The sequence below is a fragment of the Pinus tabuliformis genome, chromosome J, assembly GCF_031772625.1.
Source record: "Pinus tabuliformis cultivar Carrire ecotype Pingquan chromosome J, CPIR1, whole genome shotgun sequence".
NCBI lineage: Eukaryota > Viridiplantae > Streptophyta > Pinopsida > Pinales > Pinaceae > Pinus > Pinus tabuliformis.
Window position 1 is genome coordinate 440613642 of NC_142295.1, and position 144179 is coordinate 440757820.

At 40.8% G+C, this 144179-nt stretch overlaps 2 protein-coding genes across 3 annotated transcripts; one reads left to right on the forward strand and one right to left on the reverse strand.

The window, feature by feature from the left end:
- Window positions 1-3130: 3130 nt before the first annotated feature.
- On the reverse strand, window positions 3131-75053 carry LOC149227710 (uncharacterized). 2 transcript variants are annotated; one of them, XM_089377891.1, is made up of 3 exons: window positions 74842-75053; window positions 73791-74441; window positions 3131-3648 (listed from the first exon to the last, which is right to left on the reverse strand). In XM_089377891.1, exons 2-3 carry the CDS (start codon window positions 74195-74197, stop codon window positions 3582-3584), a joined length of 474 nt encoding a protein of 157 aa, XP_089234017.1. In that variant the 5' UTR covers window positions 74198-74441; window positions 74842-75053; the 3' UTR covers window positions 3131-3581. The 2 variants fall into 2 exon arrangements, with proteins under 2 accessions (XP_089234017.1, XP_089234018.1); XM_089377892.1 differs by lacking the exon at window positions 74842-75053 and adding an exon at window positions 74650-74795.
- Window positions 75054-79532: 4479 nt separating this feature from the next.
- LOC149227711 (uncharacterized) lies at window positions 79533-80138 on the forward strand. Its single transcript, XM_089380580.1, has one exon. It carries the CDS (start codon window positions 79533-79535, stop codon window positions 80136-80138), a length of 606 nt encoding a protein of 201 aa, XP_089236706.1.
- Window positions 80139-144179: the final 64041 nt, after the last annotated feature.

Here is a 144179-nt window from a genome sequence, read left to right on the forward strand (position 1 = left end):
CTTCTAAACCTTGTATCATTGATATTTTATAAAAGTAAATTCACTCAAATTTACATGAAAATTGTGTTTTTATTTTGGAGGCAATACAGTGTCATGTTTTCCTGCATCACTCCATTTTATCAAAGTAAATTCACTCAAATTTACATGAAAAATGTGTTTTTATTTTGGAGGCAATACACTGTCATGTTTTCCTGCATCAATACTCAAATATAATGTTTTCCTGCATCAATCCTCAAATATAATGTTTTCCCGCATCAACGCTTGAATATAATATTTTCCCACTTGTTATCGTTTAACCATTTCATTCTTACAGTATGGTAAAATTTTGATATACCGAGAGAAACGGCAGGCATCGAAACAAATTGCAATTTTTTTGACCATGGGTAATGTCACTCTTCATTGGCGAAAGCTTGGATTTTTTTTTTAAATATTGATACTGTAGAAATCCTCTAGGTAAGTTTGAGTGAAGCCTTTCACAGCATTGGTTGTCCACTCAAAGCTTCTGGATAGCCCTGCACTAAAAATTGTTGAAAGGCTTCTAAAAATCATTAATGGAGGGTTAACCCAGAAGCTTTACTTTGGTACAATTCATTTTTTCAAACAATAAGAAGCACCAGAGGCATATATGCAAAGTAAAATGATCAAATGTTTGGCGCCTATCAAGATCAAAATGCATACAACATATTTCTATTAAGAGTACGCTAGGAATCCAGCAAAGCCCCCAACATGAATGGCACCCTCGCTAAGAAGGATCGATCAAAATTAACTTCAACAGGACAGCCAAATATCAATAATCAAAAAATAAATGTTAGCGGCCTACACTCTAACAATACGAACTAGAACAAACAATCAAGCAGCAGTGGTTGGACTGGTAGAGGAAATGGAGTCAAGTTCCACAAGAATGTGACCAAATAGGACTCGGCAATAAATGTAAACCTCCATAAAAACAAATTCCGACAGCCCCGCCTAGGAGTTAGCATAGCAAATCAACTGGTTCATGAAAGCAATCCAAAATCAGAATCAAGTTGAATTCACTTCGTAAGAACTGTGAAAAAATTGACAGGTGCCTAGCTAATCTAGCAATTCTAGGCAATTCATTAGATCAAGATAATCTCCATCTTAGATGAGATAAATAAAAGGGCGTTGCAAAGCTATCTCACACATGATTCAGGTATACATCCATTGTCTTAAGATCATTATCTTCTCGTTCTGTTTTCTAAGTCCACTACCTTGGATACCCCTAAGGGAACCCACGGTGATCATCAATCAATCTAAGAGGCAAAGCGTAGGGAAATCTGTATTCAAAATTTCCACCCCTTCACACCCCTATTCCCATATGCATCCTCTCCTTACATAGCATTGAATTCCTTATACTGCCACATTTATTAATGGGTCTCTCGTCATTATGGAGGCATGTTCATTATGGAGACTCTGCAAAATCTTACTCCAGAACAAGAACAAGTGTCTATGCCCTGGCAATGAAACTGAAACAAAGAAACACGTGAAGCTTTAGCAGGACTTAGGCTAAATTCTAAATTCATGCAGGAGAAGCAGAATTACCCCAGAAAAAGATCATTCAAATCAGAAAACTAGAAAGCATCAAATGAAACCTCATCGACCTGGACCAAATATCAGTATGACCAGAGGGATGAATCCAAACCTTCAAGGACAGAGCTGAATTTAACAAGGCAAAAGATGAGATAGGACTTAAACTTCGATGGGTTACTTGAAAACAAAATTCCACCAGCATGTTACATTGAGGAACTGCCTCAAGAAGATAACCAGGGATGTAAGTAAAAATCCAGTGGTTAAATTATCTTAGTTTTGTTTTTGTGTAAACTATTGCATGGTATAAAATAAACTATTACGATGCTTCTACCAAGTCCATCAAAGGTTCAACAGCCCTGAACACAAATATGTTTTGCAGGTATCTTGTTTAATAATGCATGTTAACATGGTTATCAGGCACCAGAACAACTGTTCTGTCCTTAAATCTGGACTCCATATAAAATTCCTGCTAGTATTTAATAAATAATTTTTTTAAGCAAAAATAAAAATGAGACATCATCGACAAACGACTCCTGAAATGGGATTCCTCCAATAAGTGGCAAATGATGCACCTTTGGTAACGTTTGGTGGATACCATCACATCCTTCACACTCACCATATCATTGTTACAAATTGATTAGTGTATTGCGAGTGGAGCACATTTGTTCAAGAGTAAATAAGCCATCAACAGTAGCTCACATGAAGGTAGGGTGCTGATATTTTGCAGGTATCTTGTTTTATAATGCATGTTAACATGGTTATCAGGCACCAGAGCAACTGTTCTGTCCTTAAATCTGGACTCCATATAAAATTCCTGCTAGTAATTTAATAAATAATTTTTTAAAGCAAAAAAAAAAAAAATGAGACATCATCGACAAACGACTCCTGAAATGGGATTCCTCCAATAAGTGGCAAATGATGCACCTTTGGTAACGTCTGGTGGATACCATCACATCCTTCACACTCACCATATCATTGTTACAAATTGATTAGTATATTGCGAGTGGAGCACATTTGTTCAAGAGTAAATAAGCCATCAACAGTAGCTCACATGAAGGTAGGGTGCTGATATTGCCGTCACGAGGGTTCAAGTCTGTCTAATGAAAAACATGTATTCATGCTTTTTCCCATCGTGATCGTGTCCTGATTGACACCCTGTATAGTGGATAAGTAGCTACATCTAGAAACCAATATATATTTTTGTACATTTACGTACTTCAAATGGAAAAACATGATTTGTGCACCTGGTTTTTTAACAGTGACTATCAGACTTAAATCAAAGGGAAGCTTATATGTGACTAGAATCAAATGATATAGAATAAAGGAAGGCACCTAATGACAAATCCACTAGAAAATTTTGGGAAATAAACAAAGAGACACGTCCCAGTTGAGGCTCAATTATCAAATCTGGGATGCATCTCCAGAGAATAAACTACTAGTTATCTCATCAAAACAAACTAAGCATTTGCTAAAACAAGGTTAAACGAAGTTATAACCACCTTACCGTACAATTATAGAATTGCAATAATATATCTCATTTGAAAGAAAAAAACAAGGTTTATGCCAATGACAGCATATAACATACAGAAAATTGGCCAGGCACCATAAAGGAATAGCATTGGCCATTCTTTGTCAATTTTAAATGAATTATTTCAAAAAGCGCCGGATTGATTTTTGACACAAAGTAGTGTTTACCCTTCTCCAAGTGGTTGAGCATTTAAAATCATAATGAAACCAGATCCAAAGAATACACATTGTTTTGTCAATATATGACCAAGGCCATGGAAATAAATGTACTACAAAGTTGTATATCAAGCTTCAATCCTACCCTGCAAATCTAAACACAAGTTCCATCAGCTATTCATGGAACATTATATACAAGAAGAATAGGGATAACGAAACCTGTGTTAGTTAAACTCGTGTAATTCTCCAGTATGAGGATTCAATCATAGTTCATATTCTAGGAACCAATCTCATAACCCTCCTTTCAGAGTAATGTGAATTCCTTTCAACCACAGTACCTGACCTCAAAATTACATAATGGCACATGTGCAAGCCTGGGAATCATCGTCCTCTTCATCATCAGAATCACTTGTGTCACTGGACACATTTTTTCAAGAATCAATACAGTTTATATGTTAAAATGTTTATCAAATAGCAAAGATACTCTGAATTGTATATAAATTTCAAACAGCTCTATTCAGATCTCCAAACATTTACGAGTAATCAAGTAGATAATCATCAAAAAACAGGAATAAATTCCTTTCCTTCAATAAAAACAACAAAGGGTATTTTACTCTTCCATAGTGAATACTGTGCAGTTCTTAAAGAGAGAAACCTTAATGTTCGAAAATATTACCACAAATTACAATGATGGACAGAGTGGCAGCCTAAATACAGAGAATCAAGTCAACAGTAACACAATTAGTTCAGATTTACCTTTGACAAGGGTAAACCAATAAGCTTTACCCACTACATTTTTAAACTTCAATGGAGATCAATCCAGATAGTAGCAAATGCATTATACAAGCAATCAAACAATCAAGGCATCAATGGCTGAGTTTGGAAGGATTGTATTAACCAATGGGGGGGGGCCCGTTTCCGGCTGGAAACTGGGATGAAACGCGGAAACGCGTTTGGTACGGCCAGGAAACGCGTTTCCAACCGTACTGCCACGTTTCCCGAGACAGAAACGTGGCAGTACGGCCGGAAACGCGTTTCCCGGCCGTACAGCCCGTGTTTCCCAATTGAATTGTGTTTTTTTTTTTTTTTTTTTTTTTCAAATTTGTTTTTTAATTTTCTAGATGTGTGTCTAAAGTTATAAAGTGAATTTTTGCCCTAGTGTTGATATGCAGTTCATGGTAATGTTAAATTCTTAAAGTAAATTCTTAAATGACTCAGGATGTTTGAGAGTGGTTTCGCCCTCATTGGATTTCGTATGGAGAAAGTAGAATTTTAGATCTCACTCAAAATCCAGCAGACTTATTTGTTTTTCAGGATTGGGGGGATTGCAATGTTTCCATTGGATTTTATCATGTACTAGGGTATGGAACTTGTATTTAATCAAGAGAACCAAGCCCTCTATGCAGGGGAAACTCCCAATAATCAATATCATGTAGGGTACTAGGGTATGAAACGTGTATTTAATCAAGAGCACTAAGGTCGTTCGACTATGTAGGAGGAGACTCCCAATACAACAGTGGTCCTTCTAAAGAATGGGATGTGGATGCAGAAAATCCTGATTTGGATCTCTCTCTCGCAGCCTTATAGTCTTTATTGTACTTGCAGCCTCATATATGAATATAAATAAAGGCTGATTTTGAGATTTGGATATCTAATAAAGGTTGCTTTTGGATATTCCGATATTTTTATTTTCATTATGTGATCATTCATGAGTAAATGTGATGTAAATTAAATCTTAATGTTTAAGTGTAATAAATTATAATGTATTATTTATGCTTTATGATTGCACACACACACACACACACACACACACATATATAGATATATATATATTTAAATATTTTCTATATATATATATATATATATATTCGCGTTTCCCCGTTTCCAAAATTTGGGGAGGTCGCGTTTCGTATCGCTTCCCGTTTCGGAAACTCGTACCCGTTTCCCCATTTCGTGCAACTTAGTTGTCATATCATAATTAGGAACTGGATAGGTGAATGGGGCTTATAGTCGAGCCCAAGAGAATGATGTCCATTCTCAGCCTTGGAGATAATTCTAGTATTCATGAACTTTGCAATGGAGAACTATGAAGTCAATGGGCTAGAGCATTTTCAAAAGGCTAGTTCAAGAGACAACTTGATCCACTATTGTTAGTACTGCTACTTGTGAGGTGAAATGAAGAGTTTAAAGAAATGCCTGAACCACTTTGAGCTAGACAGAGAGGAGGCCATGCAACCGACCATCTCTATAAATCTGAAGGAGAAAAATGGGAAAAGGCCATGGCTTAACAGAGGAAAATAGAGTAAGAGACGAGAATAATGTGGAGGTAGATAGGGCATATCCTGAGCCTTAGGGGCTTGGAAAAGGAACTGTGTTCATCTCTTATCCTGTTACGAGGAAGAAAGTTGGAATACTCTCCTTCATTGGATGCCCTCTTGGACCTTGTGACTCACATTGCTAATCATGTCAATCTTTCCCTTGCTGATGGCCTACCCAACTTCTCGGAAGATTCCTCTGTTGTTGCCTAGATTGATAACTCATATTTGACCCTCTTGGAAGAACTGAAGGTAGCTTAGCAACCTAGGTGGATAATGTTGTTTATGCCCCTTATGGGCCTTAATTTTTGTTTGTTCAATTGATACTTTGTCAAACTCTTTTTCTATTGCACCAGCTTAAAAGGGTATACCCCAATGTTGTCAGACTCCTTTTGGACCCTCGAGTCTCATCAAGTTACCACTGAAAAGAGGTACTCCTGCAAACTCTTCTATAATACTCTCCACTCCTCCAGACACCTCTGAAACTCCTCAAGACTCGCCAGACTCCTCTAAAACTTCTCAAGACTCGCCAAGTTCCTTTGGAACTTCTCAAGACTGTCAGATGAGTGGACAAAGCAACATAGAACAATCATCAATTTTCTTGTGGCTTTCCCTAAAGAAACCATGTTCTTGGAATCCATTAATGCATCTTCACATGTAAAGGATGTAAATCTGATATATTCATTGTTGGTGGATGTTGGGGAAGAAGATGGAGTTAAAAACATTGTCCAAGTAATCATGGACAATGCTACAGATTATGTGGCAGATGGAAAATTGCTGTGTAAAATACCCTACTATTTTTTGGACCCCATGCATTTCCCATTACATAGATCTAATTTAAGGACATAGGGAAGTTGGAATGGGTGCAAGATATTGTTCATGAGTGCAAGAGAATAACCAAGTACATTTATAACCATGCTTGGGTGTCGAAGCTTATGAGAGAGTTAGGGCAAGGTTAGTCACCCTGCCATCACACCCTTTGGCGCAAACTTCCTCTCCCTCCAAATCCTTTTGCAAGAGCACCAAGCATTGAGACAAACTTATTATGAGGACCAAAGAATTCATCCATCCTTATTATGAGGACAAGGGAGATCATGGATTTGAGTGATAACAATTGAGTTGGAGTGTGATTGATGAGCATCAGAACAATACACTCAATCACCCCATTCATGCTACAGGGATTTACCTCAACCCTGCATTCTCTTACACTTATGGATTTAGATTTGATGTTGAGGTCATGGATGGATTCCTCGCTTATGTTTAGAGGATGGTACCAATCCACAAGAATATACAAGGATTTCCAAGGAAATGGAAATTTATAGGATGGTCAGTGGAACATTTGACTTTGACATGGCTATTCAAGATAGGAAGACCAAAATGCAAGGTAAGCTTCAATTTGTTTCAAGTTTCAATGTCTCTTCTTTCTGCATTTCAAGTTTCAACTCTCAAATTTCAATGCCTTTTCTAAGTTTCTTGTGTTTCTCTTATTTGTTGTAGATTCTTGGTGGACAAGCTATGGCAAAAGAGTACCCCATTTGAAAAAAAATCCAATTGGGTGCTTAGCCAAATATGTAGCTCTAGGACACAAGTGCAATTGGAGTGTATTTGAGAAAATACAATCCAAGAAATGCAACGGGTTAAAAAAATTCAAATTCATTTTGAATTCATTATAAATTGTAATTTATTATTTTATGCCTCATCACCCTCTAAATTATGTATTATAAATATATATTTATGATTATTGATTTATTAATTTATAATTTATGACCCTTATACAGGTTGGACTCCCAATGCCTTAATGACATGGTTTACTTCTACTACAATCTCTAATTGTGGGTGAGGCAACTTCAGAAAACCCTGATGTGGAGGCCATCCTGTTGGATGAGATTGACACCACTACTACATGAAGGGTTGGCATTGAGAGGCCTATCATACAATCAGCCCCTGATTGGTTATAGAAGGATGTAGCAGAGGAGAGAGACAAAAAGGTCGAGGCGAAAAAGGATCTAGAGCAAACAACTTCATTGGAGGGACTCTTGCACTGGGAGTGCACCAAAGCCACCCTCTTTATAAACTTCGATAGAGCAAGTTAGACATGGAAATAGTACCAGTGACTCGTGATGATGAGATACATTTATTACATTTTTTATGATATTTTGAGGCTTTGGAGTCTAGACTTAGGACATGATTCAATGGTGATCTATAATCATGTGATATATCACTAGACATATTATATATCTTCTATATGAGTTCTCTTTTCATATTTATGTGCCAATGCATTTAGTTGATGTTATTGTTGCTTTAGATGTTTAAAATTTGGAAAAAAACTGAATAGATTTGTATTTTTTAACTTTGCCTATATTTTTCGACTTTTCCCAGATGTTGTCGATCTTTTCTTTTGTGGACCCTCATCTATGTTCTCACCTACATGATGTTTGCAACATCGATATTAACACTCCAATTATATTAAGAGTTAAAATTTAATAAAGTGATGTTAGTGTGTAATAAAAGCCACAAGACCATTGAGTGACCAATGTTAGAATAAAGAATCACTAAAATAAAGTGCTTGTAGTTTGGGGACATTGGTATCCTGACTAACAAATGTATGGATCTCATTGTATCAATGATTCCATTGAATAAAAGATTCTATATTCCACTTTTCCCATCTATGTGAATTCTTATTTTTTCTACAACATCCAGGTGACATTACATGTCATCAATTCGACCATTCAAAAGCCATTCAACTAGAAGCATTTTTTTCTAAGTTAGGTCTCTAAATTATATTAGTAATATAGAAAATAGTTTACAAAACATTCTTATTGAGCCTTGCTTTCAAGGAGAGTTGGGATGTAACTTGTCCAAAAAAATATTGTGGCTTATTTGAGATTATCCACCCTTAGAGAGGGATTTTTCAAAAATACCAATTATCTTTGTTACCCACCAAAAGTGGGTGACCCCTTGGAGAAATTGTCTCCTAGATCTCTTCATTCGGCAGCCAACAGCCCCTGATAACCACCAGTGTTGCCGATGCATTGTGCCATTTGATCTCCGCTCCCTGCATTAGTCATATGTCCTCTCGCCCATTTATCGAGAGCATATGCTAGAAGGTGGGCAATCCAACCCAAAAAGGTATGCTTTTCATTGTGCAATCAGGTGCTTATGCTTGTTTTTCCTTAGGTTTTGGGCATGGATTATTGGATGACTTGGAAGAAGGAAGGGCTTTGATCGTGGCTCTATTCCTTCACCTTAAATCGGGGGTTAATGCTCAATCTTAGTCCCGTGGGATCTCTGTTGAGAAATCTAGGGCATAGCAATTAGGTGATTTCTCTATAATCGATAACTACTTGTGAATGCTTTTTACTTCTTACATTAGGATCTTATTTTACTTATGGTATTAATGTTCTTTTTCATCAAACAGTTACCAATGCATAAACCATAAAGAGACAAGAGATACACAATGTAGGTTATCAGCCAGGGCCAAAACCTCTCCCACTTGAGAGGAAAACCCGAACAAATTCTTCTTCTTATAGAGACCTCAATTGACAAATACCAAGACAAAGAACCTTGACCTATTTGCCACTCCAAGACCAAGACACAAGTTCCCTTGATGAGATCCTTAGTCAATGATAGTCAACCTTCTGCTCCTTCCTTCTTCTCGGCTCCTCTTCAACTTCGGCTTCCTTCTACTTCAGACTTTCGCCCTCCTTGAATTAGGTCTACAATCCTTGACCCTAATTCAAAAACCCTATCTTATGCATAAGACCTTTTCTTATGCCTTGATTTCCTTCGCTTTGGATAGGATCTCCTTCTAGCTTGTCTCAGCCTCCCCTTTTGACTTGTACTTATCCCAATTCGGTTACCTTGGATGACTGTAACCTTCTTGGCCTTACTGCAGCAAATGATCTCCTTCTTCTTTGCATGTGTGACAGCAAAATCACCCTAAAACAGACCCAAAAATGAAGCTAAGAACTTCGCTCTACTTCCTTCTCCCTTCGTTGATGATTAGGCTTCCTTCTAAGTGATCCTCGCACTTCTAGATTTCAAAATTTCTTGACCGAATTCTCTTCTCCAAATGAAATCTGAACTGCCCTATTTATAGTTGTTTCCCAATCAATTAAGCCAACTTGAGTGAGGGTGAGCCGACATGTTTGTTGGAGGAGATCATTTATTTCATCTTGAAGCCGACTTGCTAGGAGATGCTTGTGCTTGTCTTGGAGGGTCTTTTGAATCTTTTAATGACTCATACAAGAATGTAACATGCCCAAGAAGGGTCCTTCATACATGACATTGACTCGAATTTGACTTTTATAACTAGATGACAAAACCTAAAGGTTCACAATGGGAACCTTAACTAAAATAAAATTTCTTGATCATGAAACCCATGAATCAAGTACTACAAAAATAATTTTATTTTCTTCTTTTCATCAATTACATAAAATCACAATTACATATGTCATTATGATGACTAAAACTAGTCACACTTTTCAACAATCTCCCCTATTGACCTATGGTTTTAGGAAGGGAACTACTTGGGAAACCCCGATTTTGGTAGCATGATCTCATTGTCTCGTTCCACATTTTTCACTCCCATTCGTATATTACAAGCCCTCTTTCATCATTTTCCTTCTTTGGGTCCACATGACCACTAGGTCCACAAGGCACTAGGTCACACCCCCTCCCCTTGTCTACATGTTTGGGTCGAGCCTGGAAACATTGTCGCGAAGGTTGATGCAGCTAAAAGAACATTAAAATCATATCATGGCCACAAGCAACAAACAAAAGAAAGAATATTATAAAATGCAAAAGATGGTCCAGACATTTAAAATAGCACGTGGAAAAAATTCAAGCATGAGCTTTACCCCTTATTATGGCTATCACCCTAGTTCCTAGGGCCCTATGAGTGCCCCTACATCATTAAGGAACCCATGCACGTCCCAAGCCCTAGTGGGCGATGAACTGCCCCACCTTAAGGGGGGTAATAATTGTTTACATCATACACAACATGCTCTCCTTTACTAGAGCCCAAAAGCAAATATACAAAGAAGAAATCAAGAAAAGGCAAAAGGCAAATAAAAAAGGGTGGAAAAACAAAGGTCGAGGTAACACATGTATCCATGATTGCTCCCTCCTACATCTATGCACCCAATATGTAGACATCCCTCATCATTGCCACCCTTGAACCCATGGCATTTGGCCTTTAGACTCATGTATCCCCATCCATTCATCATTATTCACATGACACCTATCAAATGAAGGATGTACCAAGGAACTGTCTTTCCCCTTGGGGGTTGGGAACACCTAATAGGGTTGTTTATTAGCCACCCCTATCTAGGGAGGTAACACTATTACGAGATTGAAGCCCCAAATTTGGAAGGGAAGCCCACTATGAAGTCTCAATGTGACCTAGATAAACAAGCTTGGTTCACTTAGATGCACTAATGAATTATTGTACCTGATGGTGTGGATGCAACACAAGACATTATATGTTATTGGTAGGTGGTTTCACCATGGGCTGGGCAACTTAATTGGGGCCCACAAGTCCACCAGAAGATCATATTGACAACATTGGGTGAAGCGTTGAGAGTCGTGGGACTCCCATCATGTGCAAAGCATCATTTCAAGCCATGGGCACCCTCAACACCTTCAGCAATCTACTCATAGCCCACTTTATTCATAAGATGATGCACTTGGACCAGTGTGCCCCAACTAGCTTAGCAATGATCACATGGTTTGGCTGTTGATCCAAGGCCAAGAGGAGGTTTGTCTCACCCCTTGAGACATGGGAGCGAAAGCACCATTTTCAGAGCCCTCAGTATTGGAGCATTACAGGCTATTCCATCATCAAGATGTTGAAGAAAGTGTAATTAGGTTCGGTCTTCATAATGACATGATCTTTGTATTTGATGTAATAAAAGAGAATAAATTATCTTTGTAATCTTGTTGCATGGGTTTCATGAGCAAGAGGTGTCATTAGGTGAAAGACTTCTTCTTGATGTCTTTAGAATTTAGTTCTATGTCAAAGAATCATGTCATGAGTCCATGTAAATGTGTACAAGTCTTCAACTAGTGTAGAAGAACTCCAAGACCAACATCAATGCCTCAAATCAAGCCCTCCAAAGTCTGCAAGCGAAGCAATAAGGAGATGATCACGCCAACTACAAAGAAATGAATTAAAATGTATAAATACATGTCATGTCGGCTTGAAATAATGGACACGTCGGTTCATGAGTTAAGGTTGGCTTACACATGGATAACTGCTATAAATACCCAAGAGGGGTAGACGAAATGACATGGAAATATTCGAATGGTTCTAAGATTTCACATGGAAGAGGAGCCACAATCATGAGGCCGCAGTCTAGACATGGAGCCGCAGTCAAAGCTTGAAGCCGCAGTCAAGATATGAGGGTATCCACAATGAAGGAGCAACAGAACTTGTCTAAGGGCATCAGCAATTGAGGTAACAATCTCGCATTCCTCTCTCTCTAAACTCGCATGAAGGAGCAGGTCCAAATCTAGGGCTTGACTGCACCTCGATTGGGTATTAGGTGCAATCACAGTCAAGACCTCGGATAACTGGAGCAGTATAGACACAACAGTGACATGAGGTTTGGACAATCTCAGCATTACAGTGTTGGGCTAATTTCGCATGAATAAGAGCAATCTTGACATCATACTCTTGTAGCTACATAACTTCGGATGGAGATGGAACAGTAAGACAGTCATGCCATAAAGATGATCTTGGTATTACAGCAAAGGATATTCGGACCTGTTATCTAATAGTCTCGGCATATGTTTATGTGTCTCGATGCTATACATAACCACATCAGATCTCAGTGTAATAATAAACTCGGTTACTATCTCAGTGAAAGCAGAGATATGGTCCTAATCTCACGTTAGATAATCTCAGTGTAATGAGGAGAAGCAGATTCGCAGTACCATAGTCTTGACATAATGAAAAAGTAGCAGTGTCAAGGTCTTGGTGTCTCACTATGATGATGGAAGGATCTGATGATAGTACAAGTTATCTCAATCTATATTAATGCACAGACATGATGTTATTCCAGTTGTAATCTTGTTCTTGTAGATCATAATCTCAATGAAGGCTACAGCAGTAATAATGGAGCAATCATGGTGCAGCAATGACCTAGAAAGATGATAATCTCAGCAGTGCTTAACGAAGAAAATTGATGGCTTGGTCTTGGAGAGGCAGATTGTGTCAAGGGTCATGGTCTTGGTATTTGTCAATGAAATCTCTATAAGCAGAATTTACACATGGGTTTTCCTCTCCAAGAAGGAGAGGTTTTGGCCCTGGCAAAAAGCCAATTACTTGTGTTCTTGTCTCTCTTGTTTTGATAGCAGTGTGATGAAGTTAACATACGCATGCTAATAATGAAGTAAACATCAAGCTAAGATAAATTGTTTAAATACTTCACAAATTGTTATCATGCAATGAAGAATCAGCTTAATTATGCATACCCTAGATTCTTCAACACAAGAGACCCATGAGACCATGTTTTATGGCCCCAAACCTAATTTGGGGCCCCACATGATGACTTGCATGGAGAGTTAGGGGCCATCCCCTAGTTTGTAATCTATGGAACCCTCTCACACATTCTGGCACCAAGAGGACTCAAGGTGGCCCTCCAACGGCCCTACATCAGCATGACATCATCAATTCAGCTAGCATTTGGATGGCTAATTCATAATTTGTAAAAGCTACTTGGTCGACGTGTGACCAAGGGATGTATCTTGCCCATTTTTATAATGATTGGGGGATTATAGGCTAAATTCAACCTAGTAAGACTCATATAAATTAAACTCAACCTCATTTGTATTGGATCATCATCACACTTAGGAATTTCGGCCTTCTTGGCAAATTCGCACTTTTTCTTTGGTTGATCTTGGATGCATTTCGATATTTGGAACTAAAATTCGATCTTCTTTGAGCTATCTCTTGAATTGTGGACGGATATATCATGTTGGCATCTTGTAAGTGCTTTACATTGAAGTTTTGCTTTTGGAATATGTCTAATGTATGGAATTGTTGCAACTAGGTTAATGCTATTGTGCCCTAATTTAGTGAAGATAATTTTCAAAGCTATTTGATTGACAATTGCATATGTTATTCATTGTATGGCAAATGATGAATGTTCCTAGTGGATGAAATATTGTTTTTCTCCATAAAACTCCATAATTCTTGAGTGGGTAATTGTTGAGGGTTGGTAGCTAGGGCATCAATTCTTGACCTCCTTAAGGACGATTTTGGCTAATCTAAAGCATCTAGGACTCCATATGCCCAAAGGACAAGGCATTGGTCCAAGCCATTTGGTGATCAAATCTCTTTCTCTCCATAATTTCTCCTTCTAAAATTTTGGTCCCCTTCTCTTGGACGACTAGGCTAGGGCATAGAGCGAAATTCTCTAGAAAGTGAAACGGTGGATTCTAGGAGCATAGACTTCAAGCTTAGGGTCTTATCTACAAGACCTCAAAGTTTGGCAAGTATCCCATTGGTTTTCATCCATAAAATCTTGTGCCCTAAGTGTGCCCTAAGAGGGAAACCCTAGCTTGCATTTCTTTGACTTGGGGACTTCTTTGAGGGTTGTATGAGCTTAGTACTCAGTCGAGTAAATCATCAAAAGCTCTTTCTTCTCTTGGGCCTTGACCTTGTGAATACCTATTACCATCAAGAAACCTCAAACCCTAGGTCTTGTGCTTCGTTTCTAGGGCTTTTCTTAGAGAGCAATTTGCTTCTTTAAAGCCCTGTGCCTTTATTGAGCCTCTTTTTCAAATGAGCTCTAACTCCATCACCTCGTACCTTCAAACTTAGAATATCTATCATAAGTGATCGTAATCATACCGAGACTCCTCCCATCGATTGAAAGTTTGTAAAGAGCAGGGGACACTGGCTGTGGTGAAAGTGGGCCATTGTCCCATTGTTAGCACTTAGTCTAGCTCTTTGTCCTATTGGGTTTCCCTCTCCAAGGCCTGCTAAATTTTGTGGTAACAGTCTCCAAAAGCAAGCATGTCTACCTATGACCTGATTATAGCAGTTTACAAGATTTAACATAGTATCTATTTAAAACTTAGTTTTATCATGAGGAAACTTGGGATTGTTGATTTTTTGTAGCATCGAGACGTATCACTGCATGCCTAAGTCGGTCTTGAAGAAAAATCAAAATAAATTTATTTTTGGGGCATCAAGTTGCCCCAGGAAGACAAGTCAACCCAACCACATGAAAGGGTGTGTCCCTTGGGCTAATTCACCCCCATTCGACTAGTATATATACATGATGTGACACTTCATTTTCATCATCAATCATTCAACATCTTCTCTCTTCTAGAGCAGCCACACGTGTGACAGAAAGAGGCCAAGTTGATTGGAGTTTGATCGAGTAATTAGTTTGAACATTGACCAGAGTCGACTGTAGTGTGTATTTGACCATGGGAGTAGACCGTAGTTGACCGCAATTTGACTATTGTTGACTTCAATGAATTTTGGCTAGTTTGACTAGTGTTCATTGTTAGTTTTTGTAGCATCGGATGTGTTCTAGTCACAAAATTTTATGGAGAGGCTAGAATACATGAGATCTCCATAACCCAGAATCGTTTATGGAAATTCCACCTAGAAGTGTCCCAATTAGATTATTAACCAATTTTTAAATATTTCCTAAGTCTAAACTTAGGGAATATGGTTAATTAATCAATATTAATTGAGATAAGGCGTGAATCATCTAGAAACTCACACGGATCGACCCAGAAATGATCCTAGCAATTGATTGATTTTTAATCTTGGTCGTTTGTGCTCCAACAGTGGATTATAAAAGAAAGTTGATGTGGTGATGGAGATCATCTAGTGTAGATACTCACTTGCCCAGGAAATTTGATTTTCTCAGTAGCAACAACTCATCAGAGAAGATAGAGCCAAAGGGTGAGTCGAAGGAATGAAGGCTGAAATCTTCAAAGGGCCAACGTAGGGACTGCGCAGAAGCTGATGCAAGCATCTCAACGCAGAGGTTGGGGAAGTTGTTTCGGAGGCAGAAAATAGTTGTGGGGTGAGAAAATTCTCACAATATTTTTGCCAATGTTTTCTTCATATTAGATTGTCAACTGGGCATCTAAATTATTGTACTCAAAATTGTTGTTGAACATTAATAATAAAACCCTCATCTACTGCACCAGTTTTCCCAAGTTGGGTTTTTCTAGGGACAATTGTCCAAAAATAATTGTGTCAATTTTATTGTGCGCTAGAATTTCTCAGTTTTTAGTATTTTATTTTCTACAATATTTTTATGGTGAAAATTGCAGCTGTGATTTTATTTGTCGCAGTAAATGAACTGCAAAATTAATTTCTGAGTTAGAAGAATAATCTCCAATAGTTGCAATAGATAAAATTTTCACATTGACTTGTTGGAATTTGACCAAGTTTGATTGGGATATTGACTTGGATTTTGGCACAGATTTCTAGAAAATTTGGATTTGTAAACCTTACTGAAGAATAATTTCTCCTGGAAGAAAATTTGTTAGGTTTTTTTCCGAGGTTGGGTTTCCCAAGGTAAAATTGTTGTCTCTACTGTGCATGGTTGTCTTTCTCTAATTTTTATTATTTCCACTGCAATTATTGTTGATATTTTCTATGTATAATTGCTCAATGATATCAATGGCATGAGATAAATTGATTAAAGATCATTAGGTAGTAATTATTCGATAAGAAAATTGTTTTCTTTTGCTCACCTTGTAGAAAATTCAACATGGTATCAGAGCTTTGTTGAAAGAGCATCGATTGAAGTCAACCTAAGAGACAAGTGTTTAGTAGCTTGATTGGTTTTTGGATCTCTTGTCAAAATGGCACCAAGTCTCAGAGTTGAAGACAAGTTAGATGGTGCCATCAACTTCAGATCTTGGAAGACCAAGATACTCCTTATCTTGGAAGAGAATGAGCTTCAAGATCATGTGGAGAAAGTTATTCCAGAGCTAGAGGGAGCTGAGGAGAAAGCCAAGTATAAGAAGAATGAATCCAAGGCAAAGAGAATCTTGGTAGATTCCATAAAGGACCACTTGATTCCTCATGTTACTACATTGAACACTGCCAAGGAAGTACATGCTACTCTGGTAGGATTGTATGAGAGCAACGATACTAATAGGAAGTTAACCTTGAGAAATTATCTTTGTAATGTCATGATGACTAGATTAGATTTTGTTGTCTCGTATGTTATGAGTCTCCCAAATCAGAGATAAGCTTGTAGCCATTGGAGATAACATTGACAACACAAAGCTAGTAACATTGACTCTAAATGGATTTCCTTCCTCATGGGATTTATTTAGAGAATTTGTACACAAGAAAATTTCCCTACGTTTGATAAGCTATGGACTGATTGTGTCCAAGAGGAGACCAGATTGTTGTCCAGGAATAGCTTGCAGAATCTATAGAATGAAGAAACTCAAGCTCTTGCAGCTCATACAAGGAAAGGAAAAGGAAGAAGGAACTTTGGAAAGTTTGATAAGAAGAATACAGGTAGAAGACCCGCTCTTGTTCAGGATCAAAAAAGAAGGATATGTCAAAGATCAAGTGCTTCATTTGTCATGATTTTGGACACTATGCCTCCCAGTGTCCTGAGAAGAAAAGGAAGGGAAAGCAGCATGCATCAGCAGCCAATGTTGATGATGATGATGATGAGCATCCACCTCAGAAGAAGTCAAAGGAATTCTTCCTTTAGGAACTACTACCAGTAATGTTTGTGGATATGCCTCTAAGCACATGACAAGTTTCCAAGTTTCTCTTACATATTTATAAGAGAGGGAGTTGACAATCCTTAGCAATTTCTTCCTTAATCAAGAGATAAGTACTTCATATTTTTCTTGATTATTATTATTAGTATTTTTATTTTTTTGGTCGACCTCTTGTCCTTGTATTTTGCTTGGTTATAATTTTTTTCTTCCATGGCATCCTGAGTGGAGTTTTGCAGAAAGGAAGAATTGTAGAGACTACCAATGCAATGATTCATGCAATAAATGGCAGCAGCGAGAAGTATAAAGCAAGTTTATGGCAAGAGGGTTCTCCTAGAAAGAGGGAGTGGACCATGAGGATATTTTTACTCCAGTCGCCAAATGGTCATGTTATTGTATGGCCTAAGAGCTTGAGCATAGCTTAGCGGGAGTGATTGATGTTGGAGAGGGAGGATTGTATAGATTGTACATCCAACCTTCAATTTTTCTATATGTCATACCATTTCAAAGAGCATACCCATCTCACTAGATAATGTCCACTTTAGCTCTTAACTTGTTGCCATGGCCTGGATATGAAGACTACAAGTGTTGTTGAAGTAGACAGTACAACCATAGTTCATCACTCTAACTCATAAAAGACATGTCTTCATGGATTGGTGCACGTGGTGCAATATCTTCTACCAAATTATGAAATTTGATCATTTTTTTCAAAATATTTATTTATTCATCCCTTTCCTAAACTTTGGCCTACATACCTTTGTATGTTTGTGTCATTGTTGCATGATATCCCCATTCTTGAGCCAATTTTCTTTATGCATTAGACTTCATATTTCTTTGGAGTCATCAACTATCTCAGCTTAGTATCTATCGAAGGTATAGCAATGTGTGCAATGATTGTCCAACTTTCCTAATTATAGTCTAAACATGGTCTTTCCCCCATCTTAAGATGTCCTTCACGAGATAAACCTCCCCCATTCATGCAATGTTCTTGTTAATAGGTAAAGAATTTTTAGGTCTCTATCCAAAATTTTGAATTCTTGGGCGTCTAAATCATCATCATACTTGATATGTTCTACTTGGAAGTGCCCTAGATGTCCCCCATCAAACACTTCTATGTCCCAACCTCTCTCTTTAGCTTGGACATCTCCAACATTCTTCGTCAAACAAATAATGGTTGTGGCCACTACTCAAAGTGCATTGATCATCAACCCAATGGGTGTCCTCCTCCACATCTCATCGCTCTACTATTTTTTCTCAATCTTATCCTCCTCTTCAGTGGTCTCTTGTTTATCATCGTGTAATTTCCTCTTTTCTTCCTTTGTATCTTCTATGGTGCTAAATGAACCTTCAACAATGGACACCTTAGGCATTTGTCCTTTTGTCTTTCTTCTACTTTAATCTTTGTTTCATCTTCTTTCGAGTGCCTAAGGGGGCACTTTCTATCATTGTCGAGGCTTTTCCACTGACATCACCCTCTTGTTGTTTTAATAAAGCCCTATACTTGCATTTCTTTTGGACTACATTGGCTCTTTTATATGTTTCGTTCATCTATTCAAGAGTCATGTCCTCTCAACTTATGGCGCCTTTGTCATTTAGTCCATGTCTTTGTCTTTGTTTGTCTAGGGCGCACAACAATTGTGATTTATGTAGATTGGTCTTCTACAATCAATATTCTACTCCTTGTTGTCTTTTTTCGCTTCCTAAGAATATTATCATCCTTATTTCCTTCATGTTGTTTTCATTTTTGTGGGTCACTATCTCCTCCATACTCCCACTCATGTCTTTGGAAGTGGACTTCAACTTCTTGCCTTGTCCACCACTTATGATGTTTAACCATCTCTTCAAACTCCATTACCTATTCTTGTATTCTTTCTATCCTCGCAAGCTTCAATAGATGACTTCCTCATCAACAACCTTCTATAATAGCACTACTAATCAGTACCAATTCTAAAATATCTCACATTGCCTTTTACTTCTCTCCTTCAATTATTTCACATAGTCATCAATCTCCTAGCACACTTGATATGTGTCGTGATCAACTTCTTTTGATGCACATGCTTCACATGTTACCAATACTATAACAGATTTGTTAGCACCTTTTATTTGTACCTCACCTTTATTTGTATCAGAGACATGGGGAACATCCTTAGGCAACCATGGTGTAATTGTGGTTGCTTTAGCCACATCTCTGTCTACGTTGGGAGTTCTTCATCCATATAAAAGGCCTCAACTATATGAAGAATTAGAGGTCTAATAAAAACTAATGAGTTTCTTTTGTATATCATACATGTCTAACTTCAAAATAATAGAATTTAAATCTATCTTGTAGGTGGCTTTAGCCAAATCTTCCATCTTTATCTTCTTATACCTTTGTCCCCAGTTTTAACAACAACTAGTATGGACTCTTCTTTCTCCACAACAATGTGAAATGATCATTGGTTTTTTATATTTGTCCCACTGGGCTTCGGACAACTAACAATTGTTCTTAAACAAATATTGGCAAAGCTACGAGGTTGCTAGAAAATCCCAACATCTAGACATAGGAGTATGTGAGGTGTTCAAACTAGTCCCCTGCTTCTTCAATTAGTAACCATCCTTAGGTGGCTAACCTTTGAACCTTTTCCTATGGCATCTTTCAAATTGGTCTAACCTAGTCAAGGACATCGTCCTTAGTATGTTGGTAATGTCTACATTGGTTCCTCCATCACATAGCCAAATAATGGAAAGGATTTGGCAGTGTTGCATTTTCTAAGTGTCAATAGGACAATATGGGCAAAAGTTTGTCAACAACGATCCAAAAGAGAGATGAATACATAGAAAAGTCAACAACGGGCCTATTTCTTATCCATGGCAATTATCACTAAATTTATATAGTGATTATCTCAAACCAGTGCATCTATAATCCACCATTACATACCTGTTTGATAAGCCAGTGCCACTAAGTGGTCCAATCCTTGGAATCTTTTACAAAAAATATTTTGGAGAATAATTGAACAACTTTCTAGATAACACCATAAAAGATTTTTTGAAATTTGATTTTCACATAAAGCTCCTTGGACATGGTCCATTGGCGGAGTAGCTACTTTGCTACTTGGGGTTGGTTGTTTATTCTTCAACATGCTTGGTTTGCATCCCATACCTCCTAGCCAACTAGAATTTTAAAAACACAAACATTGACTTAAAATAAATCTTGATCACCAATTCAATGGGAGTATTAACAATGCAAGTCTAAATGTCATATTGATGAATGATGAAATATAACAGCTCCTCAATTATAACTACTCTAGGTATGCATTCCACTTGATACAATGTTAACATCAATTAGTGGTGCCGCTAGACATTCTTCTTTTCCCTTATGGCCAAATAGTGCCATTTTCATCATCAACCTTGTTGATCATGTCACCTATTGGCTTGCTACTTGCAATTCTTTTATATCCTACATAGCTGAAGGTTTTGATACGACTAGTCATTGTTTCAAAGTTTGTTTCATTGCATGGCCCTAGTGCAATACTTCCCAATTACAGTACTAGCTCACTCGAATGCTTGCAAAGGCACCATGCTCTTTCGCTCATCAAGTTCTCAACATTCAATGGTGAAAATATATGTGCTTTTGTTTGAAATACTCTTTTACCTCTCATTAATATGATGTACAATACACATCGACTTGTCAATCATGCTTTATCAGCGTCAACATTCACCAAATCAAGTACAACACGTGTGATATATTTGCATTAATGTGGAGGAATCGTGTACATTCTATGAACAATCACTTCATATCTTTACTAGTGTTATCAATAGTTCTTCAAAGATGTCTATGTTGTCTTGTTCTATTGGCCCAATTGTTGGTTTTCCTACACATGAATGTTGTTTATTACTAGTGGTGATGTATCATCACATCAACCATTCATTACTTTGTGTGAAGTTTGCATCATGTCTTTGAATAGATGTCATTGTCCCATCACATAATGGATGCTTATGAATTTATTGACATCAATTCCATAGATGGGGTCCATGTCTATTGGACAAGTCATAGTTATTGTTACTAGTCTTGTCCATGTCCATAACCCTACAAGTAAGTAAACCCCTCTAACTATGGCTATCCATGTGGCCTTGTGATTATCATCTCAATTCATTAGCCATACCCCTATCTGACCCTCATGATGTCCACCCTTGGTTTCTAAATGGGTGTAATAGCATAATGATCTTGGAGACTTCGAAAGATACATAGATTATTTCCCTACACAAACCTTGAGACATGATTTGTTGCAGACCTTGATATCTGTAGCACACCTCTTCTGGAGTAGACATTGACACTTGTTTTGAAGCATATCTTTGGAGCAGGGCTTGAAGTCTACAGGAACCCTTGAAAGCAGAGATTGACGTCTTGATAAGTTTTTGAAAAATTCTTCGGCGAAAATCACATGGAAAAATTTTTGTCGACGCGTTTCGAACCAACCAGTGTGGTTCATCGTCAGGACAAGTTGAATGAGCAGATCTGGCTATGCACTTTAAATAGATAGGGCAGAATATCCACTGACTCAGATTACTCGATAAGACAACAGCTAGATTTGACCTCATAGCAGAGTTTAGCTTGAGAGGCAAGTCAAAGGCAAAGCAAGGGATCTAGCATTAGTAATCTGAGTATTTCTAACATCATGTACATTCATCTACATGATGGTATCTCTCCTACTTAGTTGCAAAACATGTCAAATTGTCAATTTATCAGTGATGTCACAATTGTAAAAGATGTTTACACGAAAACTAAAGCCGTCCTTAAAAATCATGATTTTTTTATGTAATGATTTTTGCCCATTTTTGGGGGATTTTTTTCTCTGTATTTCTAATGTAACAAATTCATGACCCTTGATGATTTTTTGCTAATGTTTATATTTGCAACATTGAGATTTCAACAAGCTAGATGGGGACAATTACCATCTTGTCAAAGAGGACAATTCGACATCCATCACTAATAAGGATATATTCCAATAGTTCTCTACTCAAAGGGACACTTCAAGTGGGAGCAACGCTTCTCGTTGTGTTGAAACAAAAGCTAATGTTCGATGTCCATTTTGAAAACTAAAATATAGTTCTTCACTTAGCTATGGATAAGGACTTGGACAATTTGCATTGTACTCATGCAATGAATTCATCTATATGTTGGTATTATTCATGTCATGTGTCCCCATTAGGTCCTGTATGGTAATGTTCAAGTCCAAGTAAATCTACTTTCCTAATCGTAACTTGTGCACCCAATGACAATCTCGATGATTGGTTTCCTCATTATCATGAACCCTTTATTGGTGTCCTATGTTTTTAATCTTGTTCTCTAATATTTGTTTCATTTGGGGCTTGATCATAACTTTTTGGATTAGTCACCCATACTTCACCAAAGGTCCTTCCTATCTCAATCCAGACAATGATTCCACAAGAAAAAGTATCCTTGTCTTCACACCTTGGAATAGGATCCAATTCAATATGAGTTGGAGCTCTCCACCACATTGACATTTTGAAGCCATTGTAGATAAACCTCTTTCCTTTCCAATGTCTCAAGCTTCAACAAACAAATGAAAATTTCAATGACTACATCCCTTTTACCATACATAATATATCTCCCTTAAAATTGCTTTCTTCCTCAAGGATCCTTTTATCAGTATGGGCTTTGTCAATCCATCCTTAATAGTAGTTGTCCTGAGGAACCATTAAAGCCTTTGCAGCAATTTCCAATTCGCGATAACTCTTGTTAATTTTAGATAACAATGGTATGTTCTATGCTTTAGCACAATTTACTTCAATGTTTCTTATCAACCCAATGACAAATTCCAATTATCTTCAGTAGCAATCACATTAACTTATACACATTGACAATAAATGCAGATAGAACATAAAAACATATGCAAAAGACAAGCCAAGACAAGAGGACACAAGATGTGGTGGATGCCAGGGACAAACCCAAATGTGGGGAAACCCTTTGATCAAATCTTCTTATTATTCTTCAATAGTTCAGCAGAGAGAGAGAGAGTACAAATATAAGCCCAAAACAGATCTGCCAAATCAGCAGTCAAATCAGCGCTAACCAAAAAGTCAACGGTGGTCAAAGCTGCCCCAAAATGTCCTCCAATCAGCAGTCCAATTCAGCGTTCAAATCAGCTCAATTTCTTCAATCAAACCCAGTTAAAGGAGAGAGAAAGTCTATTGTAATTTCTGCAATCAAACATGAAGTCAACGCTGGTCAAACCACTCCAAATGCCTCGATTTTTGTGCCAATAAATGCGGCCCAGAAAAATCGAAATTCTGGCCCAAAAACCGGGGTCAACACTGGTCAACCCCTTGGTCAACGCTCTAAAATTTCAGCCTAATCTGCCCAGAAAAACTCAACCTCTTGCCACACATGCGAAGAAGAAGAGAGAAGCCTCCAATGTTGTACGACCCAATCAAGAGAGAGAAGAAGTTATGATGAGATGATGTCCAAATGAGGGTAAGGTCTCACCTATTTATACCCTTCGTTGAGGATGAAAAGACACATATGTTGGGCTTCATGAGCCTACATTTGACTGGAGCCGACCTTGACAATTTGTCCATAGGAGAAATATATTCATAATTCCATTTCTACTTGTTAGAATGAGATGATCTTTATATCAAAATTGTACCTCTCCAAAAGAGGAATCTAATGCAATAATCATCTCCATCATATGAGCTGTCCTAAGGTGGAATTTGGCCCTAGTTGCCAATTTTAACACTCCCTCTCAACTAGGGAGAATTCCACCTGCCAATCCATCATCATGCCAACCTGTCATCCTATACCATCATGCCATCACTGCTCTAATCTGCTCTGTTGAACCATGAAGTAATAATGAAGAAGTGATCGAGAGTGTATCATACCACTCTCCACTGACTAAAGTCAATCCTTGATCCCAGATCAAGTTGTTGAACACCATGCATCCTAGTCATAAGTAGTACAGCAGTACACAATTGGTCCATCGGTAGCGCTATGGTCCCTAACAAGCTTTTCCCAACTCATTGGCCAGATGAGAGGTACTTCCCATGAGTCCCGGACTCTATGGGTAGGATGTGTCAGGGCATCAGCAGGAGAAGGTGAACCACTCACCCTATGTATATGTCAACTGTAGGGGAAGGACTCACCCTACATGCATGTGTCCAGGTAGGGGAAGGAGAACCACTCACCCTACACACATGTCAACCATAATGGGGTATCGCATGGGAAGGTGAACCACTCACCCTGTATCCAGCGAACCACTAGGGGAAGGTGAACCACTCACCCTATGGTCACTCATAGCTAGCTCCAATAAGTATCCCACGCCCCCAAGAGCTCCCAGAGCTCCGTTGTAATGTCCCAAACAAAGAAAATTTGGAACAAACCCTTCCCTTATAATTATCATTCACTTCAAATAAAATTCCATTCAAAAACAGAGGATTGCCATGTAAAATTTTACAACATAGAACACGCAAATAACGATTATGAGCAGAAGGAAATCTCAGCTTTATTATATCAACCAAAAACAGGAGTACATAACAATATGAAATAGTTGGAAATCGCTGAGAAGCTCAAACAACTACTGCAAACTAGATTCGGCCTCAAAAGGGATCTACGATGGCGCTAGATTTGCCCTCTCAAAATGAACATGCAAACAATAAGAGCTCCTGTGAATTCTGAATGAATCCGCCAAGGGGAAATGGGTGCTCGCCCAACCTCTCTAAATCACCCGAGGGTTTTCATCCTGGGGCTACCAATGGAGTAGAGAACCACGTTCTCAACCTCTCATACAAGAAACAATATCAACTCCAAGATATCCTTCAATGGTCTCCTCCTCCTCTTTTATAGATATGATAGATCCCTCTAGAACCTCCCATTTTATTATTATTTTAATCATGGAGCACTTTTCCCTCTTTTATTTTAATTAAAATATTCTTTTTAATGCAAGAAAACCGTAAATTGGCTATCTTGCCTCCCCAAGTCACTGAAACTCTCATCTAACCATCCCATCATGTAGATCTTCTCATTCCGGTTCCAACAAGCTATTACACTAAGGTGTGTTGCCATGTATTCCTCCTGGAATGCCACCATAAGTGTAATTAATTGAATCAAGCCCACTCATAACACAGTTTTCTGAAAGTTGTCGGAATGTGTTGGAACGAAAGGCAAACTATGCGGATGATGGAATATACCAAGCGAATGCCATCAGACCTCATAGAAACTCCTCAAAACTTCCTCAGGACCCCTGATGACATAACCTGCTCCACTGACCTGGCCATCCCCTGCGCTGGAAATCCACCCTAGCTGTACTATGAAGAAGAATAAAAATGGGGACATGACAGTCCTTTCGCCCCAAGATTGCTTGCCTTCAAGCAATCCAAATCTGTGGACCAATCTAGTGGCCCAATGCTTGGATCCCATACGAACCATTGGTCCACAGCACGCCTCCAAGCGATCGAAACATCACTAGATCCTCCAATACTTGGATCCCATGCCCATCTCTGACTCAACCTGCTAATAGTAGATCCACCCGGATCCAAATGTCACCAAGGAGGAGCATTAATGCTCCATGGCTCCTGTTGTGTTATAGCTCCGGCTGTGAATGTTGCCCCACCAATTGCGTACCAGCTTATCACTTCTAGGCCAATCTCATCAAGCTAATGCCGTGTTGAAATATTGATGAGTGGCCAGCCTATACCCTGCTGCCAACTGAAGCATGTGATATCCCTCACCTCTGAGGGCTCTTGCAATACAATGCTCCTGACTAAAAATGATACTCCATCAAAAGGATACCAACTCATGATCTCCCGCCAATCTAAGTCACGGACTCCGGTGTAAGGAACAAGTCTACTATGTTGATGTTGGTCCATGCTGAACTCATGTTGCTCTACCTGGTTGGACAGCCATATCCAACGAGAAAATCTTGCCTCTCTCCCTATAATGGGTACAAGTAGCCAAACTATGCTGCAAGCCCCGTCTATGTACTCTTGGAGAGGGCTACTGCTTGAAAATGTTGCAGCTCGGCTGGCTGCCACTACATCTATTTGCACCTCACCAATTGGTAGACCCAAAGATGGATGCACTACCATCTCCCTCGCCTGATAGGAAACTCCATGCCCCTCCAGTCCACCAATCTCTTGCCAAATTGTCCTGTCATACTCCAACATCTCCTGAGGACAAGTGTCAGCGAATACCGTCACCCGGCCAATTGTCTATACATTTGTCTACTCCTCATCAACGGTTGACCCCAAGGGTGGTTGCTCATCCTCCATCATCATAGGTTCAATATGAACCTCCAACTGGCCCTCCCTAGAAGGCTCACCATGCATACTGCGCACATCATCCTCCTCAGCTGACTCAAGATCCACCATATACTACTCATGCTGAATCACCACTAGTGACTCATCATCATGAATGTCTCTCCTAGGACCCACTAACTGCTCATCATATGAATCTGGCCTGCTGTCAATGACTCTACATGACTCATGCTCCTCGAAAGCATCCTCGTATGAACCCATGGACTCATCCGAAGAAGAATCCTCACCCTGATGGTTAGAAGGAATCTCAATCTGCTCTACCTCCGTCATCTCCTCAGTGTCACTCAAACATGAGTGGTCAGGCCCCCAAGGTTCTTTGCAAATGAAGCAAAGACCCTTCCTCCTCAGCTCATTCTTGTTGCATGATCCACCAAACCTAAGCAGCTCCTCCTTGGTCAATTGTCTCTTAAACAACCCGATGTTATGCTCAACCAACCATTCGGCTAGCTCATAAGCAGCAGGTGAGACCAGTTGTTCTCTCCTCCGAACAGACAACAATCGAGACTGCAACTCCCGACAAATGGCATTACAACCTCTCATACATGAGGACAAGATGGATTGCATGTGTGTTATGACTCTGTCAGGATGATGTTTCCTAATGTTGAAGAAGCACTGGAACATCTATAGGATCAAATCATCACACTCCATATCAAATAGGATCTCATAAGTCCTAGTCATGGCCATAATTTTCAGAACTTGAAGCTTCTTCCCAAATGTAGGACCTGCGCTATTGTCCAAGTCCTGAAAAGTCTTTATCACCAGTGTGACAACTCTCCTCATAACATCATCATTGTAAGGAGCTATAGGGGCGGTTGATCTCATGATGTTACTGAGACAAGATGCAATGGGAAGTCTAACCCCTTCACATGGTTCCTCCAAAAACTTGTGTTGTATGAGAGCAAATATTGTTGGTTTTAGAGCCCAAATTGGTTTCTTCCCTCCTAACTGGCTCACTTTGGAAAGCAGTGCATCTAGTTCATCAAGTTTGAAGAGAATTTTCAATTCGACCCTCATGTGTTTCAAATTTGTCCCAAGTGCAAATATTTTGTGTCCTATTTCTTGCCCCTTCTACACATCCTTGGGTTGTTCTTTCTGAAGAATGGTATAGACCCCTTTTGAGAAAGGTTTATCGTTTTTTGCTACTGGTTTATTAAGGGAGTTTATAAACATTTTATCGATGTTTGGGCTTAATGATTACAAGAATTTCAAGTTGATTTCTACAAGAACTTGACAGCACAACAGTGGCATACAAGAATGGCTGGCTAATGCAATATACAAATCTTGTGGCATGAAAACTCAGTGAAACAAACTACTCAACTTGTTAATGCATCACGGACAGTCACCTATAGTACTTCCTATGACAAATGTTCTTGACAACTCATGACTCAACTTTAGTTACTAAGACTGACACTCAACATTACAATGATTTTGTATCCACACAAAGCATGTTTACAAGCTCAACCCTGCAACAAATATTGTAAACCCACTACTAATTGTCACACTGGAAACATTAGCATCAACCCTTCCTATCAATAGTTTGACCACCTCCAACATACTTTCCATGTCTCAACATTATACTCACATCCAATCATTCTCGTACAAGTTATGGAATGCTAAACATTTAGAGGCAGAATCAATAACAGCAGAGACAAATATTAGCTTGATTGAAGAGTATGGAGAAAAAGGTTGGAACCTAGAACCTTTCTTCAAAAACTGTTGAATGACCCAACATAGACTTTGACAGCAAGATTCACTATCCTCATACATCCAACAGTAGCAATTAGCAGTGTAATAGAGAAGCCCAGAATACACAGTGAATTTCCCGAGGCAACAACCACTGGTTCTTGTACCAAAATCCCTTGCAGCTATATGACGAATCACGTCCCTCCAACATGATGTGTCTCGTTCTTGGTCCAATAATTGTCACCACAATTCCGCTTCCCAACAATGACACATCTGCTGACTATCTGGCCTCCAAAAAGGAACTCGTCAGTGAATGTCAGCCCCTGCATGAACCACCAAAATCGCATGCATGCGTAAACAGTGAACTCAATCATTTTCAATTTTAATCGGTTCCGACTGCTAACTCGGGCTCTCGTTCCACGTAAACTCTGCCAAACGTCACAAGACAGAGGTACAATTCATCACCAGATATGAGTTGGACCTCCGCTACAGCAAATTTATGCAACAACAGTGGAGCGAATTTCCAAATCAGCTACAAGTTGCCACACATGCCAAATCGTAACACAACAAAATGGTTCACTGTTCACTAGATTTCAGCTTGCAGAAGGTGATGTCGACACTCAGATTGACCCTTATAAATTTGTTCGCGGAGGCAATTTTTATTCACGCCATGCACCAGATTGAAAACCCAGTAGTCGACGCGTCTAATTTCATGAAATTTTATTCATGCAGCCCCCATCTACCAGCAATTAAAAATACAAGATGGTTTGCTCAACAAATTCAACCTTTAACACCCACTCTCATCAATCCCTGTAGACATGCTAACCAGTTGTTCGTATATATTTTATTAGACTCCAGATCGCACTATCACAGCGCAGCACATTAATCTTGGGCGAATATAGGAATCAAAGCAACAATTCAACATTGCTCGACGCTCAGCACAATAGATTTGAGATTGTCCTACGGACTAATAATTTTAGCCCCTCACATAAGGAAATCTCCACCCAGTGACAATGCTCTTGGCCTCGTTCGTTCAATTGATCCACTGCGGGCTGATAATTTCGTGTTGAAACAAACTCGGCAAATCGCTCACCCGCTCTATGCGATTACTTCTTCCAGAATCAACCTGATCTGCCTGTCACACATATGGATCTTATCATTACCGATTTGAATCCATCTCTCCGCTCCTCGATCTCCTGGAGAAACCATGAACTTCAAAATTAATTTCGCCCAACACCAATCGATGGCAGAGGCGGCGGTAAAATATGTCACAGTAGGGGAGGCGGGCAGCTTGACACCCACATTGTCCGCAAATCAAATTGGACCACTCGGATTTTTTTCCCTAGTGTCTATGCAATGATATCTCATCCCTGTGGCTGAAGAACTCAATTTCCGACAATCAACAGATCAATATCACATCCCTCTGAAAATCTTGATGACAATGCACAAAAAAATGCAACTCGACCTCCAAAGTACAGTTGAACTTTTAATACAAATCACTCGACGGCTAGGAAGAAGCAATTCTCGACCTTCTCGATTCAATCCAACTATCACGCTGGGGCTCCATGTCTAATTAATTCGGCTTCGACAGTGGGTTGAAAATAAGCTTTCAAGGTTTCGATCCTTCCAGTGGATAAAGAATTCACGGTCCCATTCACAAAAATTAATTTGCAATGTCGCCCTTTGATATTGCTTACAACACTTGATAATAATTCTCTTATAAAAATTTGTCGGCCCACTTTTATGATTTTGAAAATCGTCCCCAGGGAATGCACCAGTTTCAGCCTTTTGACAATAGACAGCTCGGCCCCAAATTTGAAATTTTGTTCCCTTTGAGTGGCTCACTTGTCAATTTGTCGAACTCCTTTAGTAAATTCTTATTTTGCTTTAGGCACTGGTTTTCAACTTCTCCAGCAAACCCTCTAACAATAATAACCACAATTGAAAACCCGCAGTCTGAGCCAGGACCAATGGCTTTGATACCACTGTAATGTCCCAAACGAAGAAAATTTGGAACAAACCCTTCCCTTATAATTATCATTCACTTCAAATAAAATTCCATTTAGAAACAGAAGATTTCCATGTAAAATTTTACAACATAGAACATGCAAATAATGATGATGAGCAGAAGGAAATCTCAGCTTTATTATATCAACCAAAAACAAGAGTACATAACAATATGAAATAGCTGGAAATAGTTGAGAAGCTCAAACAACTACTGCAAACTAGATCCGGCCTCAAAAGGGGTCTGCTATGGCGCTAGATCTGCCCTCTCAAAATGAACATGCAACCAATAAGAGCTCCTGTGAATTTTGAATGAATCCACCAAGGGGAGATGGGTGCTCGCCCAATCTCTCTAAATCACCCTAGGGTTTTCATCCTGGGGCTACCAATGGAGTAGAGAACCACGTTCTCAACCTCTCATACAAGAAACAATATCAACTCCAAGATATCCTCCAATGGTCTCCTCCTCCTCTTTTATAGATTTGATGGATCCCTCTAGAACCTCCCATTTTATTATTATTTTAATCATGGAGCACTTTTCCCTCTTTTATTTTAATTAAAATATTCTTTTTAATGCGGGAAAATAGAAAATTAGTCATCCTATCTCCCCAAGTCACTGAAACTCTCATCTAACCATCCCATCATGTAATCTTCTCGTTCCGATTCCACCCTGGTTATACTTTGAAGAAGAATAAAAATGGGGACATGACATCTGTGTTCAACTCATACAAGACCATCATTAGAGGGTCGTTCCACGACCCCAAGTCTCTCTCGGAAGGTTAAGAATTTGACCTTCCCCAAGGGCTTCGTGAGAATGTTTGCAACTTGCTCATTTGTTCCAATATGCTGGAGCATCACTGCTCCCTGTTGTACCATATCCTGGATAAAGTGGTACCCGATATCAATATGTTTGGAGCGGACGTGGAACACGAGATTCTCTGATATACGAATCCCACTCTGGTTGTCACAGAAGATCACGGTCGTATCTAGCACGTGCTAAAATAGCTACTGAAGAGCTTCTTCAACCAGGTTGCTTCACAACAGGCCATACTCACAGCAACGTATTCGGCCTCGACAGTGCTTAATGCAACTAATTTCTGCTTCCTGCTCATCCAAGATATAGAAGCAGCACCCAGACTTGCTCTTACGATCCACAACACTGCCAACCCAGTGAGCATCTATATATCCATTAGTCTCAAATCCCCGGCAGTGTATTGATGAGCCCCAATTTTGGTACAATTTGGGCTCATTTTGGCCTATTCTACTTGCTCAAACCATTCATTTTTATTGCTTATGCATGCATTTCTTAGTTTATTCATGTTGTTTGTAGGAAGAAGGGTAGGCACTTTATCTACGTGACTAATGCATTATGATTCCAGGTTTTGGCATTAAAAGGGAGCAAGAGACAACGAAAAAGGAGATAAAGAGACAATGAGGTGGCACTGCTGGTTTTTAGGAGAGGATGTCCACGGTCTTGGGACATTCCTCGTGATTCCCACCAAGAACTCCGAGCTCCAATCCATCTCCCCTCCGAGCTTAAGAAGCAGCCAGCTGTTCTACAGGAACAGCAATTATAAACTGCTCTACAAGAACAGCAGTTATGACCATCCTACAGGATCAACAGTTAAACTCTAGTTGGACAGCCGAGCTCCTAAAATCAAGGACACTTGTTGGATCATCGTTTTTGTATAAGTATAGAGGCCTTAGCCTTGGATAGGTTGTTGAAACTCTCGTATTGCTATTGTAATTTTGGAGCACAGTTCAGTTTTCATTCCTTTTTGTAAGCCAATTTGGCATAACATCAGATTATGAATAAAGAAGGCAGTTTGTGATCTAGTTCTGAGTTTCTTAAGGAGACTATAGCTCTCAGGTTAGGGCCCAACCTGAGAGCCATACATCCCCTCTGTTGTAGTGTTGTTTCCATTTCATTTCAACACTTTGAGCTTTTCATTTGCACATGCAATTCGAATTACAGGTTGTTAAGTTGGTCTTTTTCACGAGTTAGATAGGATTTGCTTATGGTGAGTTTGTTCACAGTTGTTTAGTGTAGCAGAGGATAGATATAGTCCATTGGAGCTCCAACAAAAAGGGTTGTTAAGGCTCACTGCCGTCTCATTTGGGATTGGGGTGCAGTCCATGACTAACCACCAAAAACACGCATTCCTTTATCTCATGATTACTGCAAACACAGTCCCGTTACGTTAGATGCTTCCTTGTCATTCACACCTGCACCACACTCCTTCACCACAGCTTCATGCACGTTCTCCTTCGCGTTTTGGATTACTGTTCATTGAATTTACAAGCACAGGTAGTTTAGGTTAATGCATTTTCAGTTTGGTAATAGTCATAAGCATTCGTTTCACTTGCACTGCCCTCTCTCGTCCATTACTTCATTCTCCATCCTGATCACGCATGCATCACATCTCCTCGACCTTTACCCCGCTCTGTTATCTCCCAAAGCCTTCCACTCCTCACGTAACTTCATTTCCTAGCCTTTTGTTGACCTAGCCCTCTATCTTCCAACCTACCCCCTACACTCATTTCTCATCTCATTCCTCCACTTCTAGAGCCATCACCAGCCTCATTCCCACCTTGCACATCTCCCCCTACCATTCCATCACTCCTCCATCTCTTCAAACACTCACAGTAGGTCATCCTGTAGCAGTTTATAGACATCCTGTAGAAACCTCTAAGTATCCTGTAGGATCCCCTGCAGACATCCTGTAGGAGGCCACTCACTCGGTTGCTGAGCTCCTGAATGTGAGGAACCTCTGTGGATGGATGCTAAGGATCCCTAGGGACCTCTCCTAGCCTTCCCAACCTGTCCCACGTTCTCCTTCCTTCTCCATTCCATCTGCACAACCAAACCCTAATTAGCACACAATCACAATCGTTCCACACACTTAAAGGAAAAATACAAAAACATGTCTTTTGTGATGCAAGCAGCTTAGATCCATGCATTTTCACTTATTAGAGGTAACAGCAGCATTGGTAGAAGTTTCCTTCACATTCTTTGCATTATAGAGGTTAGACTAGTTAAATTAGGGTTTCCTAGGTTTACATGCTTTGATTTGCTTTCAGTTCATTTTTGTCAAGTAAAGTAGCTTTCCTTTGAGATTAGCTTTCGTCCATCAATTAGCAAGCTTCTTCTGAGAGCCTATAGAAGTTGGCTTGAGCCCTAGCGGACTTGTGCCAGCTGACCAAGTGACAGCTGCGACAAGAGCTAGTACTTGTGCATACAGCACCGTCGCTTCCAAGTTTGTACGAACTACCGGGTTGATAAAATGAGAGACAGGAAGCCCCAGGAGTTGTAGCATTATTGCTACAATACTGGAGCTCACCATCTTTTTGGCGCCGTTGCCGGGGAAGCGTCAGAGTATTAGTAATTGTTGCTTTTCTTCTACTTTCGTACTCTTACTTCTGCTCAGTAGTTTATTTCGTTTCCATTCCGCAAAAGTAGCTTAGTATTTCTCGCTTTCATAGATTAGCATTTCCTGCTTTCATAGACTAGTATTTCTCGCTTTCCTAGATTAGCTTTCTAATTCTGCAATTTCATTTGAGCAATATAGTTAGTTGTAGATCACTTTGTTTCAGTTTTGCAGGTACCAAAGAAAAAGCAAAAGCACTCGAAAAAGAAAAGTCCTTTCCATTTCATGCCTCGTAGGAACCGAGATAGATCAGGCAAATTCCTACCTAACACCCCCACCACATCACTTAGTCACCCTTCACTCTTCGGTGGCGACAGTGATCCAGAGGAAACTATAGGTGAACATCCTGAGATATACCAAGACCCTATAGAAGAAGAAGAGTTAGAGACCACTCCATCCGAAGCTATGGCTGACAATAGAGAAGATGAGAGAATAGAAGGAGCTTTCCCCATCCGAGAGACCAATGGAGAGATGAAAATGAAAAACATTAGCCCCTCTGCTTTGCCTCACTTCCATGGACTGACCACTGAGGATCCTGATACCTTCCTATTTGAGTTTGCTGTCCTCTGTAGAACCTATGACTATACTGAAGATGAACAAAAGCTAAAACTTTTCCCTTCCACTCTCAAGGATGCAGCATTACGCTGGTTCATGGGTTTGCCTGGGAATAGTATCACCACATGGGCCCAGATGCAGGAAGCCTTCAACACCAAGTACCGGGATTATTGTAGGTCAAAGGAAACGAAAGGGGAAATCTTTCGGATGACCATGGGAAACGATGAGTCTTTAGAGGATTATGAGGAAAGGTTCCAACTTAGTTACAAGCGGGCCAGGTGCACACTTGACCCTGAATCCCTTAAGTTGGTTCTGCTCCGAGGAGTACCTAAAGAACTCATAGATACCCTTCACATGTTAGCTGGGGGGGACATTTACCAACTGCCTTATGAGGACATCAAAACTGTGTTTAGAAATCATTCTAGGGCAGCTAGGAAACGGGGTAGAGGAAATCTCCTCTCCACTGGTGTCCCTTTCTCCAAACATGAGTTTACAAACCAATTAGAAGATCTTAAGAGTGAGGTGAGACAGACCATTGCCATGCAGCTGGACACATTCAGGATCCAGCAGAAGAAAGAAGAAGCTGAGAGAGCTCTGGCTGTCTTCTGCCCTAGGTGCACAAGAAGACATCCTAAGAACGAATGCCCATTGCATTCGGTTGAAGTGTGTTTTGTTTGTGAGGAGGACCATCCTACCAATCAGTGTCCCACCTTACCTGGGTTTAAAGCCATGTACCAAGGGACTGAAGCCCCCACTGAACCTCTCTACTTCATCAACCAAAGGAGACCACAAGGATCTAGACCCTATCAGCAGGGAATGCAAGGGGCACCACAAGCCTATTACAACCCCAACCAATCGACTCCTATGCCTTCCTGGGGTCCCCCTGCTCATCCTTCTTGGTCCATGCCTCCTCCATGGTCTTATCCACCTCAGTATCCTACTCAACCCACTACTCACTCATATCAGTCACATGCCCAGTCACAGCCTCAATGGAGTGCACCTCAGTCGGGGTGGAGGCCCCAGTACAACACTCCTCCCGCCATTCTGCCTCCACCTCCAGTTCAGCCACAACCATTACCTCCTGCTCCTCCAAGGCAACCTCAAATGCCTGCTCAACCGAACCCGAACCCCAACAATGGACAGGCTCAGCAGGTATATACTGGGGAGACCTCATGCCCTACCTATGCTGTGGAGATCCAGGAGATCAATCTTAGATCTGGAAAGACTCTTCCAGATCGCCAACCTCCTCCCCCAGAGGATGAGGAAGACCATCAGGAAAGTGAACCAAAGCCTATTCCACCCTTTCCTGAGAGACTTACAGCCACCACACAACCCAACCCGGAAGAAGATGAGCTTCTGGGAGAGCTCAAGCAGTTGTGTGTGAAGATACCCCTTCTCCAGGCCATCAAGGATGTGCCAATCTATAACAAGCTGGTTAAGGAGAAGTGTTTCAAGCATCCAGGCAGACGGAAGAAAGATGCTTCAACTATCAATGTCATAGGACAACTGTCTGACCTTATGCTAGGACAAGTCATCTGCCCAAAGTACTTAGATCCTGGAAGTCCTGTAGTAGATGTCCACATCAATGGCACCATCATACCCCACACCCTGATTGATCTGGGGGCTGCCATTAATGTAATGACCAGGGATACCATGCTCAAGCTCAATCTTCAAGGTTCCTTGAGGAAGACCTCGACAGTACTGCAATTAGCAGATCGCTCCACTGTGACTCCCGAGGGGATTGTGGAGGATGTCTTGGTCTCTATTGACTCTTGGGAGTATCCTGCAGACTTCCTGGTCCTGCAACCAAAGGCAAAGCTTACTGGATATCCCCTCATTTTGGGAAGGCCTTGGTTAGCCACTGCAGATGCCTATATCAGTTGTCGTGCCGGAAATATGACCATCAAAAATGGTCCTATGTCCAAGCAACTTGTCCTATACCCTCCTGCCCAACCCTCTTTGGAACATGACTTACCACTCTGGTTGGAAGAAGGAGAAGAACATGAGGTGTACTCAGCACCTCTGTGTACCATAGAAACCAATAGAAGAAATCCCCCAACCGAGGATGATTTGATCGAGAACTTGATCCAAAACCCACCTACCAGTGCACTACCTTTAGAAAAATTGGTGGAGGATGCCCAAGCTAGCACCTTAGTGGATCTTTGTACAACCAACCCTGTCACTCCCAGAGTTAAGAGTGTGGAGTTCGGCCCTGAGAGAGCATTGAAAATCAGCTCCTCCCTATCTCCTTCTCAGGAAAAGGAGCTGTGCAACCTGTTGGCCAGCCACCTAGATGCTTTTGCTTGGAGCTATAAGGAGATGAAAGGAGTCCATCCCTCGGTCTGTACTCATCATATATACATCAAAGAGGACTGTAAACCGGTTAGGCAACCTCAGAGGAGAATGAATCCAGCCCTTAAAGACATTGTCAAGGAAGAATTGCAAAAACTGTTGGATGCCGGATTCATCTACCCCATCTCAGATAGTGAATGGGTGTCCCCTCTAGTGTTGGTTCCCAAGAAGAATGGGAAGTGGAGAATCTGTGTAGATTACCGTGAGCTGAACAAAGCTACCAAAAAAGACCATTTCCCTCTACCTTTCATAGATCAAGTGTTGGATGGACTGGCAGGAAAGAAATTCTTCTCTTTCCTGGATGGGTTTAGCGGGTACAATCAAATCCAAATCAGCCCGGAAGACCAAGATAAGACCACCTTCACTTGCCCTTGGGGTACCTTTGCCTACCGAGTCCTTCCCTTTGGGTTATGCAATGCTCCTGCTACTTTCCAGAGAGCTGTCCTAAGCATCTTCTCGGAGCTGGTCCATGATGCAGTGGAAATCTATATGGATGACTTTACTCCTTATGGGGCCAACTTCCAGGAAGCATTGTCCAATCTGAGGAAAGTCCTAACCAAATGCATTGAGATGAACCTGTCCCTCAGTCCCGAAAAATGTGAATTCCTGATGACCGAAGGGACCGTGCTAGGCCATACCATCTCTAGCCAAGGATTACAAGTGGATCCTAACAAAATTGCTCTCATCAAGAGGGTTCCACCTCCTCAAAAAGTAAGGAATGTCCGGAGTTTCTTGGGATTAGCAGGATACTACCAGAGATTCATTAAGGACTTCAGCAAGTTAGCCTCACCATTGTTTGGTCTGTTGGCAAAAGATGTGGAGTTTAAGTGGACTGACGATTGTCAGAGGAGTTTGAATGAGTTAAAGGACAAGTTGGTGTCAGCACCAATCTTGAGAGGTCCAAACTGGGCCCTACCTTTCCACATCCACACTGATGCCTCGAACAAAGCCATAGGTGCAGCCTTAGGACAAGTTGAGCAAAAACTTCCATATGCCATTTACTTCGTTAGCAAAAACTTGTCCAAAGCAGCGCTGAATTACACTGTAACCGAGAAGGAGTTCTTAGCTGTGGTCCATGCACTGAACAAGTTCCGACATTATATTACTGGTTACCAGACTTTTGTACATACTGACCATGCTGCTATTAGATATTTGATGAATAAACCCGATGTGAATGCTCGTATTATTAGATGGTTACTTTTATTGCAGCAGTTTGATCTAACCATTGTTGATAAACCAGGTAGAGAGAATGTTGTTGCTGACTTTTTATCTAGATTGGATTTGTCTGCAGGTGAAGATGGGACGGTGGATGACCAGATGCCTGATGAGCATCTGTTTGCTATCTCAGTACTCTCTCCATGGTTTGCTGATATAGCGAACTACCTTGTTTCAGCTCAGTTCCCTCCGCACCTCTCTTCAAAAGAGAAGAGCAAAATCATCAGAAAAAGTGCCTCATTCACTTGGATCGGGGGCAACCTGTTCAAGCTTGGCCCTGATCAGATCTTAAGGCGTTGTGTAAGGGAAGAGGAAGTCTTTGACATCCTCCTCACCTGTCATGATGGGCCTTGTGGAGGACATTTTGCAGCAAAGAGAACTGCCTTCAAGATCCTGCAGGCAGGCTACTATTGGCCCACACTTCATCAAGATGTCAGAAGATATGTCAGCCAGTGTGACCAATGCCAAAGGATGGGGAAACCAACCCAAAGGGATGAGATGCCTCTCCAACCTCAAGTGACTCTTGAGCCATTTGAGAAGTGGGGCATGGACTTTGTGGGTCCAATCAATCCCTCTTCGAGGCAGAGGTCCTACATCATTGTGTGTACTGACTACTTGACAAAGTGGGCAGAGACTAAAGCAATCAAAGCAGCAACAGAAGAGAAGGTGGTCGAGTTCTTAAGAGAGAACATCTTCTACAAGTTTGGCTACCCAAGAGAGCTGGTGACCGATCAGGGGAGCCAGTTCACATCCAACTTGATTGAAGATCTTCTAGCTCATCACAAGATCAAGCACAGGACTTCCACCCCCTATCACCCTCAAGCAAATGGGCAGGTGGAAGTCACCAATAGAGCATTAGAAGGGATCTTGACCAAAGTGGTGAGCAGCAGCAGAAAGGACTGGGCAGATCGCCTGGTTGAGGCCACATGGGCTTACAACACCACCTGGAAGACCACCACCGGCTTCACCCCTTATGAGCTGGTCTATGGGAAGAAAGCTTTGCTGTCCATTGAGTTTGAGTATAACACTTTGAGGATGGCAGCTCAGCTGGACCTAGATCTCAGCCATGCACAGCAAGAAAGGTTATTGCAGCTGAATGGACTGGATGAGCACCGCATGCAGGCCCTCCTTCACTCAGAAGTGGTTCAACTTCAGAGAAAGGTGTGGCATGATCAACATCTCCATGACAAGCAGTTCCAGCCGGGAGATTGGGCTTTGTTGTATGACTCCAGATTCAAAGATTTCAAGGGGAAGTTGAGAACCAGATGGCTAGGACCATATGTAGTGGAACAGTGCCATGACAATGGATCTGTCCTCATTCGAACCATTGATGAGGAAGCCATTCCCATGCTTGTCAATGGGCACCGATTGAAGATCTACAAAAGACCTCTCTCAAGACAAGAGTTTATCAGCACTATGGAGAAATCTGTTTTGGTCATAGAGAAGGGTTCTGCCTTCACTTTGGGCATACCCTGAAGAGTTCTCGTAAAAAAACATCTGTCAAAGAAAAACCAAGCACCGAGAGCCATACCACATCCACGTTATGCATCAGAAGCGCTGGGATCATGATCAAGAAGCCAGAACCGCCAGCATGCAGCATGTACCCAAGGAGAAAGGACTGTGACAAGACCCCTCGCGGGGATCCTGTAACAGTTCAACCTGCTCGAGTGAATACCGTCCACAGCACCGCCATCCGAGATAAAACACGGGCGCATGAACGCGAAACCATCCACTCCAGCGTCAGCAACCGGTAGCCATGTGCCTCCGGGTCTGTGTAAGCCGCGTGCAGCAGGTAAATCCATCGTCCACAAACTGGAAATCATGTGCAGCCGCGCGCAGGTAAGTGTTCTAATCCTTCTCTCCGTCAAATCGCATGGATATTACTTTGATTTGTTTTGCATGGCATAAAGGTGAATGTTTGAGCGGCCGTAAGGCCAGTTGACTGGCCACATCGGCTAGTGAAAGGATAGTCAGATGATGAGGTGGCAGCCACGACAAAAGACACACGTAGCACGCACGTGAAGATTAGTCCCGTCAACCGTGAAACGAGTTTAACCGAAAAGGGCGGCGGCAGATCTGTGGGAATGAATGCGGCAGCAAGCGAATGTGCAGGCGGACGATGGGTGACGTCACCCAACGGTCCGGCGGGGACAGCTCACCCCCCGCGCCACGAGCTGCGCCGATTCAAAATCTAATCGGCTCGATTAAGCGTGTATATCCATCAACCTCACTTCAAAACTCGAGTAGCTCCTCTGATTACCTCTGCATGTTGATACGCCAAGCTCTCGGCTACCTGAACGCTGGTAAGGCACCTCTCGACCGCTGTCCAACTATAGCTCCCCCCGAAGTCTGCGCACTGCTCCTACAGGAACAGTTTCTACAGGAACACAGTCCTACAGGAAGCAGTATCTACAGAAAGCAGTCTCTACAGGAAGGTGAAGTCTTCACGTAAAAAAGGTTGCGGAAAAGAGGTAACCCTAAAACTCCTTCCGCAATTGGTTTTCAAAGGTGAAAAGGTCATTATTCACAGTCTGGTCATAAAAGATATTGGATTGCCGTGCCCATACTATCGCTTCTACGGGATAGAGGTATAATTAGACTGTGGTTCTGAGAATTCATTGCATGCTCTGTCTATAAGACCGAATTTCCTTTGTATCTACCGCCTTTGGTCAAAACCACTGTGTTCATCATGCCTGGTGGGTTTATCAGGCGAGAGCCCACTGATTCAAATACACTAAGAAGAAATCCGGCAGTGGTTGAGCTCTTCACTAGAGCACAATGGATGCCTTTTTGTGATAAACTACAGGGCTACGATGAGGAAGTGGCCGAGGAATTCTTGCAGGCCCTGAGGCCAAAATCCAAGGTGCTGGCCACAGTCAATTTCAGAGGCCTAAGCCTCAAGATAACCCCGCAGTCCATCAGTAGAATCACTGAGCTTCCTATGGGTCTCCCGTGGGATAAAGAAGAACGAAAACAGAGCCAGCAAGCGAAGAAGGAATTCTTTCCACCTGAGGAAGAATTCTCTGAAGATAAGAATGGAGTACGAAGGAATAGTTTGACACCACCTTGGAACGAGGTCAGCTTGCAGATTATGAAATATATTACATGTGAGGGGCGCTATAGCATCGTCTACGGGTACCATTTCCGATTGTTGAACGAGTTAAGGCACCGAAGTGAGCTTCCTGTAGAAAAGAAATTAAGCATTCCTTATTTCCTGTTGCAATCTTTAATGGAATGTGCTAAGAAGCTGAAGGGTGGCGTCCCAGATCAGGTGGCACACCATGGGCTGATCAAGTTGCTTGTAGAGGATGCACTGCACTCCTATAAAGTTCCCCTCTCCTGGGAGTCATTTAGAAATCTAACACGAGATGGGGACATCAAAATGCTGGTCGAAGATAGTGGCCCCTCCAGCAGTGAAGACAAAGAGGCAGTGGCCAAAGAAAAGAGGGAACCAGGTCAGAAGACCCCTGCCACGGTGCAGAGGAAGGAACAAAAGAGGAAGCAAGAAGAAAAGGAAGACGAAGAGGAGGGTGACACACCTGTTTTGACAGCAAGAGAACAGAGGATGAAGAGCAGAATGGACAAAGCGGAGGTGGTCCCTGTCAGCCCAAGCACCTCGTCAGCTCCTGCAGTCAAAGCCAAAAGCAAAATCCATGCAGCCAAGCAAGAAAAGGTGGTGACCGTTGCATCTACAAGGAAACAAACGCAGGCTTCTACAGGAAGCCCCAGAACAACGCCTACAGGAAAGCAGACGAAGGCTTCTACAGGAGGCTCAAAAACAGAGAAGGGATCTTCTACAAGAAACCCACAGAGCGTAAAGAAAGAGCCTTCTACAGGAGGGCCGAAAGTGGACAAAGTAGGGTCTTCTATAGGAAGCCCGAAAATCACTAAGGAACAGACTTCTACAGGAAGTCTGGAAACAAAGACAAAGGCTTCTACAGGAAGCCCAAAAATTCAAGAAAAGGCTTCTACAGGAAGCCCAAAACTGCTAAAGGAAAAAGCTTCTACAGGTAGCCCGAAAGAAAAAGGAAAAGCTCCTGCAGGAAGCCCAGACGTGCTAAAAGAAAAGGCTCCTACAGGAAGCCCAAGAGTTAAGGAAGATGCTAGATGCTCCCACAGGGAGCCCAAAACCGGTCAAGGAAGGGTCTTCTGCAGGAAGCCCGAAACCAAAGGAGGAGGGACCCTCTACAAGGAGCTCCGAGAGAGCAAAGCACAAGAAAGAGAAGGCTAGCATCCTCGAAAAGGAGGCGGCAGCGGTACTGGCTGCCCTCAGCACACCGGCATAACCCAAAGAAAAGAGAGAGAGGGAGATCCCTCTACCTTCCAAAGCAAGGAGGAGTCAGAGAATGAAAACAGACAAGTCGCAGCCTCCACCCAGCAGCCAACCCACTTCAGGAGACATCCCTACTTCACCCAGTACAAGAACTCCCTCCAAAACACAGGCCACCCCTGAGAAGGGAAGCCCAAAAGTCACTTCCTGGACGCGAAAAATAGGCCAGTCGCCTTCTGAAGCCCAGCTTAAGGAAATGAAAAAGGGGGAAGAAGCACCACCCTTGTCTCCACCTGAGGCAGAGAAAACGGAGGCCCCAAAAGTAGAGAAGAAGGAGCAGGTTCTGGGCCCCAGCTCTCGGCCAAGGACAAGGAGCCGGGGCAAAATTGCTCAAGGATGAGCAAATGGTTCAGCTGGGGGGTGATGATGAGCCCCAGTTTTGGTACAATTTGGGCTCATTTTGGCCTATTCTACTTGCTCAAACCATTCATTTTTATTGCTTATGCATGCATTTCTTAGTTTATTCATGTTGTTTGTAGGAAGAAGGGTAGGCACTTTATCTACGTGACTAATGCATTATGATTCCAGGTTTTGGCATTAAAAGGGAGCAAGAGACAACGAAAAAGGAGATAAAGAGACAATGAGGTGGCACTGCTGGTTTTTAGGAGAGGATGTCCACGGTCTTGGGACATTCCTCGTGATTCCCACCAAGAACTCCGAGCTCCAATCCATCTCCCCTCCGAGCTTAAGAAGCAGCCAGCTGTTCTACAGGAACAGCAGTTATAAACTGCTCTACAAGAACAGCAGTTATGACCGTCCTACAGGATCAGCAGTTAAACTCTAGTTGGACAGCCGAGCTCCTAAAATCAAGGACACTTGTTGGATCATCGTTTTTGTATAAGTATAGAGGCCTTAGCCTTGGATAGGTTGTTGAAACTCTCGTATTGCTATTGTAATTTTGGAGCACAGTTCAGTTTTCATTCCTTTTTGTAAGCCAATTTGGCATAACATCAGATTATGAATAAAGAAGGCAGTTTGTGATCTAGTTCTGAGTTTCTTAAGGAGACTATAGCTCTCAGGTTAGGGCCCAACCTGAGAGCCATAGATCCCCTCTGCTGTAGTGTTGTTTCCATTTCATTTCAGCACTTTGAGCTTTTCATTTGCACATGCAATTCGAATTACAGGTTGTTAAGTTGGTCTTTTTCACGAGTTAGATAGGATTTGCTTATGGTGAGTTTGTTCACAGTTGTTTAGTGTAGCAGAGGATAGATATAGTCCATTGGAGCTCCAACAAAAAGGGTTGTTATGGCTCACTGCCGTCTCATTTGGGATTGGGGTGCAGTCCATGACTAACCACCAAAAACACACATTCCTTTATCTCATGATTACTGCAAACACAGTCCCGTTACGTTAGATGCTTCCTTGTCATTCACAACTGCACCACAGCTTCATGCACGTTCTCCTTCGCGTTTTGGATTGCTGTTCATTGAATTTACAAGCACAGGTAGTTTAGGTTAATGCATTTTCAGTTTGATAACAGTCATAAGCATTCATTTCATTTGCACTGCCCTCTCTCGTCCATTACTTCATTCTCCATCCTGATCACGCATGCATCACATCTCCTCGACCTTTACCCCGCTCTGTTATCTCCCAAAGCCTTCCACTCCTCACGTAACTTCATTTCCTAGCCTTTTGTTGACCTAGCCCTCTATCTTCCAACCTACCCCCTACACTCATTTCTCATCTCATTCCTCCACTTCTAGAGCCATCACCAGCCTCATTCCCACCTTGCACATCTCCCCCTACCATTCCATCACTCCTCCATCTCTTCAAACACTCACGGTAGGTCATCCTGTAGCAGTTTATAGACATCCTGTAGAAACCTCTAAGTATCCTGTAGGATCCCCTGCAGACATCCTGTAGGAGGCCACTCACTCGGTTGCTGAGCTCCTAAATGTGAGGAACCTCTGTGGATGGATGCTAAGGATCCCTAGGGACCTCTCCTAGCCTTCCCAACCTGTCCCACGTTCTCCTTCCTTCTCCATTCCATCTGCACAACCAAACCCTAATTAACACACAATCACAATCATTCCACACACTTAAAGGAAAAATACAAAAACATGTCTTTTGTGATGCAAGCAGCTTAGATCCATGCATTTTCACTTATTAGAGGTAACAGCAGCATTGGTAGAAGTTTCCTTCACATTCTTTGCATTATAGAGGTTAGACTAGTTAAATTAGGGTTTCCTAGGTTTACATGCTTTGATTTGCTTTCAGTTCATTTTTGTCAAGTAAAGTAGCTTTCCTTTGAGATTAGCTTTCGTCCATCAATTAGCAAGCTTCTTCTGAGAGCCTATAAAAGTTGGCTTGAGCCCTAGCGGACTTGTGCCAGCTGACCAAGTGACAGCTGCGACAAGAGCTAGTACTTGTGCATACAGCACCGTCGCTTCCAAGTTTGTACGAACTACCGGGTTGATAAAATGAGAGACAGGAAGCCCCAGGAGTTGTAGCATTATTGCTACAATACTGGAGCTCACCATGTATCTCAATCCATAGTGGATTGTGCCCCAGAGATATCTTAAGAGATTCTTGGCAGCAATCCAATGAATGTGATGAGGCTCGACCATATATTGACTCAACGTGTTCATAACGAAGCATATGTCAAGACGGGAGTTGACCAAGAACATCAGTGCCCCCACAAGTTGATGATACTCGGTAGGGTTCACCAATCCGGGCCCAGCAACACTTCCACATAGCTTCTTGAAGTTGAGTTCCATCGGAGTAGTCACAGACTTGCAGTCCACCATCCCACATCTCTCAAGTAGTTTCACAATATATTTTCCTTGAGAAAGGAAAATCTCACCTAGCTTTTTCCAGACCTCCAACCCTAGGAAATAATGCATCAGTCCTAGGTCCTTCATCTCGAACTCAGAAGCCAACTCCCTCTTGCATTGATGAATGAGAGGGTCATCACCTGTCAGAAAGAGATCATCCACATAAAGGACCAGAATGAGAGGTCTGTCCTTTTCAACCTTGAAGTATAGGTTCAGGTCAGCATCGCTTCTTGTAAATCCCAGCTTCATAAGATAGCTATCAATCCTCTCATACCAAGCCCTAGGGGCTTTCTTCAACCTGCATACATGTGTCTCACGATCTTGAACCTCAAACCCCTCGATTTGTTCCACATACACTTCCTCCTTAAGCGAACCATGCAAGGCAGTTTTGACATCCATCTGATGAAGGCTCCATCCTTGCCAGGCAGCAAGGGCTATGATCGAACGGATGGTGGTATATCGAGCAACTGGTGCAAATATCTCATCATAGTCTACTCCTTCCTTTTGAGAGAAGCCTCAAGCTACAAATCTGGCCTTGAATTTCTCAGCACTCCCATCAGCTCCATGTTTGATCTTGTAGAGCCATTTCGTGATGACCACAGACTTATCCTTGGGTCTAGGAACCACATCCCAGACATCATTCTTCATGATCGATTCATATTCTTCGTTCATCGCATCCTTCTAAACATGTTGCTTCATGGCTTCTTCAAATGTACAAGGCTCAGATTGTACAATGGTACTCATGGAAGCTAAGTACCCTTAGTACCTATTTGGCTTTTTGCTTTCACGAAATGTCCCCCTCGGTGCAATGTGTTTCTCGGCATCTTCAAGAGTGTCTTTGAGCCACAAAGGTCTTTTCCTTGGAGTAGAGGGCTCACTAGGAGGTGGATCAATGGGATCCATCGAACCTTCAACATCGGGCATCAGTTCATCGGACAGAGATTCATCCTGCTTTTCTGCATCAGCATCATCATTGGCCTTCCTAGGAATAGGAAGATCTCGAATCTTTCTAAGTGCAAAATCTTCATTGAAAGTGACATCATGACTTAATTCCACTTCCCTTTGACCAGGCACATAGATTTTATATGCCTTCAAAGTTTCATTGTAGCCCACAAATGTTCCTTTCTTCCCAGATGCATCTAGTTTGTTTCTTTTCTCTTTCGGCACATGAAAGTATATGGGACAACCAAAAATTCTAAAATGAGAAACATCAGGTTTCTTACCGGTGAATACTTCTTCGGGTGTCTTGAAGTCCAAAGCTTGATGTGGGCATTGGTTTTGGACATACACAGCGATGTTGGCAGCTTCTCCCCATAAGAACTTCAAAAGACCTTGATCATGAAGCATAGCCCAGATGGCTTCAATGATAGTACAATTCTTCCTTTCGGCAACACTGTTTTGTTCAGGAGTATAAGCGGTTGTAGTCTTCCTATTAATGCCAGCGTCTCTACAATAGTCTTTGAATTCATTAAACTCATATTCAATGCCATTATCGGTCCTCAAAATTTTGATCTTCTTCCTTGTTTGATTCTCAACCAAGGCTTTGAAGGAGAGGAACCATTTGAATACTTCATCCTTCTTCTTTAAGAAATAGATCCATGTTTTGCAATAGAAGTCATCCACAAAAATAGCATAATACAAATATCCACCCAAAGATGTAACGGGATCATACCTGATAGATCATAATGGACCAATTAAAGAATATCAGTGGTTTGAGTCTCACTTGAGGGGAATGGTCCCCTTGTATGTTTTCCAGCTTCACATCCCTGACAAACACCTTCATGATTTAAGTTGAATTCGGGCATCCCTGTGACCATCTTCCTTACATTGGGTAAGGCTTTGAAATGAAGGTGAGCAAATCTTTGGTGCCATAATTCGGATTGAAGAGAAGTATCACAAGTCATTGCTCCCAACAGACTTCCTCCAACCTGATAGAGACCTTCAACCCTAAATCGAAGAGTGAATGCATCTCTTGGGTTCCTTTGCCAAACACGAACCTTCCCATCAATTAATGTCACCTTAAAACCTTTGTCTTCCATCACAGAAATAGAAACCAAGTTCTTTTTCAGATCAGGTACATATAGCACTTCTTACAAATGAAGAGTTTGACCTTGATTTAAGTAGAGAGTAACGGTCCCAATTCTTTTCACAGGATAAGTGGCATTATCCCCAAGTCTAATCTCCATATTCGTCTTCTTTTCAACCAAGTTTGAGAGGGATTCCTTGTACCTAGTGAAGTGCCTTGAGGCACCATTATCAATCAACCAATGGTCCAACGTATCTGGAGGAGAGGCAGTGGAGAGGGCAGAAATAAGATTAAAAAAATTGCTTTACAACATTAACTTCATCATACCTGGAGTTTCTCGACTTGTTGGGAGGACGACCACTTCCATTTCGAGCAGCGTGAGCATTCCTCTTCCCTTTGTTATTGAACTTGTTGTTCCTTCGATTCCCATTGCCCTTGAAGTTGTTGTTGTTATTGTTGTCATCATCTCTTAGAGTATCCTTCTTGTGAGGACACTCTCTAGCGAAGTGTCCAAACCTGTTACAATTGAAGCACCTTCCTTTTCTTCCTTCTTTGAATCCCGGCTTGAACCCTTGTCCTTGATTCATTGGACCAGCATTGTTCCTTCTTCTAGAATGAGCGGAGAAGGCAATAGATTTGTTTCCATTTGAGGGCTTGTCTCTTCAAATCATCCTTATTTCTTCTTGAGTGCATCTGGCCAATAGTTCATCCAATCCCAAAAACCTGTCATTGTTGAGAATGGTAGTGTTGAATGCATCCCAATCTCTTGTGAGGCCCCCAAGTGCAATAAGAGAGAGCTCCTGGTCACCAGTGCCTTCTCCAATAGATAAGAGATCATTCTTGATCTCAGTAGTCCTCATGAAGTAGGATTGGATGGATTCTCCTCTATCCATTTTGATGTCTTTCAACTTATTCTTAAGAAGAGAACTTGATTTGCATTATTAACTTTGAATATCCCAACCAGCTTGTCATACATCTCCTTAGATGTTTCTAAATCAGAAATATAGGCAACCAAAGGCTTGTGAATAGAATCAACAATAATCATCTTAGCTTTAACCTCACCTTTCTTGTACTTGGTTTGAATAGCATCGGATGCACTTGAAGGAGGCTCGGTTATTCTTCCTTTGACATAATCCATGGCATCATTTTCTTCCAAAATCAAATCCAAAATCATCTTCCATGCATGATAGTCGGATTTGTCCTTGAGCTTCTCCTCGGTTTTGAAGAACGATGTAGTCATCATTGGGACTAGTTCCAAGTCCTTGTCCAACAGCGTCCTTTAGTGATTGCTTTGCTTCACTCCTGCTTGGGCTTTGTCTTCACCTCAGCTCTAATACCATGTTAATTTTAGATAGCAATGGTATGTTCTTTGCTTTAGCACAATTTACTTCAATGTTTCTTATCAGCCCAATGACAATTTCTAATTATCTTCAGTAGCAATCACATTAACTTATACACATTGACAGTAAATGTAGATAGAACATAAAAACATATGTAGAAGACAAGATGACACAAGATGTGGAGGATGCCAAGGACAAACCCCAATGTGGGGAAACCCTTTGATCAAATCTTCTTATTATCCTTCAATAGTTCAACAGAGAGCGAAAGTACAAATATAAGCCCAAAACAAATCTGTCAAATCAGTAGTCAAATCAGCCCTAACCAGAAAGTCAACGGTGGTCAAAGTTGCCCCAAAATTTCCTCCAATCAGTGGTCCAATTCAGCCTTCAAATCAGGTCAAATTCTTTGGTCAAACCCAATCAAAGGAGAAAGAAAGTCTGTTGTAATTTCTGTAGTCAACTCTGGTCAAACCACTCCAAATGCCTGGATTTTTGTGCCAATAAAAATGCAGCCTAGAAAAATCAAAATTCTGGCCCAAAAACCGAGGTCAACAATGGTCAAACTCCCCTTGGTCAATGCTGGTCAACACTCTAAAATTTCAACCTAGTCTGCCCAGAAAAACTCGGCCTCCTGCCACACGTGCGAAGTAGAGAGAGAGTTGCATAGCCACACGTGCGAAGTAGAGAGAGAGTTGCATAGCCACACGTGCGAAGAAGAAGAGAGAAGCCTCCAATGTTGTACAACCCAATCAAGAGAGAGAAGAAGTTGTGATGAGATGATGTCCAAATGAGGGAAAGGTCTCTCCTATTTATACACTTCGTTGAGGATGAAAAGACACATTTGTTGGGCTTCATGAGCCTACATTTGACTAGAGTTGACCTTGACAATTTGTCCATAGGAGAAATAAATTCATAATTTCACTTCTGCTTGTCAGAATGAGATGATCTTTATGTCAAAATTATACCTCTCCGAAAGAGGAATCCAATGCAATAATCATCCCCATCATATGAGTTGTCCTAAGGTGGAATTTGGCCCTAGTTGCCAATTTTAACAACTCTACTTACCCTATTGCTCAACTATGTTCATTTTTAGGGCAGTGTCTACCTACTACTTGTCATCCAACCTGACTCTAGACTATTGCCTCACTCCCTTGGATTGTTTAGCGCTTGAAGGGAAGAAAAAAAATAAAAAAAATAAATTTAAAAGAAAATTTTTGATGGGGAACTAACAACCTCCCCAGACATATGCAACAACCCGCAAGCCACATATATCAGAAACTCATAGTTCAGCCTAGGACCGAGACGTTCAGAGACCACCAAAACTAGAGTCGAGATCCCAGAATCCAACGGGACATCTATCCTTCCAGCGTTACTATGATGGGCCACGTCTCCAGGGACTTGAACTCAAGTGGATGGGACGGAAAACCACCATCCCTACCACTCGAGCTAAGCTCTCGTTGATTTAGCGCCCAAAATATTAAACTACACAACTTTCAATGTCTAGAGCCACTATGACATCTATCTAAAGTGGGCCTCCCACAATAGGTCTTATTAGTAACATCACCCAATGTATCTAACTCGTGTTATGCAATAAGTCACTGTCTTGGATGGTGTGGGTGTGTCCATCAGACCCCTACATACATCAATGAGGGTGGCAGTATCTACCAATTTAGATGCCCTCAAGCTCCATCCACACTTGATAGGGCAAATCAATCCTCATGGTCATTATTTATTGTCTAGAATATTACATCAAACAACCTCCAATGGCTAGAGTTATATGTATCACCAATTCAAGTGCACAACCTGTATTTGGGGTTTATTTCTAGTCCCTTGCTCAGGGTAGGTCCAAACCCCTAACAATCTATGCACCAAGCATGGATTGTCTTATGTGTACCTTGACTATTTGCCCAAAGGACATACATGCAAGCTAGACAAAAAATTGAAGTGAACAAGACAACATGTTCCTTATTGCATTCACTCATGGACTAAGTTTTTTGTCAAACTGGTGGATCTTCCTCTCTAAACATTTGTTTTTGTCTATAGGTGGACTATGTTTTGTGCCAAATTGGTCAATTTTCCCCTCTAATCCTCTGTTTTTGTCTGGCCTTTCTCATGTCTTCCCTCTACATCTTTGCTTTCCTCTTTTGCAACAATCAATGGATCTGTCCAATGACATTTGTTTTCCTTGAGCATGACCCCAAATTCTCGTTTGATGAGTCCAAACCATAACATGTCATAATATAATGAATCTTATATTAGTAGCATGATATATAAAACATAAACTTGGAAGAATAACAAATTTGTAAGCAAATTCATCCATTAGAATGCCCTCTAGGAGGCTTTACATATTGTTCAACATGGGGATCTGTCCCTGGGACATGCATAACATTAAAAAAAATCAATCTTAGACAATTCCAACACATTAGTATGCAAGAATAAGCCTTAATCATCCAGAAACTAGCACAATGTCCACAGTGACACAAAGAAATCAATAGAAACAAGAAAACAAATGACAAATTGCATGTGTATTCATCCATCCATTACAAGTTAATGAAATATAATAGAATAAATGAGGAGAATTTCAATAGTAGCAATGTAATAAACAACAACAAAAACACATAAAACACCAATGTTATAATGAGATCTGAAGTGTTGGAGAAAACCCAATGTCCAAGAGCAAAGTGTCTTACATGAATCAGTCTAACTCTTGAAAATCTCAAAGAGAGCAATTTTATCCACATCGAGAGAACTTCCAATCATCTAGTTGATTGGCTTGCTAACATGGCCATATCTTCAACGAGGCATAATTGTGTTTTCTAAAGATCTCAACCTCGTGGCATTTGATTTTTGGAAATATTATGTTGTTAAAGTCCTAACCCCTAGCACACTTGGCACCTGTTAATTTTATATAAAAAGGGTATGTTCTATGCTTAGCACAATTTACTTCAGTCTTGAATGTTCCTTTAGCAACCCAATAACAATTTCCAATTATTTCCAGTAGCAATCAATTTAACCATTAATCACATTGACAGTAAATGCAGATAGAACATAAAACAAATGCAAAAGACAAGCCAAGACAAGAGGACCCTAGTTTTGGCAGATGCTAAGGAAAAACCCCAATGTGGGGAAAACCCTTTGATCGAATCTTCTTATTATTATTCAAAAGTTTAGCACAAAGAGAGAGAGTACAAAAGTCAAATAGACTAGCCTGATACAAAGTCAAATCATCCCTGTCAAATTCTGTAGACAACTGCAGTCAAACTTCAGCCCTAACTAGAAAGTTAACTCTAGTCAAAACAGTAGTAAAACACCTCATTTGAAGCTTGGTTAAAGGTAGTGAAATTCGACTTCCAACAGTGGTCAAAGTCAACCCAAAACAGTGACAAAAACTCGGGTCAAACTCAGTCAACCTGTGGTCAACTTTGTGGTCAAATAGGCCTGCGGTCAACGCAGGTCAAACAGCGCCAAAATCCTCGATTTCTATGCCAGTCAATGTGGCCTAAAGAAACCGAAATTCTGCTCTCAAAACCACAGTCAAAACAAGTCAAAATCTCCTCGGTCAACGTTGGAACTGAAGTCTGAAATTCTGCCTGTAATTTTTTGCCCAAAAAATCGTCCTCCTTGCTACACGTGTGAGAGAGAGAGAGAGGCTGCCGAAGTTGTACTAACCAATCTGATGAAGAGAGAGAGAAGAATGTGTGAGTGATGAATGTCCAAATGAGGTGTGAGGTCTCTTTTATTTATACACTTCGTTGTGGGTGAAGAGACACATCCATTGGGCTTCTTGAGCCTACATTAAGCTAAGGCCAACCTGAACAATTTGCACGTGTGGTCATAAATTCAAAATCACACTTCTGCTTGTCCAAATGAGATGATCTTTATATCAATCTTGGACCTCTCGAAAAGAGGAATCCAATGCAATCATCATCTCCATCAAATGAGTTGTCCCAAGGTGGAATTTGGTCCTAGTTGCCAATTTTAACACTCCCTCTCAACTAGGGAGAATTCCACCTACCAATCCATCTAACATCGTCATGCCATCCTGTCGTCATGTACCATCTTTGTCATCTCTGCTCTACTCTGCTAAACCATGAAGTAATAATGAAGAACAATTGATCGAAAATGAGTCACAAGACCTTACCACTCTCCACTGACAAAAGTCAATCCAGAGGTAGAACCTCAAATGATCCCAGATCAAGTTGTTGAACACCATGCATCCTCGTCATAGGGAGTACGGCAGTACACGATGCATCCATCGGTAGTGTTATGGCCCCTAACAACTTTTCCCAACGCAATGGCCAGATGAGAGGTACTTCCCATGAGTCTCAGACTCCATGGGTAGGATGTATGCAGGGGCATCGGAAGGAGAAGGTGAACCACTCATCCCGCTCATATGCCATAGGAGAAGGTGAACCACTCACCCTACATACATGTGTCCGCAATTGTAGGGGAAGGTAAACCACTAACCTTACACATGTCAACCATCATGGGGTATCACAGGGGAAGGTGAACCACTCACCCTATACATAGCGCACCACTAAGGGAAGGTGAACCACTCACCCTATGGTCGCACATAGCTCCAAGAATTACCCGAAGCCCCCAGGAGCTCTCAAAGCTCAGTGTCCAACTCATGCAGGACCCTCATAGGAGGGTCTTTCCACGACTCCAAGTCTCTCACGGAAGGCTAAGAATTTGACCTTCCCTAAGGGCTTCATAAGAATGTCTGTGACCTGTTCATCCATCCTGATGTGATGGAGCCTTAATACCCCTCATTGTAACATATCCCAGATAAAGTGGTACCTGATATCAATGTGCTTGGAGCAGTCATGGAACACGGGATTCTCTGAAAGGCAAATCCCACTTTGGTTGTCGTAGAAGATCACAGTGGTATCCAGCACGTGCTCAAAAAAGCTCACTAAAGAGCTTTCTCAACCAAACAGCTTCACAACATGCCATACTAGCAACAATGTATTCGTCGATGCTTAAAGCAACGATTTTTGCTTCCTACTCATCCAAGATATTGAAGCAGACCCCAAAGAGAAGCAACACCTAAACGTGCTCTTAAGATCCACCACACTGCCAGCCCAATCAGCATCAATATATCCATGTAGCCTCAAATTCCCAGTAGTGCATCTCAAACCATAGTTGATTGTGCCATGAAGATATCTCAAGAGATTCTTGGCAGCAATCCAATGTATGTGATGAGGCTTGACCATAAATTGACTCAATGTATTCACAGTAAAGCATATGTCCGGACGGGAGTTTACCAAGAACATCAGGGCCCCCACAAGTTATCGATACTATGAAGGATTTGCCAATGCAGGCCCATCAGCACTTCCACATAGCTTCTTGAAGTTGAGTTCCGTTGAAGTAGACACAGACTTGCATTCCACCATCCCACATCTCTCAAGTAGCTTCACAATATATTTTCCTTGAGAAAGGAAAATCTCACCTGGCTTTTGCCAGACCTCCAAGCCTAGGAAGTAGTGCATCAAACCTAGGTCCATCTCAAATTCAGAAGCCAACTCCCTCTTGCATTGATAAATGAGAGGGTTTGCACCTATCAGAAAAAGATCATCCACATAAAGAACCAGAATGAGAGGCCTGTCCTTTTCAAACTTGAAGTATAGGTTCAAGTCAGCTTCACTCCTTGTAAAACCCAGCTTCATAAGATAGCTATCAATCCTCTCATACCAAGCCCTAGGGGCTTGCTTCAACCCATAGAGGGCTTTCTTCAACCTGCATACATGTGTCTTTCGATCTTGAACTTCGAACCCCTCAGGTTGCTCTACATAGACTTCCTCCTTAAGCGAGCCATGCAAGAAAGCAGTTTTGACATCCATTTAGTGTAAGCTCCATCCTTGAGAGGCAACGAGAGCAATGATGGATCGAATAGTGGTGTATCGGGCAATCGGTGCAAATATCTCGTCATAGTCCACTCCTTCCTTTTGAGAGAAGCCTCGAGCAACGAACTTGACCTTGAACTTTTCAACACTCCCATTAGCTCCATGTTTGATTTTGTAAAGCCATTTTGAAGTGACCACTGACTTGTCCTTGGGTCTAGGAACCACATCCCAGACATCATTCTTCATGATCGATTCATATTCCTCATTCATCGCATCCTTCCAAACTTGGTGCTTCACGGCTTCTTCGAACGTACATGGCTCAGATTGAACAATGGTACTCATAGCAACTAAGTACCCTTGGTACCTGTTCGGCTTCTTGCTTTCACGAAATGTCCCCCTTGGTGCAACATGTCTTTCAGCATCTTCAAGAGTATCTTTGAGCCACAAAGGTCTTTTCCTTGAGGTAGAGGGCTCACCAGGAGGTGGATCAATGGGATCCATCGAGCCTTCAACATCAGGCATTAGATCATCTGTCGAAATTCATCCTTCTTTCCTGCATCATCATGATTGTCCATCCTAGGGATAGAAAGATCTCTGACTTTCCAAAGGGTAGAATTTTCATCGGAGGTGACATCATGACTTATTTCCACTTCTCTTTGACCAGGCACATAAAGTCTATATGCCTTTGAAGTTTCATTGTAGCCCACAAAAGTTCCTTTCTTCCCAGATGCATCTAGCTTGTTTCTTTTCTCTTTCAGCACATGAAAATATACAGGACAACCAAAAATTCTAAAATGAGAAACATCAGATTTCTTACCGATGAAAACTTCTTTGGGTGTCTTGAAGTCCAATGCTTGATGCGAGCATCTATTTTGAACATATACAGCGGTGTTGGCAACATCTCCCCATAAGAAATTCGATAGGCCTTGGTCATGAAGCATAGCACAGGTAGGCTTCTATGATTGTTCAATTCTTCCTTTCAGCAACTCCATTTTGCTCAGGAGTATATGCAGTAGTGGTCTCCCTCTTAATGCCAGCTTCTCTACAATAGTTATTGAATTCATTTGTCTCATATTCAGTTCCATTATTGGTCCTCAATATTTTGATCTTCTTCCCTGTTTGATTCTCGACCAAGGCTTTGAAAGAGCGGAACCATTTGAACACTTCGTCCTTTTTCTTCAAGAAATAGATCCATGTTTTGCGAGAGAAGTCATCCACAAAAATTGCATAGTACAAGTATCCTCCTAAAGATGTTACGGCAACATACTTGATAGATCAGAATGGACCAATGGAAGAATATCGATAGTTTGACTTTCATTTGAAGGGAATAGTCCCCTTGTATGTTTTCCAGTAGCACAACCCTGATAAATTCCTTCATGATCTATGTTGAATTCAAGCATACTTGTGACCATCTTCCTTACATCAAGTAAGGCTTTGTAATGAAGGTGAGCAAATCTTCGATGCCATAATTCAGATTGAAGAGAAGTATCACAAGTCATAGCTCCCAAAGGACTTCCTCCAACCTAATAGAGACCTTCAACCCTAAATCCAAGTGTAAATGCATCTTTTGGGTTCCTTTGCCAAACACGTACCTTCCCATCAACGAATGTCACCTTGAAACCTTTATCTTCCATCGCAGAAATAGATACCAAGTTCTTTTTCAAATCAGGTACATACAATACTTCTTGTAGATGAAGGGTTTGACCTTGATTTAAGTGAAGAGTGACAGTCCCTATCCCTTTCACGGGGTAGGTGGCATTGTCTCCAAGTATGATCTCCAAATTTGTCTTCTTTTCAATCAAATTTGAGAGGGCCTCCTTGTACCCAGTGAAGTGCCTTGAGGCACCACTATCAATCAACCAATGATCCAATGTATCCAGAGGAGAGGCAGTGGTGAGGGCAGAAATAAGATAAAATTCTTTTTGCTTATCTACAACATTAGTTTCCTCATACCTAGAGTTTCTCGATCTTTTGGGAGGACGACCATTTCCATATCGAGCAGTGGGAGCATTCCTCTTTCCTTTGTTGTTGAACTTGTTGTTCCTTTGATTGCCATTGCCTTTGTAGTTGTTGTGGTTGTTGTTGTCATCATCCCTTGGAGTATCCTTCTTGTGAGGACACTCTCTAGCATAGTGGCCAAACCTGTTGCAATTGAAGCATCTTCCTTTTCTTCCTTCTTTGAATCTCGACTTAAATCCTTGACCTTGTCTTCTTAGACCAGCATTGTTCTTCCTTTTAGCTTGAGCGGAGAAAGAAGTAGGATTATTTCCACTTTAGGGGTTATCTCTTTCCATCATCCTTATTTCTTCTTGGGTGCATCTAGCCAATAATTCATCAAAACCCAGAATCTTGTCATTATTGAGGATGGTGGTGTTAAACACATCCCACTCTCTTGTAAGACCTCCAAGTGCAATAAGAGTGAGCTCCCTGTCACCAACAACTTCTCCAATAGTTAGATCATTCTTGATTTCGTTAATCCTCGTGAAGTAGGATTGAATGGACTGTCCTCTATCCATCTTGATGTCTTTCAACTTGTTCTTGAGAAAGAGGACTTGATTTGCATTGTTTATTTTGAACATCCCAACCAGCTTGTCATACATTTCCTTAGATGTTTCCCAATCAGAAATATAGGCAACCAAATGCTTGTAAATGGAATCAACAATAATTTGCTTAGCTTTAACCTCACCTTTCTTGTACTTTGTTTTTGCAGCAGCGGGTGCATTTGAATGAGGCTCCACCACTCTTCCTTTGACATAGTCCATAGCATTATTCTCTTCCAAAGTCAAATCCAGAGACATCTTCCATGCATGATAATCGGATTTGTCCTTAAGCTTGTCTTCGGATTTGAAGTATGATGTAGTCGTCATTGAAGCTAGCTCAAAATTATTGTCCAACAGCTTTTCTTAGTGATTGCTTTTCTCACTCTTGCTTGGGCTTTGGCTTCACCTAGGTTCTCATACCATGTTAATTTTAGATAACAATGCTTAGCACAATTTACTTCAATGTTCTTTTAGCAGCCCAATAACAATTTCCAATCATTTCCAATAGCAATCACATTGACAGTAAATGCAGATAGAACATAAAAACAAATGCAAAACACCAAGCCAAGACAAGAGGACACCAGATTTGGCGAATGTCAGGGAAAAACCCCAATGTGGGGAAACCCTTTGATCAAATCTTCTTATTATTATTCAATAGTTCAGCAGAGAGAGAGTACAAAAGTCAAATAGATTAGCCCAATACAAAGTCAAATCAGCGTTGTCAAATTCTGCAAACAACTGCAATGAAACTTCAGCCCTAACCAGAAAGTCAACTTTAGTCAAAACAGTAGTAAAACACCTCCTTTGAAGCTCGGTCAAAGGCAGTCAAATTCAGCCTCCAACAGTGGTCAAAGTCAACCCAAAACAGTCACAAAAACTCTAGTCAAACTCGGTCGACTTGTGGTCAGCGCTACGGTCAAACAACTCCAAAATCCTCGATTTCTGTGCCAGTCAATGTGGCCTAAAGAAATCGAAATTATGCCCTCAAAACCGCAGTCAAAACAGGTCAAAATCTCCTCGGTCAATGCTAGTCCTGAAGTCTGAAATTTGGCCTGTAATTTTCTGCCCAGAAAATCGTCCTCCTTGCCACACGTGTGAGAGAGAGAGAGGTTGCCCAAGCTATATGAACCAATCTGATGAAGAGAGAGAGAAGAATGTGTGATTGATGGATTTCCAAATGAGGTGTGAGGTCTCTTCTCTTTATACACTTCGTTGTGGGTGAAGAGACACGTCCATTGGGCTTCTTGAGCCTACATTAAGTTGAGGCCACCCTGAACAATTTGCACATGTGTGGTCATAAATTCAAAATCACACTTTTGTTTGTCCGAATGAGATGATCTTTATATCAATCATGGACCTCTCGAAAAGAGGAATCCAATGCAATCATCATCTCCATCAAATGAGTTGTCCCAAAGTGGAATTTGGCCCTAGTTGTCAGTTTTAACATAACATTAAAAAAAAAATCAATCTTAGATAATTCCAACAAATTAGTATGCAAGTATAAGCCTTAATCATCAAGAAACTAGCACAACGTCCACAGTAACACAAAGAAATCAATAGAAGCAAGAAAACAAATGACAAATTGCATGTGTATCCATCCATCCAATACAAGTTAATGAATTATAATAGAATAAATGAGGAGAATTTCAATAGTAGCAATGTAATAAACAACAGCAAAAATACATAAAACACCAACGTTATAGTGAGATCTGAAGTGTTGGAGGAAACCCAATGTCCAAGAGCAAAGTGTCTTAAATGAATCAGTCTAACTCTTGAAAATCTCAAGGAGAGATTTTATCCACATCGAGAGAACTTCCAATCATCTAGTCAATTGGCTTGCTAACATGGCCATATCTTCAACAAGGCATAACCGTGTTTTATGAAGATCTCAACCTCGTGGCATTTGATTTTTGGAAAGATTATGTGCCTAACCCCTAGCACACTTGGCACCCCACTTCAATATGTTGACACCCTTAGGTTTGGAGTTAGTAAACCACCCTTCCTCATCTCCCATCACAATTATGTTCCTACATGAAAAGAACATATGGAAGTACATTTTCCAATTAACAAATTGTAAGACCAACTTGCAACCCCCCCACAACACCTTGGCAAACAATTGGCATCCCCCTTAATCTTGGGAAGTGTCATCTCTCACCACCTTTTGTTCATCTCAATCTATCTCTTTAGCTCACTCAACATTATGTATTTCCAGCATTGCTCTCATCATTGTCATGCTCATCTAGTTTTTGTTCTCTTTGATAAGGAAACTAGGTCTCTTCCATAACAATTGCGAAATGCCTAAAACAAAGGAGGGTGTTTGTTGATTTTTCAGTGCAAACAAGACTAGTACAATTTTTCACACTGATAACTACTTCGAATGATACAATTTGACTTCTTTGGAGCATTTCAATCATTAAGTAGTTACACATGAAAAATTTTAACCATTAACTTCAGGAGAGCAATAGATATCACAGAAAAGACAATGAACAAGAGACACCAAAATTTCTTGGGACAAAACCCCACAAGGGGAAAACCCGGTAATCTTTCCTTATGAGAGAGAGTTCAATTCATCAAAATGTACATTAGAAAATTCCATTCAAAATGCCAATCTCTAACCTCAATATTTGCCAAGTAAAAACCAGTCAAAGGAGAGATTAATAGTCAATGTTAGTCCACAGTCCAAGTCTACAAAAAAGGGCCGAATTTCGGCCTGAGGTAGCCGGTCAAAGGGCCAAAATTCGGTCTACAATTCCTCAGTGAAAGTCTTGCTTAAAGTACAAAAGTTGACCTGCAGTCAACTCTCGGTCAACAAGCCAAAACAAGAGCAGATCTTCAAGCAACAATAGTCAACGAACCACAAAAACTTTGGCCTTCAAACCTCAATCAAAACTCGATCAAATCAAAGAAAAATGAATCAAGTCAATGCTGGTCAAACTTTGGTCAACACAAAACTTCTTCTTCTCCTCGCACATGTGAACAGATATTGTGTTTCATATCGAATGGATGTGGTGTGATGGTGCCAAATGAGGTCAAAGAATGCCCAATATATATGAGTGCTAGGAGGTGGGTTTTGACCTTGGGGTCAAACCCCTTCAAGTGTTGAGGTCGACTTGGACAACTTGAAAATATATAATTTCTTCTTTGTTTTGCCAATGAAAATACCGACCAAAGCTACTAATTTTCAATAGTGTTGAGCGCTAAACACATGGGGTTGCCTAGTTGCTTGCATGGAGGCTTACACTTAAGGAAGTTTGGGTTGAGGGAGTGGACATGTAGTTGTGTCGGTCCCTGAGGAGGCACATGAACGTGGAGATGCATTGGAGCTTTGGAGCCTTAGAGGAGAAGCATTGGACATTAGCAATAGAGCTTATGCCTCAAAATTTTGCCTTGATTGTTACTCGTTTCTCAAGCTTTAATCCATTTGCATGAGCAAGACAAATAAAGTGGTGAGCTACTTGGCCAAGATCACAAAGTTGAGAGACTAGTTGAGTTCCATTGGGACAAAGATAGAAGACAAGGAGTTGGTTTCCATTGCCTTGAATGGCACTTTTACCACCATGGAGGCCATTTGTTTAGGATATCTATGCTCAAAATATGTTACCAGCCTTACAAATCTCTAGGATGACCTTGTGCAAGAAGTGATTAGGTTGTAATCTTTTTTTGTGCAGCAAGAGGAAGTACAACAGATTGCTCTAATTGGGAGGAGAAAGAAGGGTGGTAATAAAAGCTACAAGAAAGAAGGCTCAAGGACAAGGAAGGACTTGAGTAAGGTGGTATGTTTCCCATGTCACGAGATAGGACATTATCCAAGATGGTATTGAAGGAGGGGAAAGCCAAATACGTTGCCACTAGTATATTGTAGGTGTAGATGAGGATTCATCTCAGATAGAGCCCACCTTCTCCATTATATCTTGTTTATCTAATGTTGGATGGTATGTCGACAATGGAGAATCAAGATATATGACTTATGAAAAACCATTATTCACAGGGCATAGGTCCACTTGTTACTGTAGACCTCCCTTACCCTTAATATAAGAGGAAGGAGAGAACTATTATCATCATTAATCAATCACTCGTTTTTATTCTTCTTTACACTTGGGTTAGAGATGTAAGAGGAGAGCTACTCTCTCTCTCTCTCTCTCTCTCTCTCACACACACACACACACGCGTGTGTGTTCAATCTTCTTTGTACTTTATCTTTGTCTTAAGGCACTAGGGTTTCTTGGATTCTTGAAGTCTAGGGCTAGAGTTTGATCCCTAAGGAGGCACTAGAGGTGATACACCCTAAGTTGCACTTCTTGAGAAGGAAGAAAGGAGGAGACGCATTGCATGAGGCCAAGGAGGACTTCTAGTGGTGATTCTAGCTTGTTGGAATATCTTTGATGGAGCCATGGTTTTCTTGGTTTTTCCTAGCCAGGGTTTTGGAGAGCTTGGAGGGTTGTACTAGCTTGTGATAAGCTGAGAGTATGTAGCTAAACATCATCTCATACATATGCACAAATTTTTCAACTATTCAAAGTTGGTTATGAAATTACCTAGCACAATTTGCTTTTCATGGGATAAAATATCTCAAAAAGAATTACAGTTGCACATATTTTTGAATTATTTTATAATAAGTTCAAAGGCTAGGTAATCTAGGAGTAAGAGGTCAAATTTGGCCTATCTCGGGGTGGTTGGGAGGAATGATTGGGATCCTCCCCATCCAGGTTCAATTCCCATAAGAGACACGATAAGCTTTGATGTAATGGATTTAGGCCCTATTGTCGAGAATGAATAGTCCATCAAGGACCAGAACATGTATATTCCTCATATGGAATATAAAAGTATTTTCCACATGGAAAAAAAAATTCTAGGAGTAAAAGCTTTTCATCCTCTGTGCCTTGTATTTTACAGATTGTACATGTTCTTTCTTCCCAAGGGGTTTTGGGTTGTGTCCACCCTCCAGTTTCAACGTGTAGGTTGTTTGAATTTGTCCTAATTTTTGCAATGTTGCTCTTTATTGTCCGGCTTGTTACTTCAGTTGCGTAGTTCTAGTTCTCTAGGTTAGAGTTGATCATTTATTTCAAGTAAAGAAATTTTTTCTTGCATTTTGTATTGCCTTATATTCAATCTCTTTCCTTTGATAAAGTTTGTTATATAATCCTTGACGTTATATATGTCTTTGATCTAAATATATAAGAACCAAACCCATACTCCTCTATGTACTTATTTTAAAGAATAACAGGTAATTTAAAGATCAAAACAGAGGTATTTTAGATAAGTTATACTTGTAAGTTTGGGTAATTCCTTCCCCATTTCAAAAGGGTAAAGGATTATTTCCTGTATCTCTCCTAGAGGACTAACAGTATCGTTGAAGGAAGTAGTGCAACAACAGCAATTACAGATCTCTGATATGGAATAAGAACCTATATGTGACAATAAGCTGACCACGTATATAGAAAGACATAAACATGTTGTAATATCATTAAGCCTTGAATACATCATTTAGAGTTTTGTCTCCTATTCAATATCAATACTTGCTTAGGAATGATTCTACAGACAAAAGGCATTGACAAAAAACAAGGTTGTTATTTATCTTTGCAATCAGGGAGACCATTAAAGACCATGAGAAAGTGTAGTGATCCAAAATGGATCCTAGAAAACCCTCTAAGTCTTCAAAGTCTTCTAAAAATCAAAACTATTGCAAAAGAAGAACTTTTAGAAATGGCAGATAACACTATCGGGAGTGAAAAACACAAGGAAACAGCGGAAATAGAGCCTATCGGAGGTCAAAACAACTTTGCACAGGAGACGTCGGATCTGGCCGATCAACGGTCCAGATCCGATCGGCATATCGCAATCGGCGGTGACAGGCGGAGGTTATCAGAGGCGGCCATATGACAGTTGCGATAGCGATCAGCACAAGTCAACGAGGACCGTCGATCAAGCGCGCAGATCGACGGCCCAGGTTAACTCGCGATATCGCATCAGCAAAATACAAAGGAGCGGGGCCGATATACTTGCGACTGCGATAGCCGGACCTGATAGGATTATGGATGAAAGTTGATAATATTTCAAGTCTAGTAAAAGGGTTTTTTCAATGTATTTCGTATTTTCGTAAATAAACGAAAAACAAAGGAAATGCGAATAAAGCGATGAATCTGGACCCGAAAGGGATATACATGCAGATATATATGTTTTGAGTTCCGTAATGAGCAGGATTTCGAGCAGGCCTTAGGCGGTAAGTGGTATTGGACAGGCTCCGCTTGATCCCATCCACTGGCCAACACGTGGCGTGAGAAAACCGCCTTTTTAGGCAGGTAATCTCCGTATGCCTTCGCCGCCTGAAATGAATCTCAATCGTTGGATCAAGATCACTCAGATCAACAGTGGATATGCGATAGCAATATAAAACCGGACCCGATGGAACTTATAGATGCAAATGTATAACATTTCAAGTCCGCCATAAAGCCTTTTTGCAATATTTTCAATGTTTTAATGTATTTTTCAAATACAAAGGGAAACCACGAAACGAGCATTTGCGACATGCGATAGCGATTTAAAGGTGGACCCGATGGAATATAGGGCGGAATTCATAATATTTGAAGTCCGATAAACAGTGATTTGGTGGATTTTTCCTGTGTTTTACAGTGTTTCTCTGTGTAAACAGAGAACACTATTTTTGGGGATTTCAAAGGCCCGATGGTCCCTTCCGTTGCAGAACAGGTGGCCACCTTCCCTAAAGATGTTATGCCATGATTGCTAATGCTCAGAAGGGGATTCAAGCGGACAGAGGTTGGGAGCCAGAGAGCCCGAGAAGAGGAAACGAACAGACAGCGCCAATTGGCTTAAAAGCCACAGAAGACAGCAGATAGAGACAGGCAATGCTGAGACAGAGGGAAAACAGAGACAGAGAGTGAAAGAAAGAGTCTGTGTACTCAGAGAGGCTTGAGGGATTCAAGCAAACTCCTATTGTTTTGTATTTGTGTGTTGAGACTCAATTTGAGCTCACACTTTGTAAAACTCTACTCTTGAAGACATAATAAAGAGGACACCACTAAAGGTTGGACCAGAAGACGTAGCCCAAGAGTTTTGGGTGAACTCCATATTAAATTTGTTGTGTTATGTGTGTTGTCTATTATGTTTCTCTAACTGCTCAATTGTCTATATTATTCGCAATCTTATCGATCCGTTGCACTAAGTAATATAGGCAAATCCATGCACATGAGTCTGTAATACCTTAAAAGTAATCTAAGATCTTATTTTCAGATCAAGTGGTATTAGAGCTTTAGGTTTGCTAAGGTTAGACAAGCTTGTGCTGGATTGTTGAATGCTAACTAGGTCAAAGCTCAAACTAGGAGAAGGAGAGCTTGTTGAGACTAATCCAGAGATTGGAAGAGTCTACGCTCAGAGGAGAATGGCCGGAGAAGTCCCATTGGAATCAGAATCTCAGTTCATGGACAGTTTCATGACCATGAGAGCCATGGTGGAAGAAATGTATCGGGAATTTAAGAAGGATCGAGGTGAAAGCACCTCAACACCCGAACAAGGCAAAGGAGTAGAGGAACCTCTTCTATTTGCCCATTCAGAAGGCAAAGGGAAAGGGGAAGAGCCTCCTCCATCAACTCCTCCTTCTAGCCCTGAAAAGAAAAAGAAGAAAACATCTTTGATTAAATTAGATGTAAAATTTGATTTGCCAATCTATGATGGAGAATTAAATGCAGAAAAGCTAGATAACTGGATTAGACAGATTGATGTGTATTGCAGGGTGCAGAACATTGATTCAGAAAGGAGTAAAATTCAGTTGGCTAGCCTTCGCCTTGGAGGAACTGCCCTAGTGTGGTGGGAAGGCAGGACGCAAGCTGATTTGAAGAAGCATGGTAAAATTCTTTCTACCTGGAATGAATTTGTTTCTGCCATTAAAAAACAGTTCTATCCTCTAGCTTATATGCAACAAGCGATGATGAGTTGGCAAACTCTTCGCCAATTAAAGGGCCAAAGTGTACAAAGCTATACTCAAGAATTTAGAAAAAGAGCTTTAATTCTAGGCATTTCTCTAGACTCACCTGAAACTTTGTTAAGTATATAGGTGGTCTGCATAGCTATTTGATACACACCATTCTCATGTTTAATCCCACTAGCATAGATGAGGTATCCGTTCAGGCTACACATCTAGAGGCTAGAGGCAAGAATGTGAACCCAGAGATTGGGGGATCATCAAAACCCACTACAAGCAAGAACAAGGAAAAGAAGAAGCAGAAATGGAAAGAGAGGAAGGCAAACGTTGTACAGAAAGACAAACCTTCATGCACTCACTGCAAGAAGAATGGACATGATGATGCACATTGCTGGTCTTTGCATCTGGAGCTGAAACCCAAAAAGTTTGATGGCAAGAAGAATAACACTGTTGCTGCTATTCAGAAAGATTTGGGGTTAGACTCAGGTGATGAAACAACAGTCACAGCCACAGGCATAAAAGGTAAAAATTCTGAAGCATCTACTAGTAATTATGCACAATCTATTGATAATGAAGAAAATGAGAGGAAAAGACATGAGCTTTTTCATATTAAAGTTATTTCCAAGCATCAAAAGATTGATACTTTATTTGATAGTGGATCACAAGTAAACTTGATTTCTGAAACAATTGTAAAGAAGTTTGGATTACTAACCACACCTCACAAGAAGCCATATCCATTAGGTTGGGTATGTGATAAAGCAAAGCTACAAGTGACTAGACAATGTAAACTTAGGTTTGCATTTGGGTCAACATTTGTAGACGAGGTTGAGTTAAATATATTTCCCTTGGATATATGTGGTATTGTTTTAGGAAGTCCTTACTTGTATGATAGAAAAAGCATTTTCTATAGAGTTGAAAATAAGTATCAACTCACCAAAGATGGAATAGAATGTATTGCAAGAGCGCATAAACTCAAAAACAATTACACTCTCATAAACTCAGGGCAAATGAAAAGAATTGTAAATTCATGCAAGCAATATTTGCTAATGGTTGTAAAGGAAAAGAACCCTAACAAAACCAATGTATTTGAGTGTTGTGATGCTAAACAAAAAGCCGATTTAGAAAAAGTTGTTTCAGAATATGATATCTTATTTCAAGAACCTAAAGGTCTGCCACCCAAAAGGGAAATAGTACATGATATTCATTTGCAGCAAGATGCTCCATTGCCTAGCATCAGAATGTACAGGTTATCCACTTTAGAGAATGCAGAGATCAAGAAGCAGGTACAGGATCTGCTCGAGAAAGGGTTCATAAGACCATAGTTTTAAAACTCCGACTCGGCCGAGGATCAACTCCGACTCCGACTCCGAAACGGTAATGACTCGGCCCGCTCGATTTCAATGACTCGGTCGTTGTAAAAAATACATTAAATATTTATTTTTTATAAAAAAAACATAATTTTAAAGATTTTAAACATAATTTTAAAGATGTTCATTCATGTTTCCAAACACACAACATTATAATATAGATGGAAGACAACATATGATCAAAGTAGGCTCATGAACCAATCCATTATATCAAAATGGTACCCAATGGCAATACATAGTCAACTGTCATACATGATCAAAGACTCAAAACAAAAAACACATAACCAAGGAGGCTAGAAATGGCCTCTACAACAAAAGTAAACTGTGACCAGACTCCAGTACTAGTACTACAGCTACTGGCTAGTAGCTACTGCCAGAGGAGCCAAGATCATGTCGATCAATCTTTGGATCATCATCAGAGTCAGACAGGGGGCCCCATGGCTCCTCATCATCATCATCATCTCCAACTGCAGCTGTAGAAGTGGTACCACTAGCAGGCTGTGCAACTACAGCAGATGCAAGCTGAGATAGAGTAGATATGCGGCTGTGCTTCTGTCGTGGCTAAGCAGAGGAAGCACCTACAACTGGAGTCCTTGCTGGCTGTGAGACTGAGGATAGTGGATTGGGATCTGCATTCAACTGAACAGCATGTTCAAGTTCAACTGACGTCTCGATATCTAAATCTAAATCAAGATCCTCATTAGGATCAAACTCTGCTGGACGACTCTCCACTACCCAATCTGAGGTTGGATCAATGTCTTCCAACACAATGGGATCTGAAACAGGTCTTTTGTTCAGCAAATGGTTTCGTCTGAGCCGGAGGTTGTATTGGACATAAACTAGATCATTTAACCGTTTTTTATCCAAACGGTTTCTCTTCTTTGTGTTACTTGGGAGCAGGAGCGACATTTTTAGAAGCTCCTGGTTTGGGAGCGAATCCCAGAGGAGTTCGACAACCAATGTCACTAACATCAAGGTACATAGAGGGATTGGTGCTCTTGATTAAATACGAGTTCCATACCCTAATACATGACAAAATTCAATGGAAACATTGCAATCCTCCAATCTTGAAATCCTGAAAAACTGATAAGTCTGCTGGATTTTGAATGAAATCTAAAATTCTACTTTCTCCGTATGAAATCCAATGAGGCCGAAACCACTCTCAAACATCCTGGGTCATTTCATGGTAATGTTAAAAATTTAAGTAAAAGGATGAAAATGAAGATTAAGGAGAATGTCACTTTTACTTTAAGAATTTAACATTACCATGAAATTTGAATAGCATATCAATAGTAGAGAGCATTTGAGTGTGTTAAATAGGGTTTGGGAGGGGGAAATGGACCCCAAATAACATTTAGCTAATTCATGAAACACCTTGAAGTCCAAACCAATCAGCAAACCCCTTAAAATTTCATTAAAATAATGTTAAATCGTTGTTTTAGTGGGTTACGGGCCGCTGTTTGTTCGGCCGAGTCATGGCTGACTCGGCCAACCGAGCCGTTTTTTGTACCGAGTCACTCCGGAGGGCAATGGAACGGACCAACTCGGCCGTTTCCGTTTCGAAACGGCCGTTTTTTAAAACTATGCATAAGACCAAGCACATCACCGTGCGGATCTCCAATCGTGTTGGTGAGAAAGAAAGATGGTTCGTGGAGGATGTGCATTGATTACAGAGCACTGAATAAAATAACGATCAAGAATCGTTATCCTCTTCCTCGCATTGATGATCTATTAGATCAGTTGAAAGAGGCAGTTTACTTTTCCAAGTTGGACTTGCATAGTGGCTATCATCAGGTCAGAGTAGCAAAACAAGATGCATGGAAGACTGCTTTCAAAACAAAACAAGGGCTGTATGAATGGCTGGTTATGCCTTTTGGCTTAACTAATGCTTCTACCACTTTCATGAGAGTTATGGATGATGTACTCAGGTCTTTTATTGATGATTTTGTAATTGTATATTTAGATGACATTTTTGTTTTCAGTAAAACATGGGAAGAACATTTGAAGCATGTAAAGCAGACTTTAGATGTTTTGAAAATAGAAAATCTCTATGTGAAATTGTCAAAATGTGAATTCGACAAAACATCCTTAAATTATTTGGGTCATATTGTAGAGGGTGGTGAATTGAAGATAGATCCCTCTAAGGTCGAAGTCATTGTGAACTGACCTAAACCCAAATCTGCTACAGAACTTAGGAGTTTCCTAGGAGCAGCACAATATTGGAGAAAGTTTATTGCTAACTTTTCCTTGATTGCAGCTCCCTTACATGCTTTAACAGGATTGAATAAGGTGTTTCAGTGGGGAGGCAAACAGCAGAAAGCCTTCGACACCTTAAAAGAAAAAATTAGCACAGCACCAGTACTAGCACTGCCCAATCTTCAACGACTATTTGAGATTGAAACAGATGCCAGTGACTATGCCATGGGAACAGTGTTGATGCAACACGGTAAACCCATATGCTATCATTCTGAGACATTTAATTCTGCAGTAGTTAATTATCCCACATATGATAAAGAATTGTATGCATTAATACAGAGTGTGAAAAAGTGGAAACATTACTTAATGGGCAAAGAAACAATCATCCATACAGACCATCAACCACTTCAATATTTGCACTCACAAACTAAATTGCAGCAATCAAGACACTATAGGTGGATGGGTTTTCTACAGCAGTTTCATCTTGTCATCAGATATAAGAAGGGCATACACAATAAGGTTGCAAATATGTTATCCAGACCAATCATAAATGCATCTACTATACTTAAGCATAACTCAGTAATGCATGAAAGCTACATTGAACAATATGCTCAAGATATAGATTTTAAAGATGTATATGCAACTTTAAGTCATGGCAAACAAGTAGAAGAATTGGATTATTATGTTAAGGACCAACTCTTGTATCATTTGGGAAAGTTATGCATTCCACAAACTGAAAGAGTTAACATAATCCGAGAAGCACATACTTCTCTTATATCAGGTCATTTTGGTGTAAGTAAAACAGTTGCACAGCTGCAAAGGTTTTGTTATTGGCCAAGAATGCATGAAACAGTTTCTAGATATATTAAAGGGTGTACCATGTGTGCTAAAAGCAAGCCCAGCAATAGAAAATTAGGCTTGTACACTCCACTTCCAGTTCCTTCTCATCCTTGGGAAAGTGTTTCCATGGACTTTGTTGGGGGATTGCCAAAATCTAGAAAAGTTCATGATTATTTATATGTTATTGTGGACAAGTTCAGCAAAATGTGTATTTTAATACCTTGTAACAAGCAGATTACAGCTGAACAAACAGCGAAGTTGTTCTTTCAGCATATATGGGTTCATTTTGGGTTACCCACTTCTATTGTATCTGATCGAGATTCCTGATTTGTTGGGAAGTTTTGGTCAAGTCTATGGGAATTGATGGACATCAGACTGAAGAAGAGCACAGCCTTTCATCCACAAATAGATGGCCAAACAAAGGTGGTCAACAGGACAGTGACCCAATTGCTCAGGGGCTATTGCAGCAAGCATCCCAAGCTTTAGGATGAACATTTGTGTTATGTGCAACATGCTTACAATCGTGCTAAGCACTCTTCTACACAGAGATCTCCTTTTGAGACTTGTTTTGGTTTTACACCAAAGTCTCACTTGGATTTTGTCTTCGGAAAAGACATAGCAGTTGATGGACACAGTGATGTGGACAAAGCAACCAAGTTCATTGAACAGATCCAAGAAATTCACCAGGCAGCGCAGGAACAGTTGGAAAGAAGCTAGGCCAAGTACAAGGCAAGGCATGATAAGCATCAAATTGAGCATAGCTTCCAAGTTGGTGATCAAGTCTGGTTGTACATCAGCAAAGACAAAATGCAAGGTGAAGGTAAGAAGCTGAAGCCAATAAGGTATGGGCCTTTCAAGGTACTTGAGAAAATTGGTAAAAACGCTTTTCGCCTTGATTTGCCAACTTATATGCATATACATTCAGTCATTAATGTAGAGAACTTGAGACTGTTTGAACCTTCATTGGTTGAAGATCCCGAAGAGCAAAGTCAGTTGCCTTCTATTGATGATCTGTTGCCGGAATACCTCAATGAGTTACAGGAAGATACAGTTCTGGACAGGAAGGTGAGAACTACACGCAAAAGGAATGTTGAGTACCTCAGAATCAGACTCAAAGGTTCAAAACCAAGCAGTGCACAATGGATAGAGATTGGACAAGTGAGGAAGTTGTATCCTCACTTGATCGATGCTTGAAAACCAACTTTTGGTGGTCCAAAAGCTTTTTCAGTGGGAAGGCGTGATCCAAAATGGATCCTAGAAAACCCTCTAAGTCTTCAAAGTCTTCTAAAGATCAAAACTATCGCACAAGAAGAACTCTTAGAAATGGCAGATAACACTATCGGGAGTGAAAAACACAAGGAAACAGCAGAAATAGAGCCTATCAGAGGTCAAAACAACTTTGCACAGGAGCCGTTGGATCTGGCCGATCAACGGTCCAGATCCAATTGGCATATCGCAATCGGCGGTGACAGGCGGAGGTTATCGGAGGCGGCCATATGACAGTTGCGATAGCGATCAGCGCAAGTCAACGAGGACCGTCGATCAAGCGCACAGATCGACGACCCAGGTTAACTCGCGATATCGCATCGGCAGAATACAAAGGAGCGGGGCCGATATACTTGCGACTGCGATAGCCGGACCCGATAGGATTATGGATGAAAGTTGATAATATTTCAAGTCCGGTAAAAGGGTTTTTTCAATGTATTTCGTATTTTCATAAATAAACGAAAAACAAAGGAAATGCGAATAAAGCGATGAATCCGGACCCAAAAGGGATATACATGCAGATATATATGTTTTGAGTTCCATAATGAGCAGGATTTCGGGCGGGCCTTAGGCGGTAAGTGGTATTGGACGGGCTCCGCCCGATCCCATCCACTGGCTGACACGTGGCATGAGAAAACTGCCTTTTCGGGCGGGTAATCTCCGTACGCCTTCACCGCCTGAAATGAATCTCAACCGTTGGATCAAGATCACTCAGATCAACGGTGGATATGCAATAGCAATATAAAACCAGACCCGATGGAACTTATAGATACAAATGTATAACATTTCAAGTCCGCATAAAGCCTTTTTGCGATATTTTCAGTGTTTTAATGTATTTTTCAAATACAAAGGGAAACCACGGAACGGGCATTTGCGACATGCGATAGCGATTTAAAGGCGGACCCGATGGAATATAGGGCGGAATTCATAATATTTGAAGTCCGATAAACAGTGATTTGGCAGATTTTTCCCGTGTTTTACAATGTTTCTCTGTGTAAACAGAGAACACTATTTTTGGGGATTTCAAAGGCTCGATGGTCCCTTCCGTTGCAAAACAGGTGGCCACCTTCCCTAAAGACGTTATGCCATAATTGCTAACACTCAAAAGGGGATTCGAGCGGACAAAGGACGGGAGCCAGAGAGCCCGAGAAGAGGAAACGAACAGACAGCGCCAAATGGCTTAAAAGCCACAGAAGACAGAAGACAGAGATAGGCAATGCTGAGACAGAGGGAAAACAGAGACAGAGAGTGAAAGAAAGAGTCTGTGTACTCAGAGAGGCTTGAGGGATTCAAGCAAACTCCTGCTGTTTTGTATCTGTGTGTTGAGACTCAATTTGAGCTCACACTTTGTAAAACTCTGCTCTTGAAGACATAATAGAGAGGTCACCACTGAAGGTTGGACCAGGAGACGTAGCCCAAGAGTTTTGGGTGAACTCCATATTAAATTTGTTGTGTTATGTGTGTTGTCTATTATATTTCTCTAACTACTCAATTGTCTATATTATTCGCAACCTTATTGATCCGTTGCACTAAGTAATATAAGCAAATCCATGCACATGAGTCTGTAATACCTTAAAAGTAATCTAAGAACTTATTTTCAGATCATGTAGGACTACTCATCTGCTGCAATTTACGCAATTATGATTTTTCTTTGAGAAAAACAATAAGAGTTTGGTTTGTATGGAAATGTATTAATAGCACTTGACTTCTTACTAGTCTTACAATCTCTTGTTGAATATTGACATTTCAAATGCATGAATTTCATAATCTTCGGACTTTTTGGTTCATGTTTGATTTCTTCAACAGAATGTACACACGTTGAGATCTCATAAATAATAAAGAGACACAAAGGGTAGCATGGTATCTTAAACTCTTGGAATATCATAACTTCAAATCCCATTTGAAAGATGAAGTTAGTAGTAAGATTGAACAAATCCCATTTGAAAGATGAAGTTAATAGTAAGATTGAACAAATCCCTTTTGAAAGATGAAGTTAATAGTAAGACTGAAAGATAACAAAGAATTTAATATAGTTGATAGCTTCCAATTATCATATATATCAGATTGGTTGATTTCCAAATTTAATGTTTGTATTTTTTCATAAACAACAAATTCTCAAATGAAACATGAAGCATTTTTCATTTTCAAGTCAACGACTGTAATTGTGTATCATATGATTAGTACAACCTAAATCTAACAATGTAAAGCAACAATATTAAAGCTTAAAAAGATGGGGATAAAAGACATGATTTTAATCTAGCTTGCCGATCTTTGTTGATATGACTTGGTATAATTGCAAATGAATAGGTATCTGTATGGTTGCCTCCAATTACCATAATGATCCCATCATGGTATTAGGAAAAATCATCAGTTTGGGTTCGAAGCAAATAGATGCCATCCTTGAGGATAATAAGACCTTGGAAATAAATAATGTTCCATGTGTATGTTAAGAAAGTTTGTACCAGGTATGGTAAATAGAGGTCATCTAATGATATGATGCATACTAATAAGACTCGTGAGACTATTCAGGGTGTCCTTAACTTATACCTAAAATATAAGCCAAGTTTACTCAAGAAGTAAACACTGGATCAAACTTGGTCGAGTGCTACGACTGAATAAGTTTGGCCGGGGCTCTGCGAGTTTATCAAGACTCACCAACTTCAATACACTGACTCAGCTGGTGGCATATAAAATCTGAAAGTGACGAAAGAAACCCTCATTCTTCACCAATTATCATTACGTTTTAACCTTTTCCTTGGTCTCAGAAAATGTCGTATAAAGCCATATGCATGCATATTACAGCCAGATTCAGGCTATTTTCAAGGATTATCAATCGATGTAAAAGGGAAAAATGCTAGGAAGCTGATTATTTGGGAAAGAGCTTTTTTTCATGATTTACTCATGCCATAGTTCATCGTCCATGGTGTTTGAACTTTGAAGTTGACTCACCGTCTTAAATAAACTTTTCTACAATATCAAATAACTATTTAAACTTTGAAGTGTATGTAAACTTTCACGTTTGCTAGTTAATTTACATGCCGTTATATTCATTTTGATGTCTATGAAGAACATTGGTCGTGAAATAGAAAATCTTTCTTTTCTTGAGAATATTTTAAGTATTTTTCAGGTTTTTAATTTGCAGAGTTGCGTATTTCCCAAGTTCGAGCCAAACCCTTACTCCTCGTCTTGCCGAACCGATCCCAATACTGAATTGTGTGAGTTTGTAACAGTCATACAAGATAGATTAATTTCCAATGACTTTCTGCAACCACCGTCAGCTAACATTCCAACTGATATGATTCATCATATGTTATTAACTTATTTCACTTGATTTGAAATGCCTGCCTAAATAATGTGAATGCAAAGTTAGACAGCAACAATTTCCCAATATAAGAGAAGAGCATTGGGCAGGGTGAAAAAGAACAGAAACAAGTAACTCTTCAAAACAATATCATGTGAACAAACTAAGAAAAAAGTGTAAGCATCAAACAAACAGTGAAATGTATGCAGTACCTTGGCTGAAATTCCCAGACTTCAACTAGCTCATTTCCATGGCTGTCGTTCCAGCGCACTTTCCGTCTCCCGGTCAATTCTTGCTCTTGCTCTGTAATAGCAGAGGGCGCCCTGTTCCCCCCTCTACCTGAAAGCAAAGAGTCATTCAAATCCTTCTCTCTTCTGTCATCTACAACTTGTTGCGCCACTGTCGTTGTCCTGCTCAAATATTCTTGCCCAGGATGATGTTGTTGCTGCTGCTGTGAGCCCTGGGATATCAGTTGCTTGTTAGCATCAACACCATTATGAGAAATAACTACCTGCTTGTTTGCACAAATACCATTCACAGAGTGCTTGGATTCGTCTCTCAAGAAAGCGTTGTGGGCATCGAGAGTCCGAGGAGCCACTAAGGCCGCCACAGGTGCCATCTATTCATTCCTGTCGTTACTTCCTAATTTCATTCACCCGATGCAGCAGGGTACGAGTTCGAAACCTGCCGGGGAACAATAAACCAAAACATGTACCAATTCCTGAAAAATAAAGGCTACTGCATTCTCCTACCACACCCCAAATCCATTCATGCCCACAAACTGCTGATTTTGAATGCTAATGGAAGTCTCCTCCAAAATCCCAAGGGTCTCGCAGGCAATCCATTCCCCTCTCCTCCAAAATCTGTCAATAACGTCGAAATCAGTATATATTAACTGAAAATAAAATAATTTCACAAACCTGAAAGGATTCAACCTCCTTTCGATCTGCCATGTGGGTGTGGAACGAGCAATAATGATTAATTCCTACAGAATCATGTTGGGGAGCTAATTTACTACTATCATAAGAGACCATGGATTGGAATCAGTTACTTGAAATGACTGAAATTTACCTTAACATAACGACAGAAGGAGTCATCATATTGGTTCCATGCAAAGCTGGTACTGAAATTTACCTTAAAGAAATGGATTTGGGACAATTTTTTTACAACTCAACTGGATCTGGACCTAAGGCTCGCATGGCAATCACAAGTAATGAATCAATCATCATAATAATATGTATTTGTGCATGGGTATTTACCAACCTGAGTTTGGATTGGGTGGATCGATGCTGTCACTGGCCAACTACGCGGCACCAAACCCTCGCCGCCTCTTCTTCGACAGAATCGGGAAAACTCTCGAAGTTAACGAGGCAAGTCTCAATGTCCACACTCTGGTCGGTGCAAAAAGGGGTTTTTCCCCAAATTTATATGCAATTAATTTCAGTATCAAATATCTGTGTGAAGGAAGTGGGTGTTTTTTGGGATTCATTTTAACTGTGTGGGGAAGTTTATGTTTTGTGGATTTTTTGTTTTTTCTCACTGTGAATTCCAACATCGGTGGCAATTTCTAACTGGCCGTAGTTTACTCGGTGGTGAATATGTCCTGTTCGGATTGGAAATTGGCAAACAACATTATGATTGTGATCAGAATAGATTATAATTTTGACATTTTATATCTTTCAAATAATTCTAAAACAAATAGATTCCATATTTAAAGGAATGAAATTGAAATTTTAATTAACAAAATCACATATTCTCATTTTTAGTAAAGAAGGATGCCAATTAAAAATGATGAAAATCTTATTTAAACGAACATTTCAGTTAGCTTTAAACTATTTTTTCCTAAATCTTATTCTAGAAAATCGCTTAATTAATTGACTGACACACAAATTCATGAAATCATAACTCAAAGGAAATATTTAACACTCAAAAATACATCATAATTACCACTGAGAAGATTTTAACATTAAAACGAACAGTGTCATGAAATCGAATCAGCGATAAAAATATTTGATACGAGACATTGTTCTCCTTTTACCAGAACGAACACCTGTTATTGATTTTTTTGCCTTTTTGAACCAACCAATCCGGATTGAATACTTTAGTGATCAGTGGGCATAGTAATGGAATATGGGTTTATCCCATGAGCAGAGTACTTAAATTATATCTGGCCAAAAACCATACACAAGGGAATCTGATTTTATCCAACTAAGAAATTCATTTGCTCATTATGTGATGAGTGAAGAAAAATAAAACGCTGGGCTACAGATGGTATAGAGAATCTAGTGCATGTAGCAAGCAAGTATTTTTTTTTTTTGGGTGTAAAAAGGTTAATATTAAAATAAGGAACGTACAGTGAAAGGAGAAGTTCAATGATAACGATTTTATGGATAAGGAAATTTTGAGTTTTTAAATTAAAAAATAAATAATGAGCTGATATGGATAAGGAAATTTTGAGTTTTTAAATCAAAAAATGTTTTTAAATTAAAAAATAAATAATGAGTTTATATTTAAAAAGAAAAGATAAATTTGAATGAGAGTGTGTTAAAAGAGAGAATAATAAGTCATAATTAAAGATTTTTAAGGTGATATTTATAGGTTTTTTTTTTTGTTAATTTTAATTAAATTTTGGTAAAAGAAAAAATTGACTTTAAGTTGTTTAATCTGTAGTGGCTCAGGGTTTTTCAAGGCGCTGAATCTATTTATGTATTCAAAAAAATATTTTAAATGACAAAAAAATGCAATCTTGTTTGAAATTGTATCATCTATTCTAGTGAAAAGGTTATCTGTCTATTAGTTAGACTATTCCATAAAAATATGAGAGATGATATTGAAGTAATTAGAAAGATATAAATGATAAAATAAGAAATATGTAGATATGTGTTATAGAAAGGAATGATAAAAGAAAGGGATATATCACCGGATTCTATTGAAAAATACTATTTTGTCTATTAGTTAGACTACATAAAAATGTATTAGAGATGATATTGAAGTAATTAGAAAGATATAAGAGTATAGACCTTACAGGAAAGCTTCTGAAGGAAAACTTGGTTTGGAGAAAAAATGAGGAGACGAAGGAAGCGACCCGACGAGGGTTAGGGTTTTTACCTGTAGCTGGCGACCTGAAGTTTGAAGCTATCATCCCCGTGACCTGGAAACAGTGCAATCCTCGGGCTGTTGTCACCGTACAGCCACCCCTGTTCCTTTTCTGTCGTTCTTCCGTCACGGGCAGGCATATTCCAAGCTCCCTCTTCCATTTCATTCCACCTACATCCCAGCCTCAACAGCGATGGGCACAGAATTTTTTGAGACGGCAGCTGGCGCGGGTTTTTTGAAGTGGTTATGGAGGATTTAGTAGATTATTCGGAGGACCCTTTGGAGGGCACTCCCATCTGGACAACTCCACATGCAAACTCATCAGTCCTGCATCGGTACAACAATGAGCTTACGGACGAGATAGAGACGTTGCCCTCTTTCTCTGGACCCTTGAGCTCGGTTGCCACTCATCCAGTGCTCACCCCCTCCTGGCCGCCTTTCTCATCCATTCCAGAGCTGCCGATAGCCCAAACCCTTGTGTTTAGCTCCGAAGGAACCACTCTTGCTGGCTCATCTACAGGCTTTGCTTCTTTCCCCCCATCAGCAAGCTCTAACAACCCCTCATCAGCTCCCCCTGGTCTCTCACTAGGGATCCCTGCGGCCTTAATCTCCACGGCTCCCCCTTCAGGCAGCTTTACTCTGATTCTGCCAATCTCTGGAGCTTTCCCAGTGGGGCATTCCTCGGCGCCTTCAAACCCTAACCCTCCCATAGCCCCGCCTTCGAGAGGTCCCCCACAAGCCCATTTTGAGGTAGGGCTTCGACCAAATAAGAAGTCGAGGTGCGTAAGATCTAAAGCAAAAGAAGCAGTCCTCTGTTTGGGAGAGGACATCCAGTTGGGAGACACAATGGAAATAGCAGACAGGGTTCTGGTAGGCAGAGTACGAGGAATAAATTACACAGCAGCCAGGTTGAAGCAATGGGCGGCCGAAGTATGGGGCCATCATCTAGCTGACCTCCCCTTTGTACAAACCTTTGTTAAGGGTTGGTTTGTGCTAAGATTTGCACAAGCTGAACACACAAACTGGGTCCTCTCATCAGTATGGCACATTGAACAGGCTCTTGTCCTGTTGTGTAGATGGAATCCACTTTTTGATCCAGAGAGCGAACACTTGGGTGCAGGCCCTCTTTGGGTGCGATTACCAGGTCTTCCCCTTCAGTTCTGGTCCGAGGATGTATTTAGGCGCATTGGAAATACCCTCGGCACATATTTGGACCATGACAAAGCCTATCTATCAACTGGTATGATGGCTTATGCAAGAATCTTGGTCCATTTGGATACCAGGGAGGGTTTACAGGAGCACATTACTCTTCAATGGAGAAATATATCAAGAGCGTAGATATTGGATTACGAAGGGGTGCCCTTCCGTTGCAGAAGGTGCCATAAGGTTGGCCATCTCTTTCGGGACTGCCCTCTTAACAATAAGGCAAAGGTTGGGGTGACAGGCAAGGAAATGCCAGCAAGGAATCATCAAGCAAAAGAAAAACCCCCTCCATCAGGAGAGGCAGAGACACATGCTCACTCTGAAGCAGTCAAAGAAACCCCTTCCAAGGAGGCCTCGAAGAAGCAGGCTAAATCACAGTATCGGCCTCCCTCTCCTCCGCTCACCAGGGCAAGGGCGGTTGCCGGGGCTGCGGGTCTTCCGGGTAAGAGCTCTTCGGTTCCCTGTTCATCTCAAAATTGTGCTCCTTCTAATAGTATCTCTCATTCTGCATTTGCTAATTCTAAGATTAATGAAGGTCTGTCTCAGTCCCCTGCCTCTGCGACCTGCCCTCTCCTTTCTCCCCTCCCCTCTGTCTCCTTCATCCCTCCCTCCATTCCGGAACCCCCCCCCTTTCCCTTGCTCAGGAGTCTGACCTCCCTCCTCCTCGTTACCCGACTCGTTCCAAGACAAAGACCCTTGTCCCAGACCTGTTAGGCATTGGTCTTGACTCGACCCCTTTCCCTCATAAGCTCCCCCGCGGTCGTCCATCTTCTCTATCCAAAGCTAAATTACAAGTCGGGGAGGACGTAGCCTCAGGGAGGAAAATCACTATCCACAGGGCTCTTAGAGCATTGAATGCCCTAGCAGAACCCCCCCCCCCCCCAATGAAGGTCCTCTCTTTCAACTGTAGAGGGTTAGCTAGGCCCGATAAGAAACTAGCCTTTCGAAGACTGATCATGGCAGACCCTGTTGATGTAATTCTCCTGCAAGAAACCTTGGGTAGCGCTGAAGCTATCTCCGGTTTGCTCGTTTCGATGCTCCTGGGCTGGTCTTTTCAGGCCCTTGATGCATCCGGGAGATCAGGAGGCATGGCCCTAGGCTTTAACACCCAAACCATCAATCTTATTAACTGCTGGGGTGGCCCTGGGCATTTGGGGGCAGATATTTTCTTAGCAGAACTGGGTACCGAGATCAGGCTCATTAATGTATACGTGCCTTGCCACCATAGGACTGAGTTTTGGGAAAATCTTTTGAGCTCTGAGATTTTTCGAAAGGACCTTCTAATTCTGGGAGGGGACCTTAATTTCTCATTAGGCCACTCGGAATCCTGGGGTCACCATGCCCAGTCTGACCCCCAATCAGATTTCTTTGAGAACATTTTGGAAATGCACAGCCTGGTGGACATCCCCTTAGCAAAACTGCATCCCACCTAGAGGAATAACAGAGTCGGGGAAGCTAGCCTTTCCAGAAGACTAGACTGCTTCCTTCTCAAGGAAGGCCTTCTAAGCATAGGGCTCAACCTCAGGTAATGGGTTGGCTCAGGAGGACTATCAGATCATCTGCCTATTTACTTTGAAATCAGAGGAAGGATTGATAAGCCTAAGGGTCCTTTCAAATTCAACTCTTCCTGGCTAAAAGAGGCATCCTATACTCACATGGTCAAGAACTTCTGGAAGGCCCACCCCCCTGATGCCAGAGGGAATATTGCAGAGGGCTTTGTGTCTAATCTAAAAGAATTGAAGAAACTCTCTAAAATTTGGGCACATAACAAGAGAGTGCAGGATGACAGAACCCTCCGAGAGACCGAAGCTGAGATAGTTGATTATGAGAATGATAAGGGTGGAGTCTTCTCATCAACTGATCAAAAGGACAAGCTCACATCTCTATATGCCTCTCGAGGCAAAATTTTAAAGGATAGAGAAGAGACATGGAGACTGCGAAGCAGGGAAATCTGGCTGCTTGAAGGTGATGAGAACACGAAATTCTATCACAAATTTGCAAATGGGAGGAAAGCAATCAACACTATATGGCAGCTCAATAATGAGAATGGGATCCCCATAAACACATTCCCTCAGCTATCAGCTATGGCAACTTCTCACTTCAAGCAGACTTACAAAGCTCCCACCAATGTCTCCCTAGCGGAAATCATTCGCGTAGCTCAACTCTTCCCCTGTTTTGTGGATCAAGAGGAGGCATTGGATTTGGTAAAGGAAGTCTCGATGGGAGACATTCAAATAAAACACCTTAATAAACATAAATGATGAAAACAATTTATATATCATAAATGATGAAAACATCTTAATAAACATAAATGATGAAAACAATTTATATATCAATTTTCACAAATCTAAGAAAAAAGTGGATAATCCTCCCCTCATGATGGAAACAAATAAAGATGCAAAATAATAGAAAATAGTGCATTGTGGTTAAGATTCTATTTGATCAGGAAATTTTAAAGTATTGATTATTTGGTAAATGTTCCATAAATATTGTAAACATCCTTTTATGTAATAAATATAAAATGGATTTCCCTAGATGGGGTGTATGGTTGACAATATGAAGGGATCAACATGATGCACCATGTGGGCTTAACAGTCGACAACAATAGCAATTCATGGCATGAGGAGGAAGTTTAAGAAGGATTGGACACAAGGTAGTTTGAGGATGAAGTAAGGGAAGTACACCCCTCCTTCATTCACCCTTGGTCATAATGGTCGGTATTTATTACTCTTGCAAAGGGTTCAAGCTACAAATCTTCCATCTCAGGTGAGAGACCTTGGAAATGATAGCGATTAGTGCCAACTTCCTCGATTACCATTGTACATAAGAGTGGAAGGCCAACACACATAAAACTAGGATGGATTTGGTAATGTCATGATCATAGGGCCTCCTATAGTCACAAGGCGCCTTTTGGGTGCACTGCAATCCCTCAAGCGTGTGGCACTGACGTGTTTCACATCTTCGTCATGTAGCACAAAGTTACTTCACCTAGACTACGTTACATAGTAAGTTTACTTATATAATCTCTATACCATTAGTTACTTAGCGGAATATCATTACTCTTCAATATCGTGCAAACAATCTTAATGTCACTTCCATTCAAAAAGACATGAGCATTATATGCAAGACATCAATCTCATCATTGACATCATCATACATATGCGTAGATTTATAAAGGAAATGGTCCACCATCCTTATGTTTTATTAAAATCCACAATTTACAACAATCCTCGAGACATAGGCTTAGTCCACTAATCCACATAACCAAGAAACCTTAAGTGAATACAAAGAACCTAATTTTACAGCCTTTGGATGCCACCAGGTCACCCTTCCACCATACCATGGGTTGTTTCTCCCCTTGTGTGGGTCGTCTCACCCTAGACAGGTTGGTTCAGTTTTGGTCATCAAAATACCTTAGGCCCTACACAACTGCAGACCCAAGCCTTCGCTTCAGCTCCTCCCTTGTTCCTCGCTCATCCCAAGTGTAGTTGTGTCCCACTCGTCTCTCCTCCCCTTCATGTTGTGGCTTATGTTCTTATTGTATACCAATCGGTTGTGTCCATTCCATCCATTCGGCTCTCCCCTTCCTATATCATTCATCCCAACCATGGTGTAGTTCTCTCATCCCACGTCTCAGTCAGCTTCACCCATCGCACAGGTTCGCTTGTCTCGTCGTTCCAAACTATTGCACGAGTTAGATCACACATGTGTTGGGCGCATTGGGTCAGGATAACTCATCATTCTTCCCAGTGCCCTCAAATTTCATCTCATCCATCCTCAAATTTCATCTCGACGCCCTCAAATTTTGTTCTAGCTGACATGCCCTTGACTTATCTCATTTAACTAATGTGCCCTCAACTCCTCTCGTCTATCTTGTCTTGCAAGGTCGACACACCCTTGGCTTTTATTTCCCATCTCATCGTCTTGGGGACTCTATACACCACATGTTCCACCATGGCGCCCTCCTCTTGATCCAACTCATCACGGGCCAATGTCATCTAACAATTGGTCACTCGTTTAGGGGTGTTTCGGCATGTGTCTTGGGGAGTCCATGTTGCCCCTCATGGTGTCATCATAGGCCTCCTCACCCATCATTAGGCCAAGTTGGGTGTTTGGTTACTCACATCCATCGTGCCACCTAGTTGCTCACATGCACCCACTGGAAACCCCAAGTGCCAGTTTTTTGACACCTTATGTTGGTGCGCTCTTACCCAACATCCTCTTTTATTGCATTTCTTGTGATATCTTCATTGCAAATCGTGCAATGGAAATGTCACCCATTGCGCACAACTCATTTAAATGCGTACCCAACTCTAGGGTTTGGCATCCTCCCCCACTTAAATTTATTGTCACCCCAACAATATTCCAGCTACAACCCTTCGGTCATTTCCCACTGGATATCGTCACCATGTTGAAGTCCCTCCTTATATTATCTCTAACAACATCTCTGGAAATCACCCCTACATATTGGCATATGCTAGATCCCCTAATGGGGCTTAGCTAATCATGTAACTAATTTGATTGTCGCACCAAGCTCCATAAAGCCTCATGTCTCATAATGCAATATCCTCGATCTCAGATCATCACAGCTCCACCGATTTGATGTTGTAGAGGCACCACCCTAGGTGCCCCCATGATCTTAGCATGTCATCTATCTACAACAACAATCCATCTCTTCTTGGCATAATGAGACGAAAAGGAGTGTTGGTCAAGATAACCTCCACCCTTATCTCCCATCTAATCTCTCTGAAGCATCCCTCCATAGTTCCTCGTCATGTAAGTTGGCAAAGACGGATATGGCCTGATATTTCCATCTGCTTCTTCAACAAGCCTATCAAGCTCTAGATCTCATAACCAACTTTCTAAGCTCAATATCAATGTACCAACCTCCTCCTTGGCCTCAACATACCACGACACCTCTCCTTAGTCACATCTCTAAACCATCATTGCAATCATGGTTTCCTCTGCCTACTCTAATTTTCTTGTCCTCTTCTACAACTTCTTTACTATGTCTATTAAAGTGAACAGGGTATCCACATTTCATGAGAGAAGAGACTCTACATCATTGCTTCTCAACTCTCTACATGTAGTTCCACAAAATTGTTGTTCACTCTTAAATATGGTGGCCATCCTCATTGTTATATATGGGCCTCCTCTCTAATCTCCTAAGTACCATACTACCTACAACATTCCAACTTTAATTGCATATTGTTACTCCAAAGCAACCACCTTCCACTTGATCGAGTAATTCCTTGCCAAGTGATCCTCTCCATAGATCCAACATGATATGGAGTTCTTTTCTTTGGCTGCACTTGTTAGTTTTCCGTCCTTAGAAGGCTTCTCTTTCTTTTGATCCTTCTTCTTCTTTGTGTTTGTATCATTTTGAATCTCCTCCTTGTCTTTACCATTTATCTAGTAATTAAGAAGTTTCTCTGTTATGATGATGATTGTGGCAAGGGACTAGAATCCCTACTTCATGACTTCCTTCTTTGCCCATGGTTGGAGATCGCTAATAAACTAGTACACCCTATCCTTCTCATGCATATCTCTAAGTTCCAACATAAGACCTGGGAACTCTTTAATATAGGTATGGATCTTACCAGTGTGCTTCAACTCCCTTAGGCAATCCCTTGCCACCCATTCTTGATTCCTTGGTCTAAACTGAATGTACGAATCCTCTTTAAACTTTGTCCATGTCTCAATTATGTCAGTGATGCAACCTGCTGCTAAGTATTCAACCTTGGTTCTGCACCAAAGTTTTGTTTTTCATATTAGATACATGGCTGTTACATTAACATTCATCTCTTTAGAACAACCCTTCATCTATTCCAAAAAAATTTCCATGTCCCAACAAAATTCTCCCAATACCTTAGCTCTTCTTGTCCCAACATACATCTATGGTTCTTTCAGCTTCAACTTCATAGATGAAATACTTGAAATTTTCCCTATGGCTTGCTTCAATATTGCAATAGTATCAGCCTTGTCTCTTGCGAGTGCCACAAGTGACTTCACTTGATCCTCCAAGTCCTTCATCTAATCTTCCTAATATTGGGCTTGTCTCACTGCAAATTCAATGGAGTAGGACCCTCACTCAATGGCCCCCTTAATCTCTTGAATTTATGCTCATAGTTCTTCAAACATCTTTACATGCTCTGCGATACCGATTACCATCCATATCAAAGTCATCTTAAGATCTTTGACCTTCTCAAATAGTTGCACCTCATCTTGGTCCTTTGGGTTAGACCTAGTGTTCACCATTGTGACCTGCCTCTTTTTCATATGTGACCTTGTCAGGATCACTTCGACTTTCCCAATTGTAACATGTATCAAGAACTAATAGCCAAAACCATTTTCCCCACCTAACAATCAATTACAAAAGCCCCTTCCCAAGAACCTACTAACAGAAGGAAGTTGTCTTTGTAGTCTTCCTCCAACCTTGCTTACTTCAGTACTACTTGCTTTCAAAACAAATATTCAAAAACACCACCTTCCTTTATGTGTGGTAGCTTGACACCATTGTGAGTAGGAGAACAATCATGTTAGCTCTTCTACCACTTCTCGACGTCAACTCTGATACCACCTGTCATGACCCTAGGGCCTCCTATGGTCACAAGGCACCTTTTGCACACACTGCGATTCCTCTAGTGTGTGGAACCAACGTGTTTCACCTCTACCTCATCGATCATAAAGTTACTTCACCCATGCTAAACCTCACAATAAATTTACTTATATAATATTTTTACCATTAGTTAGTGGAATATCATAAATCTTCAATTTAGTGCAAGCAATCTTATTTTCACTTCTACTACAATTAAAATTCCATCCCTAAAGACATGTGAATTATATGTAAGACATCAATCTCATCATTAACATCATCATACACATGCACATATTTATAAAGGAAATAGCCCATCGACACTCTACTTTTATTAAAATCCAAAATTACCAACAATCTTTGATATAATGGCTCAGTCCACTAATCCACATAACCAAGAAATATTAAACGAACCTAAAGAACTTGATTTTTCAGTGTTTGAACCCCACCAAGTCACCCTTCCACCCTATCGCAGGTCATTTATTCCCCCTTGTTGGTCATCTCACTAAAGACAGGTTAGTTCAGTCTTGGCTATCAAAAGACCTTGGGCCTTGCATAATTGTAGGCCCAAGCCTTCATTATGGATCCTCCCTCATTCCTCACTTGTCCCAAGAATGACTGTGTCCCCACTCATCTCAACTCCCCTTTATGCTACAACTTAAGTTCTTATTGTATGTCAATTGGTTGTGTTCATTCCATCTGTGCAACTCTCCCTTCCTATATCATTTCACCCAATCATCTTATGATTCTCTCATCCGATGTCTTAGTCGGTTTTGCCCATTACATGGGTTAGATCATCCTATTGTTCCAAACTATCACACAGGTCAGTTCACCCATGTGTTGAACACCTTGGTTCAGGCCAACTCATCGTTCCTCCCAACGCCCTCAAATTTCGTCCCAACAAATGCGCTCTCAACTCCTCTCGCCTATCTCGTCATCCCGGGGACTCAACCCACCACCCGTTCCACCAGGCACTCTCCCCTCAGTCCAACTCCTCTCAAGTCGACCTCGTCAAACATTCAATCGTTCATCTAGGGGTGTTTTGGCCCATGTCTTGTGGCGTCCATGCTACCCCTCATGGTGTCATCTTGGGCCTCCTCACCCATCATTAGGCCAAGCTAGGTGCTCAGTTACTCATATCTATTGTGCCACCAAGCCTCCCACGTGAACTTATTGGAGACCCCAAGTGTCGATTTTTGACAACTTGTGTTGGTGCACTCTAGCCCAACATTTTATTTCATCACATTTCTTGTGATATGTTCATTGAAAATTGTGTAATGGAGATGTTTCCCATGGCATACACCTTGGTTAAAGGTATGCCCAACTCTAGGGCCTAGCAGGTAAGAACATAGCATGGTGGGAAGGATAAAGGCACAAACTACAATGTGGTCCATAACAAGGATACAAAGCTCCTTAATGATACTATTAACAATGGTATTATATTTGTAAGCACCCCCACCCTTCGCTCTATCCCATAAATCTTTTGTAACTTAGTTATTTTTGTGGTTTGTGGTTGTGTTTTGTGTTGATCTTTCTTATGGTTGTCCAATGGAAGTTTTAGGTAGTAAGGACTGAAAGGGGATTAAGTAATAAGCGGTCTGGAACTTTGCTTTTAGATTTGTTGAGTGGGAATGGATTAGGCGGGACAAGCTTCCCAAAAAATTATCTTTATGCATCCTTCTTTCCATCTCCTGACCCATTTTAGTCTAGAGAATTGCTTTGTTAGAGGACCCTCTAAAAGGAATGAGTGACGATGAAATTAGGTGTGTGAGTGATGAGAAAGGAGCACCAATCCCATTTGGATTTGGGTATAATATGTAGTTGGTTTCAAGAGGGAAAAGAGTGGGCTAACTATTGATTTTAATCGAAAGCACACAAGAATTTCCAAGCTTAAGGTGGTAGTTAAAGGAAAAGGGGAAGGTGATGAAGGGAGAGGATATGTCTATTACAAAAGGAAAATTAATGGTATCATCTTGAGGTCAATCAACCAGGGGAAAGACTCATTGAAGACAAATGCATCAATAATGGAAAGCAGAGGCCTCTAATTTGAAAAAGGTGACCAAGGCTAAGCAAGCCATTGTAACTGCCCATAGTAGATTTCTCTATGGATTCTCTATGGAAGCCAAACAAGTGATGGATGAGTTATAGGAGGAGGTGAGAAGGAAGAGGTAGAGTATCTCTTACACTAAATTACTTATTGAGGTGGATGGTTGGGTTTGTGACCCAATAAATTCAGGAACATGAGAGATCAAGTATGTTCTTTTAGTAGAAACTTACTAGATAATTAAGACATTGGTGGCCCAAGCAATGGAAGCAAGCAAACACAACATGCAATATCTCAAGCACATAATTCATATTTTCGAGTGTGAATTCAATCCCTTTTACAAAGGTGTGTCTGGATTGGGTATTTCAATTACCCATGTTGATGACAAAGATCGAAATATCAGAGAGGCAAAAGGCTCCCTTGGCTCAGGATGGACCCAAAACAACCCCATGATCATCTTTGAGGATCCACAACTTGTAAAACAAAAACATAAAGCTGAACCAGGGGAGACAATGTCGGAGATAACACTCAAGGAAAGTCTTCCAACCTCTGTTTTTTGACTATGTTTATCTTAATATCAAACAATGACTATTAAATTCTCTTATTCTGATAAGAACAACAATATATGGAAAGACATAGATATGGCAAAACTATGGTTAATCTTGTTAATGGAGAACCTAGTTTCCCAGATGCTTAGCCTCCACTAGCACTAGTAAACATTTTGTGTATTTTTTTGTAAATATTATGCAATAGAAAGACCTATTTTTTTTAACAAGATCAGATAGTGGATATATTACCAAAAGTTGTGATGGAGCAAGCTCCTATTACAATCAACTGTAGCATAAGTGGAAACTAAGCTGTGAGAATGTGTTGGGAACGCAGTCCCTTCTCCTGTGTTTATATTAAAAAATTAATAGAATGCTATAGCTACTCTTGAATATTGTCTAAAATATTGTCTTACTAGTAAAGAAAATTTACATAACATTGATTCTCTGGTATTTTTTCATGGTTTGTAGACTGACTACTCTTGAGAGGGTTGATTCTTCTTGTCTTGAATTCCATTTGGTTTGCTTCTTTCTTTTTCCTGTTAGGCTGCTTGTTGTTCCTTCTATTGTTGTGTTATTCCTTCTGCTTGATGCTTGGCGTTCCTGAGTGTCACTGATAGGGAGGAGAGGCGCTGATGGGGAGGAGGTAAAGAGGCGGAAATGGTCGCTATAGGGGGAGAGAGGTTGGAGGCTGGAGGTTTGCATAGCGTAGATGGTTGGAAACTTGACATCTCTCCATAGAGCCCTGAAATGAAGATCTCCTCTGTGTCTGAGTTTTATTTCAAAATTCCCAGTACAACGCTCGATCTAAGTGTTGAGGCCAATGAATGCAAATCTGCCTGTTATAGCTTGGTTAAGGCAAGGGATGAAATGAGTAGGGTCCTCCATTGAGACTAAGGTTTCCTTGAGGCAACAAACAACCTTTATTTGCCAGAGAGTCTTCTTGCTTGTTTAAATCCCGCAGAATGTGGTAAGAGTCAACTCTGTCAAAATCTTTCAAAGTGTTTCGGATTCACTGCAGAGTTTTGTTTAATGCAAGATTACAAAAATGATCTTCGAAGTTTAAAAGTTTAATTAAAAGCTCCGAGTCTCTGAAAATTTGAATTATTTTATAACCTAGCTCCTTCGCAATCTGACAAGCTTTTAAGAGACTGTAACTCTCTGCTTGATTGTTCGAGCTAGTGCCTAGGCCCCAACTGAAGCCGGTTTCACTCGATCTATCTAGGGAAAGAATCAAACCCCCTGCACCTGCAGTTCCTGGGTTCCCCTTGGATGCTCCATCAAAGAAGATCGTGGCTTTTGAGGTCCCCTGCCACCACTTGTGAAAGTCACCTTCAGTGAGTCGCAAGCGCCAAGAAGGAGCATTCAACGGTCTGCTGACTAAACCGTTCCTCTCTCCCGTCGAGCAGGATCCCAGCCACGCAGAAGCTTCTAAAGGCAAAGAGGAGGCAGGAGCTAATTTACCTGCAATTTCCAGCAAGAGGGATTTCACTTTGGCCGCCACTACCACTAAATTCGAAAGCCTGTTGTTGAAAACTCAGTGGTTTCTAGCCAACCACACTTTCCACCAAAGGCATTTTGGAATACCTTGCCAAATGTTGTTCCAGACTGTGTTTTTAGCTTTTTTCTCAGGATTTTGGTCTATCCAGGAGATGTAAAGAGAAATGACAAATGTCTGGGAGGGGCAGGGAGCACTAAGATCGTGAAGGACCAAATTCCATACTGCTTGTGTGAAATCGCAGTCAACCTGTAAATGATCAGAGGTTTCAATAGCAGAGTTGCATAAGCAGCATCTAAAGGGGTCGTGGAACCCTCTTTTGTTCAGATTTTCACCTGTTAGTGCCTTTCTATGCATGAGTAACCATGTGAATAAATTCACCTTTGGTAGGCTAAAGGGGGACCAAACTAATTTCTAGAGCTTCGGTGTCAGTTAAGGGGCGTGAGTAGATTGTAAAGAGGAGAAACCTTTAGCTAATGTGTGAATTTATGTTATTCCCCACCCCCATTTGTCCTTGGATGAGCGGTGAAAAGGGTGAGGATAGAGAGAGTTGTATACAATAAGTTTTCTTGAGCATGAAGAGGTTCTAGGACCCCTGGAAAAGTCCATCCTGCCCAATTCCATTTGCTGTCCCAAGAGCAAATGTCTGCAAGCCGGAGGAGACCTTTGTTCACTAGCCAGATCTTTAACTCGTTGCAGGATTTTAGGGAGGCTAAAGGGGCATTCCCTTGAATAGTATCCTCCCACAATAAGGTTCTCATACCATTGCCCGAGATTTTGTATAAATGTTGCTATAAGTGATCGATGCATCTTCTGCTTAAATTCCAAATTGTTGTTCCTGTTGGAGTAGACGCTATTGTAAGGTTTCTCAAGGAGCCTCCCTTTAGGTATTTCATCCAGAGGATCTTGCTGACGGTGTTTTTTGTCTGCATACAGCTGCCATATGATTTTTCCACCAAGAGCCAAATTTGTCAAGCCTAGATCCCGAATTTGTAACCCACCTTCCTGGAGTGGTCTTTTAAGGATATCCCATCTTACCAGATGTAACTTTCTCTGGTTGCCCTTACCCCCATTCCATAGAAAATCCCGAAGGAGCTTGGATATTTGTTTCATGATAGATTTGGGCACTAGTAGGAGGGAAGACTGGGAGATGGAGAGGGTGGAGAGGACTGCCTTTATCAAAACTAGCTTCCCAGCCTTTGTTAGCCATTGGCCTCCCCAATATGCTATTTTTGCTTTTATCTTGCTAATTACTTCAATCTAGAGGGAGGGAGGGCTTGGTACCAAGGTTAAGGGAAGGCCTAGGTATTTGATCTTTTCCCATTTGTCATACCCAGGGAATCCCAAGGAGCAAGCGATTCGAAGGATAGTTGGATGATCTACATTCCAATTGTAGACAACACTTTTTCTTTTGTTGATCAAGGCTCCTGTAATTAAGCATAAGTGTTGGAGAATTTCATTGAAGGCCCTTGTTATCTTAATCGAGGCCCCTCCCAAGAGGAGAGAGTCATCCACAAAGAGGGCATGATTTATAGGATCCACACCTCTTGGTGCTTGAATGCCTAGGATAGAGCCTACTTCCCTTTCAACTGTTAGCTTTCTGCTTAGGGATTTTGCCAACAGGATATAAAGAAAGGGTGATAATGGGCACCCTTAGCGGAGCCCTCTTGTAGCTTGGAAGAAATCAGCAGGTCTGTCATTGACCAGGGGCGCTATCCAAGGTCTATATGTGCAGGCTTTTATCAAGTTGAAAAACTCAACACTAAAACCAAAAGAGAGAAGGATTTTGTAGAGGAATGAGAGTTTAACCCGGTCCAAAGCATTTGACATATCCAACTTGATGAGCATGCCTTTTTCCTTCCGAATGCGGCTAGAGTGGAGAGCTTCTTGCACTTGGATCACATTGTGTATGAGGTGCCTTCCTTTGACAAAACCGCCCTGAAGAGGGGAAATCAGATTCCCTAACAGAGACTTGAGTCTATTGGCTAAGAGTTTGGCGAGAATCTTGTATGAGGCATTACAAAGCGAGATAGGCCGGAACCTGTCAAAAGTCTCTGGGTTAACTTCTTTCGGGATTAAAGCAAGGAAGGTGGAGTTGGTGCACCCTTCCACTTTGGCTTTCTTTTGGAAGGATTTTATCATTTAGAGGAGATCGAGTTTTATTACTCTCTAGCAAGCTCTGGAAAAGTGGATGGTGAAGCCATTTGGCCCAGGGGATTTATCCGGTTCCATTGACCATATGACTTCCACTGTCTCTTTTTTAGTAAAAGGCTTCAATAACCCAATGTTTAAATCTGTAGTGACAAGTGAAGGGATGTTTGACAAAAAGTCAACAGCTAGATCATCATCAAAAGAACCATCCTCCTGAAACAGTTGCTGAAAATGAGATGTGGCGGCCTGTTTTAAAAGAGGTTGTCCTTTGATGAATTACCCCTCCCCAGTGGATATTTTCGAGATGTGATTCCGAGAGAGACGAGCTCTGCATTGTCTGTGAAAGAATGACGTGTTTCAATCTCCAACTTGCAGCCGAAGGCTGCGAGACTTGAGGTGTCAGTACTCCTCTTCCTGGCGAAAGGAGAGAAAAGAGTTGAACTGGGCATTCTGTTCAATGAGCAGTTGAGCTTTGGTGGTTTTAGTTTCTTCCATGCCTAGTTGAATCTCGGCTAAAGCCTGCACAGTATTTTGTCTATTGCTCGTTGGAGTGGAGAGGGGTTTTTTTTTGCCCAGGTTTTTAAGGCATACTTAGTGTTCTTAAGTTTCTTCTCCCACACAAAGCTGGGGGATCCTTCAATTGGTAGACCAAGCTTGAGCCAATATGTCCATAAAGCCCTCTCTCGCTACCCAAAGAGGATTGAATCTAAAGGGAATAGGATCTAAGTCTTCCTATTTTTCTAACAACAGCGAGATGGGGATATGGTCAGATGTTATCTTGGGCAGAATTTTTGAAGAGATTAAATGCTTCCCCTCCATCAAAGAACTTTGAACTAGAAACCAGTCTAGACGAGCAATAATGTTGGCATTACCAACTCTATTGTTGGTCCAGGTATAACGAACTTTCTTAGGTTTGACGTCAAGGAGGTCCCAAGCAAGAATCAGAGACTCTACCGAGACATGGAAGGGATCTTTACCCCAAACTCCACCTTTTTCTCTTTCGGATCTAAAGTGATGTTAAGATCCCCTGCTAGTATGATGTTTGGGGGAGTGCAGATTTCTAGGAAGTCTGAGAGAGAATTCCAACAGTCCTTCTTTTCCAGGAAATTAACAGGAACATAAAGATTGAAGAGAGCTAAAGAAATCTTATTTGGAAGATGTTGAAGTTTTGTGCATATCCATTGTTGGGTTGCGAAGGAGATTTTTAGCCGAAACATATCCTCTAACCATAAGGTTGCAAGACCCCTTGAAGTACCTCGAGTGCTGACCGCTTTTCCATTCCACTTGATTTGACTTAAGGACAGAAAAGCATCCTCTTCTATCTTTATCTCTTGGAGAAGGAGGATATCTGAGGCTTCCATTCTTGATAGATCTTTTACTACTTCAGCTTTCAATGGGTTCCCCAAACCCCTACAATTCCAAGAGACAATCTGCATTATTTACCAGGGAAGGAAGGAGTAGGCCCTCCCTTTGTGGGTTGAGCCCTTGTGTTTCTGCCTAATGACATTTCGATTGTGGACTGACTGCCCTGCATCTTTAATCTCTCCGCCTCTTCTTCTCTGATCTCCTTACAAGACTTCCTTCCGGCCTTTTTGGTGGATCGCTCAAAAGAGTCTTCTTTAGAAGAACCAGGGTTGTTTATCAGCTTTTTCTTTTTGATCATTTCTGCATAAGAGAGTGGGGATATGGCGCCTGTTGGAGAGCCATGGGTTTCCTGCGAGGTTGCATCTACACAAGGGATTTCTGAGGTGACTACTCCAACTTGTTCCTGAGATCCTGAGTTTATTTCTACGTTTGCTATCTGTTCAATATACTGTTGCACCTCTCCCTCTTCAAGTTCTGATTGGTTTTGATCTTCAAGAGGGTTTAGAACAACAAAAGGATTTGTTGAAGTGGTGGCATTTGCTGTGGCTTGAACTTCATGTAGTCTCTTCCTAGAAGAGGGTCCTCTGATCTCTGCATTCCCTCCTTTCCCTTTCTCTCTGTTGGTCTGCCTGCCTTTCGGGCTTGTGTCCACTGTTCACCCTTCTCTTTTTCAGATTATTACTCAGTTTTCTTCTTGCAGTTTCGAGCGAAATGGCCATATCCGTGACAATGTCGGCACTTGAAGGGGAGTTGTTCATAATCAAGTTCCTGTATGTGAGACCAACCAGCTACGGTTAGCTTGATCGCCTTAGGCAACCCTATCTCCAAGTCGACTTCAACACATATTTTGGCACACGAATATTGTTCTCTCCTTTCAACCCTATCAATGTATATGCTTAGTTTGTTCCTGATGGTTTCCATAGATTCCGGGTTCCAGCAATGAAGAGGGAAGTGGGGTAACCTTACCTAGACAGGAACGACTGAAGGAATATCCTAGGAAGGATCAAAGTCCGACGTCCATTTATTCAGATAGAGCCCTTGGGGGCCCATGAAATATGGACCGTTTCGAAAAAATAAGGTCTCCATCTTCTGCTGAATCGAGGACAAAAACATAATAGCCTTTGCCTACCAGATGATTTTGGATTCCTTCAGAGACCAAGGGCCTCCAGTTTCGTGGGACCCATCCATCAATAGCTTTGGGAGAGGGCTAGAGGCCCATAAATTGACCAATGAGCCCGCGTTCTGCTAAGTTCAGTGCATTCCGGCACGGGCTTTCCGCAGGTAGTTCAACATGGGGGATGGATTCGGCTTTCTTTACAAACTTCTGCTGATTTGGGTTTGCTTTCCTCTTGTCGCAGGAGGCTACCAGACGTTTGAAGGCATCGATCTTAGGAGGGAGGGGAGGACGAGGGTCCCCTCCGGCGTCCATGCGGGCATAACTCAAATTTTTACCAGTTGGATCGTTTTAGGGTTTACCAACCAGCTCTGATGCGATCTCGACAATTCTCTACTCAATGTTAATAGAAAGACCTATTTTTAACTGTTTAAAAAATTGTTAAATAAATTATTTAAATTTATAAAAAATTGATATTAATAAATAATATCTATAAAAAATGATTATACTTAAAATCTTTAAATACATAAACTATCTTTCAAAAACTAATAATTATATAATTTTAATAATTTAAAAATTTTAACATCAAAGATGATGATGGATGATAATAACAATCTAAAAAAATTGAATATTTAAGGTGGTTATTAATGATAAAAAACTGGTTTTTTTAAGAATAATTTTAATTTTTTAAATTTTATATTTTAAATAAATTAAATTTATCAAAAATAATATTAATATATAATAAAAGAATTGAGAATAATAATTTAAAACATTTTAATTTCAAAAATGATGATTAATATATATAATTTGTAAACTTAGAAATGTTCGATAATAAAGAATAATTTTAAAATTTTCAACTTTTTAATTTTTTTAATAAAATAAAATAGATATGTAAATGATTTTAAAATAATAAATAAATACTTGAAAAAAGACCATTGTGGAAACACAGAACTAGTATTTGACCAATATTCAATACATGCGTGTAAGAAAACATTTGCTAGAATTTCCAAACAATGTATCTGTTTTGTTTAAAGTGTGAGGTCCACAATCACTTATGTGTTACATAATCAATGACGTTACTTCGATTAAATGGTCATGGTACCACTTATCATTTCTATATAATTTATCGATGCCAACCTGATTAAAGGATTCTTGCTTTTCTCTTTATTATTAGTTCATATCAATTCTTTAGAATATTCTTAAGTACATTGTTTGTCCATGTCTTAAAAAGGCATGTAAAATGATAAGTATTTATTTCTTTTTAATTGAATGGCTATTCATATATATATCATCTTGACGAAGTGTATATAGGGTACATAGTTGCTCCCATGTGTTGACCTTTTACTTTTTCATATGACATCTCACAATCCTCATTAACTTATTAATGGAAGTGGCAAAGTGAGGGTAAAAGGCTTCATCATGTAATGTAATAATGAAAAGAGGTGCAAACCTTTCTTTAAGGATCTGTAATCATTGAAGTTTATGAAACTCACTAAAACTTAATATAATTTAATATAGACATTGAATAACGGACTTAGACATAATGAGATGTCTAGGAGTCCGTTGTTTACCAATATCATGAGAAAGGACATTAAAAATGGAACAAAGTGCCTCAAGACAAAGTGAACCTAATGGAACAAAGTGCCTTAAGGCAAAAGTTTCATTTTTAATTAGATTTTTCCAACGAGCTACTAAGTGTGCGAAACAGATATTGTATGCAAAAGTAATGACCCAGGAAAGTTGATGTACCAACTAACCTTAGTGGGGCACACAATCCTTTTGGCATTTCACCTCCTTGGGTTAGGCTTTTGGATGTTTAGGATTTCGTCATTACTTTTGATTTTAAAAAGAGTCTTTCGGCCTCATTGTAACTCACTCTAGCAAAGGGGCATAGCCGTCACATCTCTTCTCAGAGATAAGCTACCATCGTTTATGCTAGTTTGTTTCATTATGCATTTTTACAGTTTCAACACCTTCCATTCATTAATAGAAGTCAAGTTTTGTTGTATTTGTGTGTTTTGGTCATAAATTTATACTTCATTTTATTCCCTTCATAAATATGGATTAGTGCTATCATAGCAGTTTGCTGGCATATTTGTTTTTCTGTGCACGTCCTCAAAGAGGTTGGGGTATAAGGAGTTGGGTCTCAATCTGCTTAAGCCCTTGCAAGAGCATCCTCATCGACCTCAATGACTTCCCATGGTGGATGAAAAGAAAGACAAGGCAACAAGAGATCTTATTAAACTATTGCTCAAGGAAGCCTTCACGTGACAAAGGAATGAGATGATGGTTAATTTTACCCAAATCCTTCAACGGATGCCAACAATCAACGCATCTTCATCAAGTGGCCACTTTGGAGTTGTCACCCCCTTCAAGGTACATGTTAATTTTTATATTCCTCTATTTGAAGGCCAGGTAGATGCAGCTGCTATAGACCAATGGTTAAATATGCTATAAAGGTATTTTCAGGTCCATAATTTTTCTTATAGAGAAAAGATTACCATTTCACTCCTTAAGGCTACCTGCCATGTTAAGGATTTGTGGGAGACTTGCCGTGAGCAAAAGGGGATGAAGGAATACACACTATTTACAGTCGCACCCACTTGGGGCACTTTTAGGGATGTTATTAAGGAACAATTACCTTGTTGGAAGCTATACAAACCAATACACGAAATGGACCACACTATGGTAGGGGAGGGACCAAACAGTGCTAGAGTTCACAAATATCTTCCATACCTTGTGCAACAAGTTGGGTATCAAAGAATCTACATTTAGCTACCAAGACCCAAATGTAATATGCCTTAGAATGCTTGGTGCCTCCACTATTCAACTGGTTTGAAGGGGTCTTGGTCAATCTGAAGGAACAACTCAATAGAGCAAAGACTAGATGATTGAATAACTTTGGGTATGGTTCCATCATGGTATCATTTTATTTACAAAGAGTACCATTACTACACCCTCAACGGATACCTCGAGAGCTACCTGGGCCTAGAGAGCCTCGCATGAGGCAGTGGGTAGATCTTATGACTCGACATGGAGGAGGGCCTATGATGAGATTTACTCCTACTTTCTTTAGATGGTTGCAGGAGTAGTTGATTATGATCGAGGAATACCCATACGTCAGAGCTGAGATCTGTGGAGACCCAGAGCTCGTTTTACTTGAAGGCGAGCAATGGAGTGATGCAGGTAAAAGCAAAGTCATTTTTGATATTTTTGGTTTTTTGGGCTTTCCATTTTTGTTTTGTGTCTTTGATGTATCGGAGAGTAACTATTGGTTTTACATGCAAATATTAGACCTATGCGACCAATAGGCATGTCACCTCTTAATCAAAGGCACAACCACAACTTGTACAGATTGGAGCCACAGGGGCAGAGGAAGAGATGGTCGATCAAAACATAGTAGGAACACTTTTCAAGTTCGAGCACCATGTTGAGGGTTTGACTCACAGTGTGCCAGACACAGGGGTTGATGAGGTTCCTATACATCTATAACGATGCACTATAGATGTGTTAGATCATATCAGTTGATTGCTCCGCAAAGTTGCCCACTTGATCATATGCTATCATGAGCATCATTGAGATTAGTCGCCTAGGAGGATTTTTAGCCATATTTTTTTCTACATGTATTTTGATATTACAGGTTGTGGGCCATATGTGTCTCACACATGATTTTGTAAAACGAAACAAGATATACAATTTTCTATCTATGGATGTTTTCTACTTATTGTACTCTCTTGCACAATGTATGATGATGATTGTATGTTTACATATGTCACAAATTTCTATCTAAAACATAATTGGCTAATGCATATGCTAACATATTTAGACTTCTAGGGACATGTTTATATGTAATGCAGTCAAAATGTCACTCTAAAAGGCGAACTCTCAAAAACACACGCAACATACTTGGACTTCTTATCAAATAAGCATTATTTAGATGTAGCACCACGAGTTGTGAATCAATTATGACAACCAAATGATGAACACCACGTCAAATGGCATCAGACAATAGTTCGATCATTGTGCTATACTCAACGATATTATTACTTGAGCAACCGATGCATATTTCTTACAAACTCACGAACTCGTCATTAGGAGCATAGATTGCCCACAGTACAGAGGAAAGGTTCCATGTACTACAACTAGCACCATAAGCATAACCAACATATGGTTGAGGGAACGCCGACATATGTAATTCAAATGTAATCCAAGATAAAAAGAGGTGGTAGAAAACTCTCAAGAAAACACACTGCAAACACACCAGCAAACACACCAACAAACTTATACAATATATACACAGTGACTATGTATAAAAATTCTAAGCATAGTATCTTTTGAGGTACAACCCATTGCGGGGTTGCACTAAGGGAATTTTGTCAAAGTCTACAAGCTCGTAGGCCCCTTTCACAAGAACACATTTAACTATATATGGACCTAACCACATTGGTTCGAGTTTCCCAACTTCTAATTTATCGGATTCTTGGTCATACAAAAGGACCAGATCGCCCTCCGAGAAGGCACGAGGTTTAACATTTTGGTCATATTGTGCTTTGACACATTTTTTGTGAGCTTCATTGGCCATCGTAGCATTGCGTCAAGTCTCATCTAGACGAGCTAGGTGCAAAAAGAATTCTTCTTCAGTGGAGGTAGTGGGAAGAAGTTTGACGACAAGTTTCAATGATGAAATTTCACATTCAATTGGAAGAATGATTTCCAGAACATACACCAACTGAAATGGTGTGAATCCAGTCGTGTTCAAACAGAGGTGTGATGTGCCCACAAGGCTGAAAAAAGAATAGTAGGCCAATTCATTTTATGAATCCCTACCATGCGTTGAAGCATCGTTCTCAAAACCTTATCAATGACTTCTACTTGACCGTTGGCCTGTGTTTAGTAGGGAGTTGAGCTATCATGCCATAAACCCAACTTGGTAAGTTTGGACATCATGTAATTGTGAAAATTTTTACCATGGTTCGTAACTATAGATTGTGACACACCGAATCTGGCAATAATATGATTAAATAATAAAAATGCAATAGTTCTATCGTTGTTGTCGTAGGTAGGCATCACTTTGGCCCATTTATTAAAATAATCTATGACAATAATTATGTAACCATGCACCTCAGTCGAGCAAGGGTTACAGGTCATGAATTTGATACCCCATTTGGCAAAGGGTCCAACAACGAAAATTGGGTGCAAAGGAGCAGGTGGAGCACGGGCTTTCCAGTTTTGGATTTGGCTTGTGTGACACTTTTGGACTGCTAAAATGCAATCTTTGAACATAGTTGGCCAAAAGTAACCGACATGTAATTTTTTTTGGGTGGTAGCATAGTTGAACATATGTTTGTCGCATGCTCCAACATGACAATCATTCAAAACTTTCTTGACCTCTTGATGAGTGAGGCATCGTCGAAAGATCGTGTCGATACCACGCCAATAAAGGGTGTCGCTAATTATGATTTAATGACGAGCCTGGTATCGAATTTGACGTTAATAAGAATAAGTGCTTTCAGGCCAGAAAGTTTGGGTTTGAAGATAAATGATGATATCTCCATACCATGGATTAGAAGATTCAATCAGAAACAACATTTCATAAGGGATGAAGTCGTCAGTTGTTAATTCTGACGTAGAAGAGGGAAGGTCACAAATCAGTTCAATAAAGACTAGAGATTGCTTAGACTTGGATTTGATGAATTCCAAATCAAACTATTGGAGGATAACGATCAACTTCGAGTATTTTCCCCTAGTACTTGACATGCAATTAAAAACCACAAGAGTCTTGTGAAGCAAAATATAGTGGTGAAATCTCTAAACAACTTGCACAACTTCCAAAGCTATTTTTTCAACATGGGAATACTTGGCTTCAATGCCGATCCAATTACGACTCAAGTAGAAGATAAGGTGTTTGTATACTAAATCATCTTCTTCATGTACCAATACCATAGTGATAGTGGCAACAGTCGCAACAAGATACAAGAAATAGTCTTGATGATAATAAGGGGAATACAATAATGATGCTTGGTCTAATACACCCTTCAAGGCATCAAATTTTTTTAATCATATCATCCCAATGAAAGGGAACCCATTTTTTCAATAAATGAGTAAATCCCTTGGTAAGTTCTGCATAATTAGGAACGAAATGTCGTAGAAATTTAGCCTTCCCTTGTAGGCATTGTAACTGAATGAGAGAAGAAGGAGCTAACAAATCAAGGATTGCCTAGACTTTCAGGGGATTAATGCAGATTCCTTGTTTTGACACAATGAATCCTAGAAGTTGACCAAATTGAACATAAAAGACACATTTATGCAGGTTTAATCGAATATTATAGTGTTGACGTCAAAGGAAGACTGCTTTGAGATGCAGTGGATGGTCTTGACGACTTTGAAAGTGGGCATGAAAATCATCAAGGCATGGTTGCATGATATTCTTAATACCATGAAAAGCATAACTTATTGCTTGTTCAAAATTTTCTCCTGCATTCTTAAGACCGAAAGGAAGTTTGCGATAAGCAAAGGTACCCCATGGACAAATGAACACAATCTTATGTTGGTCAGATGGGAGTATGATGATTTGATTGTAGCCAAAGAATCCATTCATAAATGATAAAATTTCACTCCCGATGCGATCATCAACAACTTGGTCAATAAAAAGGGTTGGGTAATTGTCCTTAGGAAAAGCTTTATTAATATCTTGATATTCGACACATACTCAGATCATACCATATTTCTTCATTATGGGAACAATGTGGGAGACCCAATTGGTTAAAGGAACAGGATAAATGAAACCAACATGTAAATGTTTTTCAACTTTTTCCTTAATCGCAGATACTTTCTTAGGGTGATCCAGACACAAACATTGTTTAACTGGCTTGGCATTCGGATATGTGTTAATTTTGTGCACCACAATATTTGGATCAATGTCTGACATCTCTTCATATGTCCAAGAAAACACGTCACAGAATTCTTGAAAAAGGTCCTTTTAAATCTTAATCTCATCTGGAGGATAAGAGGCACCTATATGGATGTTTTCAATAATCTCGGGCTTAACTAAAATGTCGAGGGGAATGGTGTCCTCAACATTTTCTAGGTTTTTTTAATAATTCTCCTCATAAATCAAGATGGGTTTTTGAGGTTCCTCGGTAAACTTGGGGGAGAAATAGCCTTGAAAATTATTCTCAAGAGTGTCAGGTTGAGGCGCGAATGATGAAAGATGATGATTACCATATCAGGGTTTCTCATTTGACATCATGATCTCCATGATTCTTTCGTTGGTGGGAAAGGTGTGTCCAAAGGATCAGATTGCAAAACTAAACCTAAATCTTGAGAGTAAAAATCAACCAAGTTTACTAAGATATTGTTTTCATAATTTTCCGAACAGACCAAATGAATAGCCTCATAACCTAACTCAATGGGGCTGAGCGGCATACGGTCTCAAAAAGAGTCAATGTTAGAATTGTCAGTCATTATCCAAGGATCATATGGAATAATACTAGACATAATCATGTTGATTATAGCAATCATAGAGGGAACGTCAGGGGGAGGAAGCACAAAAGTTCCCATTAAGGACGAGTCTTTTAATAATCCTACTCCAATATTTTCAAAAGGTAGTGGGGCCTTGCCCACAAGAGGGATGTTTCCAGTAGTTTGAGACTATCAATGGCCACAATGCCCCCTAGTGAGGGAAAGCAATCATCCGAAAATATGATGAGACTGCCATAATATAAATTCAGGTACATCCCAGTAAGAGGTTGTAATCTAGTTGTCCATCTATGACATCAACTTCTATGAAAACTATTTTACTGACTAATTCTATTGGCAAGAAATCGATAATTCCGTAAGGCTTAAATCCTATTCCATTGAAGGCTTTGAGTGTTTTTGATGACTGGGTAAGGGAAGGATAACCTAAAGCTTTCTAACATGGCATTGGCGTGATGCAAGTAGAGGCACCTTCATCCAGAATGGTGTTGAAGACATTTTGGCCTCTAACCACAACTTGAATCATAAATTCAAGTTGGGGAGGAAGTTTACGTGTATAATTCTCACGATTTAACACAACGAGACCCAAATCTAAAGGATCTACTCCACCAATGGTTGCTAATAACTAATTCTTTTGAGCAGGACAGTTCTGCAAAACCTTGAGAGTAAACATAGTTGAAGCAGCGTGGGCTAAATCTTCAACTATATTATAATTTTGTGTAGCTCTCGCATGGGGGTTAAATGATGAATTAAAATTCACCCATTTGGGAGGTTTAATCGTCATCTCAAGAGCATGTTTCTATATTTGGAGAGGACCAACTATGGGTGGAGTAGAACTGGAGGGTTGATCAATAGCATTTCCAGTTGAAGGATTTAGATTACCATAATCTTTGTTTCTAGTGGCCATGGAGACATCTTTTTGACACATAAAAATAGTGTTTTGAGAAGAGGGAAATGGATGTTGTGCAATTGTTTTCACCTCTTGGTTTGTAGCCACGACAAGTGTAGTAGATGTAGATTTCCAATGTTGATGGATTTTTACTCGATGTGGACAATCCTTAGTAAAATGCTTATCATTACAGATAAGACAAGGGTAAGGAGGCTTACGCTTATCGTCAATATACTGATTGTTCTGCTTATCCTGTGGAGGGTTTTCCTGTTTGCTCTTACCTTTACCCTTTTTCTTACTTCCAGACTGCTGATATTTTCCTTTTGTAGATTGAATGACATTAACCTCGAAAATACTCACAGGAGCATGATTAGAAGGGCTTTCATTTGTCACGGTCGGAGAAGATCTCGTTAGTTTGATTAGAAGATTTTCTCACTCACTGATGACTGACATAACCAATCACGCCATCAACAACATGTGATTCCTTTGAGGGAGAAGGTGGAATAATATGCAAAGGTCACGAAGCATTGGGTGTCTTGTAATAGAGCATGCCATATTGGGTATAAATCAAATCCAGATATTGAGAACGAGCAATGACTTGCTCTTCAGTAACAAATCCACCTTTGGAAATGTCCTCAGTTATAGTAGACAAGAGGGATTTAATGAACCATTCTGCCAAAAATTAATCAAGAATATAAGTTTTGACTAAACGACATCAATGCCTCCACTCATGTATATGATTAGATATATGAGTATAGTTAGATTGTTTTAAGGAGGTCAAAATATCAGTACCAGTTTCGTAATGGATGGGTAATTGGAAGTGGGTTAGAAACATGGTTTCCAATGCGCTAATGTTTTTAAATGAAGCTCTAGGTAATTTAACATACCATTTAGTTGTCGAACTGGTAAGAGTTCGTTGGAAAAGTCGTAAACGAATGGAGTCATCATTTAAGGAGTTCGACGAACATCATAAATGATAGGTCATGAAGTGATTTGACGAATATTCTCCAAGGTTTCCATTAAACTTCAAAATGTCACTCGACAATTTGTTTGGAATAGATGACCATCAAGGCAAATGACAAATTAGATCACTTGTCAGCGGGGAGAGATATGGTAACTCTAGTGTTTCAATGAACGATAATTGCTTATTAAATTTTGTTTGAGGAGGTTGGCCTTGTGGATAAAGGTTAGCTGGTGGTGGAGGTTATCCTGGATACGTTGGAATGGGTTGAGCTACTGGCATTTACATTCCACCCAGATAAGGATAAGTTTGATAACTAGGATAACCGAGACCAGGTTACTCAGTTCCATGAAAACCTTGGTAAGATTGTAAAGGATAACTTTGGATACGCCAGCCTTGATAGGGTATTTGTGGTATACTTGTTTGGCCAATATGAATTTATGGGATACCTTGGAATGGTTGCCTAGATGGAATTTGCATCTTTTCAATATTAAGATGACTAGTTGGCACCTGTGGTGTGCTTTAAAAAGGTTGATTAACTTGCATCTATGGAATAGTCTAACCGAGTGGGTTAAATGGATTTTGTAATACTCCTTGAATAGGTCGGGTAGACATGATTTGAGAAATTCTTGGTACCATTTGACTAGTTTTCTTTTGGGATACAGCTTGAACAGTTTGATGAATTTGAAGTGTAACTTGGGCAGGTTGAGGCATGGATTGAACATATTGACAAGTAGGAACCTGAGGCATAACCAAAATAGGTTGAGAGGTCAGGATTTGAGTTAAGACCAAACCAGGTTGAACAAGCAAGGTAGGATTCCAAGGAGTAACAACCTATTCCTAGAAATGGAGCACCCATAGGAAGAGGACTCGAATAAGACGAAGCATCAACCTGTAGCATTTGATCAGTAGACGAGAACATTATAGCAACGAGTTGCTCCCCTGCCGAAGGATAAGGAGTAAATAAAGGCATCTGCCCCCAGGAGGAGGGTACCTAATATAAGATGAAGTAGGTTATTGTAAGTGTCCTAATTCACTTAAAAATGAACCATATTGTTGCTTCAAAGGAGGTTGGGGATCAATAGGTTGAATAGGTTGAGAACCATTCATTAAGGAGGGACCAAATGGTATTCTAGATGAAGATGGTAAAGGAGAATTCTATGGACTAGACAACGCACTGGAAAAAGTTCCTGACAATGATTGGTATCGAGATGGCACTAATGGACCACCATATAGGTGAGTTTATGGAGAAGTAATGAACATGGACATTGTTGTGACTTCAGTCGACTCACTCATAATGGCATATACGGGTTAGGTGACTGTTGTTGATTTCGTCTTGGCTAGACTTCTTAAAGGAGTTTTCCGAGGAAAGTTCAAAGGTGAATTAAAATGAGGAGTTTGACTTAAAGGAGCTTTTGTTTGATCATTAGAGGGAAATATAGAAAAATTATGGTACAAAGGAGGAAAATCATCTTAATAATATGCAAATAGGAGTTTGAAGGCTATGAGAATCCTCTTTAGTAATCTCCTCTATGCTCGAAAGACCAAGTGGAAGTTGTTCTTCGTCACGACCGAAAAACACAGGTTGTTGTTGAGATAAAAGCAGAGAAGAAGAATAATAAGTTCATAAAGTAGTTGGTTCAGTTATTTATGGTTCCTCAGGCTGTATAACCTCAGATTGTAAAGTATTTGAATCTACAAATGCAGATTCTATTGTTTCAAGAGTTTTAGTTTCAACTGGTTCAAACTCACCAGTTTTTAAAGAGGTAACTTCGGGTCTGGTATTAATGGGAAGTGACGATTCTAGTTGATTAACTTAGGATGTGGTTCCAGAAGGGGTAACTTTTGATGTACCAGGTTTGGTAGTTTGTGGTTTTTTTTTGTAACAACCCTGGTGATATTTCCATGTAATAAAAGTAAATAAAGGCAAAATAGTAACCACGGTTGGTGGGACACTTATTCCAAGGTGAATGTTGGGCAGAATCCTAGTGATGGAGATCACTTGTGATTGTTTATGGCTAAGGAAATTGGAAAAGGCAATGGATAAGGCTTTGGAAAGGCAAAATGACATTTTTTGCACATTTATTTATGAAAATAATAGAAATTAGGAGACAAGGGAGGTGAAAGGTCGCAGGTTGCATGTGAGGAGGAAATTGAAGGAAAAATAATGGAAAATAAAGAAAATAGAGGCCTCATTCATAAAAAGGCTTCTCAGGATCAGTTGGTAAACTTTTGTCATATCAGTGTTGGAGCTCTCTTCTATTCTCTCTCTCTCGTACTCTTGGAGATGAGTTTTCTTGGAGAACTCTTGGAGGGTGTGGCATACTTGAATTTTTGGAGCAAGAAGGGAAAGGAAGAGCAGGAAAGCACAAGAAAGCATCAGGATCAGCAGCTACATCGGATTTGTTTGCAGTTAATGAGTTGCATGTATGTTTGCTTCACTAGTTTTGGCATGCATGGCATATGCGTGTGGGTTGTTGGTTGTGATATGCCATTGACATGGAGGATGGGCGGGATTAATAGTGGATTTCCTAGCCTTGCCATTTCCTGGATAGCCATGGTGATTGTGGGTTTATTTCCTTGTTGTGTTTTTGGTTGGTTCTCATGTTTCCTTAGCTTGGGTTGAGTTATTAGTCATGTAGCCTTGGTTGGACAAACACTCTGGAGCCCTGGAACAAATTGGGTTGAATTACTAGTCCCATAGCCTGGGTTGGATAAACACTCTGGATCCCTTTATGGGTTGAGTTACTAGTCATGTAGCCTTGGTTGGAAAAACGCTCTGGAGCCCGGTAAAAGTTGTGGGTTGAGTGAATAGTCCCATAGCCGGGTTGGAAAAATGCTCTGGAGCCCTGGATGGCTGGGATAGAGACCGATTTGATGATGCTTTTGTGATATCTGACTGTGAGGTGGAATCACTGTTTGATGGGTTGAGGCAGATGGCCTCTAGAAGCCCTGGACGGTTTTTGATTGATGTGTTCTATGAGATCCCACATTCATGCTTGGAATATGGCACGAGGGTGAATGGTTGAAGAGAGATTTGGCTTAGCCATTCTCTGACCGGGTGGAACATGAAAGTCCCATCCCTAGTTTTGATTTTGCATCATTAATGAAAGGTTATTTCTTCTATATTTCTATGAGAATTTTGATGGATTGTATGTGGTTTATATGGTTGTACTTTCATGAGTATTTATGTCCCTATTATGCTGGTTATGTATGTGTTTTATGACAACAACCATGTATAGCTTCCCTCATATTTTTACTTGTAATTTAATGATCAATGTATCTATGACCTAATGGATGGAATGGCAGTTGGTGTGTTCAGGCATTAATGGTTCTTAGTGATTCTCAGCTAAGTGTGAGACCCCAATGCTCAGAACTATTAACTACACCTGTGGATTACACATTTGCAATATGTTCGATGAAATGTTGGTCATGGCTAGTATGGGTTTAGTTAAGGTCTTGAACAAGTATTTGTTTTAGTACTGTCATTTCATGTTATTTTACTGATCTGAAGATATGGTTCAATTCTGGGCGGTGACCTGGTCTCTGGGCCTGGAAAAGCGGCTCAAATCTTGGATTTGTTGGCATAGCACTGAATATTTTGGTCTCTAGTCAATGGTAGGCAAGCCTGTGAGAGCGACTTTGGGTTGTCAGTCACACTCATGCCTACAACATGGGAGCAACTGAGCCTTAAATTGTCTAAAAGCTCTATGGGACCCCAAGGCAAGTTGTCAAAGTATTAGATTGGTTCCTGAGGGTCTTGTAGCTGATGATTAATGTCTATATGGTGTGTTTCCATCGGTTCCTCTTCCTTACCGTGACTTAGGAGGTCAAATCATATCATAGTGGCCTCTCGTCGCATGTTTAGCCCTACTAGCCTGTTGCTTGGGTAGATGTGGGAGAATGGTGTTACAGAGTGGTATAAGAGCATGGTTCACCCCTTGAACTGGATGGGTTATGTGTTGTTCAAGCATGCATGTCAGTTGCATGTGTGTCTCTCAACCTTGAATTCCATGTGCTTGTTGCATTTGCATGATGTTGTTCATGGTTGTAGTGATGTCATCATGTGAAATTAAGTTGTTATTATGGAATGCATCACTGTGAGTGTATGTGTTAGGGTCCAACCCTAACCCCCTTATTTATGTAATATGGTCGAGTCATAGTTATAGTTAGTTAAAGAGTCAATAAAGCCCATATTAATAATTGTAAGTGGTTGACCTGCCTTTAAAGAAGGGACCACAGTTAGTTGAAAATGGGCCATGTTATTAGATAGATGGTATTAATAAGAACCATGGCACTGACCCATGGTATTGCATGTATGAATCCTATATAAAGGATAGAGACTCCCCTTGAGGAGCGTCGTGTCTTATTTTTTAATTGAGCCCAACTCTATTGGAGGTTGCCCCCTCGAAGAGGCAAGTGAACATTGCCTTCCTTTCTGAATAATAAAATACATGTTGTTAGTACTTATTGTTCTATGTTCTGGGTATATTTCTTCGCATATTTGGTATTCTGGTATCTTCTTGCAGGTCAAGAGCATAACAAGTGGTATAAGAGCACTTTCTAGGGTCGGTGGGATCTCCATTTTTAGCAGATTTTGTTTTTGGCTAGAGACGTGTTCCGACATCTTTAAACCACGAGATCTGTCGTTGAGCGCATAAACCTGCGGATTTGGGGAGGCATGCACACAGGAAATACAAGAGGTGGTCATGCTTGTTGGACTCCCTTGTAACCCCTGTGGGTACCCCTTCGAGTAGTAGCGCATTAGACATAACCACGCACGAATTGTCTTCCAAGTACCCTCTGGGCATATCGGAAGCCCCTTAGGCTCTCTTGAAACCTCGCCCTAGATAAAACGTTGGCCGTCTTGCTGCTACAGTACACCGAGAACAACGCTCGGGCAAATTCCTCGCACGTATGATAGGGTAGTCAGGTTGTACAGAAAAGGGTATGGTTGATCCTCCTTGGTTACTGCCTTGAAAGATTGGGTCGAGTACTACTATCGGACCCTTATGTATATTGCGATCTATAGCACCTAACACTCCTTGGGACCATAGTTCCCTTGTCTCTCTCTAGATCACACATCATCTTTGCTAGATTAGATCTAGCAGGTTGGGTTCTGTCGCAGCCGCAACAATCAGTTCCACCATTCAGATCTCTCAAATCCGCCATTCAGATCTATAAGATCCGCCAATCAGATCTATCAGATCTACCATTCAGATCTAGCAGTTTGGATTCTATAGCAGTCACAACAATCAGATCCGCCATTCAGATCTAGCAGCAGGGCTTGATCACTACCACATTCCTACTCATACTCTACAATTGAGGGTTTCGCTGACAGATCTAACTATTTGTGTGGCTCCTATACCTAGGCGTGATCCTTGCAGGACATTAGGCATAATTAACTTTTTTGGGGAATCAACTACTGCAGTATTCCTAAGCGAGGAGTCAAAAAAAAAAAAAAAAAACCCTCCCAGGACGCTTATAAGAGACTTAGTCCATAAGATTCAGGTCGACGGGCTGAGCAAGGTGGTACCATTCACTTGTCAGCGTCAAAATTTCGAGTGGTCCCAAATTTTTTTTTTCACAGTAATGACAAGTGCACCAGATCGGTGCATGGTACAAACCAGAGCTCGAGCTATGGCCAATAAGAAGATCGAAACCCTTGAACAAAAGTTGGAGACATTAATGAAGCAGATCCAGACCTTAACTGACACAATCACAAAGGGAAAGCCGGGGGAACAATGAGAGGCATATGATTTTAATCAAAACCTTGAGGGTGAGTCTAGCCATTCTCTTCACTTCTATGGCAACCACCGACAGTTCCAACTTTGACTACCCAAGCTGGACATGTATAAATTTTATGGCTCTGATCTAGCCATATGGCTAGCACAAATGGAGCAATATTTCACATTGAATGACATCAGAGATGATGCGACTAAGCTAAGTGTGGGAAGCTTGTACTTGCACCAAGAAAGATGGCAATGGTCGCAGTGGAATCAACGCTATTATGCAATGCCACTGACTTGGCAGATAATCTCGAAATCCCTTTCTAATCGCTTTGACCATGAATCTAACTTTTTGGGTCATCTTACTAAGCTCCGACAGACAGGAACAGTGCAAGAATATATCAAAGCCTTTGAAGGATTAGCCTTCCACACAGGAGGTATAGCAGATGAATTCTGCTTGGAATGTTTTATTAGTGGTCGCAAAGATGCCATACAAGCCCACGTCCGACTACAACACCCAGTCTCATGGCTGTGAGCTTTCAAGATAGCTCGTGAAGTAGAACGCGCTTTAGCGGCCTAGTCGACTCGTCCAAATTTCATAGCCAAGGGACTCCCCACCCAAGCTCCGAGCACTACCCAAACACTTAACGTTCAAAAGGTGTCACCAACGGAAATGGCGGAAAGAAGAAAGCAAGGATTGTGTTACTACTGTGATTAGAAATACTCCCCGGGGCATAAATGCAAGGAACCTAAATTATTTCAAATTGATGCTATTGATCATAGTTCATCTGAGGAAGCGCCACCATTTGAGAGACTAGAGGAGGAAGATGAGGATAACCAGCTGGACAATGAGCTCCCAGCTACACCTGAAGAACTAGTTATCTTGCTTCATGCTTTGGCAGGAATTTCTTCTCCCAAAACTCTCAAAATCAGAGGTTTTATTAAGCATCGCCTTGTAGTAGTCTTGATTGATAGTGGAAGTACCCATAACTTTATCCATCAAAGAGTCATTGAAGCAGTGCATTGTTTTGTCAGCGCAGTCCCTAATTTCCAGGTCCAGATTGCTGATGGGGGGACAATGAAATGTGAAGGCCGCTGTGAAAATGTCAAACTTCAAATGGGGGATTATCACTTAAAGACCCACATGTTTGCCATCAACATGGGTGGGTGTGACATTGTCTTGGGTGTTGAATGGCTCCGCACACTCAGCCCAATCAAAATGGATTTTTAGGAGTTATATACGAGCTTCAAGCAGAATAACCACACAAATACCCTCCGTGGACTCCAGGCAGGTGCTCCTTCTATCATCAGCTCGCATAGGATGGAAAAATTGTTAAAAAAGGGCCACCATGGAGTTATAGCCCAATTTAATGCCATCCAGGCCTTCGAACCCACTTCTCTTCATATTCATCCTGAGATGCAACAGGTCTTAAACAACCATCTGCAGGTCTTTGACCCTCGAGAGGGGAACATGATCATAGCATTACTTTGGTCCCAGGGGCACAACCACCAAATGTGCGCCCATATAGATATCCTTTTGCCCAAAAGAATGAAATTGAAAAAATCATCAAGGAACTCCTGGAAGCCGGTGTCATTCGTCCTAGCATTAGTCCTTATTCATCGCCTGTGGTCATGGTGCTCAAGAAAGATGGGGAATGGCGTATGTGTCCAGACTTCAGGGCCCTCAACAAGTTGACGGTCAAAGATAAATTTCCCATCCCGGTTGTTGATGATTTTCTGGATGAACTAAATGGGGCTCAATTCTTTACTAAGCTCGACCTTCGCTTGGGCTATCACCAAATTCACATGAAAGAAGTAGACATTCCAAAGACTGCTTTCCGAACTCATGAAGGCCATTATGAATTCTTGGTCATGCCATTTGGTCTCTGTAATGCCCCATCCACTTTTCAGAGCCTCATGAATCACCTACTCAAACCATATCTCAGAAAATTTGTCCTTGTTTTCTTTGATGACATCCTCATCTATAGCCTCACATGGGAAAAAATTCTTCAGCATGTAGATATGCTCTTGCAACTACTCCGGAAGCATAAATTATTTGTCAAATTGTCCAAGTGCTCTTTTGGCATGGAAGAAGATGAATATTTGGGCCACATTGTGGGGCGTGAAGGTGTCAGGGTGGATCCCAAAAAGATCCAGGCAATGCAGGACTGGCCTCAACCAAATACCTTGAAGAACTTGAGAGAATTTTTGGGTCTCACTGGCTACTATCGAAAATTTGTCCACAATTATGGTCGCATTGCTAGATCCCTCACTCACCTTCTCAATAAAAATTCATTCCTCTGGAATAATGAAGCGCAACATGCATTTATAGCTCTCAAACATGCCATGTGTTCCACTCCCGTATTGGCACTACCCGACTTCACAAAATCTTTTGTGATTGAATGTGATGCTTTAGGTACGAGTATTGGGGTTGTCTTAATGCAGGAAGGTCAACCCTTGGCCTTCACTAGCCAACAACTAAGTGGGACAAATCTGGGACAATCTACCTATGAGAAGGAGATGATGGCCATCTTACATGCAGTGGATACCTGGCGACCATACTTATTGGGGCGGTGTTTCCAAATCCGCACAGACCATCAAAGCCTTAAATATTTTTTGGAGCAACGCCTATCCTCGCCACAACAAAATAAATGGCTAGCCAAAATTTTGGGATATGATTATGAGATAATTTACAAGAAAGGGCGAGAAAATGTCGTAGCGGATGCTTTATCACGCCAATTTGAGGAGGAAAGCACCCTGCTAGCAATCTCTCTTCCCATTCCAGAGTGGATTGAAGAGGCTCACAAGGAATGGTTTTCACATCCTTTGCTCTCCCAACTCATTAATAAATTGCAGGCGGATCCAAATTCCACAGCGGGCTACTCTTGGCAGGATGATATTCTTCACTACAAGGACAAAGTAGTGATATCACCAACATCCACCCTCAAAAGTCACATTTTGGTAGAGTTGCACTCATCTCCCACTACAAGCCATTCAGGCTTTCAGAAGACTTATGCTCGCACTCGACGTTCATTCTTTTGGATAGGAATGAAAAAGGACATTCTTACTTTTGTAGCTGAGTGTGATGTGTGTCAGCGCCACAAAGGAGAAACAATCAAATCCCTAGGCACATTATAGCCATTGCCCATCCCTGCCTCAATCTGGACGGAGGTTTCTATGGATTTCATTATTTATCTTCCGAAGTCAGGCAACAAGTTAGTCATCCTGGTGGTTGTGGATAGACTTTCTAAGTATGCTCATTTTTGCGTCCTACCCCACCCTTTTACACCAGCTTTGGTGGGTCAATCTTTCATGGACCATATCTTCAAATTGCATGGCATGCCCACTTCCATTGTGTCTGATCGTGACTTGATCTTCACCAGTAACTTTTGGCAGGAACTCTTTAGGCTACAAGGTACCCAACTACAACTTAGTACTTCCTATCATCCCCAAACTGATGATCAAACTGAAGCAGTCAACAAATGTCTGGAGACCTACCTCAGGTGTTTTACTTTAGAAAAGCAACATCTATGGGTATAGTGGTTACCTCTGGCCGAATGGTGGTATAATACTAACTATCATGCCACCACCAAAATGACTCCATATGAAGCAGTTTATGGTCAACTCGCTCCTTCACCTACTTCTTATATCCAGGGATGCTCGAAGGTACAAGCAGTGGATCAACTCCTACAAAACCGTGCAACCATGCTAGCCCACCTCAAAGAGAATCTCCATCAAGCTCAAAATCGCATGAAGCAACAGGTAGACCAACATCGTTCAGAGCACAAATTTCAAGAAGGGGATCAGGTATTCTTGAGGCTGCAACCATATAAGCAAACATCACTCAAAGAAAAGGGTTGTCAGAAATTATCTCCAAAATTCTACGGACCGTATCAAATACTTCAGCGCATCGGAGAAGTAGCCTACAAGCTAGCCTTACCACCCACTGCAAAAATCCATCCTGTCTTCCATGTCTCATGCCTCAAGAAAGTGGTTGGGAACCATTGCAGAATTCAAACCAGTCTACCGGAATTGGATGAAGAAGGTTCAATCTGGCTCCAACCTAAACAGGTTCTTGATACGCAAGAATGGCACCTATGCAGCCGCATGATCAAGGAAGTCCTCGTCAAGTGGAAAGACACCTCTCCAGAAGATTTGACCTAGGAACCAACCACTAGTCTTCAATAGTTTCTGCAGCTTCAACCTTGAGGAAAAGGCTATTTTTATGGGGGAGGGCATGTTAGGGTCCAACCCTAACCCCCTTATTTATGTAATAGGGTCGAGTCATAGTTATAGTTAGTTAAATAGTCAATAAAGCCCATATTAATAATTGTAATTGGTTGACCCACCTTTAAAGAAGGGACCACAGTTAGTTGCAAATGGGCCATGGTATTAGATAGATGGTATTAATAAGAACCATGGTACTGACCCATGGTATTGCATGTATGAATCCTATATAAAGGATAGAGACTCCCTTGAGGAGCGTCATGTCTTATTTTGTAATTGAGCCCAACTCTATTGGAGGTTGCCCCCTCGAAGAGGCAAGTGAACATTGCTTTCCTTTCTAAATAATAAAATACATGCTGTTATTACTTATTGTTCTGTGTTTTGGGTATATTTCTTCGCATATTTGGTATTTTGGTATCTTCTTGCAGGTCAAGAGCATAACACTATGACTGGTTACATGTCGATTTATGTCACTTACATGTATTATTGTAGTATGCTTGGTTACATTCTTGTATGCTTGGTTGCATGTATCATTCTTGCAGGTTTGATTTCAAATATTGTTCATTCATGCTTAGTCATATGTGTTTAGGAATATGTGTGGATGGTTATGCATCGCTTATGCATGTTCATGTTTTCATGTGGTCAAGTGTATAGTGACATCATGATGGTGGTTGTTATGCATGAGGTTGTGGTGTGTGTTGTTGTTGAGTTCGTGCATTGATAACTGGACCTTAGCTAGAATGACGATTGCATGGTCATATGCTTATGTTTTATGTTTCTATATGTTGTCATGATTATGTTATACATGTATCACATTGATTTCTTGATCTTGAAGATGAGGTATTCTCCATGAACTATACTAAGTTACGTTGGTTTAATGTGATTTGGTTTAGCTGACATGATATACCTTGTAGGAAGAAATATCAAATGGCTAGCAAGATGGTTCACTACAAAGACTCTCCCTATGAATCCGAAGAGAAGTATGGTGTTGGGAACTCTTCTGACTTGGAAGTGACACTGAGAAGTTTAAAGGAAGAAATAAGGAGTTGTAAGGCAAATAATGACATAATCATACATGCATAGGAAAAGTTAGCAGAGGTAAATGTAGTCATACTTCAGAGCTTGTCGGATTTGTAGTGACAGGGACCGCTCTGGAGCAGAAGGATAGAACTAATGGTGCATATGGTAGTAGATTGCATGGTGGTCATCGATCAGATAGAGATGACACAGCCAAAGATGGTAGATTATTGGACACTCCGGATAGGAGAAGGGATAGACACAGGTATGATTTTAGTTCTGATTCAGATAAGCAATATGATCATCATCGGTATCATCCTTACAGGAGGAGTGATAAGGGGTATTTGCCAGAAGAGTTTAAGAAAGCAAAGCCACCTACTTTTGATGGAGAGGTAAAGAAATCGCAAGATGTAGAGGCATGGTTGCTAGGAATTAATAAGTTATTAAGATTGCATGATTATTTAGAGAACATGAAAGCTAGAGTGGCTACATTCAGTCTCAAAAGAAAATCAAACATTTGGTGGGAAGATTGAAGAATGTCAGAGGTATAAATGAGGATGATTTGACTTGGAGTGAGTTTGAGTAGCTATTCAAGAAGAATTATTAGTTGGAAAGATACTTTGATGACAGGGCGAAAGAATTTTATGAGCTAAATATGGGATCCATGACAGATGATGAGTACACTAGCAGATTCTTGGAGTTGTTGAGGTATGTGCCTTACCTCAAGGAGGAGAAGGCTAAGATTCAGATATTTGTTAGTGAGTTACCATTTGGATTCAAAGACATGATTGAGTTCAACGAGCCTAGATCATTGGAGGAGGCCATCCGAAAACTGAAGAATTGTTATGAACAATCAAAGCACCAAACTAAGACAAAGACAGATTGGAGAGTTAATGCAAAGAACAAAGGAAAATGGGACAATAAGTGAGTAAGACCACAAGATTCAGGTAACAAGGAGAATGTTGCACCACTTAAGACGTTTAATGCATCAGATAGAGGACAGGGACACAGATATGAGGAGCAGAATAAGGAGCCCATGCAATGTTGGACTTGTGGAGGAGATCATCGCAGGAGGGATTGTCCATAGTACAAGAGTGGTAGGCCTAATATATACAGTGCGCAGGAGGCACAAACTATTGGAGACGTTGGTTAGAGTATTCCATATATCTATGCAACATTGGATAACAAACAGGCAGAGCATTAGTCATCTATCATTGAAATGGATGGTAAGCTTTGTGATCAAGTTATTTCTATTTTGATTGACCTTGGATCTAATTATAGCTATGTTAGTCCTGAATTGGTTGATAAGTGTGGTTTGAGTAAGTAATTGCATGAAGAGTCTTGGTTAATGTAGTTGGCTATAGGTACGAAGAAACGAGTTCATCATTGGGTAAGAGCTTGTGCATTTGACTTGAATGGTATGCCCACCGCAACACATTTGAATGTATTACTGTTGGCTTCATACAATATGTTGTTGGGCATGGAATGTTTGTATCTTCATAGAACCAAGGTAGATTTATGAAAAAGCGATTGAGTGTGTTGATGACATGGAGAACTAGAGTCTTACAGGGAAAGAAGAAAGCTACATCAGTTAGGATGGTGACAACTATGCAAGCAAAGCGTAGTCACAAGAAAGGGTGTAAGTTATTTGCAGTGCACATTTCTAGTGATAAAGGCAAGGAAGTTGAGGATGCATATGTGTTGGGCAGGTACCCAATTTTACAATAGTCCAAGGATATATTTCTTGAGGACATTACAGAGTTTCCACCTCACAAGGAGGTGGACATTTCTATTGAGTTAGTGCTAGGGGTAGCTCCAACATCAAAAGAACCTTATAGGATGAACACACATGAGTTGGTTGATGTAATATTTCAGCTGAAGGAAATGTTGGACAAGGGATGCATTAGGCCAAGTCTATCACCATGGGGCGCACCAGTAGTGTTCGTAAAGAAGAAATATGGAACACTCAAATTTATGCATTGATTACAAGTAGTTGAACAAAGTGACTAATGGGAAGAAGTACCCTTTGCCAAGGATTGATGACTTATTCGATCAATTGAAGGGAGCAACAGTGTTCTCGAAGATTGATTTGAGATCCTGATACCATCAGGTATGCATCAAAGAGGAGGACATTTACAAGACTGTGTTCAGGACCAAGTATGGGCATTATGAGTTGGTTGTTCTTCCATTTGGCTTAACCAATGCTCCAACTACATTTATGTGTTTGATGAATAGTGTGTTGCATCCATATTTGGATAAGTTTGTTATTGTGTTCATTGATGATATACTGGTATATTCTAAAAACGAGGAAGAGCATGCCAAACATTTAGCAGGAGTGTTGAGTTTGCTGAGAGAGCATCAGTTGTATGCTAAACATAGCAAGTGTAGTTTATTTCAGATTGAGGTACATTACTTGGGGCATGTTGTCTCCAAGGAGGGAATTGCAATAGATCCTAAGAAAATAAGGGCCATCATGGAGTGGGTAGCTCCTAAGAGTGTGGATGAGGTGAGATTTTTCATGGGTTCGACAGGCTACTATATGTAGAAATTGTCATTGTAGATTAAAATGATTATGCAATGTACTAAAGAGAAATACTTAATCTACTTCTACAATCAAACTTGCGGAAGCTTAATCGATTTTGAACAAGATCAAGCAGAACACGTATAATAGATAAGAAGATTCAATCACACATGAAACACAGAAGAATACTCTGGGGAAAGCCTCAGCTAAAAACCCCACTATTTGTATTATCATACAAGTGGAAATATCTCAGGATTACACAAATCTTTAGCTCTCAAGCTATCCAGCTCTCAATACAATCCCTCACTGCTACTCATAGACAGAATAGACAACACATATGCCTTCTCCTCTGTCCTCCAAGCCTCCTATTTCCTTGCGTTGTTTCTCCTGGGTGATCCAGCTCTAACCTATGTGTTTCTCACCTCACACACCGCTCTGACCTCTGTAGAAACTGCGTAATCCTCAAAGAATGAATTCCTTCTGCATGCAAGAGATATTCACATGGGAATATTCTAGCAACCGATAGTACATTGTCCCTACCTTTAATCTCAACTGGGTCTTTGTCTGAACTGACATGCATGAGTTATTTATGAGAGAATATTGAGTTATCTGGAGAACACTAGTTGCATGCATGCATGCATTAATTGACTGAACTCACAATTAGTTCGACAAACTGTTTGGAACTAACTTAACTGGACTCAACTTAGTTAATTGAGCTAACTAATTACAACTCAAATACAACTCATCCTTATATCCTTAATTAAGGGATAACTTCCTCAATCAAAGGGATAACTGTTCAATGTCTTCACAAAGACTTCATGTTTGAATTTCAACAACTAATTAACTCAAGATGAATTAATTAATTATTTTTCAAATCGCTGGTGAGACTAAATTCGAATTTTAATTCTCAATTTTAATTCAAGGACAAATTAAAATTGGAATATATCCTGAAATGCTATCTATAAAATGTTATTTTTAGCATTTCTTGTTGTTATTTTCAACACTCCCTCTCAACAAGAAAGGGATTATCTGCCACCCCGATCCTGTCTCTATGGAACTCGAATTTACACTTTAACAATGCCTTAGTCAAAATGTCAGCATCTTGCTCCTCGGTCGAAATATATTGCAACAACATGATCCTCCTCACCACACAGTCTTTGAGATGATGACACCGAATGTCGATATGCTTGGACCTGTCATGAAATACTGGATTCTCATAGAGTTTGATACAACTCTGATTATCACAATAGATCACAATTGGATCCATCCTCTGATCAAACAAACCAACTATAATTTTCTACATCCAAATGGCCTCACATGCTGCCTGACTTGCAGCCATGTATTCAGCCTCTGCTGAGCTGAGTGCAACTGACCTCTGTTTCTTGTTGTACCAAGAAATTGAAGCTGAACCAAGGTTGAAAATTCCTCCTGATGTGCTCTTCCAATCTGATGGACTCCCTGCCCAATCTGCATCTATGAAGCCCTGTAGCTTCACTCCCTCTGACCATTTGTACGATAATCCATACTGAGATGTGCCTTTGAGGTATCTCAAAACATGCTTCGATGCCTTCCAAAATAGCTTGGTAGGCTGAACCATAGCTTGACTCAGCTGGTTCACCGCATAGTACAAATCTGGTCATGTGTTCACTAAGTACATCAGTGAACCCACAAGTTGTCGATACACAGTAGCTTCTACTACTTCTCCTGAAGTACCATCCTCCTTCCTCCAGTTACTTGCTAGAGGAGTCTGCATGGGCTTGCACTTCTCCATGTGTAATCTCCTGAGTATCTCATTGGCATACTTGCCTTGAGACACAAACAACTCCCCATCCTTTTGCCACACATCCATGCCTAGAAAGTAGTGCATGAGACCCATGTCTTTCATCTCGAACTCTCTTGCAAGGTCCTCCTTGCAAAACATGATCAACTAATCATCACCTGTCAATATCAGATTATCAACATAAAGAACAATGATCAACTGCTTACCTTCCACCATGATGTGGTACAAGTTCGCATTCGCTTCACTCTTTGTGAAGCCCAACCCGGTGAAGTAGTTGTTGATCATGGTGTACCAATCATGAGGTGCTTGCTTCATCCCATACAAAGCTCTCTTGAGTCGACACACATGCGACTCACAATCGAAGGTCTCAAATCCTTTCGGCTGCTCTATGTACGCCTCTTCCTCAATCTTTCCATTGAGGAATGCAGTCTTCATATGCATCTGATGGATTTTCCAACCCATCGGTGCTGATAGTGCCAAAATCGATCTGATAGATGAGTACCTTGCTACAGGAGCAAAAGTCTCATCATAGTCGATCCCCTTGACCTGTGAGAAACCACGGGCAACAAACCTTGCCTTATGTTTCTCCACACTACCATCAACAGCATGCTTTACCTTGTAAAGCCAACGGGAACTCACAACTGACTTGTTCTTCGATCTTGGAACCACATCCCAAACACTATTCCAAACTATGGAGTGATACTCCTCCACCATAGCATCAACCCAAACTGGCTGTTGCACTGCTTCCTCAAAGGAAGATGGTTCGGTCTCTACACATTCCCCAACAAGGGCCATGTAACTAGTGTACTGCTCAGGTGACCTTCTTTGTCTATGTTGAGAAGATGGCTCTCCCACATTCTCTCTCACATCCATCAACAATCTGTCAGCCTCCCTTGTGTGTTCCCATCCTCCTCTGGAAGACTCTGCATGAGTGGATGTCTCCACTCCTGAAACCTCTGAATGCAGCTACTCCGCATTAGTGTGAGGTTCCTCCTCCTCAAGAACCAAAAGTTCCTCCTCTGCCTACAACTTGAGCTCCCTCTCAAGGGAAACTCGCATGGCCTTCAGCTCATCGAACTTAAGATCTTTGCGAACCACTGTCCTCTGACTAGTAGGCAAATACACCTGATAGTTGTGGGGAGTATCAGTGTACCCCACAAGTATCCCCAACTCTGCTGTCGGCTCTAGCTTCTTCCGGGCATCCTTGGTCACATGGCAATAAACCAATGAGCCAAAGATCCTGAAGTGACCCACATCTGGTCTCTTCTCGGAGAAAGCTTCCTCTGGTGTCTTCATCCCAAGTATGCGACGCGGGCTTCTATTATGCAAGTAAACCGCTGTGCCGCATGCCTCAACCCACAAATGAAGTGGTAGGCCTTGGTCATGCAACATCGCCTAAGCTGCCCCCATAATCGTTCAATTCTTCCTCTCGGCCTCCCCATTCTGCTGTGGGTTATGAGGTGCCGTTAACTCCCGTTTAATTCCTTCTGCTGCACAAAAGTCCTTAAACTCTTGAGAGACATACTCTCCACCATTGTCGCTTTGCAAGGCCCTGATCTTCTTTCTTGATTCTTTCTCAACCAAGGATTTGAACTCACAAAAGCTTGAGAAGGTTTGATCCTTCTTCTGCATGAAAAAGATCTAGCATCTACGAGAAAAATCATCAATGAAAATCACATAGTACCTTTGTTTAGCGGTGGAGGCTGTCGTGAATGGTCCACACACATCTGTATGAAATCGCTCCGAGATTGCTTCAGCTTGACTGTCTGGATCATGAAAGGAATATTTTGCATACTTACCCAAGGTACAACCTTTTCATGTGTCCACTTGCTTAAGTTTACCTTTGGGAAGTCTGGTAGAAATCTGCTGCATTATCTTCAAGGCCCCATGATGCAAGTGGCCCAACTGTCTATGCCATAACTCTTCAATATCTTGGCTTTGCACCAATTCTGCTTTGGAACTTAATGCAGCATAATCATCTACCTCCAGCTTGTAGAGATTCTTCACTCGAATCCAAATCCTCTTGGTCTGAACCATGGCTATGTGTCTCAAGAACACCTTTCCTTTACTGAAGACTACATCATAGCCTTTGTCTTCCAACATCACGACTGATACCAAGTTTTTCTTCAGTCCAAGCACATACTTTACATCAGTCAGGGTGAGAGGAGCTCCATGCTCCCTTTGAAACACAACCGTACCTTCAATTTAAACAAGGTACTTTCCATCATCACCCATCTCTATGCACATTTGGAGGTCTTTCTCCTCCAAGGTATTGAATAAAATCTTATTGCCGGTCATGTAGAATGAGGCTCCACTGTCTAGGTACCAAACACAACCCACCATCGATGAAACCATGCATGCGATGATGGTAAAATCCAATTTGAACTGTGAGGCCAGTGCCTCACCATCTGATCCTTTCGAGGATCCCTTCTTGGATTTCTTCAATGGAAAATTAGTTGCATAATGGCCCACCTCATGAAAATTAAAGAATCTCGTTTTATATTTGTCAATATTCTTCCCACCATGGGAAGAACTCGATTTGGAATGGGTAGACTTCCATTCCCTTTCCTCACCTTACTTGCTAAGGCTATATTTTCTTCATCATCATGCTTAGATGAAGAACCATCTCTGGTGCTTCTCCTGATCTCCTCCTGCATCAGATCCGACCATAGTTGTTCCCAATCTGGCAGTTTCTCTCTTCCATTCACTGAGTCTTGGTAGCTATGCTAGCTCTTAGGAAGACTGAGGAGAGAAATACTCACCATATCATCATCAGCTATCGTGATTCCTACACTTCCAAGCTCATCTCTGTAGGTGGTGAGCTTGTTCAGATATGTAGAGATCGTGTCGCCCTTTTCACACTTGATTTTCCGAAGCTTGTCCTTTAGCGCCAACTTCCTTTGGTCACTATTGTTTTGATATAGATCCTTCAATGTCTTCCACATTGAAAACAGAGTCTCCTTCCCATGGAGACTTGAGACAATATGGTCTCGAACTCCCTCCATAAGAATCCTCCTCGCTCTCGCCACACATTTCTTCCATTTTGCCAATTCTTGGGCATTAGCTGCTACTGGCTTGGGGAATTCTTGATCAATGAAGTCCTTCAAACCATTGTCCTCTAATAACGCTTCCATGCGATCCTTCCATGCTATGTAATTTAAGCTACCATCCAGGGCATACTCAAGTCTCAAGCCATTGAACTCCATTGGTGTACTTTGAGATGTGATAAGAAATCAATTTTGTACCTATAACCAAGAACTTCAAACTTCGAACTTCTCCCTTCTTTGTATACTGTTCTCCGCTTTGATCACCTTTTCTCTGATACCATGTATAAAGTCTCACTGTAGATTAAACTGATTATGCAATGTACTAAAGAAAAATACTTAATCTACTTCTACAATCAAACTTGCGGAAGCTTAATTGATTTTGAGCAATATCAAACAGAACACATATAATAGAGAAGAAGATTTAATCACACATGAAACACAGAAGAATACTCTGGGGAAAGCCTCAGCTGAAAACCCCGTTATCTGTATTATCATACAAGTGGAAATATCTCAGGATTACACAAAGATTTAGCTCTTAATCTATCGAGCTCTCAGTACAATCCCTCACTGCTGCTCATAGACAGAATAGACAACACATATGCCTTCTCCTTTGTCCTCCAAGCCTCCTATTTCCTTGGACTGTTTCTCTTGGGTGATCTAGCTATAATTTGTGTGTTTCTCACCTCACACACTGCTCTGACCTCTGTAGAAACTGTGCAATACTCAAGGAATGAATTCCTTCTGCATGCAAGAGATATTCACATGGGAATATTCTAGCAACTGATAGTACATTGTCCCTGCCTTTAATCTCAACTGGGTCTTTGTCTGAACTGACATGCATGAGTTATTTATGAGAGAATATTCAGTTATCTAGAGAACACTAGTTGCATGCATGCATGCATTAACTGACTAAACTCACAATTAGTTCTACAAACTGTTTGGAACTAATTTAACTGGACTTAACTCAGTTAACTAAGCTAACTAATTACAACTCAAATACAACTCATCCTTATCTCCTTAGTTAAGGGATAACTTCCTCAATCAAAGGGATAACTGTTGCATGTCTTCACAAAGACTTCATGTTTGAATTTCACCAACTAATTAACTCAAGATGAATTAAGTAATTATTTTTCAAACAACTAGTCAGATTAAATTCAAATTTTAATTCTCAATTTTAATTCAAGGACAAATTAAAATTGGAATATATCCTGAAATGCTATCTATATCAATGCTATTTTTAGCATTTCTTGTTGCCATTTTCAACACTATAGGAAGTTCACCAAGAACTTCTCACAGATTGCTTATCCTATCATATCATTGCAAAGGAAGGGTAAGAAGCTCGAATGGACTGAGGAGTGTGAGGCTAGCGTTGAACAACTTAAGTAATTGTTGAAGCATACACCGGTACTACATATTGTAGATCTGGACAAAGAGTTTGTGGTATGGATAGATGCTTGCAAGAGAGGGCTTGGTGGAGTCCTTATGTAGGATGGATAAGTGGTATGTTGTGAGTCCCGAAAACTAAACGGGCATGAGAAGAAATACCCAACACATGATTTGGAGTTAGCAACGATCATACATGCATTGAAGATATGGAGACACTATCTTATTGGTAGGAGATTTGTACTTATGAGTGATCACATTAGGTTGAGGTATTTGTTTGACCAATTGAATTTGAACGCCAGGTAGGCTAGATGGTTGGCCATGATCAATGAGTTTGACTTCGATATCAGGTACATCAAAGGTCAATAAAACAAGGTGGCAGATGCTCTCAACATACGGGTATAGGTAAATCACTTGGCAGCTATGAGCTCCTATGGGACAAACTTACAGGATATGATCTTGCAGACAAGTCAACAGGATGTCAGGTATATGGAGATTGTGCATAGGTTGCAGCAAGATGTTGGTACGTGTATAGGTGCAAGTACAGGTACAGATAGTGGTACAAGGACAAGTGGAACTACAGGTACAAGTATAGGTGCAAGTGCATAGGGTATGGATTATTGTCTTACAACAGATGTGTTGGACAGGTTCCAAGACAGGATATATGTACCGAAAACAGTGAGCTCAAGAAGGTGACCTTGAGGAAGTTTCATGTGAAACCTTATTCAGGTCACCTAGGTTATCAGAAGGCATTAACTGCAGTGAAGAAATTTTATTATTGGTTGAATCTAAAGAGAGATGTAGCAAAGTCCATGGCTAGATGTTTTGATTGTCAACGAGTGAAAGCAAAATGTAAGCATCTAGGTGGATTGCTACATCCGATCATGATTCCAAAGTGGAAATGGGAGGTCATTTCCATGGAATTCATCACAGGGTTTCCAAAGACAATGAGACAACATGATTCCATTATGGTCATTGTGGACAGATTGACAAAGGTTGCACACTTCATTTCGGTTAAGTCTACATTCTCAGCTAGTGATGTAGCATAAGTATTCTTTGGAGATGTGGTCAGATTGCATGGTGTTCCAAAGAAGATTGTGTTAGACAGGGATGCGAATTTCACTTCCAAGTTTTGGATGGATTTATTTGTAGGTTTGGGCACAGAGTTGGCATTTATCATCCATAGTCGGACGGATAAATAGAGGGTCAAAAGGATATTTGAGGACATGTTGAGGATGTATGTGATGCATTAAAAGTGGAAGTGAAAAGAGTATCTCCCTTTGGTAGAATTTGCATACAAAAACGATTATCAGGAGTCATTGAGATGAGTCCTTTTGAGGCATTGTATGGACGAAGTTGTAACACTCCTATCAATTGGAATGATTTGGTTAACAGGGTGTTGATTGGACTAGATATGTTGGCAAAAATGGAACATGAAATGCAGGTAATCAAGATGAATCTAAAGGCAACACAGGATAGGCAGAAGAGTTATGCAGATAGGAAAAACTTGTTCAAGGAGTTCTAGGTTGGAGAACAGGCATACTTGCGCATCAAACCAAAGAAGAGCTCCTTGCGAATTAGATCATGTTCCAAGCTAGCACCATGATTTTGTGGACCCTTCAGTATCATTGAGAGGATTGGGCCAGTAGCCTATCGACTTACACTGCCTTTGACAGTGAAAATCCATTATGTTTTCCATGTACCATTGCTTAAGAAGTATGTTAAGGATGTTGATCATGTGATTGAATGGTCTGTATTGCAGGTGGAACTAGATGGATAATTCTAGACGGAACCTTAGTGTATATTGCAGAAAAAGGTGCTTGTACTCTAGAACTGAGTAATTGAGCAAGTTAAGGTGCAGTGGAAGCACTTTGGGCCCGATGAAGCTAAATGGGAGATGGTGGATCAGATCCGAGCTATGTATCCTTCCTTGTTTGCCAATTGAGGCAAAGCAAATTTGATATGGTGGTTTGGTATATGCTTTATGGTGGTTCGTATATGCTTTATGGTGGTTTGATATGTGCTTTATGGAGGTCTGGTATATGCTTTATGGTGGTTGATAAATGCTTTATGATGGTTTGGTATATGCTATGTGATGTTTTGATATATGCTTAGATATGGTGTTTAGTATATGTTTTGGTATATATATTTATGGTAATATTTCTATATGTACACATGTATATATCATGTAAATACCACCATGACTTATGTTATAAAGCTCCACTATGTGGTATGGGTGTTATGTTATTATGATTATGTTGTCATGTTACTATGCTATCACGTGGTTATGTTATCATGATGTTATGATGTCATGTGGATTGGCGCTCAACAACATGATCATTGTAAATACCGTAATGAGCTATGTTATAAAGCTCCACTACGCGATATGTTGTCATGTTGTCATGATGTTTTGTCTTGAGCAGGTCTTTCATTGTAAATACTATAACGAGCTATGTTATAAAGCTCCATGAGTAGTATGTCTTCTTTCAGTAGATTGTTGAGGTACATGTGTGACTGAACACCGAGGACGGTGTCCCCCACGGGGGAGGGCTCTGTAACACCCCTGGTGAAAATTCCATGTAATAAAAGTAAATAATGGCAAAATAATAACTATGGTTGATGGAACACTTATTCCAAGTTGAATGTTGGGCAAAATCCTAGTGATGGGGATCACTTGTGATTGTTTATGGCTAAGGAAATTGGTAAAGGCAATGACTAAGGCTTTGGAAAGGAAAAATGGCATTTTGGCACATTTATTTATGAAAATAAAGGAAATTAGGAGAAAAGGGAGGTGAAAGATCACAAGTTGCATGTGTTGGGTGTGGAGCCTGATTATCTTCTTTATTCAAAGGTATCGTCGCATTGGACCCTAGTTCATAATGTGGCGGCAATGCCGCCCGTAAATGTGTGCTGCCAGGGGGGTCCAGGGGGGCGACGATGATTATTTGGAGCCCCCCCGGCGAGGGGTCGGGGGCAATGCCCCTGGAGCTAAACATAGTTGTAAAATTGCCTTGTAAAATGTTGTAATTTCATAGTCAATCCGAGCCGTTCATTAGGCGGAGCTCTGACAGTAGAAGTTATGTTTAATTTAGGGTTTTTTGCCCTAGAAGGAAACCCATCACTGTATAGGAGGGAATTATATTGCGGCTATGTAGATCTGTATTATGAGCGAGAAAGAGAGAGGAGATTGTGTGAGAGAGAAGAGGGAATTACAACAGATCTATTGTAGGTTGTTTCTCTTCATTTTGCTGGATAATATAAAAGGAAGGACTGGCTGTTTCTCGTTGGACGTAGCCCAAATTGGGTGAACCACGTATATCTATGTCTCTCTTGTTTTATGCGTTTTCTTTGTTTATATTTCTGCAATATTTTATGTATTCCATCGCTCTGTAATATATAATTTCCTAACAACTGCTATCAAAGCCGAAGGTCTATTTAGCTGATAAGCTCGCAGGAGAGAAGGGTTCCTAGTTGGAGTGGGAGCAATGGCGGAAGATGGTAGGTTTAGGGTCGAAAAATTTAACGGCCAAACCTACCAGTTGTGGAAGATGTAGATGGAAGATTACTTGTATCAGAAAGATCTGTACTTACCATTGAGCAAAAAGATAAAGAAGTCAACAAGTATGATAGACAGAATGGGATATTCTCAACAGAAAGACACTTGGAACAATACGGTTGTGCCTAGCGGCGTCGGTAGCATTTAATATTTCAAAGGAAATGACAACAGAGGGTTTAATGTCAGCATTGGCCAAAATATATGAAAAACCCTCGGCCTCAAATAAGGTATTTCTTATGAAGCATTTATTTAATATGAAGATGTCAAAAGGTGGATCTGTTGCTGATTATTTAAATGAATTCAATACAATTACCAGTCAGTTAAGTTCTGTAGGGGTAACTTTTGATGATGAAGTTAGGGCTCTGTTATTTTTATACTCGTTGCTAGAAATTTGGAATGGTTTAGTTATGGCCATTAGTAACTCTGTCTCTGGATCTAGTACTTTAAAGTTTGATGATGTTGTTGGTGCAATCCTTAGTGAGGAAATGTGATGGAAAATATCCGGTGAGACATTAGGTAATGCTTTGACTGCAGAGACTAGGGGAAGAAAAATGGAAAGAGGAAAGAGCCCAAGATATCGTAGCAAGTCAAGGAAAGGCATATCCAAGTCCATATCGAGGATAGTGTGCTAGAAATGTGGGAAGAAAGGACACATGAAGAAAGATTGCAATTCTCGTAAGGGAAAATAAGGAGATGCGCATCAAGAAAATAATCATGAAGCGAATGTGACAGGTGATGTGTTGTAAGACGCTTTGGTTCTTTCATTAGAAAATATTATTGATGCCTGGGTGGTAGATTCAGGGGCCTCATTCCATGCCACACTTGATAGGAACCATTTTCATGATTATGTTCAAGGAGACTTTGGACAGGTTTTATTGGGTGATGATAGACCCTGTAAAATCATTGGAATGGGTATAATTTTCAATAAAACAACAAAATGGAAATTAATGGCTATGGAAGGAGGTAAGGCATGTTCTATATTTGAAGAAAGATATAATTTCATCAGGGCAGTTAGGAGATGAAGGTTGTGTGACTACTTTTACAGATAAAACCTGGAAGGTCACTAAAGGAGCCCTGATAATAGCAAAAGGAGAAAAGTTTGGTACATTGTATTTATGCAATGGTATTTCTAATTCTATTAATGCGTTAACCTATACAGGAGAAGATACGACATTGTGGCATCATAGGCTTGGGCACATGAGTGAGAAGGGGATGCAAATTCTTCACTCAAGAAATTTGTTGCCAAGTTTGAAGCATGTTGATTTAAAATTATGTGAGAATTGTGTTTATGGAAAACAGAAGAGAGTCAGCTTCCTCAGAGTTGGGAAATAAAATAAGAGTGAAAAATTAGAGCTTCTGCATACAGATGTATGGGGATCGGCTCAGGTATCATCTCTTGGTGGCTCTCATTATTATGTTACTTTTATTGATGATGTAACCATAAAAACCTAGATTTATTGTATTCAAAATAAATCTGATGTATTTAATACTTTCAAGAAATGGAAAGCTTTGGTTGAAAATGAGACAAGAGAAAGGTTGAAGTGTTTCAGATCAGACAATGGAGGTGAATATTGCAGCAAAGAGTTTGATAGATACTTTTCAAAGAATGGAATTTGCAGAGAGAAGACAGTTCGAGGAACACCACAAGAAAATGGTATGTCAAAAAGGATGAACAGGACAATCATGGAGCGTGCAAGGTGCATGAGATTGCATGCAGGATTGCCTTTACAATTTTGGGCAGATGCTGTAGATACTGTTGTTTATCTAATAAATGGAGGGCCTTCAAGTTCCTTGGATGGTGGTATTCTAGAGGAGGCATGGATAGGTAAAAAGGTAAACTACTCATTTTTAAAGATGTTTGGTTGTGAAGCCTTTGTCCACATTAATAAAGAAAATAGAGAAAAACTTGAGGTAAAATCAAAGAAATGTACCTTTATTGGATATGGTGTTAATGATTTTGGTTATCGCTTTTATGATTATGAAAAACACAAAATCATTAGGAGCAAAGATGTCATATTCAATGAAAAAGTTTTGTATAAGGATTAGATGCAGGAAAAGAAACAGGAAAAAGAAAACAGAGAATACACAGTGCTTGATGAGATCACAGAAAAAGTGAAGGTGCCTGAAAATCATAATGATCAACAACAAGAACAACAACAACTGCAAGAACAACAACAACTGCAACCACAACAACAACAAGCACCTCAAACACATGAAAGTGGCGTTAGAAGATATACCAGGATAAGTAGACCCCCTGAAGGATACTCTCCTTCATTATATTATGTATTGTTGACTGGTTCTAGTGAACTAGAATGTTATGAAGAAGTAGTGTAGGTAGAAACCAGAAAGAAATGGGAGCAAGCCATGAAAGAAGAGATGGATTCCTTGGCACATAACTAGACTTGGGACTTAGTTAGGCTTCCTGTGGGTAAATCAAAATTGTAGAATAAATGGGTTTACAGGATGAAGGAAAAGATGGAGGTAGAAAAAGGTATAAAGCTAGACTTGTGGTGAAGGGGTTTGCATAGAAAAAGGGTATAGATTTTGATGATATATTTTCTCCTGTTGTTAAAATGACTTCAATCATAACTATTTTAAGTCTAGTAGCAGCCGAAGTTTTGCATCTTGAGCAATTAGATGTAAAGACAACCTTTCTCCATGTGGATTTGGAGGAAGAGATATATATGCAGCAGCCACAAGGGTATGGGGTAAAAGGGAAGGAAAAACTATTGTGCAGGTTGAAGAAGATCTTGTATGGCTTAAAACAAGATCCAAGGCAGTGGTATCTAAAACTTGACAGGTTTATGTCTGAACGAGGTTATACTAGATGTCACTATGATCATTGTGTTTATCTCAAAAAGAAAAATGATGGCAGCTATATTATATTGTTATTGTATGTAGATGACATGCTTGTTGCAGGTTCTAACATGCAGGAAATAAATGTGCTCAAAAGAAAATTGGCAAACTCATTTGCAATGAAGGATTTGGGTGCTGCAAAACAAATCCTTGGTATGAGAATAACTAGAGACAGGAAGAATCGAAAATTGACATTGTCTCCGAGTGAGTACATAGAAAAGGTGTTGAAAAGATTTAATATGCAGAATGCAAAACCAGTTAGTATACCTTTGGCTATCCATTTCAAACTAACAAAGGAGGTTTGTCCCAAGGCTCAGGAAGAAATGACTTATATGTCTAAAGTTCCATAAGCATCAATAGTTGGAAGTTTAATGTATGAAATGGTCTACATAAGGCCTGATATTGCACATGCAGTGTGAGTTGTAAGTAGGTACATGAAAAATCGAGGAAAATAACATTGGATGGCGGTGAAGTGGATTCTCAAGTATTTGAGAGGTACCACAAATCAAGCATTATGCTTTGGTTGTTAAAACATTGCTCTACAGGGATATGTTGATACAGATATGGCGGGTGATAGAGATAACAGGAGGAACACCACAGGGTATGTGTTTACTGTATGTGGAACAACCGTCAGTTGGGTTTCAAAACTGCAAAGTGTCGTTGCACTCTCAACGACGGAAACAGCGTATGTTAATGCTACAAAGGCTAGTAAAGAAATGATTTGGTTACAAAGGTTTCTGGATGAATTGGGTAAGAAGCAGGAGTTGGGCAGGTTATACAATGACAGCCAGAGTGCCATACATCTTGCAAAGAACTCTGCATTTCATTCCAAGACTATACATATATAGCTCAAGTACCATTTCATACGGTCAGTGTTGGAAGATGGATAATTGAAGTTTGAAAAGATACACACTAGCCAGAATCCTCCAGATATGTTAACAAAAGTGGTAACCAGGGAGAAACTGAGATTCTGCTCAGTTTTAGTTGGTCTTCAAGTATGATGAAGAAGATGAGAAACAGCCAGGTCCAAAGTGGAGTCGTTGTCTAGAAAATGAAGCAGTGGTGGTTGTTATAATCAGTCTCCAAGTGGGAGATTCTTGGGTGTGGAGCCTGATTATCTTCTTTATTCAAAGGTATCTCCGCATTGGACCCTAGTTGGTAATGTGGTGGCAACACCATCTGCAATGTGTGCCGCTAGGGGGGGTTACGATGATTATTTGGAGCCCCCCCAGCGGGGGATCGGGGGGCAGCGCCCCTGAAGCTAAAAATAGATGTAAAATTGCCTTGTAAAATGTTGTAATTTCGTAGTCAATTTGGGCCATTCATTAGGTGGAGATCTGACTGTAAAAGTTATGTTTACTTTAGGGTTTTTTTCCCTAGAAGGCAACACCTCGCTATATATGAGCGAATTGTATTGCGGCTATGCAGATCTGTATTCTGAGCAAGAAAGAGATAGGATATTGTGTGAGAGAGGAAGGAATTATAACAGACCTGCTGTAGGTTGTATCTCTTCATTTAGCTGGATAATATGAAAGGAAGGATTGGCTGTTTCTCCGTGGACGTAGCCCAAATTGGGTGAACCACGTATATCTCTATCTCTCTTATTTTATGCGTTTTCTGTGTTTATATTTATGCAATATTTTATGTGTTCCATTGCTCTGTAATATATAATTTCCTAACAACTGGTATCAGAGCCGAAGGTCTATTTGGCTGATAAACTCTCAAGAGAGAAGGATTCCTGGTTCAAGTGGGAGAAATGGTGGAAGATGGTAGGTTTAGGGTCGAAAAATTTAATAGCCAAAACTACCAGCTGTGGAAGATACAGATGGAAGATTACTTGTATAAGAAAGATCTGTACCTACCATTGAGCGGAAAGACAAAGAAGCTGACAAGTATGACAGACACAGAATGGGATACTCTCGACAGAAAGGAACTTGGAACAATACGGCTGTGCCTAGCAGTGTCGACAACGTTTAATATTTCAAAGGAAATGACAACAAAGGGTTTAATGTCGGCCTTGGCCAAAATATTTGAAAAACCCTCGGCCTCAAATAAGGTATTTATTATGAAGCGTTTATTTAATATTAAGATGTAAGAAGGTGGATCTGTTGCTGATCATTTAAATGAATTTACTAGAGTTACCAGTCAGTTAAGTTCTGTAGGGGTAACTTTTGATGATGAAGTTAGGGCTATGTTATTTCTATGCTAATTTCCAGAAATTTGGAATGGTTTAGTTATGGCCATTAGTAACTCTATCTCTAGATCTAGTAATTTAAAGTTTGATGATGTTGATGGTGCAATCCTTAGTGAGGGAATGCGACGGAAAAGCTCCGGTGAGACATCAGGTAATGCTTTGACTGCAGAGACTAGGGGAAGAAAAATGGAAAGAGGAAAGAGCCCAAGATATATCAGTAAGTCAAGGAAACGCAGATCCAAGTCCAGATTGGGGATAGTGTGCTAGAAATGTGGGAAGAAAGGACATGTGAAGAAAGACTACAAGTATTGGAAGGGAAAAGAAGGAAACGCGCAACAAGAAAATAATCATGAAGTGAATGTGATAGGTGATGTGTTGCAAGATGATTTGATTATTTCATTAGAAAATATTATTGATGCCTCGGTGGTAGATTCAGGGGCCTCATTCTATGCCACACCTGATAGCAAACATTTTCATGATTATGTTCAAGGAGATTTTGGACAGGTTCGATTGGTGTTGGGCATTGGATCCCCCCATAACATGTTTTGGGGCTCAAAGCCCAAGTTTTGGTCAAATGTATTGTAAGACTCCACGAATTGCAGGCGCGGAGTGCAAAGTATAGGTCGAATCATAGGGTTGTCCACCCTAAGTGTTGTAATGTAATGTAATGTCATGTTGGCCTACCCATGGTCCGTGGACCATGGGATTGTATAAATAGAGCGAGGCTCTAAGTTGTAAAGATAGTGAACTAGAGATAGATGAATATTAATGGTTCGAGCATAGAGTAAGAGTCTAAGTGTATTGGGTCGTAGTAGTAGGAAGAGGCTCTGCAGCTAAGTGCGCAGAGGCCTAGTAGAGTTCGCAGCTGAGTGCACAGACCCCTGCAACTGAGTGCGCAGGGTGAAGTTGAGTCTGTAACCCAAGAAGAAGAGTAATAAAGAGAAGTTTGATTCTAAATACTGTGTATCTAGTTTTGTATGATTTTCTATGCATTTATACTATTTTGTTTATCGCGCGCACTTATATGAATGTTGGATATACTATTAATTATCACTAGACTTACACAGATAAGTTAAGTAATCGGATAATAACAGGTTAATAGTAAGGAACTTGGGTAATAATACGGATCGTACCCCGAGTAGGGCTGCACGAAGGCAACATCACAGGTTGCGAGGGACTAATAGATGCGCGTAGCGACGTGCGTGCAAGGTCAAACCGTGGACCGCCAGAGCTCATCAGACATCCCCAGGGTGTGGAAACCTGGTTCTAGCACCCTCCCATACTACTTCAGGTGAGACCTCAGTCTGTGCTTCGCGGATTATTGCCGAAAGGGCCAGTAGTACCAGGATTTGTTTGGATAAACCATCTATGAACATGGTTCAGGCCCCTACAAGCCAACAAATTGTTCCGTTGCTGGGACTGGGATCTACATAAGGGATGTCTAACGTCGTGCCACTAGAATCCAACAAAGAAAGAAATTGAAGGGTGGTTGGACAAGAAGATTCACGAGTTCGCGGTGCAGGAAAGCAGAAATCTGCGAGTATCTAAGGAACAATGGTTGGAGTGCTACTTGTATATGAAAATCCACGAAATTTTCTTTGCATCTTTTCCTTCTGAGCTGTATGAGTGGATCGCGAAGCTAGTAGACAGCCAGGGAAGATGTAGGCTCGACAAACCAATCGTGTGGACTCCGGAATTACAGCAAAGACTAGAAGCGTCTGGAGATAAGATCACGTGAGCTGTGGACCATTGGCTCAACCGAATTATAAGAGGATTTATCACTGAGTTCATGGTAGATACGGCCGTAAGCTATAGTGAGGCAGAGCGACGTTTCCTCAAGGGACCACGAGGTAAGCATATTAAATATTTGAATACTTGGATTAAGATGTTGTTGTGTGAAAAGTGTGTTATGCGGATAAATTAATTTTTGAGACTACGCGAAGTGGGGAGATCTACAAAAGCGGAAGTAGTGAAGAATTGGAAACCAGTCCCTTAATTTCCCCCTCGCAGGAAAGCGAGGAAGAGCTCGCAAAAGTCTCTTCAAGAAGCACAATTAATTTGATAAGGCAACGAATTCCACGCTTACAACCTCCACCTACACCTCCACCCGTCTCCTCCTCACCTCCATCTCCACCCACCCCACCTCCGCTACTACCACAGTTCAGTATGGCGAGTGCGATCAAACTACCGATATTCAGAGGAGTAGGGAATTAAGATCCGGACCAATTCTAGTTCGTGGTATAGGTGGTATGGGAAGCACAAGGCGTTGTGGATGACAATATCAAGAAGGCTACGCTGGTGAGCGCATTGCAGGATCACGCATTAACATGGTACATCAAGCATTATAATGACCATCCAAACGCAGGAATCGCAGAAATCGAGACCGCGCTGAATAGCGAATTTAGCAGGCCAAAGTCGGAAACGCAATCAACCATCTGGTTTAAAGAGATCACGATGCTCCCGGGCGAAACCCCTTGGGATCTGGACCAAAGACTGAAGGGTATGATTTGCGAAGCCAACATGATGTTGATGGATGGACAACACTGTGCATGGTTTGTATCATCACTAACACTGCACTTAAGGTCGACGCTGTCACAGTAAAAACTTTCCACCCAGGCTGAAGCTTTGGAGATGGAAATGAGATTGCATGAGACCCATATACAAGACCCTGGTCTGGGAGTCCAACAAATCCACGCACAAATGCAAAATCTATGTTTGGAGATGCAGAGTTTGAAACAGGACATGACACCTCAGCTAGAGGCGCGCAGGGAGGTATGGTGCATAAAATGCAAAGGCCAGGGGCATGACAAGGACCACTGTCCAGTGTTCGTGAATTACTTAGCAGGAGGAGGGTTGATGCCGTTAAGACTTGAGGCATAGGCAGGACCAAGCGCGACACCTACATTATGGTGCATGATCTGTCAGATAGGAGTAAAACACACTACGGATAATTGTCATCTATTGCAGAAGTATACGTAGACATCCCAATGATTGTTTTGTAATTTCTGTAGGATGGCAAGCCATGATGAATGCACTTGCAGAAGCTACAAACTAATGATGGATCAGACTCCTGCCTATAGGGTGCAGACCGAAACGCGAGCCGTCGACCCAATTGCAAGAATGGCGTGCACTGGATTTCAGGGGCACGGTCGAGGTGGAATGGGAGTAGGAAGGGGTCGCAGACAACTAATTTGTTACAATTGCGGAGGGCCAAGGCACTATGCCCGCGATTGTACAAACCCGACAAGGACATCATGTTCAGATTGTACTCAGTTTGATCATGAGGTAGAAGACTGCCCTACATTGATAGTGAGACTGTGCAAAAAAGGGCTACTTCAGCCCCCTCCGACTCAGAATTTGCAGATGATGAGGTCTGAGCCGTGCGAAGAAGACCCAAATGTAAACATGATGCTCAAGATTGGTATGACCATTGGCAATGATAAAGGTAAGCAGTCAGAAGAAAGTGTGTGGGTTCACAAGGCTCCTACAAAGGAACCCAAATTTGATTCAGAACGCGAGAAGGAGACATTCATGGAAGCTAAGAAGAGCTTCACGGAGGCCTCCACTTCAAGTAGTAAGGATCAACTAGAACCAGGGATGGATCCTTCAATGCTCACTACCTTTCTAGAGACATGCATGAAATTGCTATGCGACAGCAAGGCAGTAAAAGGGCTACAGGAACTTATCACTAGGTGTGCGGGTTTAGGAGAACCGCGCGTGGCTCGGAAACTTGGAAAGCATGCATTGCGCACAAAAAGGGAAATGAGGTTGACTGCGCAATTCGGTGAGTATGAAATGGATAAGATAATCCTAGATCTCGGATAAGATGTGAATGTACTTCCAAAACAAACATGGGAATGCATGGGAAAACCTGCGCTACACTGGTCTCATATTCAGTTACGAACGGTGAACCAACAGAAGATCTTGCCCATGGGAATATTGCAAGGGGTAACAGTAGATATTGAAGGTGCGGGCGCGCAGGTAGATTTTGAAGTGGTAGAGATTGTCAATGACAGTAATCCCTATCCTGCGCTACTTGGAATAGACTGGGCCACCGATATGAACGGAGTCATAAATCTGAAGAAGAGCAAAATTATCTTTGAAAAAAAGTCACTACGTGTAGTAGTACCGCTAGATCCAGCCGAAGGAGCGCGGTACACTGAACCAGTGCGCGACGATGATAGTGATGACGATATCGATTTTATTTACAAGATAACTGCGCGAGAAGAGGATTGGGTGAATCCCACTGCAAATGGAAGGATTTTGTGGGAGCGTGAAAACTCCTGCACTTCGGATTCAGACGAAGAGATAGAGCAATGGCAGAATTGGCTGCATGAAGTAACAACGCTTAATTGCAACATGATGGTTAGATCACTACGTTGCATGACAACATAGGCAAGGGATCTTCATATATATGATGGGTTGACAATGATGGATGAATTCTTGAAAAATTTGAAAGCGCAATACCAAAAAAACAGCAGTTCGATGCTCTGAAGTGGGCATTGCACGCAATGCCCACACGATGGTGGGGTATGCATCAGGGAAGTTTTGAGGATTCGCACGGATGCAGGAGAATGATGCGCCTAAGATTTCGAAAACCACAGATACGGTTAGTAGACAAATATGACGAACGAGATGATCCATGCACACACCCCGCAAAATGGACAAAGGTCTATGGGGAAAAGCCATAGCCTGAATGGGTGCATTTATTCTGTCATACCCTGGATCTCATACCCATGAATTGGTATACTGAGACGAAGCTCTGCCATGGTACAAGAAAATGGGATGTCATGCATGAGATATTTCTGTTAACTTTCACTTTTAAAGAGCATTGGTCAGATACTATTAACGATGCGCTACAGGCAGTAAAAGCAGATATCTTCAAAATTCCCTAGGAGCCAATGGAAGTACTTCAGCCAGAATGGGAGACACAGTTGAGTTGTGCACTAGAGTGTTACAACGTAAATGTTGAGGAGGATTATGAGGACCCACGAAATATTAACATTTTGAAAACGGAAGGCTGTCATGAGATTCAAGGACCATCACTTGAAGACCCCGACATCACCGCGCCGCTAAAGACAAAGCAAGTCAACATTGGAACAGAGGTGGAGCCGAAGTATGCAACGCTTGGGGACTATTGGGACGATGCCACGGTGGATAAGGTTGCTGAGTTACTCTGCGAATACCAAGACTTGTTCCCGACCAAAATTACGGACTTAAAAGGGATCATTGGTGACTTAGGGATGATGAAGATCACCCTGAAACCCGACGCGAAGCCAGTTAAGCAGCGACCTTACTACTTGAATCCAAAGTATAAAGAAAAGGTTCACAATGAATTAGACAAAATGCTCGCAGCCAGAATTATTGAACGAGTTGAAGAATTTGACTGGGTGAGTCCTGCGGTAGTACAGGAGAAAAAAAGTAGGGAAAAATAAGAATATGCGTGGACCTCAGGAAGCTGAACGACGCCTGTGTACACAATCCATTCCCGACACAATTCAATGATGAAGTACTGGAGAATGTTGGCGATCAGGAAGCATACTCATTCACGGATGGGTTTTGAGGGTACCATCAGATCAAGGTCGCGCCGGAAGATAGGAGCAAAACAACCTTCGCAATAGAATGGGGCTGCTTTCAATACACCGTTATGCTGTTCGGATTGAAGAACGTGCGAGCTATATTTTCGTGCATCGTTGTGGCTGTGTTCAAAGAATAGATCCACAAGTTCTTGGAGGTCTATTTGGATGATTGGACTGTCTTTGGATTAGTTAAGCACCATGTAGCGAGCTTACGCTTGATGCTAGATACTTGCCACCGACACCAAATTTAACTGAACCTTAAGAAGTGCACATTCCTCGTTCCCTTTGGAAACCTGTTGGGACATGTGGTTTGCAAACAAGGCCTGATGGTGGACCCTGTGAAGATTGCCGTTATTCTAAATTTGGAAGCACCGTGAAGTGTTAAACAATTGCGCGCTACTTTGGGTCGCACTGGATACTATAGGAAGTTCATCAAAAGTTTTGCCCAAATAACAATGCCAATGGAAAAGCTATTGAAAAAGGATGTTACATATTGCTAGAATGATGATTGCATGAAGAGTTTGGATGTCCTGAAGGGGAAACTGGCCTCCGCTCCAATCCTGGTCTTCCCAAAATGGGATGTGGAATTTCATGTACATGTTGATGCATCATTTATTGCGCTAGGAGCCGTACTCACACAGGAGGGCGTGGATCACACGATCGTGCTTGCAAGTTGGAGATTGTCCAAAGAAGAAAATAATTATTCCACCATTGAGCGCGAGGGGTTGGCAATGGTGTACGTGCTCCAAAAATAATGACACTATTTACTCGGAGGACATTTGAAGATGTATACCGACCATTCCATGTTGAAATACTAGTGAATAAGCCTGTGTTGGGGGGCACATATGCAGATGGCTCTTAGTGTTTCAAGAATATGATTTTGTGGTCATAGTCAAGTCGGGACGCCTAAACGTAGGACTAGATCACTTGTCACGAATCGAGATGGGCGAGGAACCAACGAATTTGGAGGAGGGACTACCTGATGCCAACTCTTTGTAGTGCACATCGCGGACGGACACTTCGAAGATATAATCCATTTTCTAACAATAGGGACTGCGCCGAATGAATAGTCAGTTCAACAAAAGAAGGAATTGGTGGTGCGCGTGACAAACTTTTTTTTCATTGTGGGGCACCTCTACAAAATGGGCAATGATGAGATATTGCGAAGATACGTACCTGAGTTTGAATAAGGTCAGATCCTCGCGGAAGCACATGGGGGTGCTGCAGGAGGACACTATGCAGGATGCACAACTACACTTCTTCATGTAGGGTTATGGTGGCCAACCCTGCACCAGGATTCGAAAGTGCACTATAAGGTCGACAATATATGTCAAAGGACTGGAAAACCATCACGAAGGGATGAGATGCCATTAAATCCACAAATGACACAACAACCATTTGAAAAATGGACAATCAACTTTGTGGGATCGATCAAACCTCAAGGAAAGACGGGTGTGTGCTACATCATCACCGTGACAGAGTACTTGACACGATGGGCGAAAGCGCAGCTGGTCAAGGACTGCACGGCTGCTACGGCTGTGAAGTTTTTGTTTGAAAACGTGTTGACACGATTTGGCTGTCCAAAAATCTTAATGAGTGATCGCGGAACACATTTCCTGAATGAAACCATCAACACGCTCATAGAAGAGTTCCAGGTGTATCATCAGAAAAGTACACCGTACCACCCACAAGCTAATGGGACAGTAGAGGCATTCAACAAAATACTGGAGACTGCGCTGACCAAAGTATGTAACGTGCAACGAAACGACTGGGACTTACATGTACTTGCCATATTATGGGCTTACAGGACAACATGCAAGAAATTGACGGGACAGACACCTTTCCGGTTAGTCTATGGCATGGAAGCTGTCATGCTGATGGAATACATCGTACCTAGTCTGCGAATAGCAGCGCTCACAGGCATGACGGACCGTGAAGCCCTGGAAGAAAGGCTCGCGCAATTAGAAGAACTCGAGGAAGAACGATTTCTGGTTGGATTTCATCAACAGGTACAAAAACAACATGAAAAGGCCTAGCACGATTGCCATATCAAGTTGCACACCTTCAAGGTAAACAACTTGGTGTTGCTGTATGACAATAAGTTTGAAAAATTTCCAGGAAAGTTCATAATGCACTGGCTGGGACCATACGTGGTTAAGGAGGTCCTATACAGAGGCGCGGTCTAGCTAGTAAAACTAAATGGAGAACCCTTCCCAGGCAAAGTAAACTGTAGTTACTTGAAGCCCTACACGGGTGGGTCGGCTATCTGACTAACCGGCCGAAGCACAGTATTTGCGACCTGAGGAGCCAGACAATGGCGCGGGACTATAGACACACGCAACAGATGCTGGTACCAAGGTAAGGACACAATTCAGACATAGATGATTAAGAAGTAAGAATGCATCAGGTGCAATAGGCAGCAGCTTAGTGCGATGCCAACATTCAGGTCGTTCGGGACTAGATGGAAGGACTCTGTGCCAAGATCGCCGTGTCAACTGAGTGACTCGGGGACGAGTCACGATGTTTGTCTTGGGGGCCTGTTGGGCATCGGATCCCCCCATAGCATGTTTTGGGGCTCAAAGCCCAAGTTTTGGTCAAATGTATTGTAAGACTCTGCGAATTGCAGGCATGGAGTGCGAAGTATAGGTTGAGTCATAGGGTTGTCTTCCCTAAGTGTTGTAATGTAATGTAATGTCATGTCGGGATTGTATAAATAGAGCGAGACTCTAAGTTGTAAAGATAACGAACTGGAGATAGATGAATACAGATGGTTCGAGCATAGAGTAAGAGTCTAAGTGTATTGGGTCGAAATAGTAGGAAGAGGCTCTACAGCTGAGTGCGCAGAGGCCTAGTAGAGTCCGCAGCTAAGTGCACGGACCCCTGTAGCTGAGTGCGCAGGGTGAAGTTGAGTCTGTAACCCAAGAAGAAGAGTAATAAAGAGAATTTTGATTCTAAATACTATGTATCTGGTTTTGTATGATTTTCTATGCATTTATGCTGTTTTGTTTATCGTGCGCACTTATATGAATGTTGGATATACTGTTAATTATCACTAGACTTACATAGATAAGTTAAATAATTGGATAATAACAGGTTAATAGTAAGGAACTTGGGTAATAATACGAATCGCGCTGTGAGTAGGGCTGCACGAAGGCAGCATCATAGGTTATGAGGGACTAATAGATGCGCGCAACAACGTGCGCGCAGGGTTAAACCAGGAACCCCCATAGTTCACCAGACATTCCCAGGGTGCAGAAACCTGGTTCTAGCACCATTCTATACTACTTTGAGTGAGACCTCAGTTCGCACTCTGCGGACTATTGTCGAAAGGGCCAGTAGTACTGGGATTTGTTTGGCTAAACCACCTCTGAACCTGGGTCAGGCCCCTACAAGCCAACAATTGGGTGATGATAAACCCTGCAAAATCGTTGGAATGGGTACAATTTTCATAAAATAGCAGAATGGAAATCAATGGCTATGGAAGGAGGTAAGGCATGTTCCAGATTAGAAGAAAAATCTAATTTCAGCAGGGCAGTTGGGAGGTGAACGTTGTGTGACTACTTTTACAGATAAAACCTGGAAGGTCACTAAAGGAGCACTGATAGTAACAAAATGAGAAAAGGTTGGTACATTGTATTTATGCAATGGTATTTCTAATTCTGTTAATGCTTTAACCTCCACAAGAGAAGATACGACATTGTGGCATCATAGGCTTGGGCACATGAGTGAGAAGGGGATGGAGATTCTTCACTCAAGAAATTTTTTGACAGGTTTGAAGCATGTTGATCTAAAATTCTATGAGAATTGTGTTTATGGAAAACAAAAGAGTCAGATTCCTTAGAGTTGGGAAAGAAAAGAAGAGCGAAAAATTAGAGCTTATGCATACAAATGTATGGGGACCGGCTTATGTATCATCTCTTGGTGGTTCTCATTATTATGTTACTTTTATTGATGATGCAACAAGAAAAACCTGGATTTATTGTATTAGAAATAAATATGATGTATTTGATACTTTCAATAAATGGAAAGCTTTGGTTGAAAATGAGACAGGAAAAGGTTGAAGTGTTTGAGATCAGACAATAGAGGTGAATATTGCAGCAAGGAGTTTAATAGGCACTGTTCAAAGAATGGAATTCGTAGAGAGAAGACAGTTCCAGGAACACCACGAGAAAATGGTGTGTCAGAAAGGATGAACAAGACAATCTTGGAGCGTGCAAGGTGCATGAGATTGCATGGAGGATTGCCTTTACAATTTTGGGCAAATGCTGTAGATACTGTTGTTTATTTAATAAACTGAGGGCTTTCAAGTTCCTTGGATGGTGGTATTCCGGAGGAGGCATGGACAGGTAAAAAGATAAACTACTCATTTTTAAAGACTTTTGGTTGTGAAGCCTTTATTCACATTAATAAAGAAAATAGAACAAAGCTTGAGGCAAAATCAAAGAAATGTACCTTTATTGGATATGGTGTTAATGATTTTGGTTATCACTTTTATGATTATGAAAAACACAAAATCATTAGGAGCAGAGATAGCATATTCAATGAAAAGGTTTTGTATAAGGATCGGATGCAGGAAAAAAATAGGAAAAAGAAAATAGAGAATACACAGTGCTTGATGAGATCATAGAAAAAGTGAAGGTGCCTGAAAATCATAATGGTCAACAACTAGAACAACACCAACTGCAACCACAACAACAACAAGCACCTCAAACACCCGAAAGTGGTGTTAGAAGATCTGCCAGGATAAGTAGACCCCCTGAACGATACTCTCCTTCATTATATTATGTATTGTTGACTGATTCCGTGAACCAGAATGTTATGAAGAAGCAGTGCAGGTAGAAACTAGGAAGAAGTGGGAGCAAGCCATGAAAGAAGAGATAGACTTCTTGGCACATAAACAGACTTGGGACTTAGTCAGGTTGCCTGTAGGTAAATCAACATTGTAGAATAAATGGGTTTACAGGTTGAAGGAAGAAGATGGAGGTAGAAAAAGGTATAAATCTAGACTTGTGGTAAAGGGGTTTGCACAGAAAAATGGTATAGAATTTGATGAGATATTTTCTCCTGTTGTTAAAATGAATTCAATTAGAACTATTTTAATTCTAGTAGTAGCCGAAGATTTGCATCTTGAGCAATTAGATGTAAAGACAACCTTTCTCCATGGGGATTTGGAGGAAGAGATATATATGCAACAACTACAAGGATATGAGGTAAAAGGGAAGAAAAACTAGTGTGCAGGTTGAAGAAGAACTTGTATGGCTTAAAATAGGCTCCAAGGCAGGGGTATCTAAAATTTGACAGCTTTACATCTGAACAAGGTTATACTAGATGTCACTCTGATCATTGTGTTTATCTCAAAAGGCAAAATGATGGCAGCTATATTATATTGTTATTATATATAGATGACATGCTTTTTGCAGGTTCTAACATGTAGGAAATGAATGTACTTAGAAGAAAATTGGCAAACTCATTTGCAATGAAGGATTTGGGTGCTGCAAAACGGATCCTTGGTATGAGAATAACTAGAGACAGGAAGAATCGAAAACTGACATTGTCTCAGAGTGAGTACATAGAAAGGTGTTGAAAATATTTAATATGCAGAATGAAAAACTAGTTAGTATACCTTTGGCTAGCCATTTAAAACTAAGTAAGGAGGTGTGTCTCAAGACTCAGGAAGAAATGGCTTATATGTCTAAAGTTCCATCTACATCAACAATTGGAAGTTTAATGTATGCAATGGCCTGCACAAGGCCTGATATTGCGCATGCAGTGGGAGTTGTAAGCAGGTATATGAACAATGTAGGAAAAGAACATTGGATGGCGGTGAAGTGGATTCTTAGGTATTTGAGAGGTAACACAAATCAAGCTTTATGCTTTGGTTGTTAAAACACTGCTCTATAGGGATATGTTGATGCAGATATGGCAGGTGATAGAGATAACAAGAGGAGCACCATAGGGTATGTGTTTACTGTAGGTGGAACAACTGTTAGTTGGGTTTCAAAACTATAAAGTGTTGTTGCACTCTCAACGACAGAAGCAAAGTATGTTGTTGCTACAAAGGCTAGTAAAGAAATGATTTGGTTACAAAGGTTTCTGGATGAATTGGGTAAGAAGTAGGAGTTGGGCAGGTTATAAAGTGACAGCCAGAGTGCCATACATCTTGCAAAGAAATCTGCATTTCATTCCAAGACTAAACATATACAACTCAAGTACCATTTCATACGGTCAGTGTTGGAAGATGGACAGTTGAAGCTGGAAAAGATACACACAGACCAAAATCCTCTAGATATGTTAAAAAAAGTGGTAATGAGGGAGAAATTGAGATTCTGCTTAGTTTCAATTGGTCTTCAAGTATGATGAAGAAGATGAGAAACAACCAGGTCCAAAGTGGAGTCATTGTCCAAAAAATGAAGCAGCGGTGGAGTTGCTATAATCTGTCTTCAAGTGGGAGATTGTTGGGTGTGGAGCTTGATTATCTTCTTTATTCAGAGGTATCACCGCATTGGACCCCAGTTCGTAATGTGGTGGCAATGCTGCCCATAAATGTGTGCCACTAGGGGGGTCCACGGGGGGTTGACGATGATTATTTGGAGCACCCCCCCTAGCGGGGGATCAGGGGCAGTGACCCCGAAGCTAAAAATAGATGTAAAATTGCCTTGTAAAATGTTGTAATTCCGTAGTCAATCTGGGCTGTTCATTAGGCGGAGATCTGACAATAGAAGTTATGTTTAATTTAGGGTTTTTTTTCCCTAGAAGGCAACCTGTCACGCCCCCAATTCTTTTTTCGTTTAATTGAGCGGGTGCGACACCGCCTAAGTTAATAACTTGTTCACCGTTAGTTAACTTTGCGAACTACGCCTTCATTAATGTGCGGAAACCATCAATAATATAAAGATAATAATACAACTTGGCAATAATAATAATAATCAATCTTTTATTATATATGCAAATTTTACATGACCGGGAGCCGCGCTCAACTGGCGTTCCATAAACGGGAGGGCGCCCGCCCGTGCTAGAGCGCACGACGGTCTGCCAAGACTCCACCAAGAATACAATATACAAAACCAAGATTACATTGTTTGGCGTTGGGTGGGCGGGCGCACCCGTGCATAGCCCTCACCCGAACCTCAACCCAATCCGGCGTAACCTTCGTGCGGTGGTCGCCCGTGCGCACCACTCCACACTACCGCGCACACCCAAATATCACGCCCGGCTCGGCGGGCTCATACCCGAGTCTTCGATAGTGTAATCTGCGCCTTCGTCTTTGTGCGCACCTCCTGTGCGTTGTAGAGCGAAGAGCGATGGTTGATGTTTGGAATGAACCGCAGTCCATCAATATATACTCTGCCAAGGTCGCAATCCTAACTTCAAGCCGACCTTCCAATTGTTAACATACGTGCCCATACTTGCTTGTCTCCCATGTCGGCTCGCCCGAGTGTGGGTGCGTTCTCATATGCGGTTGTCCATCATATATATACTCCACAAGCTCACCAATACTCGCGAGCACACACACGATGAACTCACACACTTAGTCGATTTTCACGGTTTGAAGGTGTGCGCGCCCGTGCACAACCGCAGGGCGTTACATCCTCCCCCACCAGAAGTCATTGTCGTCCCGACAATTCCTGCTCTTCTTCTCAATTTCCTGTCGTACTTCTCGATCTTGTTCTTCCATCTCCAAAGTGAATCCTCCATTTCCCAGCTGTCTTCCTCCGGTGCATCCTTCCATCTGCAAAGAAATTCCCGTCGCATGTGGCAACCAACTCCCGTAGTTC

What these genes read in the sequence shown, in the direction of transcription:
- LOC149227710 (XM_089377891.1), bottom strand. Translation starts at nt 74,197, where the DNA reads ATGGCACCTGTGGCGGCCTTAGTGGCTCCTCGGACTCTCGATGCCCAC. An exon ending in GTCTGGGAATTTCAGCCAAG is followed by an intron (nt 3,649 to 73,790) that starts GTACTGCATACA and finishes AAATGTGTCCAG; the next exon opens with TGACACAAGTGATTCTGATG.
- LOC149227711 (XM_089380580.1), top strand. Translation starts at nt 79,533, where the DNA reads ATGGTCAAGAACTTCTGGAAGGCCCACCCCCCTGATGCCAGAGGGAAT.